This window comes from Ornithodoros turicata, chromosome 3, assembly GCF_037126465.1.
Source record: "Ornithodoros turicata isolate Travis chromosome 3, ASM3712646v1, whole genome shotgun sequence".
Classification (NCBI taxonomy): domain Eukaryota; kingdom Metazoa; phylum Arthropoda; class Arachnida; order Ixodida; family Argasidae; genus Ornithodoros; species Ornithodoros turicata.
This window is the reverse complement of record NC_088203.1, coordinates 27,544,750-27,662,454: the sequence shown is the minus strand read 5'-3', so window position 1 is coordinate 27,662,454 and position 117,705 is coordinate 27,544,750. Positions and strand designations below refer to the sequence as shown.

Below are 117,705 nucleotides of genomic sequence, written 5' to 3'. Positions count from 1 at the left end.
TCGATCAATCAGTCGACGTACAGAGCTCCAGACGAAGAGATTTTCTCCTTGACAATACAGTGAGGGGGGCTTATTTACTCTATAGACACGTTCAGCCTAAGAAGGAAAAGAATAAGGCTGTGTGGTGAAATGAGGTGTGAGGTGAGAGGTTGAATATTGATTTGTGGTCGCTGAAATGTTTGGCGATGTGAGCGGTGTCCTGAACGAGGGGAGTGGGGGCAAGTGCATGAGCCATGTCTAGTTGGGTGACTCCATCTCAACTCATGCAATGTGGTCCGTGCATCATCAGTGATTTTTATTGAAAAAATATATGTGTATATGTGTAGACTCGGATTGCGCATAGAAGAGAAAGTATTTTTCTCTAGTTGCCGTAGGTTCTAGCCGTAGGCCGAAAAGACCGGAAGAATATGGCAGGTCCGACGGTATAGCGATTTTGGCATTTGATTTGATATAGCGCAGAAACTAACTGGGAGCGTTCATTTCCGGAACTGGGCGCGATATAGCAAGAAAGACTGAATCAAGGACAAAGTATTAGGGTCAAGGTTAAGAAAAGATAACTACTGTATAAGGTGACAATGCGAAACCTCCAGGAATATGCAGTCAACCTTAATGCCCGTGTCAATCCTTGACGGCATTCCTGTGCAAGCTAGCAGCAAGTCCTGCCAGTGACGTTTATCCTGCGAAGAGCAAGCTTTCCGGCATATTATATATGTTTATTGTTTCTTAAGCGGCGGATTTAAAGATCAACAACGCCATCTTGAAGAAAGTGGTTCGTAACGGCTGCAGAACAGAGGCAACTACGTACTTCCAAAGCATCACAACCAGGTGGCGACACTGTCCTCCTCCTGGCCACCAGTTTTGTATATCCCGGGACGTAAGGTGTGACATCATCATGGCATGTCTGGACAGAACAAGGAGAAAACAAAGACACAAGAATGCGAACTGCTGTGAAAGCAAGAGTATGATATGCTAACTAGGGACACCATCAAAAGCTAACAAGGACTAAGCAACCAACAAATCATTCCACCACAGCAACAGTCACGAGAGCAGAACGAGACGTACGTTCCATCCGACAACCAGGCAGAGAACTACTGCTTCTTTCTCCTCTATCGAGTCACGAATCTGCCCTCCTAGCGGGTACTTTTTGAATGAATTTCATGATTAAATTATTAAGTATCATGCCGGCGCTACTCTCGTTCTCGAGGCTAAGGCAGCTTTCGCCGAAGACTAAACATGGCAGACAGGAATAATGACAACCAGCGCCCGACACCCATGAGCATGTCACTGCTTATCGCAAACAAAGCGGGGATAGAGTTATCACATCCGTTCCATCCGAGAGACACGCAGAGGACTGAATCGTAATGATTTTTTATCCTCTAAAACCCCACATCTGTCTCCCTTACGGTTATTTTCTGAACTAATTTAATCGTGAAATTATTAGGAATCGTTCTAGCCCTACTCCCGTGCAGATCAAGGGTGTGGCAGCACTAGCGTCATCGTCAAGGCAAGAATGATGAACGAGAATCTTTCTTGTCCAAACAAAACACATCACATCACACAGGAAAAATTGAACGACTGCTGGGCAACAAAGGAAAGCAAGCAGGGAGAGAGGGAGGCACTTGAACAGAGTGGAAAGGACACCCACCAGCATCGAAGTATTTCCACGTAAACAGCACTCCCTCATCGAAAACCCGCTGGACAAAAAATCCACCAGAATAGAGGCACACCACCCACCAGTGACGAGTCACACGTCCGTACCCCGTGAGAGGCAAACTGGATCCCACTCAGGCTACACTTTTCCACTAACGACCAACACAACTGCTACCGACAGAATCAACATGCGCCATCCACCAGTAACAATTCCGTACCCGCGAGAGGCTAGGAGAGAAGTGAATTCCTGAGCCCTCTGCGGGCCTTGCTCATTGGTCGTGACGTCATCCCATTGTCTCAAGGCTACACTGTTTCCTTCCACTAACGGCCAACGTGACTGCTAGATACAAGGACCACCTGAAACAATAGTGTCACGGATGAAAATAGACGAGCGAGACGGCGAATAATCGGCGAACGCTTTATTCTAGCTGCTTAGCTGGCTAGCACAAAAGCGGTAGCTCTTATACAGAACTAAGGTAAAGAATGCTCCGGCTGGGAGCTCACAAGTTTTTATACACAGTGGGGAACATTGTAGAAAGCGCGCGTCGGTGAAGAAGAGGAAGTAGAGAAGGTTCTCCAAGGTCGTCGATCCGTCCATGAGATTAGAGAGTTTTGGTAGACCGTTACGCAGCGAACGGAAGGAACGCTATTCTCCACGTGAGCAAGAGCGCGTGCGCAGGAACGGAAACGTGGCTTCCGCGTTTCACGTTGGAACGATCGGCTCATTTTTTTGCGTTCCGTCCTCTACGTTGTTTTCGTTGCACAAAACCACATGGGTGCCTGCAACACCTCCACGACTGTGTTCGAAGTGAAGGCTGCGAGACTGCGCTTCAGTACGAGGGACTACATCTTCTTCTTATAAGAAGCGGTATACATTGTACCACTCGAAAACACGAACTTCTTGTCTCTGGATGCTGCCAACCAAGTCCGACTGATGGACAGTTCTCACTTGGCGACGCCCGACGCGGCGTCGTGAGCGTGCGGCGGAAGTAGAGGCGCATTTCCGCCGCCCCGTCAGCGCACACGATTTTCATGTTCCCACCACAGTGGCATTCCGTCGTCCAAAGCAGACGAAAAATCAGGAGGCGTGGCCTTTCTCTGTCACCTAATTGGTCGCCAACTGTCGTTCTCGGCAGCTCTCGCCGACGTCGTGAAAGAAGGTCGGCATGGCAGTTTTTTTGGCTCGACGTCTCTCCTCTCCCGACTCCGGAAATGCGCGTCTATTTCCGCCGCCCGCTCACGACGGCGCGTCGGGCGTCGCCAAGTGAGAACTGGCCCTGAGCAGCAGCGTCCGCCATAACGGCGTGTGATAGCGATGAACTGACCTGCAGGGAGTGTCCGTTGTCCTTTCGTTTGTTGGTGGAACGACAAATTAATTTTCAAACGCAACGAAAACAAGAACAGAGCACGAAAACGTACTTATATTAGGCAATTCGTTCGGAAACAGATACCTAGACAACTTGGGAACGGTAGTTGTCGCCGTTGGATGGCAACACAGTTGTTACCGTGCCGTTCGTAGCGTTGCCTGACGATTTGCTAAAACTCTCTTGCTATCCGTTTGACGGTAGCGAACTACGTACTCTGCGTTAACGTTCCGTGCGTTACGGAACGGTCTACTAAAACTCCCTATTGATGCGAGCGAAGGAACCGATGGGGCTTATGGAAGCATCGCTCGCTAATCAGCGCGGCGTGTCCTGGATCTCAGCCCGTCGCTCGACGCCTCCCCGCCCGCTGCCGCTGTGCCGTGTGGTCGCGGCAAAGATGATACGCGGCAATAGAGTCACGACGTGACGTCATCACTTGCTGTTCGAGGCATGCAGCTGCATGGTGCAAAGACGCATACGGCTGCGCTCTAGATGGAAGACCTATTATTTATTGAATCACTCTCTCAATGTTATTTCCTTTATTCTACTATAATGATTGGTTAAAAAACAGAAAAAACTACTGCAGAAAAGCACAGTACACGATGCATGAAAGCTGATCGTAGCAATTAAGCATTTTTATCCCAGACTTAGTAAATGACTATACAGTCAAACTCCTTTACAACGAAACTCAGGGGACAGCAAAAAAAAATCGCAGTAAAGGTATTTTCGTAAAAAAGGATGTCCGTTATTGGACTTGTAGGCTCCAGCGGGACCGCAAAAAAAATTTGCTGTAGTGGTATTTTCGTTAAAAAGGTGTTCGCTATAAAGGAGTTTGACTGTATAGTCTTACAAAGAGAGAAAGAACAAAATATCTGAACAAGGGACACCATCAATGACTAATACCCCTGTCAGACGGACACATATACGGCTTAACGGTCACGGTCGAAAATGCATACTGTCATTAACTTCCTGCCAGACGGTCAGCAATAAGGCCTTTGCGACAAAACTGAGGTAGAAGGGCAACGGCGTTCCCACAAGACAGTCTACGGCATTCCATCGAAACTGCCCAAGCCTCGTTACCAAGCACACCGTAAACAGGATTTAACACATTTAATTCAATTCGAAATAAAATGTTTTTTACGCGACGTAATATTGTCATCTTTTTTGTGTGTGTTTCTGGCGTTTTTGCACTTTGCTTCGCTTTTTATCCCGTCTGTACAAGTGCTACGTTTGTAGTTCACCCTCGAACCACTGCACGCGGCATCGCACCGTGTCGTCTGCATCCAAAAAGTCAGACTCCACTCAAAAAAATATCCAAAGCACTTAAAAGCAAACATAGTTTGCTGTTGTATTTTGAAAGTACCAACAAAACGTTGTTTTCATGTACTTTCAGTAAGAAAAAGCGTGATTTCGCTACATTACATTCAATGTTCACACACTTGTTTATCGACGTGGACATTATGGACAAAATGCCTCCACGGATACCATCTGGCAGCTCCATGGAGCTTAGGGCCGTATGTAACTTACAGCCATTCCTTAATGCCGTAACTTTAAAGGCCGTGTATGTGCCCGTCTGACAGAGGTATTATAACAAGGAGCTCCGTGAGGGACATCCGTTCCATCCGAGAGCCAAGCAGAGGTGGAGGCGTGAGAAATGGGTTTATTTATTTGTTACCTGATATTCAGTGCTCGATATGTTGATGCAGTAAGCAGTGCTTAATTTTGCAGTTATGGGTATATCTGAGCGCAAGAGCAGTTTAAAACGCCCATTAAACACTCTGTACTGCGCACCTTGTATTTATTTTATAAATTACCCGAAAACAATCTTTACTTTTGGCAAAATGCCATTAGCATTGCCATGTTGGTTTCTTGGTAGAAATTCAGAGTGTGGTGCCGAGTAGAAGTTATTTTCTCTGCTCGCTTAAGAGAATTTGTGCGTCGTTTTCCAAGCAGGAAATAGCGATACGCGTTTTGTTTACGCGAAAAATAAATCCACTTGTGTATGCCCAATATGACATCCTGTCGCGGGCTTAAAGGGGCCGTAAATAGGCCACCAAACATTTCTGAAATAATGATACCCCATGAAAGAAGGCAGATCATAATACCCAAATATGCATTTCGTTCGGCTCGTGCCAGCTCACTGACCCATATAACTGCTTTCAAAGATGAGTAACCAGCGAGCCTCTCTCCACCACGCATACGTCACATGGCTACGTAGCGTTTTGCCGTCCAATCGGGGGGCCGAGCTGCGCACATGACGTTTCCAATTACCAGCCAATAAACACACTTCGTTATCAGCTGTGAGTCGGAGCGCTCAGTTTGTTTGTGTGAAACGACGTTTTGCGCTCCGTGGTTCTGAAATTCAACGTCATGACATCTTCAACATCTCCGGCTGGCGCAAACGTCAATAGCTGGGCTGCTATCGCATGATGCGATTCGAACCCGGGTTCTTCCCAGTCACAACGTGACATGGCCAGCACGCTATCCACTGTACCACGCGAGCTGGTGACGCGATGCCGCGTGGCTCAAACCAAAGCCCAGTTGTCGGAACCATTCGAAGATGACGAAGATGTTCCATCGCGCACCTACCTAAGATTCCGGAACTGTAGTCCCGGATATTCATTCGCGTTCGTGGTGTGCTACTGCCCAGAAAACGCAGTGCGCGTATGATACCTAAATTAAACGCATTTCTTTTTTCAGTTTGAGGATGTCTCTGCTTAGATTTTGAATAGAAGGGGATTCACGTTCATCTAGTCCAATTCCGCATTTGAAATAAAATCATACGTGGAACACTCGATCGTAATTGGTGAGGAAAGCGCTAAGTCAAAATGACGTAAAGTTAGAGCGCGGGGCGGAGCTAAATTGCGAAAGAGTGCAGTGTATATTTCATCCGTATGCAAGCGCCTTTTGTTTTTGAGAGTTAGTAATTGCAAGGAGTTTTCACTGCCTAAGTTTCAATAATATAACACAAAGAAATGTGCACCTTTTGTACCCGTTTATAGCCCCTTTAAGCCATTTTCCTGATGAGCAGTGTTTTCATGCGATGTAGTTTGTCTGGACTCCTTTAGCAGTGCCTTTCTGTTTGCATTTTTTACCCGCCGCTAGTACCTTGTTGTTGTCATCTTGTGTTAGCGCTTGAGTTTCATAGCGATCGGCGGTGGCTCTGCGATTAGGCCTGAGCGCTCCGTCTTAAGCCTCTTTGCCCATGTCTTGTATGGGCTATCGCATGTGTGGACTTGTTTAGCAGTGCTTTTCTTATTGCAATTTTCACCCATAAAAATTCAGCGCATATCATATTATACTGCCCGAATAGCTGTAATTTTCCCTGTTGGCTTAAGGGAATTTGTGTACCCTTGTTTTGTGCTTTCTTTACGCAGGGACAGTGCGATTGTGTGTCGCATTATCCAATAATTTTCTCATAGCAGAATAGTGTGTGTTTTTCTCAGTTTATCAGCCTATGCTTCGGTTTTTGAAGCCATAGCTATTCGAGCAAAAGTGCGTGGAATTTTTCGCTGCTCTTTACTCCTTTCTCTGCTTTTACGCAGAAGAAATCTGTGCCGCTTGCTACAGCTGGATAGTGTTCTATCAGGACAAGTGGGTTGGTTGGTTTGATAGATGTTGTTGCTTGACAATACTTACTTTGCTCGATGTTGATGAAGTAAGCTGTTTGCAGTCACGGGTATTCGAGCAGAAATGCTGGCTCCTCTGCATGACAGGACACGGTAAGCTGAAATGGGAAGTGAGAAGAACTTAGAGGAGCTTAATGGATAGTAATCTATGTAACAGTGCAATTATATTGCAGAGCAGTTTTCATAATAGGTAGAATTTTAAGCTCCTAAAATTATAGGTGAGCTTATTAGAGAGTAAAATGGCGTATCTTTATTACGCATGGTTCAGCGCTGCAAACTACGGGGAGCAAGAGAGTCAAGCCCAAATAATTTTAGGAAGAAAAAGATCAAACCTTTTCACAGTCCACGTGCGACGAATCAACCGTGATAGCTGTGCTGTATCGTGCGCGCGCACTGCGGGCGAGATCAGGCTGTATTGCGCGTGCACATGAACTCCCTGGGCAACAGTTGGCCGTACGGCGCGCGTGCGGGCGCCACGTCGGTGCGAAACCACAGGCAACCGCAAACGTTACAAGCATGTCCAACCTCGTTATTTAACAACTTCTGTTTCGCGAACTCGTGCGGCAGGGAGAGTGGCCTCGGTCAATCGTTCCCTAACCCCCCCCTTTTTTTTGGGGGGGGGGGTCTTCTCACCTTCGTCTCATCGTAGCGGCATTGCATTCCCTCACTGCTGGGTCATGTCGTCGCCGTGCAGTCAATGCGCGTCTAGCTGCTTATCCTCTCGGTGTGCTACACCGTTTGCGTTTCACAGCGGCGTGCCAGGCCCTCCACAACCTATCTGCAGACGCCGTATGCACCCTTCGTGGCCACCACATAGTACGGGACTGTAAAATCAAACTGCTATGCTACCTCCCGCATACCGAAACCCGTGTACTTGGAACCACCAACTACCATATAACTGGATCATGGCTATCGAGAATCGTGTGCGGCAGTGTTGGACAAAGGGTTGCTTATGATGGTGGTCTATAAAGCGCTTCTAGAAAAGGTAATGACACGCGCATTGTCATCATAGTTGCTGTCGTTCGTGTGGTCAATCGTCCGCTCCCTAGGCGACTATCCTTTAGTTTGCTGACCAAGAGCATCCGCCGGAAGCTCCCGTTTACGCAACGGTCCAGGGAAAATGGAGGGCGCCCAAACCACGTGATCTCCAAGAGCCACTCACAGCGGCCCCGAGCAGCAGCGCGGGAAAAAAGCTGGGGCCATGTGCGCAAGCGCAGACCAACCTCCTTTCCGAACCTGCTTCCCCTTCTTTCCTCGGGTTTTTCGTCTCTCCTCTCGTCCCCCCTACCCCCTGCCTCGTCCGTTTGTCTAAGGCGCATGCTGTAGAGCAACGATCATGCCGTCACAAAGCAGACAATCAAAAAGCGCTGGTGTATGACAAATCAAGTTTATTTGTCCTCGGGAACTGCCTCGAAAAAGCCACAGTACATATCTTTTTACGTCTTGTAACAGGCTTCACTGGAGCTTTAGGTGCTTCGACATCGATGGGCAGTTCAGAAGCCAATGCTGAGCTATGTGCGTCGTTGTTGCCCATGGCTGCGGGAGAACTAAAACAAAACAAAAAAATATAATCCGTAACTCTGCACGAAAATCACTGCTATGATAGGCAATCGATCTTGATTTCGTATTTGAACACCAAAGCGCACTTGTCACAAATGTTCGTAGATCACACTGAATGAACGGCTGCGACGTGCATGAGGGGCAACAAGCATAACCACACATAATTTGATTAGCGGCATATCAGAAACGTACAAGTTACGGCAATGCACTGCACAATGAAACGCCGCTAACGTACCGAGTGACTCGTAAATGTTGTACGTAATACATTTAACGTGATAAACCTGCATTACTTCATTCGGTCAAAAAAGTAATCAAACTTGTCTTACCGTTCACCTGCGGTACGTCGGAAAGAGTGCAGACTTCCTCTCTGACGATTTCTGCGTCCTTTGGAGGTGCAGGGATTCCCTGTCATGAAAAAATGGCTAGGAAGCAAGCGAGCTGGTGAAGATGATGCATAATGTAAAAAACCCCGAGACTAGGGAACACGAAGGTACAGACACAACACGAAGTCTCAAACACCAATGGGAGTGTTATTGATCAGTGTAAAAATATAGTTGTGTACGCGGCCCCAGAGCTTGCGTTCACCAGTGACTTCCCTACTGTTGGCGAGCTTGAGTTTCTTGATATCAGGCTTTTGTTACAATCCGCTCTTTGTTGGTCTTACGGCAAATCTCAAGCTAAACCCATTTTGCCCGCTTCAGTGTTGTCATTCTAAAACTGTAGAACGGGGTTTGATCGCAGGTATCCTATCAAATGCCGTAAAAAAATCTTGTTGTTATCATATCATTCCCTCTGCGGAAAGTCAGCTTCTCCGTTTGAGTGATGCTGATTACCCCCATCACATGTTACTTGGTGCTTTAAATGTTTTGTGAAACACCTTGCTTCCTGGTTCGCCTGAAACTAAGCCCTCTGTCTCCAAACGTGTGGTTTTACCGTACTTTCACAAAGTGTCTCACAACTTGTTAGCCGTTGCGAAGAAGTTTCAAGTCAACCTCGTTTTCAAGAACAACTTCCATCTTGACCGCCTCACGCCTTTCGCCAAACCTGAAGTTATTTGCAAGAATCTCCGGAATAAATTTGTCCCCTGTTCTTCAAACGTTGTTTACCAGATCCCCCTAGCTTGTGGTTTCTGTTATATTGGCCAGACAAAACGTTGCTTAAATGATCGTTTGAGAGACCATTCATTAAAAGTAAAACATAAAGCTTCAAACTCTGAAATTGCAAAACATTTAGAAGAATGCACAGATTGCTTCCCTCTATGGGATGAAACAATTGTAAAGGCATCCGAAGTGGACCCTCACAGAAGGCTTTTGAGAGAGACCCTATTCATAACTTCTTGTGGGAACTGGTGTCAGCAACCCATCCGTAATCCTCGGTCCGGCCTTGAACAGACTGCTCGTTCCCCCGAAATGACCTCCTATTTTGTCCTCAACTGGCTGTTCCCTTCCCTCTGTTCGTATATATTTCTTGTATGTGAAGTAAAAATTTTCAGTTGTGTTTGAGACTTCGTGTTGTGTCTGTCCCTTCGTGTTCCCTAGTCTCGGGTTTTTTTTACATCCCCTGTCATGTTCGTCTTCCCGCTATGTGTTCCGCGCGATGATCAGGTGGATGTGCCATTCCGTTCTCACATTAGCAGTTCGCCACAATCTAAATCTAAAGCATTCAAAACCCTCAAACTACCCGCTAGCGTCTGCGTGCACAACGGTTGCAGTCCGAGAGAACACGCGTGGCCGGACAGACGCGATCTCTCCTCTGTCGTTTTTCTTTCTCCTCCGTTCGACCGACCGTTTGGATACTCGCGCCTCAATCAAATGACTCTCGCTTAATCAGCGCGAAGGAAACTGACGCCAGTTCTCGGAGCATCCAAATATTTATACATATAATGCGCAGGCAATCAGAGATCCCCCGAGCGGGCGCGCCGGTGGCGACAGTATTTTGGAGGCAGTGCGTTTCGCTTTAGAGCCGGCGGCTGCCAAGAGCGAAGGAGGCTCCGCCAGCTCCCACCAACTCCCCATAGAGCCCATAGTATAGCTGGTGGTGGTGGTGGCGGTAAACCGGCTTGCCGTTCCATAGTATAGCTATATTCACACAACACTGGGCACACGACCAATGAGAGTGCAGCGATTGCTTCCTCAATCCTCCAATCAGAAGTCTTTCCGTCCGGCTCGCAGCCCGACCGGTTTTGGCTGTTGCTGACTTCTGCTTTCCATACTGGCCTGTACCGGCTACCCCTCACCTCTAAGTCTACTAGCTTTCATGCACGTCGTAAAGTTATTCCGTGATTCCCAAACAACTGTGAAAAGTGTCGTAATGAACACATTTATTTATACTGACACAATCGGCAGGTTGACACATATACATGCACTGAGCGTACTGAGTCCATTGCGTAGCGCTTCCTAGCACACTGGAACAAAGTTCAAACTTGCAAAACACGCATATCGACACAGCTTATTCCCAGCAACGACCAACTGTCACATACTTGCGCACAATCGCTTGATCATCATGTCCTTGCTGCTACACGTCAAACATAAAATGCTGCTTCATGAATCGTATTTTCTTGTCAGCGCTATGCAGATCTGACGGCATCGAACATGTTCATCGAGCCAGAAATCACGACAACACTTCAGTTTGAAACCCGACTGGCTGTTCGTAGACCGATGCTTGTGGCGAGAAACAGTACAACACGATCAAAGACACCATAATACACGGATAAAACGGCGATCAGCGAACGCACTTGCCTCCCAACGAAAGACACCGCCAACGCGGCGCCCACCGTTCAGATTTCAAATGAAACCGCCGAAGGAGTACGCAGGACGCAGGCGAGGAAGCGCGAAGTGCCGTTTTCAAATTCTGGCAACCAATCCGGACACGCTTGTGGCGTCCGACCAATAGAGAGGCACGGATTGCTCCGTCCGCAGTAACACGCATTTTGATACATATTTTGCGAGAACTGTGGGGGGCTGGCTCCGCCTCCAAAATGCGCGCCAATAGGAGGACTCCTCTGCTCTTGCCTACCAGACGGCGAACCCGTAGCGCTCGGCTCGGGATATGTTACAGATAAAATGGTTAAAAAGCAAGCGAGCTGGTGGCAAAGATCCATGACGAAAACCCGAGACGGAAAAAGACGAAGCTGTCGTCTGCTTCTTCCGGTAGCGCTACGACCTTGAAGCTGATCCGCAGCCCCTGCTCTCGCGTAAGGGCCGGGTCCCATAGCTTTATGCGAGCAGCAGCAGCAACGTGGCAACATGACGGCAGAGCAGTTTTCTGCTGTCGCGGCTCTGCTGCTAGAGGCGTCCCATAGCTTCGTTTTGAATTAGCGGCAGCAGCGGCGTAGGAGGTTCAAAACGTGTTGGCAACTACGGCATTGTTTACGTTTCGAACATTCCGAAGGCGTATACGCAGTAGCAAAGCCTTTTAGTACACACCCTTAGGAATGCAATTCTAGGTGCTCACAAGTGGACTGTGATTGTGGTAGTGGTCTGAGCCTCATATTACCTAATTCACTCTTCGTTGATATGTAGGAAGTGGATATGTGATGTGGGCAAGCTTTCGCTTGTCCCATCCTACAGTTGGCAATACGAAGTCTCGTGGCGTTCAACGTAGGTTCGTTGTAGGTTCGTTGTAGGTTATACGGAGACTCCTCTTCTACGGGATTTTGTCGTATAAACATTGCCTCGTTACTAGTATTCGATATTTTGACTTATTGTGACTGTCAAATGCGTACTTGTTGTTAGTGAAATAAAGCTGTCTAACGAAAACGAAGGCCTCTTCTGCTAGTCATCGCTAGTTTCTGCCTGTTTTCATAAGGTAACGGAGTTCATTGTCTATCTCTACCTAACCTTTTTGTAGCCTGAACATTGTCTATCTCAATCGAACGCTTTTCAATGGTCAGCTTCACTTACAACAACCTAGCTCGCACATTGTCGATCCCCACAGGAAATGTGGTTGGTATGGTTTTCTCGCAGGATGGACGTGGAAGTAATTTACCTGTACGTTATCAGGTCGCTGGTTATAAAGTGCTTAGCAGAAAACAAGCGAATATATTATCTGCAACTCTGGCAAAACCTATGTTTCACGCACGTTTTGTCGAACACTTTATTAGCTGGAAATAGTAAAATAAATGAACTGAATTATGTCCTGAAAGCGTACTTCATGTGGTTGAACACTGATGGTTGAACACTCACTCCAAACCACTGGTAATCACAAGCGTGTTAAGTTCTTTAAGAACAAATCACAAAACAACCAGACACAGACCTTCAGCCGTCACCACCCTGCTAATACCTCTGTCAGACGGACACATACGAGTATACGGCCGTTAGGGTTACGGCATTAAGAAATGGATACGGCCTTCAGCTCTGGGAAGCTGCCAGACGGTATCCGTGAAGGCATTTTGCCGATGATGTGCACATCCATAAACACATCTGCGAATATTGAATGTAATGTACTGAAGTCACATGTTTTTCACACTGAGAGTACACGAAAACAACGTGTGGTTGGTATTTTGAAAATACAACAGCAAACTACATTTGCTTTGAAGTGCTTTGGATATTTTTTTGAGTGGCGTCCGACTTTTTGGATGCAGACGACATGGTGCGATGCCGCGTGCACTGGTTCGAGGGTGTCACTACGAACTGAACACCTGAACAGACGAGATAAACAGCGAAGCAAAGTGCAAAAATGCAACAGAAAAACGCGGAAAAAAAAAGATGACAGAACATTACGTCGCGTAAAATAACATTTTATTTCTAATTGAATCAAATGTGCGAAATCCTGCTTAAGGCGCTTGGTGACGAGGCTTGGGCACTTTCGATGGAATGTCGTAAACTGTCTTGCGGTAACGCCGTTGCCCTTTTGTCTCAGTTTTTTCGCAAAGGCCGTATAGCTGACCGTCTGGCAAGGAGTTAATGACAGTATGCACCTCCTGATTGGCTTGCGAGACCGGCTGCTCTCGCCCAGTGGACCGCTCGTGTCGCTGCAGCTCTGCTGCTGCGGACTGACCGGTAACCTAAATTCCAATGACGCGGCGACAGCGAACCATACTGCGCAGTTTTGAAGATTATGCTTTATGGATTTATAACTACCAAATTTTTGGTCAGTTCGACGTTTCGCTCTACTCTTATGCGTGAACATTGCCTCATATCATGAAAAAAGGAAATAAATGTTGTTGCTGCTTCTTCTACTTCTCGCACTGAAATAAATCATTTAAAATAATTGTACTGTGCGTGTGTCTTTTGTCCTTTTTGTAAGTAGTTGCGGAAGAAAATAATTGTACCATGAGTAGTAGGACGACGTTACGCACAACGACATCCTTCTTCTAATATAATTCCAGGAATTCCTGTTCTAATCCAATTCTAATCTAATTCTAAACAAAAATCCACTTTTAAGCCAACCCAATCCAGTTGGAATCCAACACAAGCCAATTCCAAAGCCATCTGATTGGTCGCCATTATCTCCGCCCACTTCACGTTGATTGGCTCCACGCTAAGCCTACTGATCATTGATTGGCTGACTGTAGTTCCGCCCCTTTATGCTAATTAGTCGGCTCAGCTCCACCCACTTCATGCTGATTGGCCTATGCTAAGCCTACTGATCGTTGATTGGTTCATCATAGTGCTGCTCTTTTATGCTAATTACTTTGGCTCCGACCACTTTACGCTGATTGGTGCACGCTGAGCTCCGGCCCTAATTAACCGGCTCCGCTGATTGGACCTACTGATCACTCTTCCAGACTTTCTAAGCCCTCTGATTGGCCGTCCCCAATCTAAGCCTATCGATTGGCCATCGTTCTAAGCCCACTGAATAAGCCCGCTGAACATAGCCTTCGTTAGCGCCCGCCCGCTCGGCAGCGACCCCGCTGTGGCTTTATCTCAGATGTCCAAACTTACCTCGTGGCGCAACTGGCTTCACCCACTTCATGCTGATTGGTCGATTCTAAGCCTGCTGACTTCTAAGCCTGTCCGCGCTAAGCCTGCTGAGCACTCTCCCAGCGCTCTGATTGGTCGTCCCCAGTCTAAGCCTACCAATTGGCCCTCGTTCCACTGGCAATAGAGGGCGCAACTCTTTACTGGCTCCAACTGCTTCATGCTGATTGGCCCATTCTAAGCCTACTGACTTTTAAGCTGAACCATGCTAAGCCTACTGATTGGGCCTTCACACCAAAACCTACCGATGGCTTGCCCCTGATTGGTCCACGCTACTTACCTTGTGGCGCAACTCTTTACTGGCTCCACACACTTCGTGCTGATTGGTCCCACTCATCCAGACTTCTAAGCCGAACCACGCTGAGCCTACTGATTGGCCCTTCACACCGAAGCCTACCGATGGCTGGCCCCGCTTGGTCCACGCTAGGCCTACTGAGCAGTGGTTGGCTAGCCTGAATTTGTCGGCAGCTGCTTCAGACAAGACACACGACAAGTGTTGATTTTAACCTTTATTTGGTACAACAGCCTCCTGGTACAGCTGTGGGTTGGTTCAGCTGCATCAGAGAGATCGTCAGTCCCTTGCGCTGATTGGTCACTCAGCTCCCTCGGTAGATGCCATCTGGCTCATCTCACTGCAAGTGGTCATTGGCCCATCTGACTACAGGCCTCTCATTGGTCACTTATGCGTAGAGCGCCCTAACAGGCTCGAATTGGTCACTTCCACTCCTCGCTACACCCGACTGCTATTGGTCGCTCCCTCTAATCTCTAGATGAGATAATATAAGTTTAAATGTGGGATATTGGAACTTTTGCCATAAGATTTGCCATAAGCTCCAACTGCTATCGGCCCATGCCTCCATCCGCGGCTGCTCACTGGTTCACAAGGAAACTCTTTCACATGCTCTGATGGCGCCAAAGAAGGTTCCCTACGCATACAATAGAGGGCGCCGGTTGTATACCGTCCTTCCAAAGATGGACAGCTGCGACGCGGGTGTTGATAACGTCCATTCTAACTGCATTGGTCTCTCCTTTCTATCCGACTGGTTCATACATCTAGCAAGAGAGCCAGCATTAGAAGCCAAATCTGCTGCTGAACATTACAAAACATGAATAAAACAGCTTACATCAATATGTTCGGTGCTGCCATCTGAAGTCAGCCTCCTTCATGCTATCCATGCCCCCTCATAGCCACGGTAAATTTTAACGACGGTATTTTTACCGGAATAACGGTAAATTTTAAGGAAATGTTCGGGGTACGATGAACACATCTTAAAACACACTCTACCCATTGCTCCACAGAACACGAGTAAAGGTGGCTTAACCATGTTGTATGCATGCGTAAGGGGAAGCCCACCTCTGGGAACAAGCTTTCGTTCTTGTGATAGTGTGCTTTGCACTTCAACATCAAAATGTACTTCAGTGTTTATCAAGCAGAATGGAGAGGTAAAAACATAAATAATGCTATAGAGTGAAGCGCGTTCATTCTTAAAAGCTGAAGAACGGATTTTGTCGCAGATAGTGTGTTTCGACAACAACAAAAAAAGTTTTCAGTGTTTAATAAGCAGACCGCAAAAAAATGAAAGAAAAAGAAAACACTCATCGTGATGCCAAGCAGTGAAACCCACTAGCTCAGCACGCGTTCGGACTAAAAAGCTGAGCAGAAAGACGCACATGATAGAGAAACATGGATAGTTGATGCTGTGCAGAGAAGCTCATCTTAGAGAAAAACTATTTCAATGTCGATTGAGCAGATCATCAAGAAACCCTGTAGAGCTGTACCTGCAAGGAAGCTTAGGATCGTTTTGTTTCAGACAGTGTGCGTTGCACTTGAACACAAGACTAATTTAATGTTTATCAAGCAGAATGGCGAAGCATAGTAATGGTGAAGCTCAAGATTGTTTCTCTCACTGACGCTCCAACGCTTATTAAACAAAGTGGTCGGGTAGACTCATAGTGGTTGGTGCTATGCAGTGAAACTCTGCACATACTCAATATTAAAAAGAAGTCTCAACCCAAGCTAAGTAGCAAGAAACACAATTTCGGATTGCTTTCAGAGCTCTCACGGAGGCATTCTGTGGAAACGTATCCAGCCTATATATCACGCGACACGCCTAGCACGCGTTCCTTCAAAACAGTACGCAAGATCACTATTAGACAGAAAGGAGCATCATTAGAAATTAAGGGTGATCACACAGATTCAAAATGACTATCACATCATAAGCAAGTTCATCTCTGAATAAATGTGTTCACTTTAAGAGTATCACAGTTACAAATATGACAGGTTTTACACCACATAGATTCACCGTGCGACACGAGCACCATACAGCACGCAATATCTGAGAGGAACGTGTGGACAGCTCACGCGATTTTAGCCTCCCCATGTCCGCGTATATTGAAATTTTTCACCTGAGAGGCATGCACACACCGTTATCACGTAGCTATGAATACACACACAATACAATTTTCAATGCGTAATCTGCGTATGATCGCGACGCACGGGCTCAACACACGCCGATATAGACACATCAAACTATCGCGCACCTTCCAGGTTTACAAATCTACATCACACCCCACGTGTGCACCACAAACGTAGCCAGCGTACATTTCACGCGACACACCCCCGCGTTCGCACGAGCACTACTGAACAGTAAGAAGCACCATTAGAAATATAAATTTAGGATGATCACACAAAAACGCACTCAATCTTAAAAAGCAGACTCAACCCGAGCTGAGTATGAAGAAACACAATTTCAGATTGCTCTCCCAGAACATTCTGTGCAAACATAGCCAGCGCACGCAACACACCTCGCACTCCTGGAAGCACCATTAGAAATATAAGCTCAGGACACAACGTGGCATTATGAACAACTTCATCTCGAAAAAAAAAAAAAAGATGCGCTCACCTTCGCAGACGGGCACATAGATTCACGAGCACCATACAGCAATATCTGAAATACGAATTCCCGACGGCGCGTGGGCAGCTCACGCGACTTTAGCCTGCCCATGCAGTTTTAGACAGTGTGCGTTCAACGTAAGAAATTATTTAAATCAAGCAGAATGATAGAGCACAGTGATGCTATGTGATAAGGCTCTCACTGACGACCCAACGCTTATTAAACAATGCTACGCGGTGAAGCTTCGCACGTACTCAGTGTTAAAAAGAACACTCAACCCAAGCTGAGTATGAAGAAACACAATTGCTCTCCCAGAACATTATGTGCAAACATAGCCAGCGCACGCAACCTATCTCGCACATGTACCTTCGAAACAGAGGGCAACTGGAAGCACCATTAGAAACATAAATTTAGGATAATCGCACGGCGTCGCATTATGAACACGTTCATCTCATAAAAAAAAAAATATGGGCTCACCTTAAGAGCGTCACTGACGGGCACATGGATTCATAAACTAGCGGTACAGCAGGGCGCGAATTTCGGCCGCGTGGACAGCTCACGCCACTTTAGTCCGCCCATGTCGGCGTATATTGCAGTTCTAGATAGATGGCGTTCAACATAAGTAATTAATTAAATTAAGCGGAATGACGAAAGCATAGTGATGCTATGTGGTGAGGCTCCAACGCTTATTAAACCGAAATTGGTTGGTGCTATGCACGCCCGTGCTCAACCCAAGCTGAGTAAGCCAAGTCAGTAAGCCAAGCCAAGCAAGGAACACAATTCCAGATTGCCTTCACAGAACATCCCGGGAACTACTTCGGGCGCGTGGACAGCTCACACGATTTTAGCCTGCCTGCGCACACAGGCTCAACATGCGATGACATACCAAAATGTCGCGCGCACCTTCCAGGCACCCGTTACCGTGCCAGCCGCACAGAAAACTAGATAGCCGGAACACAGGCGCATAATATAACCCTCCGGTTGGGGCCATCTGTTTTATATCAATGGTCGCTCGTTTCTGCAAGGTTGCAAGTCCGAGAAATTGGGTCACCTTGAAGATGTGTTCGAGACATCTGTTTTATATCAAAACGCGCTTTATGGCCAAACTCTGCGGTGGACCCTAGCGAAAAAAAATGTTGCGTACGTTTCAAGGTGATGTAAATAGGCTTTCTCCGAGAAACTGGGTCACCTCGTAAATCATGTTTTCCGAGGCCGCGCGTATTAAAACCAGCGATCACACAACGCTATGCTACCACCTGCTCATTGCCGAAACAAGCTTTCTGTAACCAAAAACAAAGGGTTCGCTTATGCAGTTTCCAAGAAGTTCCAAATGTCCTTCGCAGCTAACGGGCGCGCGCTCGGACGTGATTGTGTAAACAAAAGCGCGCATTTGAGTTCCGTCCGACGGTCGGCTGTGGGTGAAGCGCACGAAGAGGAAAGTACGTCTCACTATATTGTCTTCAAGATGAGGAGGTAACAGTTCTCATTTTCAGTTCATTCGGTGTGCGTAGAAACTGAGAAGTCATGTCACCTAAGCCGGTATCATCGTCTAAGCGAGTATAGTTAGTGCAGAGGTTACCACGCTTTCTTAAAGCAATTTTATACCATATCCCAAATGTTCTGCGCGATCAAACAAGTGAGAGCATTATGAAAAGAAGAACACCGCTTCACACATCACGGCGCGTGCATGCCGTAATACCAAAGCTTGCTTCGGCTTGCTCAAACAAGTTCTGGCATTTAGTACTGTGCGTTGGCCGAAAGTCTCAATACGGCCGAAGATGTCTCATAACGGCCAAAACTCAAAATGTGTATTGTAACGCGCATTGACATGCAATGTTGCAGCCAGGTATGTTTCAGAAGGTATAAGCCATGCAGTGCGCCCTTAGGGCCATTATCATATATATACACATATTGTGAGACAATCAGTATGTTATCATACCACAGCTCAATGCAGCATATTGTGTAATGTGTACACGCCAAAGGTAGTGTTGATGTTGCCGTGAAGCAGCAGGCTACTATGTGGTGTTAGCTACTTGTGGAGAGCTAGATGAACATCGGCTTTGTTGTGACGTTTTTTGGAGTCATCCTACAGTCACTGGCAAAGAAGGAACACCCATCTCAGTCGACGTCCGTTTATTTCCATTCGCTTTACAATGGTACAATTCTTGCTTCTGGAATGAGTAGACCGGCAAGAAACAAAGAGCAACCGTGAATAGGCTAGAATATTAAAAAAAAAAACATGCATTTGACTCTACATGGCTGGTTTTAATCTGCACAAGCTGCATACATGTTGATATGTGTCCGTTGTTTCATACAAGGCTAACATAAATCTTTGTAGGTAGGTAGGAGTGAGGCTCATGAAACAGCTCTGTCGAGATGTGAACCTTTATTGACAACAACTTTCAAAATACAGCGTTCCACCACAACTCGGTACACGCCCACTGTGTTGCAGATACGCATACGGTGTTGCGGCTAGCGGTAATATCACAGCATCGTTCCTTTCGTCGAAGAATCAGAGACACGTCTGTACTCGATCTCGTGATAACCAGGAAGTGCACGAAGAGCGGGCTTCTCGCGCCTCCTGGTCCTAACTTTATTTTTCTCATGTAAACATGTGGCAAAGAAGAAAATACACAGAATAAATGTTATAAACAGAAGACATATCAACGCGCAAAATAATATTTCAATACACTCCCACTCGCGTTGAATGTCGTAAAGCCACCAACAGACAGTTAATAGTTAAAAGATCAAACCACATCCCTTTGAACACAGCAAGTTCTTCTCCCAGGCGAAAAAATGAACTGGGAAGTCAACTGGTACGAGTTTGTTCCCAGTTGCCTCCAACTGGTCATGAACTGGAACCAAGTGGGATCAAACCGGCGGCAACTGGAAGCTAAAGTGGTACCAGTTCAAGCTGGGCTGGTGGCAACTGGAAAGTGAAGTGGTACCAGTTCAAGCTGGGCTGGTGGCAACTGGACATGAACTGGTACCAGTTCAAACTGGGCTGGTGACAAGTGGACATGAGCTGGTACCAGTTCAAGCTGGGCAGGTGGCAACTGGAAAGTGAAGTGGTACCAGTTCAAACTGGGCTGGTGGCAACTGGACATGAACTGGTACCAGTTCAAACTGGGCTGGAGGCAACTGGACATGACCTGACACCAGTTGAAGGTGGGGGTGGCAACTGGAAAGTGAAGTGGTGCCAGTTCAAACTGGGCTGGTGGCAACTGGACATGAACTGGTACCAGTTCAAACTGGGCGGAGGGAACTGGACATGACCTGGTACCAGTTCAAGCTGGGCAGGTGGCAACTGGAAAGTGAAGTGGTGCCAGTTCAAGCTCGACCAGCTGACATGTTTGGGAGAAGTTTCGGTTTGGGTTCCGGGATAGGTTTGTAATAACATATATGAAGATTACGAAAGAAAGGTTGGGGGGGACGATCGGAAAGCAACTTTATACTAAAAAAAATCGTATTTCTATTTTTTTGAAGGTGCGCTAGTGTTAACAAAAGCTAATTTGGAATTATTATGTTTGTATATTTTGCGCGTTCCTGCTCCCCTGATGAATGACGCGTTGCAGATGCAGCGTTCGCGCTTGTCTGCCGTGTTTTGACTTTTCCCGTTCGTCTCAGCATGCCCCAAGTGACATTTTTGCTCTTAATGTTATTAGCGTGACATGCGACAATATAAATTACAGTGAGCGTCATCGGCTTCAGTACGACCAGACAGGTGCCATGCGATTGCGGCTCTGTTGCAGCTGCGAAGACTGCTTCATCGTGAGTACTATGCTCAAGTGTTTTTTGCTTCCTGCGAACAAAGCAGAAATATAAATAATGGTACCGTCCTGCTGCACGTAAAGTTTGTCTCCCCAGTGTGTTGCACGAGAACGTATGGACGCGTTTCTTTCACGACCAACGCCCGGTTTATACAAATGCGATGTTAACGTTAACAAAGCAACTTTTTGCACACCACACGCTGTGAAAAGTGTCTCTTGGTTTCTCGTTCTTTTATTCATCATGTGCCGTTAGTCTGCGCGTTCCCGCTTTTAATGCATGTCATTCTCGTGTTTCAGATCCTTCACACGGAAAACACGGGTTGCTCTAGAATCCGCATAGCTCACCAGAGTACTCGTGGCGTGGATCGGAAAAGCATGTGAGTCTGTTGTGGAGCAGTTGTGCCTTTCAATTCATGTTTTGGTGATAATATTGTGCTTCACAGGACGACTGCGAAGCAATATGTCGAACTCCACAAGCGCCTCCTGTAACGGGGGATACACAGGAAAGGTGAGTGTCTGCGACATATGTGTGTATAGTGAACTAAATGAATTAGTAATGATAGCCTTCTGCAGCTCTATACGTAGAAAACCAACTGATGACATGACTTCCACGGCTGCCCGGAATGCTTCCTGTTTTCCTCAACCGTTTCTGTAAAGTCAGTGAGAAACTGCATCGTGAAATACAAAATGTCTGTTTCAGAAGTGCACAATAAAATAATTCATGTTTATTTCAGTATCATGCATCTGTGGGTTCCATCATGGAGATCCAAATGAGCTCCCGAGTGGCTCAGTTCCGCTTGGAGGAGAAACGTTGCTACTTCGGCTGCGACCAGTTGCAAGCTGGTATTTTGAACTGGGACCAGTTCAAGCTGGGACCAGCTGCCAACTGGTTTTGAACTGGTCCCAGTTCAAACTGGGACCAGCTCAAGCTGTGTTATTGAACTGGGACCAGTTCAAGCTGGGACCAGCTGCAAACTGGTTTTCAACTGGTCCCAGCTCAAACTGTGTTATTGAACTGGGACCAGTTCAAGCTGGGACCAGCTGCAAACTGGTTTTGAACTGGTCCCAGTTTGAACTAGTCCCAGTTCAATAACACAGTTTGAACTGGTCCCAGTTGGAAAATTTTTCATCTGGGCTGTTTTGGTACCGCCTTGGTGAGTGGTGAGCCCATCTGCAATCATGTCTCCCGTCGGCAGGTACTCGATCACGAAATTTCGGTTTTCGACTTGTTCTCTGATATAGAGGTATTTTAAACTGATATGCTTTGATCGTTGATGCTGTACGGGATTTTCCATCATCTTGATTGCTGACTGGTTATCGCACATCAGCAGCATTCCTCTGCCGCCGTATTTCTCGAAATTAAGTTCTTTCAAGAAAGTCTGCAACCAGGTACCTTCCTTCATGGCTTCGGTTAGCGCGACGTACTCTGCCTCGCTAGTTGAGAGCGCTACCGTTGGTTGCTTGACAGACTTCCAGCTTATTGCTCCTTGCGACATTGAAAAAACGTATGGGCTCCTTGACTTTTCTGTACTGGCTTCATTCCAACTTGCGTCAGAGAATCCGACGATTGGCTTTCCGCATGCAGTGTATGTTATTGTTGCATTTTGTGTCCCTTTTAAGTAACGCAGTACTCGTTTTGCCATCCTCCAGTGCTGTACTGTGTAATTCTTGTTATACTGGCTCAAGTACTTCACGGCAAATGCGATGTCGGGCCTTGTGCCCTGTACTAAGTACATGAGGCTCCCGATCAGACATTGGTAAGGTAGCTGACCTGGCGCTCCATTTGCCGCAGTTGCTTGTGAATCATCTCACTTGATCTGGCTCGGCTCCATAGGTGTACTGATCGGCCTACAATCGTCCATTTTGAAGCGTCGCAATATTTCTTGAGTGTACTTCCTCTGACTAATAGTAACCTTCCGTTGTTCGGCTGTGACCTCGAATGTGACCTTTCCAACTCCTTGAGACTGGATCGTGTTGCCATCCGCTAACGTAACCGCCGTTTCATTTTGGTCACGAAATTCGCTCAGTAAAGTGCGAGAGCCTATCATGTGACTACTAGCTCCGGAGTCCACTGACCATCCGTTCCATGTTGCGCTCCTGCAACTTGACTCCTTCGCCCCAAAGGCATATGATGTAGACGAACCTTCCTTTTGTTCATAATGAGATGATGCGTCAGCATGAGCGTCCCCCACTGATGCCAGCCTTGCATTGTGTCTTCCCCTGGGCTGATTTCGACGAAACCCGGTGTCATTCCATTCCTTGCCTCCGGATCCACGACCCGCATTGTTTGCCGGACAACGTCGAGCCATGTGCCCCAGCATTCCACACCTGAAGCATTGCAGACTGTTCTTTCCGCCACGCACTTCCTCTTTCAGGTGTGACCCTTGCTTTGTGAGCGGCTTCGGCCCCGTAACCGTTCTGACGGTTCTCCTCTTGTGCTAATGCATACCTCACTTTTTCCGTTGTGAGATCTGCCAAAGCGCACACGTCGAAGGCCCGCGCTACGCCATGGTAGCCCTCGGTAGTCCTCGGATAGCTATTGATGCTATCTCTGCATCCTCGATGGCTTCACCCAGGGCTCGAAGCTGTTTGCCGAGAGCTTCAACTCGTTGCATATACTGAACTGCATTCTCGTCCTTCGTCCACTTGATTCCATTCAGGTCCCGCTTCAGTGTCATTTTTCGCTCCAGGACACGACCTCGGTTGGCTTCTTGGAGCTTCAACCATGCGCCTTTCGCCGTAACTTGATTAATGACGTAGCATGCCTGGCTTGTAGATAAGGTCTGCACTATTGCGTTGAGTGCCTCTCGATCCTTCTTTGCCCAGGCTGCCAACTCTTCTTCCCTGTTCGGTTGATCACCTTCGATGACATCCCAAAAGCCCTTTGCCTTCAAGGATACTGTGATCTTGAACCTCCAAGTGGGGTAGTTTGCTCCTTCTAACCTTTCGAACTTTTCGAAGCCTTCCGCCATTTTGAACGATTAAGAACACCTGCAGGGACGTTCATTCAAGGATGCTGACCGCTGCTCCACTCCAGTCTGGGCCCATAACCTTTGTTGCAGATACGCATTCGGTGTTGCGGCTAGCGGTAATATCACAGCATCGTTCCTTTCGTCGAAGAATCAGAGACACGTCTGTACTCGATCTCGTGATAACCAGGAAGTGCACGAAGAGCGGGCTTCTCGCGCCTCCTGGTCCTAACTTTATTTTTCTCATGTAAACATGTGGCAAAGAAGAAAATACACAGAATAAATGTTATAAACAGAAGACATATCAACGTGCAAAATAATATTTCAACACACTGCACCTGGCGTGCCACATGATATCTCGGTCGCGATAAGCCGCGCATCGATGCTGACGATGACGGCGCGTTGCTGACGCGCTGACGATGACCGGCATCTGTACGTCGCTACAAGGGCTCCCCCTCGCAGAAACAACGGTCACCGTGTGCTGGGGTGATGAGGTGGATGTGGGCGGGGCCCAGTGGACGATCCGTTGAGGCGCGGCAGGCTGAGGACGATCCAGGGCTTGAGCAGCGATCGGGAGGTTGTGGATGGCTGGTCATGATATCCCATCTGGGGTGGTGTCGAAGTAGGCTGGCTTAAGCCTGTCGATGGACACCGTGTCAGGCTCGCGAGGAAGATCCAAGCGGAGAAACTTATCCGCGCGGTCTAGGACTTTGTACGGCCCGTCGTAAGGTGGTTGCAACGATGACCGTACGGCGTCGTGGCGGATGAAGACGTGGGAGGCTTGGAGGAGGTCGGGGTTGATAAAGACTGTTGTTCTAGATGCTGTGCGGGGCGGTGTGGGCTTGAGGTCGTTGAACACTAAGCGGAGACGGTCGATGTAAGATGCGAGGTCCGGCACAGGTGGTGAAGAGTACGCGAAGAAGGCTCCAGGCAGGTGGAGTGAACAGCTGTACGTAACAATCTTGGTTGACTGCTTGTAAGGTGCAGTTGGATTTTTCGTGGCGCTTATCGATGGGAGTCTGTGGAATGACACTGACGTCGGCGCCGGTGTCAACGAGGAAGCGACAACCTGACACGCGGTCGGTGATGCGGAAGAATCGGCTGTTTTCACCCCCAGCCACTCCAGCCGTTAATGGTGGGGGGGTTCGTTTCCCGGCCAGGAGCAAGGAGCGTGGCAGTTACGTGCAGCGTTGCCGAACTTGCGATGGTACCAACAGTGCGTATCCTGCGGCGGCGACTGGGGACGATGCCTACCTCGTATAGGTGTGAGTTGTCGGCGAAAGCCACGTCGAGGGGACGGGGAGCGATGACGTGCCAAAGAGGCCACCTCGCCCACGAGGGCTGAGACCACATCATGCAAGTGGTGTAGTGATGCCATGACGGAGGAAATGTCCGTGTCAGTGGAAAGTGACGGAGTCTGACGAGAAGCGAGCGTGGCGACGGCTCCCAGGGTAGGAGTACCAGCGAAGTCCAAAATTCTGTCACCCATTTTTGCCAAATCGTCTAGGCTGTTTTTTTCCGCGGCGGCAATAATCATTCGGACGTTATGGAGTAACCGTTGAAGAAACAGTTCACGCAAAATGGAATCATCTGTTTGTCGGTTACCGGCAAGGTCACGCATGCGGCGAAGAAGCTGTGTGGGTCGACGGTCGCCAATCTCTTCACTGGCAACCAACTGCTGTAGCCGACGTTCCTGAGATGTGAATGTCCGACGAATAAGTTCGTCTTTCAAAACGTCATACGGTCGCTCCGTATCCGGGTCGATGATGAGGTCGCGCACTTCAGCGGCTGCTTCGGGAGGTAGGTTGGCAATAACATAGCCGAACTTCGTCGTCTGGGATGTAATACGTTGTGCCGAGAAAAGCACTTCAGCTTGTGCGAACTAGAGCTGAGGGAGCTGGCAAGCGAAACGGTACCAGGGAAGCCTCGAGGGGCGGCGAAGTTTGCTGAGCGGCTTCCATGCGGTGTGTTCCAGGTTTGCCGTTCGGGTCACCACTTTGTAGGTAGGTAGGAGTGATGCTCATGAAACAGCTCTGTCGAGACGTGAACCTTTACTGACAACAACTTTCAAAATACAGCGTTCCCCCACAACTCGGTACACTGCACCTCGCGCGCCACATGATATCTCGGTCGCGATAAGCCGCGCATCGATGCTAACGATGACGGCGCGATGCTGACGGTGACCCGGCATCTGTACGTCGCTACATTTTCATCTACACAAAAAAAAAATGACAAGGCTTAAAAATGTGACTTCCAGGTCAACACAATGCATGACCATGAGATGAATTTATTTGCATTAGTTCATTCCCTTAATGGAAATATGTGAATATGAAACAGTGATACATTACAATTCATGAAATGATGCATGCATGACTTTCCTTTTGTCGTTTCTTCTTATAAAAGTAGTGCACGAATTAACATTCTGCACTACTACACAATTTTTCAGTTCACAACGGAACCGTATGATACATTGATCTTAACAGCTCACTTCTTCAGCCAAGACTCCCTGGGCAGCAAAATCCTATTAGCCATGTTGCTGTTGTTTTTCTTTTTCAGAATCCTTCGCGTAGCCATAGAACATGACTGGAATATGGAAAATAGCTATAAATAACAATGTCCTGTTGCTGTTTAGCAATAGCGGTTAAACCTTTTCTCTCGCATGCCTAGACTTGTTGAGCAGTGTTGCCATTTTACCTGCCGCTAGCATCTTACTGTTCTCTAGCTATGATGGTGGCGCCATCTGGTGTGATGCCTTGCAACTAGGTAGCCACCTGTCGTCGATCTCTGCAACTGCCGGGTGCCAACTACCAACATGGCGGGCGCAGATCAATCGGGTGTTCCGGAGCGGCTTCTTCGCCACGGCATCGCTGATTTTTGAAATAATTGTTTCCACTCTATTTCTATCTATTTATTTTATTTTCTACCTATTTTTTTATTTTTTATCAGCTCAAGTATCCGGAAACTCACACAGTGGTCTGGACACGTCTTAGATGCTCCCCAATTAGTGTAATGACTCCCTGAATGATCCTAATTACTGTGGGGAGTCCCAAATTGCTCTAATTGCTAATTAATGGCGTCCAGATCAGTGTGTGAGTTTCCAGATACTTGAGCTGATAATATACTACTATTATTTCATTCCCCACATCACCACCAACAATAAGGTAGAGTATCGCCCCTGGCGATGAAACTCCCCATTCAACAAGGGCGTTGTGAGAATTTTTTTTCCATGGGATTGGCAAGGCACTTCCCGTTCCCAGAACTGAGTGACACCCCTTCTTAAAGTTTGCTCGACCTGCGTACTCCCTGCCATTAATTGAAGCAATGCATTCCACCTAGTTTTGTTAGAATACCCGTTGACCCCAAGCTTTAGAAAAGAGCACCCACGCTTGTGTGGATGCTTTTGTGGATGTGCGGATGCTGTGTGAATGCACACAAGTGTTTCTATGAAATGTCCCTCGATAATGTACACGTGGAATGGAAGCGCAACAGCGCCACAGTTCTTTTTTCTTTTTTTTTCTCTCGGGCACTAATGTTCATCGTGTTGACTTCATGGCAGAACACATTGGCGTGCCGTTCTTCCTGGCTTATGAATGCCGTACTGGAACCATGGCATAATCAATTATTGTTCTGTTTTGCTTAAATTGCGATAATGCCGACATCTTGCCTGTACGCTTAGTGTGTGAAAGGCAGACCACTTTCCATTGCGCCGACCTACCTCACCTACTTCACCACCTTCCGACATACTTGACAAAGGAACAATAGTAAAGAATTAATCTGTAATCGCTAGCCTTACAAGGGGAATGGGGTCGAAATTCCTGTTTCTCAGTTTGCACCTGCAGGCCTTCCCGCGCATTTTAATCTAAATGTCCTAACAAGTAAAGCACGTGCCACAGAGACTCCCCAAGCAGCAAAATGTACTGAAAGTCGAGTGCAATAGGGGTGGCCGGGTAGGTGGAAGTCCTTAAACAGACTCGTGAAACTAAAGAACATTGATAAGACACATACCGTCCACCCCTATTGCACTCGACTTTCAGTACATTGTGCTGCTTGGGTCACTATTACAAAGCGTACTTTTCATGTGTGAGTGAGAGGTCTGCTGTTGCGGCCTAGTTAAAGTCTCCAATGTTGTGTTGTTAATAGCAAGCGTATATTCTGTTAACTGCATTTCGTAATAAAACGCATGAAAAAACACAAAAGTTCAGGAAGAATGTCGATTTTCAGTAGAGCTACGGGCCGCATTCTTAGGTCCACACCCCGCCCGAGCCCGAAAAAATTATATAGATTACCTCGGCCCAGTGCCGTCGGCTGTAAAAGTTGACAGTGGCTCACTAATAGTGGGGTAACACATGCTTATGCCGAGCTTAGGCCCCGTAATGTACGGGTCTGGACCCATAATGTCAAACCTGAGCTCATGGCAGGCATGCAAAAAAATGCTTTACTCTGCCCGGCCCGTATAGGCCAGGCCAGGGTCGGACGTTCGGCTAAGGCCGAGCCTGTGCAGTGCTCCAATTTACATCCATCGTCGAGAAACATCATCAGCGTTTGCGTGACTTCACTCTTGGTGCGGTGAAACGACACTTTGATATGACGTCCGTTGATCCACACCATCTTATCACCACTGTTTGCGATTACATCTATCTTCCTTTTGTCTTTGATTCTAGGGCTAGCTTATTTGAGCAGAGTTTACCAGCCACCTTTCCCAAGCAGCACAGTGTACTGGAAGTCGAGTGCAATAGGGGTGGACAGGTAGGTGGAAGACCTTGAACAGGCGCGTGAAACTAAGGAACACTGATAAGACACATACCGTCCACCCCTATTGCACTCGACTTTCAGTACATTGTGCTGCATGGGTTTGTGTTAAAAGCGATAAAATGCCCCAGCGCAGGGGACACAAAAAGAGACGAACACGAAGAACACTGCCCGAGCAGCACAGTGTACTGAAAGTCGAGTGCAATAGGGGTGGACGGGTAGGTGAAAGGCCTTGAACAGGCTCGTGCAACTAAAGAACATTGGTAAGACACATACCGTCCACCCCTATTGCACTCGACTTTCAGTACATTGTGCTGCTTGGGTGACTGACAAACAGAAATTCTGTTTGACAAGGAAACACGTTCATAACGTTGTGCAAGTCGGTCAGCCATTCGCGCAGCCCCCCAGCTTTTCCCTTTCCCGTCGTGCACGTAGGCCGGTCTTGCTCCTAATTGCTCTTAATTAAATCGCAATGAAAGAATTGCTCTTATGCGGTACCACAGCAAGTATACGTGAGGTCCACGTGGCTTTGCCTTTTCATCATAGTGTTGTGGCCCGCTGGAGGTGGTGATTGTGAAAAAGCTCGCCGTTGCCGGCCTCACAAAGGTGGGCAACGTCACGACTGACGCACTGGGGAATGTGCGTCCTGGGCCGACTTCTAAGGGAATATGTCTGAACGCCGGCATATGTCTGAAAGAAATTGAGAAAAACCCAGGAGAAACCCCAGACAGCACAGCCGGCACCGGGATTCGAACCCGTCTGCGAATGCCCCTTTATTGCTGCTTTCTAGTGGACAGACGCTTTGTCACCATGCTTTCCCAAATATTTTCTTTTTCTCATCCGCAGCGACATACTGTCGTAGCGTATTGGAAAACAAGGTTTTCAACAAAACAACTCCAACCTTCCTTATCGCAAACCAGAAACCTGATGCGTTTTATCGCTCTGAACATGCACTACCAAACAGCCCGGTTTTTATCACTTTTTTTACAGTTTAAAATGTGAAAAAAAAAGAAGTGTGAAATGAAGTGAATGAATGTGAAGCAGCACAATGCACTGAAAGTCGAGTGCAATGGGGGTGGACGGGTAGGTGGAAGGCCTTGAACAGACTCCTGAAACTAAAGAACATTGATAAGACACATACCGTCTACCCCTATTGCACTCGATTTTCAGTGCATTGTGCTGCTTGGGTCGTATCATGTTATAGATTACACGGTGCAAACTCGCGCGAAGGTCACTCTGTTGCCTCGTCCAAATGATATGCTTGTTTTCCTTTCTTTTTCCTTTTTTTTTTGTGTGTGTGTGTGTGTGGGGGGGGGGGCTTGAGCATTCAGCAAACTTTCTTGGAGGTGGCGTGAACTGACCGCAACGTGTACAGTTTGGAATAGAGCATTGCAATGTACTCATGGTGATGCCAAGAACAAGCTCAAGTACATGATAGAGCTCTGCCCGCCGACTACGCCTTAATGCCGCCAGGACACCTCTACTTCTCTGTAAAATGGGTCTTCTCCACACGTCCAAATGCCACACTTGCGCTGTTGAAGCTGGTATTCAACATCATCTTCTCGACTGTCACAGATTCGGCACCCTTCGCGCCACGCTGAGACGTCGCCTACTCGAGCTGCGGTGCACGGGCTTTTCTCTCGCCACTCTGCTCGGCCCAGTACGAGATCACACACAGCGGTCTGTGACCAAAGCAGTTCTGACTTTCTTGAGAGATTCAGGTCTTATGAACAGCCTGTGAACTCAGTCGTGCAATCTCATTCTTCTGTGCCCCACTCTCACCCTCAACGCATTAACCTCATGCTTTCCTTTTAAAGACATCTTGTGTGATCCATCTCATCATTCTTTCACCGTTTGTTAGTCATCTTTTTTTGTCATCTTTATCTTTAATCTACCTCATCCTTCTTTCATTATTTGTTAGTTTATCCTTTATTTCCTAGTTATTTTTCTTTTTCTTTATTTCTTATTTCTTAATTTTCTTTCTTTGTTTATTTATTTCTGGAATAGCAAGCCGACGTCCCGTTTGGCTGACCCTTCCGCCGTTCTTTTTTTTTTCTTTTTCGTCTAATAAATATATCCTCCCCCCCTCTGCACGCACCGACTTTCCAGGGCCCGACCCGGCTCGGGCGCATCGGAAAATGGCCCCGTCCGGCCCTGGCCCGGACATTCATGTTTTTAGGCGGCCCGATCCGGCCGCCTAAAGTTTAGTGTTTAGTAGTGCGCACTAAGTGTTTAGTGTCTAGTGTGGCCCGGCCCAGCAAATACAGCCAAAAACATACATATACAATACGTACACAGCCAATAACAAGCTCGACCACGACCCGATGTCGTGCAGGGTTCTAGTACATAATATCAACAAATAAGACTATGAGTCACGCTGCATCTGCTATTGGTTCCGGAAGGCACGGTAAGTTACCACCGGTCTAATAACGCTGGCTATTATAATGTGGGGTAATTTCTGGAATACAGTGAACCCTCGTTAATATGACCCCCGATAATCTGACATACGCGCTTTACGACCATATTCCTGGAGAACAATTTAGTGAAACCTCTGCAAATGTCCCCCGTTAATATGACAGTTCCGCGTTATGACCCAAATTTTCGGGAACGACCATGGTCATAATAACGAGGGTTCACTGTACACCGTAGAGGAGAAAATTGGGGAGACATGTGGCGTTCGTCACTATATTTTATTATTCTCTTTCGCATACAAATTACTTTCGCAGTAAATGCCAAATACGCTTTTGCAGTGCAACGGTGGTGCAGTCTCACTAACGCACATTAATAGTTAGTTTTAGTATACCGTTAGTGATTTGGATGATGGCTTGCCACGCCGAGACTGGGAGGTGACACGGGTTCGAATTCTGTCACCGGCTGTGCTGTCTGAGGTTTTCCCTGGGTTTTCCGAAGACTTGCCAGACGAATGTCAGCACAGTTCCCCCTGAAGTCGGCCCAGAACGCATACTAACCCCCGTGTCCCCCACTCCTTACTGCTGTCCTCTCCGTCTGTCCACGTCTGTACGCCACTAATAGCCACAGTTGCTTCGCGGCGCTAACACAGAATTAAAAATACCGTACGCTATCGCCTTTGCCTAGGTGTTGCCGTTGGTGGGTATGCGCATGCGCAAAGCATAGAGGGCTCTGCGCAGAACCACCACGCTATCCCTTACGTACGCAAAGGCGACAGCGTACGATATACTAAAACTCACTAATATCTGCACAGAGAGCAAACGTCTTTGGGCAGCAGTGATTATCAACTATTCCTTGCAACACTGGCTAACATTGCAGAATTCACGTTACGTCGCTAACAGACGATGCAGCTATGATCTATCCATATCTGATGTAAAAATTCCTTTTCTGCCCTTCCCGCGCCTTTTTCCATTTTCTTTCCTCCTCAAGACGTGCTTATCTTTTAAGTTGGCTTTCTTGCATGTCGTTCTGCTATCAGGCAAAACAGGCATCAGAAGAGGTATCCCTGAATTCTGGTCATAAAAGGAGTACAAAGCCAGCAACCAGTAGACACTAAACAATAGAATGAGAATCAGGCGACCAAGCGGGTAACGTCATGGGCATTCCCTGCATTTTTTTTTCAGGGGATGGAAAGGAACTTCCAAAAGGGGATAAAGCCTGCGACCACTAGGCACTAAACGATAGAATGGACAGCCAAAACCTTTCATATGGACAATATATATGAAGCGGATAAGGTCATGGGCATTCCCTGGATTTTTTTTTTTTCAGGGGATGGCAAGGACCTTCCAAAAGGGGATAAAGCCTGCGACCACTAGGCACTAAACGATAGAATGGACTGTCGAAACCTTTCATATGCACAATATATATGAAGCGGGTAAGGTCATGGGCGTCCCCTGGATTTTTTTTCAGGGGATGGCAGGGAACTTCCGAAAGGGGATAAAGCCTGCAACCACAAGGCACTAAACGATAGAATGGACAGTCAAAACCTTTCATATGGACAATATATATGAAGCGGGTAAGGTCATGGGCGTTCCCTGGATTTTTTTTCAGGGGATGGCAAGGAACTTCCAAAAGGGGATAAAGCCTGCAACCACTAGGCACTAAACGATAGAATGGACAGTCGAAACCTTTCATATGGACAATATATATGAAGCGGGTAAGGTCATGGGCATTCCCTGGACTTTTTTTTTTCAGGGGATGGCAAGGAACTTCCAAAAGGGGATAAAGCCTGAAACCACTAGGCACTAAACGATAGAATGGACAGTCGAAACCTTTCATATGGACAATATATATGAAGCGGGTAAGGTCATGGGCGTTCCCTGGATTTCTTTTCAGGGGATGGCAAGGAACTTCCAAAAGGGGATAAAGCCTGAAACCACTAGGCACTAAACGATAGAATGGACAGTCGAAACCTTTCATATGGACAATATATATGAAGCGGGTAAGGTCATGGGCGTTCCCTGGATTTCTTTTCAGGGGATGGCAAGGAACTTCCAAAAGGGGATAAAGCCTGCAACCACTAGGCACTAAACGATAGAATGGACAGTCGAAACCCTTCATATGGACAATATATATGAAGCGGGTAAGGTCATGGGCGTTTCCTGGATTTTTTTTCAGGGTATGGCAAGGAACTTCCGAAAGGGGATAAAGCCTGCAACCACAAGGCACTAAACGATAGAATGGACAGTCGAAACCTTTCATATGGACAATATATATGAAGCGGGTAAGGTCATGGGCGTCCCCTGGATTTTTTTTCAGGGGATGGCAGGGAACTTCCGAAAGGGGATAAAGCCTGCAACCACAAGGCACTAAACGATAGAATGGACAGTCAAAACCTTTCATATGGACAATATATATGAAGCGGGTAAGGTCATGGGCGTTCCCAGGATTCCCAGGACAAACGTTTTGACTATGCTCGTTCTGTCGCTTAGCGTCTATTGGTGGCAGACTTTTTACCCCTTTGCAAGTTCCTCGCCACCCCCTAGAAAAAATCCTAGGAACGCCCATGACCTTACCCGCTTGGTCCTCTCCATATCAAAGATTTTGACTGTCCTCATTCTACCGTTTAGTGTCTATTTGTTGCACGATTTGTTCCACTTTGGAAGTCCTTTGCCATGCCCTAGAAAAAAATCCTGGGAACGCCCATGACCTTACCCGCTTGATCCTCTCCATATCAAAGGTTTTGACTGTCCTCATTCTTTCGTTTAGTGTCTATTGAAAAAAAAGAATGAAGAAGGAAACGGTGAAAAAACGACAAAGTAACGGTTCCGATTCCTGCTTTGACCCAAGCAGCACAATGTACTGAAAGTCGAGTGCAATGGGGGTGGACGGCATGTGTGTTATCAACATTCTGTAGTTTCACAGGTCTGTTCAAGGCCTTCTATCTACCCGTCCAGCCCCATCGCACTCGACTTTCAGTACATTTTGCTGACTGCGGAAGTGTGTTTTGTCTGCTGCGACGCTACTCACTGATGAGGCCGTGAGGGGCGAACAAGACCGCGCCCGAAAGCTACTGCTTCAGGGGATTACGATGGTCCCTGAAAGGGACGCGACCTTCGGTCCTACTTTTCTTTCAATAGCAGACAGCAAACAAATGCCGGTTCGTGAAACCCAGCCCTGCCCTCCCGATCTGTTTCGGTCTGTTTCAGTCTGTCTACAAACGTCATGATGACGTTTGTCTTGTAGAGCTCTATTGTACTTAACTTCTGTACTTAACCTACTGCTCTGGTGCCACTGACACAACCACTAGAATATTGAAGTTTAAAGGGGCGATGCACACGCTTTCCGGAATTTTATTTAACTTGTGCCAGAAACACAGTGGAGCAATGTAACAACTTGAGTTACTGTTTACCGCTTGCGTGCCGCTGGAACTACCAGCATATTGCAGATTCAAGTGGCGGTGCACACACTTTCGGGAATTTTATTTACCTTGTGCCAGATGCACAATAGAGTAATGTAAGCACGAATGTCATCATGACAAGACATAACATTTTAAAATTCACTGAGATTGGTGCAGAGGTGGCAGTAAAATTTCGAAAACGCAGCGGCGTACCCCTTTAAAATGGACCGACGCACTCCGCACTTCCGCACTCGTAATCGCTGGCACCAATGTCATAATGACAAGATATAACGTTTCAAAATTCGTTGAGATTGTAACAGGTGGCCGCAAAATTTCGAAAACGCCGCGGCGGACCCCTTTAAAATGGACCGATGCGCTCGTACCGCTCTGCAGAGGTAATAAAATAGCGTTTTAATGCGCCGAGATTGAAATAACTACAGGTGGGACGGATCCAGAATATTGCGAATCCGAATCCGAATCCAAGGAAGGTTTTGCGAATCGACGAATCTTACGAATCTCGAATCCTTTCTTTAAAAAGAGTTTAAAAAGCCAAGAGAAAGAAAGAGTCTCGGGTCGAGGGATGTCAGGGGAGACCCGCAAGGCAACCTTGATCTGGTCAAATACGAGGTCAAAAACGAGGTCAAAATAAAGGTGGTCGAAACGAGAGTCCGGCGGCAAGAAAGGCGACGGGGCTAGACGGGTGTGCCGTTGTGTCTTGGTACGCTGACATGGTAAACAAGAGCGCACTCAACGCTTAATGTCAGCATTCATGTTGGGCCACACGTAGTGGTCCCTGATGGGTGCCTTGTACTTCGGGGTGGGATCGAGCATGGAAGTAGTCGAAGATTCGTCGGCGCAAGGGCAGAGAAACGAAAGGTCTCGGTGAGCCTTGGGAGGTGTCGCAAACCACTGCTGTCGTTGTGCCGAGCAGGTGGACATCCTCGAGTTTGAGGCTGGAGGTGGTCCGGGCACGCAGTTCGCTGTCAGATGACTGGGCGGTGACCAGAAGGTCGAGGGAGAGTATGGAAGAACATTGTCAGTCTTCGGCGGTTATGCGGTCGGGGCGGTTATGGTGTAAACCCGACTGAGAGCGTCGGCCACACGATTGCTGATGCGGCTTAAGTGCTGAATATTGGTGGTGAATTCAGAAATGAAGGATAGCTGCCAGATTTCACGTGGAGTATCTCCGGTGCCGAATGATGAAAGAGCATACGTAGGTGGCTCGTGGTCAGTGAAGACAGTGAATGAACGTCCCTCCAGGAAATGGCGAAAATGTCTGACCGCGAGGAAGATGGCAAGAAGCTCGCGGCCAAAAGTACTGTAACGAGTCTCTGCCGGCTTCATGTTTCGAGAAAAGAAGCCGATGGGCTGCCAAGCAGAAGAGCTACGCTGCTACAGGACGGACGTCAGGACAGCTCGAAGCGTCGATCATGACGCAAGTCGGAGCATTGTGCCTGGGGTGGACGAGTAGCGCGGCGGAGGCAATATCCTGACGGATCTTGTCAAGAGCAGCGTGTGCATCAACAGGCCAAGGTAGAGTGGTGGCGTCATGTTTCCGACATGTAAGAAGGGCTTCGAGAGGGGCTAGCGTGGCCGCTCAAGATGGGATGAAGCGCCTGTAGAAGTTGGCAAGGCCAAGGAAACGCCGGAGCTGCTTGACGGATGTTGGTCGTGGGAAATCGCGGATTATAGTGAGCTTGGAGGGTACCAGTTGTAGGAATCTAAGGAGAGAAAGACAACTAGGTCCTTGGTGATCGGTAACCAGATTCCAACTGGCCCGAGATGATTTATTCATCCCGGCGCTGATGCTCATGTGAAGGTGACGACGCCGCTGTTACAAGGGCAAGTGAGAGTGAAAGGCCATGAAGCCTGCAATGAGTTGAAGACACGTGAGGGTGAAGGCTCATGAGGGCGAAGGCACGTGAGGGTGAAGGGCCGTGAGTTAAAGGTATGTGAGCTGAAGGAATACGATTGTGAAAGGCTATGAGGCCCGCCATGAGTTGAAGTCGTCAGGCTGAGGGACCAAGAAACGGTTTTGAGGTCATGAGTTGAAGGCTGGCGAGTGCGATCGCTAGAGAAAGGGTGTGAGGGTGAGGGGTATGAGGGCTTGAACTGGTGAAGGCAGAGTGGTGAGGGTGATTGAAGGGCTGCGTATATGAGTTCGGGTGAGGTGAGCTTGAATGAAGCCGACAAAGTTATTATTTCGTGAGGTGAAGGTGAGTGAAGTCGCACCGAAATGCCCACCTATGTGGTTACAAGTTTTGTCCCGCTTTGGAAGTTCCTTGCCAACTCCTAGAAAAAATCCTGGAAACGCCCATGACCTTATCCGCTTGATCCTCTCCATACCAAAAGTTTTGACTCCTCATTCTATGGCTTAGTGTCTGTTGATTGCGATCTTTGTCCCCCTTGGGATCTGTCTCCCCCTGCGGGGAGGAGAACCGGGCAGGAGAAGCGCGCGCCCGCGCGAAGTTCGCGTTCATGTGATCGACGTTGCTGTTTAGACGCGCACTTCGGATGCGACATTCGAAACTGTGGAAATGTCGTCGTCTCCGTCAACTGACAGTGATGACAATGCGATCAGTGGAGGATCTGCGCGGCTCGGGAATGGCGATTCCCGCTTCCATATCGTTTGACCATTACGCTGAGGTGGACCGCTGCACATAATTTTGCGCTGAATTCACCGATGATGAGATCGTCGCCGAAGTTCTGAACCTGCATGCGGATAGATCGGACGACGACGAGGATGACGCCGAGAACGGCGGCGAACCTCCGTCTACTGCGCAGATCCTCGCGGCCATCGATACGCTCGGACGAGTTTATTCCGACAGTGTGACATTATCAGAAATGCAGCGTGACGTTCTGTCTTGCGCGCGCGCTGCCATGCAGACGCGTATCGACATTTTCTGCCGTCCCGTGTAAATTTTTTTGTAATAAACGCCAGTGTGAGAGTGGATTTTTATGATTAACTTCTATTTCGGACTGCTCGATAATTCGGACAAGTCCCGTGACCATTAGAAGTCCGAATTAACGGTCGGCGACTGTACTTTCACCGCATCACTGGATTTTCCACTGTCCGCCGTTGCGAAAACGGTTTCATCTCTCGGTGGCATCTCATTGGCAGAGGGCGCTCTGCACCATGGCATGCGTGCCAGAGCAAAGAGGGATACAAATTGGGCGTTTCTGTAGATCATGACTAAAGCGCTAAAACCCAAGTTTGGTTACCCCCATTGGTTCGTCAGTCAGTGCAATGTGTCTGTGTTTGTTAATTTAGCTCCCCGGCACTGGGGTTATAGCGCTTTAAGTCTTGCCAGAGCAGGCATTTCACCTGTGAATGAGTTAAGTCGGTCTTATTAAGCGAAACTGTCATTCAGACAAATATATTACTCCGTGTGGCACCGCACGAATAGCATTAAGACGTTAAGCACCCCGTGCCATTTTTCGCGCCACATTTTTTGTTAAAGATCAGACAGTGAATCAGAAGGACGGAACTCTTAACTTCAAAACAAAACTTCCTCCCTCTTCCCACCTCAGTACAGGCGGTTCAGCAGTACGTTTGTTGACGCGCCTGCCCATAACGACAACGCTGCAACGTAAACGGCACCTGGGAGATAACGCATGTGCTGCCATATGCAGGAAAGAAAAAAAGGCTGTCGTCAACAGCGCGTGTGTTGCAACCATTTAAGTTCTTTGCACTGCGTTTAACTATCCCGCACAGTAATGCGGAAGCCACACAGTTCGCAAGTTGGCTGTTGAAAGTCAAAAGGACGTATATTCCGAGCTGTTACCAAATTTTGTGTGAATATGGTGAGTTTAAAATCGAAGCGAGTACGGAGCAAATGGTTACGTAATCGTACCAAACATATTCAGCATGCACAGCATCAGCACATGCAGCATAAATACAAGTACACAACAGATATGCAGATGTATACGTGATACGTGCATACCAAGCTTCGCATGGAATGGCTCATTGCTTTGTTTTATATTCCGTCCGGAGTATTATTTCCGGAGTTTCTTTTCTTGTGGGTGCAGCTTGGTAACTATTCGAATATACTGTATTAGTTCCGAAAAGAGACATAGCATCGATTCTGAAGTCGAATATTAATTCGATATTCGATTCGGGATCCGAATCCAATGTATACAAGTATTCGCTACGGAAAATTTCGAATACTATAAATAAAGTTGAACTGCTAGAGCGTAGCCATCAAAGCAATACGTTCGTCGAAAAATTGTTGCGATTATGTCTTTTTTTTTTTCTTGCATTTTCCGACTATATTTCATGAAATCGTATAATGTTTCGAACTCTTTTAGATTTGGTATTCTGAATTCTCATGTTCCCACCTTTCACAAGAGGAAGGGGGTGTTGTCACATTACCAGTTTTTGTACTTCTGTGTGTGACGGTTTTTGAGTGGTCCGAGAATTCACACTTTTGCAGCTTTCTGCGCGTGTTTTTACACTTTGTCTATATTTTAGCTTTTTGTCTAACATTTCGTACTTCTGAGCTTGGCTGGTTGGTCGAATTTTCCTCTGAGAAATCGTGCGTCCGGGGACAACTTCGGAGAGAATTGTGCCGGCATTTGCGTTAAAGCCGCCCGTCCGAGGAAAACTCAGGGAAAACATCCAAACGGCACAGCGCTGCCGAGATGCAGTACATGTCTCGTGGTGTGCCGCAAGGGTCAATTCTTGGTCCCTTCCTGTTCTTAGTACTAGTATTTGGCGCACTATGGCCCTAGTAGCTAATGCACCAGAAAAACCCAAATCAAATCAAATCAAATCTTAGTCTATGTTAACGACCTATCTAAATTTTTATCTACCACTACTGCGCTATATGCAGATGACATGAAAGTGGTCCACTTTGTGACTTATACGACAAGGCTACGTCTGTGGTCAGTAAGCTCAGCTTATGGTTATCTGTGAACGGGCTAAAACCCAATGTTGACAAATCCTGTTATATGATTTTCCATCCAAAACAAAAAAATATATTGACTATGGTAGCTGGGAATTACTATTTAGGGGTATGCGGCTGCCGCGGGTTGACAACACGAAATTTCTTGGCGTATACATAGATTCTCATTTATTTTCGTCAATTCACATAGAACATGCGAGGAAAAAGGCTGAGAAAGGGTTGTATGCTATTTCTCGTTTAAAGTATCTCCTTCCTCTGAAGGTGCTGCTAGCAGTCTACTACGAGTTGTTCCACAGTCATCTCTCTTACGCCTTGGAGGTTTATGGTATCACTTATGACACTCGCCTTCATGACTTGTGTATGCGTTACAGAAACGGGCACTGCGCATTATGCTTCACATACCATTTCGAGAATCGGTTTCATTCGCTTTCACACCCTTGCGCGTTAGACCGTTGTCAGACCTTGTTAAATATAAGTGACTTGTATTGTTTTGCAAAATCATCCATGGTATATTACATTACATGTTACATGGCATGTTACATTAGTTACATTTTTCACAGGGTAACTTAACTCGTAACGAGTTCTTTTTGACGGGTACCTTCAATCTAGGGTCTATAACTCAATTGGATTTCAAAATTTCATATTTTTGCGCTGTGTGATATTTTTGCTGCAAGAAGCTCTCCAGCGTTTCGAGATTTCTGGAGCGTTGAATCTCTCTCTCTCTCTCTCTCTGTACATTCGGTAACGTCCCCGGCTTTCAGATAATAGGGAGTTTTAGGAGAACGTAGAAGCTTCACGATAACATTTCTGAAAACATGATACGCCAGTCGCCGGACTCCTTTGGAATGGATGACATCACGTCGCTGATATCTGATAGACTGACAGCGATACGGAGTCGGAATCGGAGCGGGCATAAACAATGAGAATTGGCCGAGGCAGACTATAATTAGGAACGACACAAGCACGCAAGCCTCAAACACCGCTTCCCTGAGTTGTTTGACTTCGGAGGGAGCATACGATTTCATGAAACTCCCTAATTTTGCGAGCTTTCTTCTTGTTAGATTTCATGACTTTCCGATTTTCTTTTCTTATCAGAGTTTTTACGCTTCCAAATTTCGGAGTGTTTTGGTTTTTGAACGTTGCCAGACATTTTGTATTAATATTCATATGTTTGCCTTCCACTGGGTAGTTATTAGCGTTCTTTCTCCTTTGGTTTACGATTTGGGGCTTACTTTTTGGAATTTGCGTAGGGTCTGGAATATTTCTACTTCCTGGGTTCGAAGCTTTGGGACATTTGCTAGCAAGACGCTACCAAAACAACCGCGCTCCCCGGCAAGAGAAATGAAATATATGTTGTTGTTGTTTTTTTGTTTTTGTTTTTCCTTAAGGTTTCCATGCTATTTCGCATTTCTTAGCTGTGGCTTCTTATAGGACATTATTTCGCGTCTCCTATATAATAACATTTCAGACATATGTCGGCACAGTTCCCTTTGAAGTCGGCCCAGGACGCACATTCCGCAGGGCATTAGTCCTGATGTTGCACGCAGTGGCGTATCTAGAGCTACCTCCGCCCATGGCAACATGGTTAACATGATGTCCTTGGGGATGCGTTTTCGTGTGGTCCGCACTAGGTTTCACACTACAACCTCTCTAATGGCGGTTGCTTTAGATCATTTATGAATGTGCCAGGTTGAGTGCCCGACCTGGCACATTCACACCCGACCACATAATGGCGCCCCTGTTCACCTGGCGCCCATGGCACCTGTCCACACCTGCCACACCCTAGATACGCCACTGGTTGCACGCCTCTGCGAGGCCGACAACGGCGAGCCCCTTCATCACCACCACAAACAACAACAACAACAACACATATTTTACGACAAAAGTAGTCAAACGTACAAGTGTGTCTCTTTTTGATAATATCATTTTTTTTTTTTTTTTCATTTAATAAGTTTTCCTCTCGCTTTCTGACTCGTACCTTTGTGGTTCTTTTAAACGTTTCTTGCTGTCACGAATCTGTCTTGCTGTGATTAATGTGTTCTCCTAACAATATCTCATCAAAAGTCAATTTCCTCGCAAACGACTGAGCACTACGCTCGCGACTAAACGTGACACCTGGAATATGAAATATCGTTGCAGATATAGTATATTACTCATTCAACTGTCGCGCGAAATCTGCAGGTGCTTTATGATACAAAGAGATATGAATTGGTCAGCTTCGAATCCCAGCGTGCTCTGTAAGCTCTGTAGCTTCTCCGCTGCTAAACGAACCACTAAAGTGCGAAAATTTCTCTTCGCGGAATCAAAGGTGCCGTTACCTTGATACCAGCACAAAAAGGAACAGGACTTAACGGCTGCGGCAGAGGCCTCGGATCCTCGGCCAGTTCAAACAACGAGGACTACTCTTTATTTAATGATGAAAGGGGAGATTCAGCGCCAGTTCGACGCCGCCGATACCCCTCGAAAGAGCAAAGCAATGTACCCATCTCAATATTCGGCACGTGTGCCACAGGCGTTCATGATCGAAGCCCGCTCACCTACACCACGCGAGTAAGGAACGTGCGGACACTATTAGGCTGTTTGAGGGTACTACGGACAAAGAATTATCGTTCAAAACGAGTGCTAGAAATTAAACAACTCATTATTGTTCCACAGCCCAGTAAACCATCTACGTCCCAGCGACGTCCATGTAACATCCTGAGCGTGACATTCGGATATCCCAGGGAGGTTAGCACAGAGCCTATAGACATCTTTTGTACGTCCAATAGATAGCCATTTGTCCCGCTTTTTCCACATCCACGGGACGTCCCACTAATTCAACTAATGGACATTCGGACATTCAGAGCACATTGGCGCCACCAATTACAATCCGTGCGCACGAACACATATTTTGAAACATTTTGCGAGCGTTTTGGTGGTGGTGGTGGTGGAGGGGGGGAGGGGTGTCGGCACCATTAACGGACCCGTAACTATAGAGAGTGGCCACCACATAACTATTTCGTTCCCTGTTTCCCCTCTGTGCCCGTTTCTGGTATTTCCCATAACGGACACAGAGCGCGGTTGTTTAAATAAAGCAAACAGAGAAATGGAAAAGCTCACAGTCCAAAAAGCTTCGAAAGGTGCCAGTATTCCCTTTCCAAGAGAAAACAAATACTATATATTGCTTGTCGCGCGAACTTCCGCGAATTCGAGGGTACTGCTCGCCTCCGAAACAAAACGGTGGGTGAGCTGTCTAAGTATAATTCGATTATGCACAAAAACAACAGTCATGTGAGGAGTTGCGTGGTGTATTAACTCTGCAACAAGGTAACGTCTGTGTTTCTTACTCCTCTTGGTCTGAGACACTCAGTAGGTTCATCGAAAGTCAAATTTGAGAGTGCCACAGAATTCCGCATCTCTGCCTCTTTCGCAATAAGTGCTCAATGTAACATAGACAGTCAGTTTCGGAAGGAGCAAAATCTTGTAATGTTGCACAGGATCGCCCTTTGTTTCTGAGAAACGTCATTCAGCAATTTGCACGTACTTTTTGGTTCATGATGCGATCACCTCAGAATATCGAAATCTCGATGTACCCAAGATATTCGCTTTGGGACGTACAGGGGATGTACAGAATTGGATATCCCCAACAACTAAAATATTTTGAGGAGACAGACTGGACGTTCATGTGACCTCCATGGAACATAGCTACAGTTGTGACACGACTAGTTTGGATCCAATCACGAATATCCCCGAGACGTACATAGGATGTCTCGACGTCTTGGACGTCTGCGACACATTTTGGACGTCTCCAGAATATTCGTGGTTTACTGGGAGTTCCACGCCGCGACTGCATCAACAGTAGGATTCTAGTATTATCCTTAAGTTCCGAAATCCCGGGATTTCTTCGATGAAATCCCGGGATTTTGGGCATGGCATGGAAAATAAGCCGGGATCCCGGGACATCCCTGATCCCAACACAATTCATGTCCGAATGGGAATCCGTCACGCCAGTCGAAGCGATCCCTATCACCAGCAGTACGTGAGACAACGACATCAGTGAAACCGAATGGTCACTAGAGTTGAAAATCGACTGACAGGATTTCCTTCCTTCTTTCTTTTTGAAAACTTTTTTACTTTTTCTTCAATTTTTTAAACACGTTCTCTTGGCTATTGTACAAGATATCGGTGGTCGTGGACCAAATGTTAAGCAAGAGGAATTCACATCTTTTGGTTACTCGTATTTCAAGTTCAAATGAACAGCGGTAACAAAATTTATTGTCACTTGAGAGGCGTATTTAATGGGTGAAAAGCAATGGAATAATGGAAGGCACAGCCTTATTTTACGGATAAAATATATCGTGAACTGACGTTATTTCAACGCAGTAATCCTCACCTGTGGCATAATCGGTACTGCCTACAGACATACATTTCTACACTCACTCCTGCCCGGTCTGCATGTTGGGCGCAATTTGAAATACATTTTCAATACTTCACTTTTTGAAAAACAAAAAAAAAAGGCAGATAATCCGTTTACCCTCTTTGTCATTCTTTGTGGGCTTTTTCGCAACTCTTGTTTATGCACGTGTATTAGCCGAGGCAGAAATCTCCGTGGCCGACAAGCCCTCTCAACAGCTGGACACAATATAGTCGATACGACTACACGCGCGCGTGCACTTCCTCGTTTGCATCTTTCTTTCTTCCGTCACGTGACCCCGCTATATAGATGTTCTTTCCCGATGGATCTTTTTTCCTCTTGGATCTTTCTTCTATGAGCACTCTAAGACTACGTGCTTTTCTTGTTTCCTCCTCTCTCTCTCTCTCTTTCTTTCGTTTTGCGGCGCCGAGAGAGCTGGGATTCGACCGGAACTCCCATAATGTAATGTAGCCGCTTCCGCATAATGCGACGCAAAGCAACAGCGAGCGTTGCTGGATGTACACACCGACTTTCCCCGGCAAGCATCTTACTGGCGGAGGACGATCGTTTTTCCATGTGTATCCGAATAGACCTTTTTGAGAAAAGCCAGCGCCACGTGTGGCACCCGAGGTATCATGGGAAGTTGGAGCGCTAGTTTGCTGTTTGCTGCTGCCGGAGCATGCGCAGACGCTATGCAGATTGCAGACGCTCTGGTTGCATCTCTCTGTGAAAGTGATCGTTCGATTGCATTTTGCTTTAGAATTTGCCGGTTGTAACGGGCGCGGAAGAGGTAGCGAGTATTCTCAAGAGCAAGCCTGCGCTCTTTATATGCCTTAGACACTCAAAGAATACCAACAGTACGCGACATCCATTGCTCACAAAGTAAAAGCATCGCTAAGCATCCCACGTGGTCTGTCAGGAAAAAGCAGACGACAGAGCAGTGTCTCTCAGACATCCCAAGACGCCTTGCGCCGCTCACTTGGGGGCGCGGGCGCTTTTCTCGAAAGTTCTATTGGATCCCCCGCGGGGATGGAGAGCTGTTTCTTCGTAAGACAAAGTATATGAATATGTTTCATTTAAAGTGATACATTTCGAATTATGATATATTTAGAATTGACAAGCTATAGTAGCTGCCAAGTACATCAGCTACTTCAGACCATCAACTACTATCCATTGTCAGAGAATGCCAGCGATGGGCTCATTTCAGTGCCAATCTACACAGCGATTTCTGCCACCAGGGGCGTCGGAAGGTGGGAGCAGACTGGTCCCACCTCAGTTTTCCCTCGGTGCCCGGCCCCACCCTGAAGTTTCGCTCTGATGGTTCCACCACGCCATTTTTCATCTGTATGCATCATCCGTGTCAGACTCGCTTTCAGCTCTGTTACTGCGCAGAGTGAAAACGAACATTAAAACGTAGACGACGAAATGCACCCGGATTAGGTACTGTCCACCCAATAAACCTCTATCCGAGAAACGTCATCATGACGTTGGTAGACACACAGAAACCAAAACAGATCGGAAGGGGAGAGCTGGGTTCCACGAATGGGCAAGTGTTCCCTGCCTCCTATTGAAAGAAAAGTAGGACCGAAGGTCAAGTCCTTTTCAGAGACCATCGTAATCCCCTCAAGACCGTGGTTTCCGGGCGCGGCCTTGTTCGCCACTATAGCTTTGAACGTAGTTCAACTCTACCAAACTCGTGGCGCTGTCGGGCATTATGACGTCCTTTGTTTACAAACAGGTAGAGGTCTATTACCATATATACAGGGAGGCACAGATTTCGCTCCAGCAAAGGACATCGACCTGTTTTTGGTCATTGCAGGGTAACACTCGAGGCTAGAAAGGGAAATCCTTATCCTGTGGCGAGGAGTCTTACAGGGGTTGAGACAGGTCATCCCAGATAAACAGAAAAGACGGTTCTTTGCACCAATGTGAACCTGCATTGAAATTTTCACAGCAGAGAGAGTAATAGAAGCGGATAAAATGGGCACCGCGAATACCAAAACTACAGTGGCTGTACCAAAACTCATGCGGCTCTGCCAGTGAGGCAGCGCACGAGGAGTCACGTGCTTACGGCTGCCAATAGGAGTGGACGCATCTCTGAGCTCTCTGACGTCGGAGCGAGTTCGAGGGCTTGTATCTTGCTAAGACACGTAGAAGAAGAATTATTTTTCTTCGGTATTCTGTCGTGCAGTACAATGCGCCCGTGATGTAATGAATCACACTTACGAAAGTGTCCCAACTCCTTTAAAGGGGTACTTCGGAACGATCGGTGAAAAAATTGCTGCTCATCGTAGTTGGTGCATAACATCCACAGTATACCTGCCATCAACTTTGTTTCTTTCTCGTGTGAGGAGTTATACCTCAAATAAGCGAGCAATCAAACAGAAACAGGAATGTTGATAGGAGTCTCAAAAACTTTCTCTTCCGAAGGCTAACGCGCGACAACACGTATCGTTTTGGGGACGTCCCAAACAGATCCCAACGTCGCTGGCTCGATTGAGGGATCCGTGGGGATGCCTTCAGAACTTATACTTGCTACGTCGAGCAACGAGGTCCGAAAAACGTCCCCATGGGAGCATGTCAGAGACCTCTGTACGAGTGGAGGGGGAACTGATTCACGGCAATGAGAGGAGGAGGGCGAGATGCTGACTGCGCGGTTCAATTTTCAACGGTCTTCTTGCGATCGCATGTGCTCCAGCGAGGCCTTGTCAATGTTGCTGCCAACGGCGTTATGTCAATGAATTGTAAGTATACTTTTGATGTGTTATTCGGAATCGAGAGTGAAGCTTGCTGTTAGTTTCAAACCATGCAAAGCGTTGTAATGCTCAAACGCGTTTTTCTTCGTTTAACTTCGGTTTAGGAACATCGTGAGCTACTCCTCGATCAAAGTGTGTTCGTCATGAGACGCAGCAAACGAACATCAAGGCGAATACTTCATCGTCATGTGAGCCAAGCTGTAGCGGGAAGCTTTTGCGTGATAAACTGAAGGAGCATCATATGACTGTCGCAACGACGGTGACGCCACGCCGGCAGTGAAACGCGTTCGATGTTTGTGGGCCAGTCAAGCGAACCGCTTTCGATGTTGGTGAACACTCCTAGTGATCATGAGCCACGTCCCGTGTTGGTAGATCAAAGTCTTGGCGACCACGGGAGCAGAGCAGTGATGTGGATGAGGTTCGTGACATTGACGGTGCGAACTTGACTGAATCGCGGCCTTCCCACCCGGAGGAAGCACTTCCAAAACTGACTGCAATTTTCGTACCTGAAGCATCATGTGTGCTTCAATATGTGGCTACCTACACTTTTTACGTTTTACAAGTCAGTATTTTTTTCACCTTTCACCTTTTTTTTTCACCTTCCACCTTTCATGTGTTGTACATGCAGATAAGTGCACAGTGCTTGGAACTTTGATACCTTTATTGGAACCTGCCATCGCCTAAGTACCATCATTTATTCACACTCACACACTGTTGCGAGAAGAACGATACCTGGTCGCCGCATCTCATCAACATGCTCAGGCGAAGTCAGAGTCTTTTTCATTGGAGTTTGTCTTAGTGTTTGAATGCCAGGGTATTATGAAAGGTCGTATTTTCTGTTTGTTTTTACAGATTGTTTTGTGGGTACCTTGTAGTGTGTTGCAGTCTTTGGTGCCATGATATTTTTATGGTCATTTTTCAGTTTTATTCAACACGGATATCACAAAGTTCATGTAACAAGAGAAAGGAACACACTCTAGCCAGTTCTTTCATAAGGTGATATGCCCATCGATTAATTTTTAGGTAATTAGGTTATGTTTTAAGCTTTCTCTTTTTACTGTGCTGCATGTTTGATAAACATTTTGGAGCTTCTCCCTTCCAGCAGTGCAATCTGTTATTGTAAGGCTGAGTTGAGTAAGGTAAGTTGAGACTTGACTGAGAAAATATACTTGTACAACAAGACAAGACAAAAGTACAACAACAGCAAGGCCACAACAAAGCTAATCTGTGATATACAGTTTATTACTGTGGATTGCTCTTGATGCTGTGATATTGTGATTTACTGTTATGCCAAGTGCTTCAATTCCGCATGCAAATGATGGATGTAGAATTACACTTGCGAGTCTCAATAGTAAGAATAAACTAGTTCTTTTCTGAACTCCCTGCTTCAAATTTTCAATCGTCGTTGTGCAAGCGCATTTAGTATTGAGTGCGCATTTTTTTGTAACGGGGCCAAGCAACGCAGAAAAATGGAGGGGGTAGGAGAGGAGGAGCGCCCTTCGGGCACATCCCATTTGTGTACCATGCTAATCCCAAAGAAAGCTCCATGGGACCTGCCAGATACGTCCCAGAAGCATATCCGCGTGTGCCATTGTTACGTGACAGGGATCATTTTGGGCTGTATTTCGGATGTTATAGGGATATCGTCGCCTTCCCCAAGTGACGTCTTAGAGATGTTTCTCGGACCTGCTTGTGTTGTTGGGGTTACGTCACCGTGCATGGAGCGGACATGGAGCGCCGGTCGTAGCCACTGCGTTACATTCCAGGGACACAACAACGGACGAAGATTGGGGATCAGGTCACTCAAACACAGATGGAAAGAAACAACGGTCATCTGCTTCCCTGAGGGCCAGAAAACAGCGTAGAAATGGTATGACTAATGCACGGTGACGTTGGCCGAGCAGAGAAAGGAAGAAGAAATACTTCCCTCGACGATCGGTGGGAGCCAGACTTTTTCAAATTTCGAAAGTCGCTTTTATGATTCCACCATCTTTTCAAGTGAGATATTTCACAACTGTGTTCAGTTCGTGTAAATGATTGTGGGAAAACCGTAAGCTTCAAATCCATTTTGTTGCGAAGTCCCCCTTTAAGCAGTTCGCTGATGTGCTTGATGACTCATGCAGCATATCTGCTGTCTTTGCCTGAGCCATGGCCAGAACACTCAGCAGAGCCTTATTAGTGCAACAATAACGATAACTATTGCAACGAAACCATTGTGCTTTTGATGAGAGCAAAAATAAAAAATAAACGAACCCTCCACCGCTCACGTAGCTTGTACTTCTATTTGTCTAATGGCACTTATTAAACCACCAACAAATATTTTAGTTTGTGGTACCCAAACGCAAATTTCTTTTGCGCCTCAGGGTAATCAAGAGCGCGATGTGACCTTCCCGTATGCATTACGAACGGATTTAATGGACGAGTCGTTTCTAAAAATGGCGATGAAAGTCCCCATTCATCATCTCAAAATAAAGTTGTCATCGTTTCTAATAAGCACATAAACGGCAACTCTGGGTTAGGTTAGGTTGGGTTTGGACTCGCCCCCCTCCCTCGCCGTAAGGGGCTTCCGACGCCCTAGCTTGCTCCTGTCCACAAGCGTTTCTATGGAATGATGTCTCGTAATTACACAGAGTTCTCTTTGTTATTTGGTGTAGTGCAACTGCTAAAACAGCAGCTTTCAAACCCCCTTTCACACCCTCCCCCACACTATGCAGAAAGGAAGGTGAATGAAGTCCATGAGTAACGTTCTTGTAGCACTAACCGGAGCTATACTATGGATTAGTTATTAATAAGGTTCATTTAATTTTAAGCAACAATGCAGCAAAGCCCCCCCTGATGTCAGCGGGATGACCAAGCTAAGCGAGACCTATTTTTTATGTACATTTGACGCATTTTGATTGTTTATGTCAGTGTTTCCTAAAGTGTGGTCCGCGGACCCCTGGGGGTCCGCGAGAGTGTCCAAGGGGGTCCGCGACCGTCTCTCACATTTCAGTGAGGATTTTCGTCCCCACAAACACACGCTCGTACATGCTGCCCGATTTCCAAACACCCAGAACTTCCAAAATTGCTACAAGCATGCTTCAACGGCTAGCTTTAAATTTCTGATAGAAAAGTCCTGCAATGCACGTTTGTCCGCGTCATACACATACGAACAAGACGAAGAAACCAGTCCGGAATCGTTTCTGAAGCTGTATCGAAAGCACGCACCAGCAGACGAGGTTGCTGGTTATGCACTGGCTAGCATGGGAAATACAGTGCGTCATATCGTTTTGCTTCGAGTTCGAACTGACTGAGAGTGTTCCTGTGTTTAGCGCATTTTATATTTGGCAGCCTGCGGACCTCTTGCAGTGATGGTGGCACTACAGATGATACCTCTGTTTGATATTATCAATCTTGAGAGTTGACAAGCAGTGCATCATCGAAGGAAAAGTACGGAATGGCGTAGCAGTGTGTTATCTTGGCTCGAAACGGTTCAACGGAAAGCGGTCTGTAATGCAGTGTACACAGCGCGTATCCCGGTATATGTGTGTGTGTGTGTGGGGGGGGGGGGGGGTCCGTGAATTGGTTCTCATCGCTTCCGGGGGTCTGTCACTGCCCAAAGTTTGGGAAACGCTGGTTTATGTCCCGCACACCGGAGGTGTTTCATATAATGCCTTTTTTTGCTTTACAGCTTGGTGTAGGATTAAATTAACTAAATTAGTGTAATTTAATTATTAGTCAATTTCATTAATTTATAGTAAAAAGATTCTATGCTCAATAACCTGACAGACTCATCCTCAGGTGGGAGCCCCTAAATTTTTTCTGTTACCCTGTTCTGTCTCCGAAGTTACGCCTGTATTATCGGCACCCCTTGTGATATTACACGCTTGTAGCATTTCAGTGCAGAAAACATCTGGCTCACAGCGAAAAAACTTGTGCTGTTCCATCATGAGGCATGGTTTCATCTGAAGAAATCATCCCAACCGGTTTTACTTCCCTGTATCGGAACCTTCGTGAACTGTAGAGCTCACTTTATTGCTTGCAACAATATCTGTGTGTTGAAACGAAATGCATAGCTGCTGAGTCAGAAAAGTCAGACACACTGTACAAAAAGGTAGAGTTTGATCCTGCTGCAACATAACGACAGCAATGTACAGCAGCCGATCTGTACACACTCTGCTTTGCAAAACATGGTGCGACTAATATTAAGAAAGTGAACAGATGCATACAAGATGATAGTTTGTTCATTTTATGCTAGCCTGCTACTTGTACTCTTTACACTTTTTCAAGCTGCGGCATGAAACGTGTAAATATATAGCGCCGCTTTATGCCTCAGTATATCGTGTTTCGCTTCAGGCAGATATTGACATTGATGTATGTATGTATGGCTTATGTACACTTATATATATATATATATATATTTAGAGTATTTGAACAGTGACTCTGAGAGTTACATACTCCACAGTACACTTGCTTGAAAGAATAGAATTTAGAGCTGCTCTCAACCACAATGCAAGCAGCCAACAGATAACAGGGAACCTACGTTCAGTAACGTGTTCAGACACAAAAAATAAAACCTGTGTGGAAGTATTTGCATCTCTATAAATCTGTGCATCTCTTTAAATACTAATGTACACGTACGAGTGCTCGTCTACAATAACGTCCACAGAAATTACCTGAGATGTCGCACCGTTTCGTGTTCTGGGCACACAAAGACGGCAAAAGCGGTATTGGTCCACAGCGAAGAAACTCGACTAACGTTGTGCAACGTACGGCCTAACGTTGCACAACGGATTTGGTCCGGGAACGGTTTTGGTCCTCGACACGGCGCACAGCGCTCAGCCATGGGTAACAGCACTGTTCCACGTTCCTGTTCTGAGGCTGCAGTTTTTCAGCAGCTACCCCATTTTTTCCGCTTTTCTACTAGTCCACCCCCGTTTCATATAGCCGTGTACCCGCTCCTCACCCTCCGAAAAAAGAAGAAGTAGTCCCCAAAAGTCCTCTGCTTCTTCCGCTTGTCGTCATTCCTGAACGCACCGCTGGACGCGTGATCGCTGCACTCGGAGATGAATGTCTGCAGGTCGCCCGGCGGCATCCCGTGCTCGTGGATCTCCCTGATGGTCTCGTAGGAGTCCATGATGACAGACAGGAACAGGCTGATGACGCAGTATATGAACAGTATCAGGAACAGGTAGAGATAGAACCTGGAGAACCACCAGATGATAACGCTGTCTGGGTCCAAGATGGCGAAGGTGGCAAACATGTCATCGCCGTTCATGAGCGCAAACAGGCACTCGGACGTCATGCTCAGCGAGCGGAACTTGATGTGGTGCGGCCCGAGGACGACCCAGCCGCAGAAGCAGAACCCGGCGTACAGGAGGACGGCACACAGCAGGAACCGGAGGATGTTGGGCAAGGCGCGCCGCATGGTCAGGATGAGGATGTTGTACTTCTTGAAAAACCCGAGGTACCTCAACACCCCGGCCCACACCAGCAGGTTTCCCATGCCCAGGAGCGTCGAGCACAGATTGTACTGCTGGCCGTCGATGATCTGCTGTTCGAGTTGGATCTTGAAGCACGATCCCACAACAATGAGGACGTCGTTTACGATTATCATCACGTACCAGAAGTCCACAAATTCGAGTTTATCGGACCAGGTCAGCTTCTTGTGGAGCACAGTTTCGAAAAATAGCACAGTCTTCTTTCGAAGTTTTTGGCCGCGCATTAACGATCTTGTGCACAGCAAGAGCGATGAGATGCAATTTAAGATGACAATTGCGTTGACGGCTTGACGACAGCCGTACTCGAACCGGTTTGAGGTCGAGGACAGGACGTTTGTATGGCACGCTAATTTGGTAGAAACCATTTCCAGCGAGATTAAAAGCTGCCCATCGTGTGCCTTATTGTTGTACACGATAGAGACGTTGTAGCTGTAGCAGTCGGGCATGTCGTATTTGCTCAGGCTCTTCAGAAAAACGGTTTTGAGCGTAAATTTTAGTTTAACTTCAATGAGCCTCTGAAAGATGATGCTGAAGTTGTGCTCTCCCAGGTACTGGTCAATGCGAAAGTTCTTCCAGCGCGGATCGTTCGCTGGAAACCCGTCGATTGGCAAGCATTTCCTCACAGCGTGGTTGTCGAATATCAACGTATCGTTGAAAGGCCAGACATAACCCGTTCGATAGAATTTCTTGCAGATCCTCATGGGGACAAGCGAACCTTGAGGTGAATCGTACCCGAAAGATCCGATCGCTGACGTTGTAATGTTTGAGTACATTTTCACGACTTGGTTAACGTGGTCGTAAAATTCTCTCTTGGTGTACACCGCGTACGGTCCAGCAGCTGGAGGGTACGCGGCAACCTCGCGCACGCTGTCCCAACCGCTGAGGAATATGTGGTGCAGAGCGATTGTCGTGTCCCTGTGTTGCTGCTGGTAGGAATAGCTGTCCGTACCAAACAAAACCAGCTGCGCGGTAACCAGCACTATCTTCGTGACTTGGATTGTCAGCTTCCATGGGACCCTGCCCTTGGCCTGGTATTTCTCGATGGGGTTCATGAAAAAGAAGCGAAGTTTTCTTCTCATGCGCTCTTGCGTCGGGATGTCTTCATAAGCAGGATTCTTCGGTAAATGATCTGTATCTCCGTTTCCATGGTCACTGTAACTATCCTCCGTGGAACGTGAGGTGGTAGCATGGTCTAGAAGGTCGATGTTCCTTTCGTCTTCTAAGTGTGCACAAGCAGGTCTGCAGACAGAGCGATGCGACGTTTGGATGTTGGCTGACATTTTACAATCCTTTTAGTGGGCGTAGGCTTCACGAGCCATTTACCACCAACTGCGTTCACATCACCACACACATCATTTCGCTTTCGTGCTGCCTTCCGGAAGTCACATGAGCGTTTTCTTCTCTGTTCGTGTATTTCACATCCGGTGAAAACAAAAACAAGAAAATCACTTGTGGCGCCACCTGCACCAAAGATGTGAAGATGGCGGCTACGCTGTCTGACGATGAGTTCCAGCGCTTACAGGTAAGTTAAACCTGCTGTTGTTCTCAATTTTTATATAACATGAATTCCTTAAGGCACGTCACAGAAATTATCTCACTTTATGGTGTGTTTCGTCTGAGCTGTGCACGGGGCTCTAATTCTTGTTGCTGTTTACCCGTACTTGACTAGTGCTCGTCAAGGTTCTGTTTTGGTTCATTTTTTCTAGAAAGGTGCGCATTATGTGCCGGAAAGGCATATTTTCTTGTGTGACATTGATACTAGCCGCCAAGAAAGTGACATATGTGTGCTATTTTTTTTTTTTCTTTATCAAATAGACGCAGCTTCTTGAACTGCGAAGCACGAACTACAACTTGGACGAAACTTGCAAACGGCAACAACAAGGTATTTGCTTTTGGCTTCAGCGAGTAACTTAACAGAAAGTAATCACCTTTTATGTTCAAATAGCACACTGTTGGTGTCTGTTATTGTTGACATCATGTAACTGAAGTAAATTCATAACGAGATAGCATACGGTAGGCATCTTTCGTTTCTACTGCGATTGTCTCATGCGTACTCCATCATATGTCACTGTATTTTTGCATAGCTACATTGGAATGTTGTTGGTTTGTGCTTGGGAGTTGTTCCAAGGTGGATACTGCTTTGTTCATAGGGACAGGGCTCTTGTACCGCTTATTATAATCATGCTCACCCCTGCCGCGAAGGGAAGCAGTTGGTTTAAACATGGCGCCCATTTGGACAAAAAATGGTGTCTTCTATGTCAACAACGTGTGATCATGACTGTCTCCCAAGGCTTGTGAGTGTTGTAATACCTGTTTCCTGTTATTGCAGAGCTCTTTACCGTGAAGCACCATCTCGAGGAGCACAGGAAGGAGCTGTCAAAACTCAACCAGGCATGTTCATGGTCTCTATAATAAGCTTAAGAAATTTCCTCTAGCATTCTTTCTTTTAGCATGGCAGCTGTCTTGGCGGACAGCAGGAAAAATCACATCTGTCAAATTTTTTGTTGCAATGTACTTTCTCGAGTTCAAGCAATACTCAAATACACAGTGTTCAAATTATTCTCAGACTCTGAGCCGTAGCAAGAAGGCCAAAGAGATAGAGAAGCTGTTATCAGACAATGGAATTCTTCAGCGCAAGCTGCAGAGCCAAGAAGACGAGTTTCGTCTTCAAAATGAAACTCTCATTCAGGAGCTTTCTGCAGTAAGTATTTACTTATTTCCCATTTGTGTTTGGGTCCGTATGGGAGTTATATGTAAAGTGTAATGCTTTCCAATATTGTTGTATTCTTGAGAGAACTGTGTCTAGCTGGTGGATATCCATAGCCCATCCAGCCATTTGCCCATCCAGATCCGGCCATATTCCCCTGATTTTTTTGTGTTTGGGACTCAACACGTACTCAGATTTTTTTAATTCTGAGCTAAATAATTGTGTGTTCAATTCGAATTTCAAATATGACATGGAATCCTGAATTCAAATCAAAGCCATGTCTTTTCTGAACCGAATATATTCAAGTAGTTCCGAAGCTGCACTCTGAAGCCAAAAAATGAAACCAAGTCATCAGTTCTCGTAAGCGTGTGACCACTCCTGGACTGCCTTACTGGCGGATGGGTCTGCAGTGATGTCACAGCTGGGGTGTGTTTTGGTGCCTCCAGAAAACTCCAGCTGGCGTTCTAGCCAACGAGAGTGGAATTGCCACATGACTCCTGATGGCACGATGTGGTTTCGTTTGTGCCATGCTGGCCATACTGCCCAGCATGGGTTCAGACCCTGCAGGTGTACTTGAGAAATATTTTCTTTTTAACTAACGCCATACAGTTCCCACAGTCTGTGGTTATTAAATAAGGAAATAAAATTAATAAGAGCTAGGCTGCTGCCTACGAGCCGTGCCTTCAACAATAGCATGAACTACGCCTCCCCAAATGATCGGGTGAGAGTCGACAAAAGAGACTTTTAGAGACGCAAAGAGACGCAAACTTTTAAATTTCCTTACTCCTTTAACTTCTTCATTTGAAAGGTGAAGGATGACTCAGCATAAACAAACACTACTGTTTTGCTGAGGTTCGATGCAACCTTGGAAGATAAAAAGCCTACAGACACATCGTATTTAGAGCCTGAAGTTTTTGGGAAATATTTTTTTCTAAATTTGCGGGGTAACACTTAAGTAAATTAACATCTACACTACATTCATGCGAATTTGGATGAAAAAACATCCAATCTGCTAAATTCGGGGAGAAATCAGGCTCAGTTACTCAAACTAACTGTAGTGGTTTGGTACAAACGGGGATGTTTCCGCATTTGCTGCCAAACAAGTAAGTTAGTGCATTTCGAGAGATGCCCCAGTAAGGGCAGTTTGCCAGGTAAAAATTGGGTTTCACCTTAAAGGGGGCAACCTCCAATTCGGGGTGCAAATTTGGGGAAGAATCTGGCTAAACCCTAAAACTTCACTTTCTAAATATTCAGAGTGATGTGTATGTGATCCTGATTGCAGTGTGCTATATTGCCTGTACACCCACCAGTAGGTGTCAATGGTGGTTTAGGCCCCCCAGTTTTCTGCTGCAGCAAATTCAAAATTCTGCTGCACCGACCTGTAGATTCCGCGACCTTCTGCGGCAAGGAGTTAATGACTGCTTGAAACGGACACACTTTATTTCCTTGGATAATGTCAGAACAAAACATATTTTATAAAATTACAGATTCAAAGCGATGTTGTGGCTCAGCATTACATTATTTAGTGTGTTTCCCTGTGACTGAGGATGCTGTCTGCTGCCTACAATCATTTTGTACCTGCTGAAAGAGCTTCCAGCATTGACAGAGTTTATAGGAATTGACAAATACTTGATCGCAATAGACGCTAAATTTGGAGCAATCACCCTCATTCCGTTCCAAAACCGAATTATGTTGATGGCTTGTGGAGGTGGGCTGATCTGCTTAGACTCAATGGAGCCAAGTCATGATCCACAGACTTCAGGTCCTTGGCTGTCTGCAGATAAAGTAGCCTTTCTGCTAGGAGGTTTGAACCTTCTGTTTCAATGGCTGGAATGTCCTTGAATTCGGTGAGTTCATGTGACAAGAGTAGGGGGTCCAAGGCCCTCATGCTTTTGAGGAATTGCTAGCTCTCACTGTTTTCAAGGATCTCCTGTGCTTTCTGAGCTGGCTGCGGCATGCCTCTTTTTTAGCTTTCCTTCCAGGTGGATAGCTTCTTCCTCTTCTACTCCTTCCTGCCCCATTAGGGCAACATCATTATCCATCGGATGCGACTTTCAGATAGTCCCGTAATGCAAACATGGCATTGAACACCTTGAGGGAAGCAACTTGCTGTCACTCAGCTGCCCTTGGTAGTCTTGCAACCTTTTTGCCAAATACCGCTGTGCAACGGGTAGAATACTTGAGCTCTTGCTGAGATGCACACACGAGCTTGAGCACTAGCACTTGACTCTTTGAATGCCCCGACTTGGGGCTTACAGTCACTTTATACCCGACAAGCCGAGGGTCTGGATCCTCCCCTGCCCAGCAGGGAACAATCGAGAACGGACCGTGCACATCGTCAAGGTTTGGCCGTCAGTCCTAGCATGCGCAGCGTAGGTGGCTCGTGCCATAGACAGATTGCTCAGGAAAGTTCACAAAGTGCTGATTGTCCTTGGCCTTACTGTGTATTCACACGAGTGACATCCTTGCAGACGATTCTTGTGGAAGAAGATACAAAAACACTGCTCACAGATATGGAGTTCCGTCCCATGTTACGTTGAGCGTTCACACGGTGCGGAATATCGGGAGTGGCGTACTGCACACTTAGCAGACGACACCGTGAGCGTTTCTCCTGTCGTCTGCTACAGAATATCTTGTGGCTGTACATAAACACTGGATATTGAGCGCTCGTGCTCAGCAAGCTATGACGTTTTTTGCGTCTTCCGCTTCCGCGGAGAATGTCGCTCGTGTGAATACGTCGGCTGCGTGTTACCGTCGTTATCCAACAGGAAGTGTGGCAATATGTATTGGGAACATGCGGCACAAGGTACACGGGCTGTCCATGCGAAACAAAAGTAGTTAGATTGGGTCACGCACGCATGACTGTTGTCAACATAAGTTCTGTCAGTCGGAGCATTGGGAGCATGCACAATACACGCATTTATCTGATGGTCTTTTGCATGAGCGTGCAATACTTTTTTTGAGACGCTGCACGTCATCGTAACCATCTACATCGCATCCTTCGACCGACTCAAATTTCTGCGAACTTCCGTGCAAAACCAAGGATTCCGCGAAATTCTGTGTCAAACGAAGGATTCCACGAGTTTTTGTGGAAAACCGGGGCCTTAATGATGGTGCATTTCTTGTGATTTTTGTGAGAGTGAGACGTTCAACATGCTCAACATTCAATGTCTGCAATTGCACTATATTTCTGCAAATTTGTCAAAAATACTTTATTGATCTGAATGTAACTTCTCTAATTGAGTGCCAATTGTATTTGTGAGTACAATATATAGTATAATTGATGTTTCTGAGTCTTCTATTGTCTGTGAGACCATCCCTTTAAGCCATACATTGGAGGGTGCATTGTACATAAGTTCCCATGGAAGTTGCCTACAGAAGCTGTGAAGATAGGCATCATCATCACATTGGGCAATCTTTTGTCATACTTCCCTTTCCTTCACCATTCCGTGCTTTGCAAGCAGTGTTTGGCAGCAGTGGCGTCTACGCCATGTAGCAGTTACTTTGCAAGCAGTGTTTCTCCCTCTTTTATCCAGCTAACACAAACATTGCGATACAGGTCGTCACACAAAATGAAAACTTGATGAAAAAGATAGAAGAACTGGAGGGAACATCGACACGCAGACGGAGCTCCGAATCTGCAGCAGGTGATGCCCGTCAAGAAGAGTTGTGGAGGCTCCAGGCAGAGAACTCTGCCTTGCAAAAATCAATTTCAGGTGGGCGATATTGTACGAAGGTTCAAAGGCTCACAGCATGCATATCTATATGGACTCCCATTTCACTTGTTTTGCCTTCTTGTATTTTACAGAACTGCGTGGCGACAAGTGAGTTAGTTTTATCTTGCTGCTCGTTCCCCTTTAACACTGGAGAACAATTGCTGTTGGTAGTTTGTCAGTGAAACTTGTCCAAATGTAGCCCAATCCTGCGTGGCAGCGCACTGTGCACGTGTATGATTACTACCCATCTATTAATTATCAGGGAACATGGAGGTCGAATCCCAGCCCTGGACCATCCATTGCGAGTGGATGGTGAAGACGGTCTGTCCGAGTCCATCAGCCCTCTAGGTTGGTACTGTTGAATGGTATTGCAACTGTACCGTAGATACAGTAAAATCTCATTAAAGGAGCAGTCTAGAGGCCCACAACTTTGTTTCTGTTTTTGGTCAGTATGGAATGTTAGGCGGCCGAAAACAGTTTTCCCACAATTAGTGCAATCGTAGCTAAATTGGGACGCCTGCAATAGCTCCCCGAACCTCCCGCGCGCGAAACACCCTCCTTCGCCTTCACCATAGGCACCTCATGAGCGCCACCACACACGTCACTATGTGACGCAAGTGGTGAGGACGCTCCTCATTGGACTTGGGATCACATGATCGAGGTGAGCAACATCGGCCAGGCCGGAGCGTCTGCTACCGCTTCGGAGACGCCATGCGTTCTCCGGCTTCGTGATGTCCGAAACGGAGGGTTTGAAGGCTGTCCACGACACAACCACGATTTTTTGGGACCGCAGGCACCACGGGAAGAACGAGAACCCGAAATTAACTGCGTTTGTACAACAAAAACCCCGTGCTTCTCGACAGTGTGCAGCCTGTCCGACAGTTTTCACCACGCAGTTGGCTCAGTGGCTAACAGGTGGCGCCACAATACCGCTGCCATCGCTAGCTTTCTGCTGCTGTGAATTCTGAGATTGCACAGAAGCCACGGATATATTACTCTTGTGATCGTAATCTTATTTTCTCAGGCTGCGTATAGGCTTTTTTTTTTTAAGAAAACGTGATATAAATCAAATAAATAATCAAGTCAACAAGAAGCAGTTCGCAATGTTCATAGCAGACGGTTTTTCCTACGAACGAATGAGGGGCTCTCTACCACGAACGTCACACTAGAGTGGGTGTGGTCTGCAGTTGGAGCGCTCTGGCCTGCCACCGCGGCAGCGATTTTCCAAATTAATTGCACCGTGGTGATACAACTTTGGACAGAAATATTTTGTGGGAATGCTTTTCACATACTGCTTTACAAGATGACGGCAGTTTTGGGCCATGTTAGATACCACTTTAATGCACCTTTAAGGCCGGTTTCACGTGAGTTCAGGCAGGGAGGTCCCGTCGACCTCCTGCATTTTCATTATATTTTTTTAATATTTAGAACCTCATCGTGCATGGTGAACAACAGCGGTAAAATGAATAATTTCTACGGAATAGTTTTCGCGCAAAAATATCGAGAAAATTCGGCCCTGAATTCGAGTGTTTCAGTTATGCTGTGTTTGCATGCGTATATTTCCAGAGTCTTAAAAGATACTGCAGTGACATTTTTTTACACTTGAGTGTGCCTACAGGCCAGCAGTCCGAGCGCAAATTTTGGCGCGCAGGAGCAACACTCTGTGATATAAAAAATGGCGAACATGCTCTTTCGTGCAGTTTTGTTCCAACTTCGACGCGTGATTTCTCTGACTGTAGATATTCCTCACTACCATATTTGGTATCACGTCACTCAGCTTTTAATGCTCTATCATCTGATATATATATCGCGCGTGTGCCCACTACAGGTATCTGCTGAAACAGCAAATCTTACGGTATATTTAAAAAAAACGCGGATTTTGAGTGTCTGTTTCTTGAAAAGGCCCCTTTTTATTTCATTTATATTTGGCCAGGACATGGCCTGATGTTAGACCTTTCCTTAGAGCTTTCCTCAGCTAGACCTTTTCTGCTGTGATAAATCCAAAATTCTGCGGCACCGTCTTGCAGCAAGCAGGCAACGGCTGCCTGAAACGGGAATCGCTTTATTTTCTTGGGTAATGTGGGAACAAAAAATATTTTATGAAAAATCAGATTCACAGCACTTGTGTGGCTCAGCATTACATGCATGATGCCTTGCGTTCTAAGGTATCGTGGCCCTAAGGCCCCGGGTTTTCTGTGGTTCCGCAAAATACCGCAAAATCCTTAGTTTGTCATGGAATTTCACGGAATCCCTTATTTTTAGGGGCATGCAGATATTCGCGTTCTCGAATTCGAATGAGATATCAATCACTCAAAGTATTTCATTCGCAAATCGAATACCCAGCATTCAGATTTCTGAATTTTCGACTAATCGCTGAATACGTGGCTTGCACGTGACGTCACACCATAGCATTCCCAGTGCTTTTTCCCTCTTTCTTTAGAGCCGGTGCAACTAGGGTTGCCACCTTTCGTAGTGAAAAATACCGGCCGAGGGAGAGGAGGTGGAATAGAGGGAAAGGAGGAAAGGCTCGCGGGAAAGGGAAAGTGGGCGAGGGGTGGATGAGCACAGAGAGAGAAAGAGTGAGCGTGCTCGCTCAAGATAATCCTGTATGTGGCAGGATCATTTATGTTAGAAATTGCAATAAACATGCATGAACGCTACACTCGATTGTATTGGAGCAATCGGACTGGTCTGCCACTTACTTTGAAAAACGCATCGACGCAGACAAACCTTTGCAGGCGGGAATCTCATGATGTTTGTATACGGCCTTAGTTCTAGCTGGCTCGACACAACCACCAACAGCTTTGCACAGCCACTGATCTTATCCCATCCGAACACAAGAATAACAATGATAATTATGTTATATATTTTATATATAATTTTAACTATGAATAATTAATGAATAACGATAATAATAATAATAATAAATTGCTTAGAAAACGACTGGTGACTGCGGAGTTGGGTCTGTGCTCCAGGTTTATTCAAGCTATGGTGGAATGTTGAATTGAAAGCCCGCAGGAGCCCCTATGAAGGGTCTTGAGCCACAAATACCGGCAAAAGGCTGCCGGTATCACCTTCCTACCGGCAACCGGCACAGCGAGCAAATAACCGGCCGTGCCGGTATAATACCGGCCTGGTGGCAACCCTAGGTGCAACCCATCTATACAAACGACACTTCCCGAAGGTGGGCTTCACCTGAAACTTCCTTGCATGGGGTGAAGCCTGCTTTACAAAACTGCCCATGCTGCAGGACCAGCACAGACAGATTGTAGCATAGCTTAAGATAATGTTAGCCAAAGTTTATTGTGCATACTTCGCCTGAGGAAGGGGCGGCGTCCCTCCCGTGTGCAGTTTAGTGGTGGCAGTGGGGGATTTTGATTTGATGTCTGGGAGGTTGCCTTTAAAGACTCTTAAATAATGCCTACATCCGGAAAACAAAAAAGGTGTCCTGTAACTTCCACAGGGCATGCATACCTATATTCCAGGGCATGTGCTCCTTCCTATAAAGTTTCTATAAACTCTGTAGATGCTGAAAGATCTTTCAGCAGGTATAAAACGATGGCAGGTGACTGACCTTTGTCTTTCTCAGAGGAGAACACAAGATATCATGTATGTAATGCTGAGCCACAACTGTGCTTTCAATCTGTAATTTTATAAAATATTTTTGTTCTCGCATTAGCCAAGAAAATAAAGTGTTTCCCATTTGAAGCAGCTGTTGACTGCTTGCCGCAGAAACTCGCGGAATTTACAAGTCTGTGTTGCTACAGCAGAAAACCAGGGTCTTAACTATCGTTGCAATCAGTGTTGCTCTAACCGCAGCAGGAATCGCTGCTGCAGATGGGGGTACGTCGGCATCATCCTCGTTGCTGCTGTCATTTTTACGTTTTTTTATGTTGTGGGTGCCAAAGACTACTTTGACGCTAGCGCTGCTAAAGCGTGAAATAGCGACGTCACATTAGTATCAATCATTGGTGAATCTGAGTCTTCCCCTCTGCTGAATATGTCTGTCGCAGTAACATCATTGACATCCCCGCTTGAAGCTGAGGTTGACATTTCAGTATTTCCAATACTCGACGATAGTCTTAGTCGAAGACACGCATATTGAAAAATAAGTAAGCTCTTGCAATGTTTCTGAAGCGTCCGAAGGAAGCGTTGTTGTAAGTAAAAAAGCTCCGCCTACTGGCACGTGGGCACTGCACTTTTACTGGTTGTGATGTTGGAAATGAGCTTCGTTTCGTAACGCCGTACAAAATATTGGGCGTGTGCTCGCACATTGTTCCGCTGTATTCCTGGCACCCAGGAGACAGTGAATCCCCACAACCACACAGGAGTGAAGCAAGACCAGTGCGCATAATGAAAGGGACCATGAAATGATTTTCGCAAATTCAGAGTACTCTCTCGGAAACTGTTCTCATAATCCCTCGCTATCATACACACGTCCACTTACTTTTAACCGTATTCAGTGCACTGGGAGCACAGTTACCGCGCTAAAGTAGTGGTGTGTGACCACCGGATACATCCTTTCGAAGCGGGCTTACGTCATCAATGTCCAGTCCTCTCAGCCATTTGTGGGCGACCTGGAGCGCGCACACCCTGCAGGACCACGTGGGTGCATAGTTTCGATTTGCACAACAACGACGTCATGTATACCCACGATCTTTCTTGGAACGTCCACGTAAGCTCCATCGTTAACAAAGCTAACCGCGCCTTAGGATATTTGAAACGGCATCTCTCGTCTGCTCCCCCTAACATTAAACAGCTGGCTTACATCACATTAGTCTGGCCTCAGTTGGAGTATGCCTCTGCTGTATGGGATCCATCTACCGCTTGCTTTGTGCGCGATCTCGAAGCCGTTCAAAACTGCACGACCAGGTTCATCACTAGTAACTACTCACCATATGCAAGTATCTCTTCATTAAAAAAACACATCAACCTGGCCGAACTGCACGCCCATACGAGGGCCGCACGCTTATCACTGTTTCATAAGTTCTACCATTCTCCTGCCATCAGGTCACCCACATCAGTCCTCCTCACAGAATATCATCTCGTATCGACCACGATCGAACTCAAAGTTGCCCGCTTCAAGTGTAACACTCAATCATTTTCAAATTCCTTTTTCCCCCCAAGACTGCCTTTGATTGGAAAAACCTCTCGCCCCACATCGTTACCATAGCTGTCCTGTCTCAATTTCGTAATTCTATTTCCGGTGTATATACAGTAAACTCCCGTTATCTCGAATTCGCATATCTCGAAATATCGGATAATTTGAAGGTTTCTGGCGTCACAGAAATAAATTCACTGTTTACCATGCATTTGACATCGCTTATCTCGAAGCATTTTTGGGACCGAGTTCGGATATCTCGAAAATTCCTCACCGAAACATTCAAAAATGCGCGCGCTGCAGCTCCATACCTCCTCCCCCGGCAAGCTCCTCCTTCCCTCTGCCGTCGTCCTCTCACGTCTCAGGTCGGGAGAGCCCTGAAATCTCATTGGTCGGTGGAAAGAGGAATTGAAAACAAAGGGCGAAAGAGAAGTGGACTGGGTGGACGTTCGTCAGTTCGTCCGAAACTGCAACCAGTGTGCACGTGTTTGTCACAGTTCGTCTGAATCTGCAACCACGTGTGTTCGTCAAACTTCGTGCTTTCCTCAACATGGCAAAGGCAGGGAAGCAGTGCAAGGAGCTAACGCTGGAGCGCAAAGTCGCGCTAATCAAGGAAGTTGACAAAGGAGGTAGGACCAAATCATCCATCGCCAAAGAATTTGGCATTCCTTCGTCAACGCTATCAACGATCTTGAAGAATAGAGCACGAGTCTTTGAGACATTCGAACAAAGTTTTTCGAGCAAGAGGAAAAGGTCTCGAAACTCCAAGTTCCCTGATGTCGAAGCAGCGCTACTCCTCTGGCTACAGAACGCAAGAGCTGCCAATTTGCTGCCAAGCTGCCAAACCTGCAAGACAGGCCCATTATTAATGGAGAAAGCAGACACCCTGGCCTTGCAGATGGGCTACACCGATTTCAGCTGCAGTGTTGGCTGGTTCGACCGATTCAAGAAGCGGCACAACGTGTCGTCCAAGACCGTGCATGGGGAAAGCGGCGCTGTTGATGGTGCAGTTGCGGACAACTGGCGCAGCCATCGGCTCGTCGAGTTGCAGAGCTTGTACGACGACAAAGACATCTTCAATTTGGACGAGGCAGCTCTTTTTTATAAGATGCTGCCCAACAGGACGTTTGCTTCGAAGGATGACCCCTGCAGAGGAGCCAAGCAGCGGAAAGACAGAGTGACGATCCTTTTCGGGACGAACGCTACAGGCGAAGAAAAGCTCCCACTTCTAATCATTGGGAAAGCTAAGAAACCAGTGTGCTTTCGAAACGCAAGGTGCCAAAGGACGTTATTTACACATCGAACAAGACCGCTTGGATGACGGCTGCAGTGTTTGAAGAGTACGTGCGCACGCTTGACCGAAAACTAGCGAAGCAGAAACGCAAGGTTCTCTTCATTGTTGACAACTGCCCGGGACATGGAGCAATTGCGAACCTGGAAGCCATCACCGTGGAGTTTTTCCCTGCCAACATGACATCAGTTTTACAGCCGATGGATCAGGGGGTGATCGAGATGACCAGGAAGATCTACAGAAAGAATCTTCTCCGGCGGATTTTGTTGTCGTATGACAACGGCAAGGGGTACGACATCGACCTTCTGGGTGCCATTCACCTTATCGACGATGCCTGGAGGAATGTGCGTCCGTCCTCAATAGCGAACTGCTTCGCTCATGCAGGATTCTCCCGGACCTCAAGTTTTCCGCAAACTGATGCCTACCAGTTCACTGACTGTGATGAGCTCTGCCGGGAAGTACTCCAACTCACCAGTGATGAGTGCTGTGACGCCGACGTAGACATGGTCTTCGAGCAGTACGTGCTGTACGAGAAGGATGTCCCGGTATGTGGGGAAATGATGGACAGTGAACTAATCGAAATGGCGTCGGACCGTGCTTCGTGTGGGACAGACGACGTCGAAGAGGGAGAAGCACGTGAAGAGCCTCGGGATGTCCCAACTTTCACCGAAACAAGGGAAATCCTCCGTTTGTTACGGAACAAGGTTGAATGCAGCGGCGGTGAAGAACGTTTGATGCTTTGCGTAAAGCATCTTGAGGACGCTTTCCTCGCGCCAACGGCACGAAAGCAGTCGCTGATAACGTCGTTTTTTGGAACCAATGTGTAAATAAAGTCCTAACTTTGATTGTGCAAACTGGGCTTGTGTTTCTGGCGGTAAGAACTGCACCCACTGGGAAAGTTTCACTATTTCTGCCACAACTAAGCTTGTAAAAGCAAGAAAACCTTGCAATACCTCATTACGGCATTGAAAATCGCGATGTATCGCTTATCTCGAAACTCCGCTTATCTCGAATTTTTGGCCGGTTTTTATGGCTTCGAGTTAACGGGAGTTTACTGTATCTTGCGTCATCTACGATACCTTGTGTAACCTACTTGTATAGTGTTGCTGTTGTTGCTGTTGTTGTTGTTGTTGTTGTTGTTGTTGTTGTTGTTGTTTCCATTTGTTGTTGCTGTTTTGCTGCCTTTTTTTTTCTATGTATTATTTTTTTCCTCATTTCCTCTAACTCACTCCTCCTATGTAATGCCCGTATGGGACTTTTGGGAGCTCAATAAATTGATTGATTGATATATCTGCCACCAAAATCAGTAGAAATATGGCGAAACGCAAATTGTCAGCGATTGAGGAAGGGATTATGCGATGCACACAGCATCTAAGAATCGTTCCATTGCCTCATCAATGTCCAGTCCTCTCAGCCAATTGCGGACGACCTTGAGCGCACACCCCACTGGACGACGTGGGTGCATGGTTTCGGTTTGCACAACAACGTCATATATCTGCCAACAAAATCAGTAGAAATATGGCTAAAGGCAAAGTGTCAGCGATGGAGGAAGAGATTATGAGATGCACACAGCGTCTAGGAATCATTCCATACGCAGCAGCTCCCAAAAGGCCTTTTTTATTTTACTGTTTTCTTTTGCTATTTTACTGTGTTTCAACAGGTACATGACACTAATTGTGTGCTATGCTTCTAGATGCGAGGATCCAACTCAACATCGAAATTGAAGAGAAAACAATGTTGAAGAACCAGATGCAGCAAATGGAGGTACAGAGCTTACAAGTTCCCGTTTCGTAGTTTTCTAACCTCTGGGTTTGGCTGTGGGAGTTATCTTTCCATTCTCTTCGTAGGCAAAGTATAAAGAGCAGCTGGTATCCGTCGAAGAACAAAATGAGAAGCTGGTGGAACGGCTGAAAAGGAAACACGAGAGGTGAATGCTTTTCACTTTGAGGAATTATTTACGGTGTCTATGTTTACTCGCTCGAAGCAGAGCACGAGCTGAGTGGGAGTGCACCATCGAACCAGTAATCGATAAAAAACCTGCAACTGTGTGTTCAAGAATGTGTTTATGATCGTCTCTGTAGTCCTCTGTCTCAGGGGGTGTAATCATTTTCGTCTTGTTTGATGCGTTTAATTCCCAGTGATTATTAAATTTTTTACGCCATGGGCAGAATGTGGACACTTACAACAAATTCCACGATCTGATTTGTGCGGTACGGAGGTCCAGATGAAAACAGTTCCAATACATCCACCATTCTTCTAGCTGAGGAATTTTAGTAGGGGTCTGGCGAGCTGACCCTCCAGAGTGGACTGCTTCGGATATGACACCGAGCGAATATGCAAACACGGAGCGTGTGGATCTGAGCCAGTCTTCATACGCCTTTGAGCCAGCTCCGTGACGTCATAGAGTGGACTCCCACTAAACAAAACTCGGTTAAAAGGAAATTACGGATAAACGGAACAATGAGGTCACCTTTGGTTGGTTTCCTACGTATGCAGTGATAAAAATCTTCGGATAATTGAAACAACCCGTTTTGTGTACTTCGGGTAAACGGAACAAAGTGGAGGTACCCGGACCTGGAAGACCACCATTCAAGTCTCACAAATCGGGCAGAAGTCATAGCCACTGCAGTCCAATCCAATAGTCACTCGTTCAGTGTTAGGCTTAGCTCGCGTCCCCATATGTCTCCATGAAGTCCATCAAGAAACAGCCACACAGTGTTGCGGATAATTTGTGGACATGATCACGAGAGCAAATAAGAACTAGAAACTGCGAAATTTGATATGCCAAAGTCAATTCTGTCGTCATAGCAGGCTGCGCATTGAATGAGGATGTGGACGATGCCACATGATACTGACAGGTAATATTGGAACCTTGGATGCGGGAAGATGATGCGCAGTTTGCCCGGCAGAACAGAAAGATAAACCTCATTGTAGACGACTGAGATGTGAATGAAATTTTTTCCAAGCCTCATGCATGCATGCATGCATATTTTGTAAAAAAATGGAAAACTGCGAAGAGAGCAGCCATTATAATTCTTCTTTTCCTTGCTACCAATAGTAGTGGAAATTGATTATCTTGAAATAAAGTTGCATTTCATGAAAACCGTGTACTTTGCTTACGTGAGACTTCTGATAAATGGACCAATATTTACATTCCCTTGGAGTTCTGTTTAAGAGGAGTCCACTGTATTCACCCTGAGCGAATTAGGGTGCCATTAGGGTGCAGCCAGGAGATGCGTAAAGAACATTTTAGTTGATCGACGTTAGTGGGTTGGGTGGCTGGCCGCGTAGATTTACAATTCCATGTTCCCCCTCTTCCCCCTTTTTTGTCTGTGTTCATTATCACAGCATATTTTGGTGTGCTTCTAGCAAAAAATTATTAGGGCTGCGCAAATATTCGAGATTTCCAAATGTCGATTAGTTCTATATTCGGTTTAGTTATCGAATTGAGTAGCGATGTCCAAAAATATTTCATACTTTTTTCGAATATTGCATTCAAGTAAGGTACCGTATTTGCTCTGCATATTGGACACACTGGATGTATTGCATGTCTCTCAGGTGTTGGGTTCCAATTTTACCCCACGTATTGAACGCACCGCCTCCATGTTGCGATGTTTTTTGGTAAAAATTGTGTCTCGTACAAGGAAATGCAGTATCAATCTTTCTTATGTCGGACCGCCCAGCCATATTCTAATGCGCAGTTGAACTTCAGCAAGTTGAACACGTACCTGCCAACTCTCCTGGACTGACCGGGAGACTCTCGAATTTTGTTCAGTTTCCCGATTGTACGGATGCGCCATCCAATCTCCCGGAAAATTGGAGCCTTGGTCTTTTCTTCTCTGATTTTTCTTTAAAAGTTCCGCAAACGCACTCCTGAAGAATTAGACAGCCCGTAACACGTGTATCGTGGCATGACCATCCATGGCTGGTGGTCGTGGCCGATTGTTTATTTCATTGTGTCCGTGTTTCTTGAGAAGACGTGCTGTCGTCTTATCGTCAGTCCAGCCTCGTACGATAGTTCCGTCTCCTCCAATGGTGCTCTCCAAACGGAAGAAATACCTGCACATGTTCCTCATACGTGCCAAGTGCCTTTTCACAGGTTTTCTGGTTGAGCACAACCAGTGCAAAACCAGGTACGGAGCGTAAGCGACCACTCTGCAACATCGTAGGTTCATTGCGAGACTATACTTATTCCACAAGTTCTGTCACCAGGGTGTCTATCAACCTGGAAAACCTGGAAAACAGGGAATAGTCAGGGAATTTTGATGTGACTGGAAAAGTCAGGAAATTGTCAGGGAATTTGGCTAAAAAGCAGCTGAAGTCAGGGAACATCGCAGACAAGTGCCGTGATGATGCGCGGCGAATCGTGAGTGCCGACCGGTGGTTGAGAGGCGATGCCGCAGCAACGTTACTGCGAGTAGCAGTTCACCAGTATGACAAGCTCTGACGCAGAAAAGTAGGGTAGCCTCACTAATACTTAATAAATAGTCTGTTTTATGTTGGATCTGGTATCAAAACATATCAGCAGGCACCAAGTTCCCTTTTGTTTTTGTCAGGGAATTTGCTTGAAATAGTCAGTGAAAACCTGTAAAAGCCAGGGAATTTGAAGGCTGCAGTTTGGTAGACACCCTGTGTCACAATCCTTCTCTTTGTAGACATTACATAACGCCAGCGAGAACAGTTTTTCCACGCATTGACCATCCACACAAATTAGAAAAACAACCGTGCAAACAACGTCTCGTTTCATGAACTCCTTTTTTCCGCAAACGGCCGTTTCGTGGAATAGCCTCCCTCATAACATAGTCGAGTTTACTGACCCTCATCAATTTTGCACCGCAGTATCTAATCACTTTTGTGTTTCTGTTTAGCCGTGTATTTACAATTGAAGTTGTATTGTACCTACAAGCCTCTATGTGCCAGCCCCCCCATGTACTGCCCTGTAAGGGCCTTTGGGATATGTAAATAAATAAATAAACATGTGACTGGTCTTCCGGAAGATGTTCCCAAAATGTGATGAGTGAAGTGCCATTGCTGTGGATGGAAGAAGACCACTGCCATCATTGGTGAAATGGCTGCGGCCTCTGCGATGTTGGAGTGCCTGAGACGACGCATCTTCGCAGTTGCGGTTGATGGAAGCAGTGATAGAACGATGGTGTGTCTCAGCCCTACCCGACAGTGGCTACGTAGGGCGTAGAGGGATCGCAATACAACGGTGTTCAAAATTAATGCGCCCCCCCCCCTTGTCAGGTTGGCAGGTATGTGAACAGCACTTGGAATTACCACTGCAATCCCAACAAAACAATCCTCTCACTTTGTGGCATACAAATTTGCAAGTTGGCTTGTCACATCATGCTTACACGTTTCGACTCAGATGCCCTTTCGAAACATCTTCGAGAACAGCTATCTTGGTGTCCATCGACAGAGTCTTATACCTCCCACATGTTGCCATGGCCAAACGTAGGTGGCGGCTGGACACACGAGTGATGAGAATGCGGTGGTACCAGCGAAGGACACAGGACCTTTTTGTGTCCAGTACAGTGTTGTACCCGCTACCCGGAAAAGGTAGTGTAATACCGATACGCGCAACGTGAGCAAAAAGTAACGAAATCCCGATGTCGTTACACGTTCCTAAAAGTAGCGGAATACCGCTACCGTTGCCCATAAAAAGTAACACGATACTTCATGCGCTACTTTTTAGGAAAGAAACTAACAGCATCTTTGATGACATACCTCAAACACCTCAAAATAGTAAAATAAAATATCTCAAAATAATAAATAAAACAATAAAATAATAAAATCATATCTCAAAATAATAAATTACGTAGGATGCCTGAAGGCTATAATTTGCAAAACCATTCTTACAGATTTACTAAAGCCGCTTTGGCAGATATCCCGCATATATTTTTCTGTCCCCCTAAAGCAAATAAAGCACAAAGCAAGCCCACCGCTAAAATTCTCTACAGCTTTGTTACAAAAAGAACTCAGCTTGCCTGGAACAAGAAGTTAGTAAACATACTTTGGTGTGCTTTTTCAAATTGGTCTTTGACTTCCTTGACGCACAGATAAGCTTTCCCACTGAGGCACATAAAAGACATCTGAACACCACACTACCATTTCCTTTCTCCTCCTTATACTGTAGCAGGCCATGGTCCCTCCATTGCAGCGGACAGGAAATGGCAACACTCAAGCACCTAAGCGTACGTGGTGCAATGTCGTGTGGACATAACCCTGCATTAAAAGTAGCAGCTCCGTGACTCATAGATAGCGGGGACGGCTCCACAATGCAGTAGGAGTGGCCTCAGAGTTGTGGACAACTCCAACCATACACCGAATCACCAAGAAGGTTAATCCCAAATAGGGAACACGTGGAGGGCACAGCCTCTTTGTAAGATAACGACCTCTGTGCCCTCCCATCGGGCTATGTGCCGGTCTTCGCAGAACGGGCCGTGATATTGGGCAGCTTGTTCGAAGGCAGTCAGAGTGGTGGCTTGATGATAGGTTGAAGTCGAGTTGTCGCGAACCTGAGATCGGGAAGTAGCGGTAGCGCTCAAAGATTGCACTACCACAAATTTGTAACGGAAATGCTCCTTATGTTACCTATTTTAAAAAGTAGCGCGATCTCTTCTCCACTACCGTAAAAAGTAACTGATACGGTAGCGCCGCTACTAGTAACGGCGCTTCGTACAGCATTGGACCAGTAGCACACGGTGAAAGGAAAGAGAAAGAAAACGGCAGAGAAGATTCCTCCTCGCCCGGCACAAGGGCTCGCCATTTGCTGCTCAGATGCAGTGCTAGCCAATCGGTGGTCAAAACATGTGCCTTACCCACCACCTAGTGTCACTATCTGCCGTCGCATGATCACTTTTCTGTTGCATGCTTGATGCAAAACTGACGGCGCAAATGTTCCGTGCGTGGAGGAATCAGTTGAATTACGCAATGTACGCTGATTTGGTGTTCTACATAGCAAATTTTTTTGTCAAGAGGAGTACATGGGCATTTGATGGGACTTTTGGACTTGATCGAGTTAAGCGAAAGAACGAATTATCGGGAGTCGTATTAATTGAAGTCTACTGTATATGATTCAGTAGTTTTTAATATTGGATTTGTATTTGATTCGAACTTGGAAATCACTATGCACATACTAATGTGTCTCTTATCTGTGGTTCGTTGTTGTTGCCTGAATCTTATCACCAGCATAGCGTAACAGGTCCAGTCCCATCATCAAGTCTTTGTGTCTGGGTCCCGTAGCTCTATGTACACGAAATGAAAGTAGAAAAAAAATGCTGGAAAAAAATTAACATTTTCTGTTCCAGTTTTTTGCAGATACAACAAGAAAAAGACAGCATGTATGCAGAAAACAAGTATGCACTTTCTCCGCAATTATTTTTTTATGGATATTTACTTTTAATAAGCCTATGCAATAAAGGTCTGATGAAGTGAAGCTCGAGCTTCCTTGTACAGGAGGGCCTTTGAGGCCATGCAAGTCACAAAGGACCAAGAAATTCAGCAGCTGAAGGAACTATGTCAGCGGCTGCAGACACAGTTGAACAATGTGCAGCTGGCGCAGCAAGACCTGAAACAGTCGAGCTCTGTCACCATTGAGAGGCTTCAAGACACAGTTACTGAGCTGCAGACAAAGGTGAGTATAACTTTTGAACTCATGCATCCAGATGGTTGGTTGTATTTTGCTTCTCAGAAACTTGCTCGTATAGCAAAGACCTGTTGTTCAAACGTCAGGTGTGGGGTCATCCCAACTTATGAGGACTATTGTGACATTCTGAAAGCTTCCATCAAACACTGCAAGGAAAAAGGTGTTTGTTTCTGCACTAAGGGTTCCCTTTATACTATTAATCCTTTATAACCATATTATTTTCTATGGCGGTCCGGGACAGGAGATTGCAATCATCATGGCAAATTTTTGAGATGGTTTAATGTGGAGGATGAGGGACGTCCACTATTAAATAAGATATTGTCCTGCCACGATCGGAGTGAACTGTCAGTTAGAATTTCATCCGAGATGTTGAGGACAGGCGCCATACACTTTGCATTATACCGTATTTTGATTGCAAGTGTAAAGCACATGTTCCGCTTTCGTAGCAAATAGAGAACATATATTTGATCCTTAGTATTTGCACAAGCACCCCTGTAACTTGCAACTTTCACCTACATAGTGATTGGTACTGAACGTACTAAACTGTGATGCTCTGCCCATGAGCTCAGCAGTGGCACAGGCAATGAATATTTGTTCAAAATCAGCACTAGCATCACCTGTGAATTATGAGAGTGAGAAAAAGAGAGCTGCAAAATAACGGAGTAAACTGGGGTTCAATTGCAGCTTGTAGTTCCTTGTAAGTTGCAATTACTCCCCAGTTTAGTCCCCTTGCACTGAAATTTACTCCTCAGGACATCACACAGTTAGTAGACATCACAAAAGGTCCTCTGACTGCAAAAATTTATGCAAATATGTGCTCTTTGTGTATTTGATGTAACAGGGTTATATGCACTGAAATGTGCATGTAACGATATTGGTGGTTGTCGCCAATTTAATCGTTATGTGAAGGATATCGCTACAGGAGGGCTGACCGACGTCAGCGCCATCCCGTGGAATTCGAGCAATGCATGTTATCCCACGCGCAATGCTAACTATCGATGCTACGAAAGAGAGTGGAAATACCAATAATTTATTTAAAATCACTGGTTTGCTTTGATTGCATTTGCTTGCCGTCGTAGATATGCACAACGTCATGTTCAACTGTGCCAAGGTAAGCAACGTATTCTGCAGGCAGAACGCACTCCACGATGAAATCCTTGATAACTTCGACAGGATGAAGCACATTGCACGCGTTCGGATCATTTTACGCTTTGTACCTGTGCTGTCATCTCCAATAGGCCGTACTTTCACGCGATTGACACCACCCGTGTTCAGCGTTGATGATCAAGTCATCCAAGTCATGTCACAGAACGTGTTGTGTCGTCCCTCCTCTGTTCCTGTCTCGGGTTCCATTTTTTCACCATGTACCAGCACCAGCTGGCCTGCACCCTTGCCCTTTTGCCATTTTTTCTATCACTTTCCGTTTCTTAGGCTGGGTCACCATCATTGACAGAGGTATCGATAATGTGTCAAAGCAGGAAGCGGGAGCAGAAATGTTGTGAACAGCAGGTCACCAGAGTATGACTGACCGTCTCCGACTTTCGTACTGAGAAAGTGCTAGATTACATCGCACTTCGTCCTGACGTTCCGTTTCTGCAGTGTCCTACAATTCGCGGAAGGGTGCAACGTTGGACAGCGCGCTGCCAAAGTTGGTTCGCGAGCGTGAGGGTGTCAGATATCGCTGTACAAGTGCTCAGAACGGCAAACTTTAGCTTTATGCGCGGATTCATTCTCCATAGAGACAGTGTATATTTTTATGGTAAAAGTCATGACGATAGTTCTTCGTGGTATATCATTGCTCGAGGGATTGTTGTGTGCGGGTTTTACTGTAATTATGCAATTTTTTTCCTAAAGAGTAGGAAATAGTGGTTCTCTCCTGGTAAATTGTGTTTTATGCATGTCGCAGGATTTTTTTCTTACTCGATATCAGGGTGTCGAACCGAACCCGAACCCGAACCGAAAACCGTACCCGAACCGTTATTTTTGCCGGAACCGAACCCGAACCGAAATTTTCATGACACTGTTGAACCCGAACCGGAGCAGAACCGTAAAAAATAATAGCGGTAACCGGTTCGCAACAAAACGGTTCGGACATAAAAGAAGTCAGCATAAGAGTTCCTCTCTATCCCCGAACGAAGACACGTTGGTATCATCATCACGCGCCTATATCATGGATTTCAGAAATTTTCACCTAGCAGTGAGATGACGACGTATAGTAAGTATACTTTCAGCGTCTTTTTAACATGTTGAAGCGCAGTTGTCCTTGTGAGCGCCGCGGCTAGTGCCCCACGCACGCGGTGCGGCATCTACTCTTCAGAGACGAGGTGCCACGCGGATGAATGAAACAGGAATGGAGTAGGCCAGTTATGTAGCTCTACAGGACGAATATGCGATCAAATAAGCGCCCAAGATTTCCCTGTACACGTGAGCAGTACAAATTAAACAAGTCAGAAACATGAGAAGTGGAGAAGGAGCGTACGCAGAAAGGTGCCTGTTTGATTGGTCGTGGCTTGAAAAGTAAATGTGGTTCTGCTTATTGGTAGTGCAGTTGTGTCGTGATATACTGCCTTTGTGTTGTGGATTAACTAGTACACTGCTGTGAGCTCGGACAGAGTAAGGCTGGCAGGCTTATTTTCGACATGCTTCAGTACGGTTTCAGATCGATTCACGTTGCGAAGGCAGTGTGCCGGCTAGTACTGTCGTCTATGTTACGCTGTCCATCTTATTAGGCTTCCTTTAAGTGTATCTTGCTGGCACTGTGCGTGTGAAAAAAATATTTTGGGAACAAAAAGTAGCAGGACTACACCGCTTCAACAGCGTGGACTCTATTTGCAATAAGTGTTCATCCACTCCTCATTTCTCTCGCTAAAGGGCTACCTCACCGCTAGAGACGTCAATGCAGACAACAGCAGTAAGCTATTAGCCACGCATGTCCTGATAAAAGCAGTTTTATGGAACATATAAAACGGAAGCGTTGAACCGGTTCGCGAACCGGTTCGGGGCTGCGAACCGGTTCGATTCTTGGCGTGGCCGAACCGGAACCGAACCGGAACGAAATCAAAACAACACGAACCCGAACCCGAACCGTACCCGTATTTTTTGCGGTTCGACACCCTGCTCGATATACAGTATCGCACTATGTTTAATTTTTTATTCAGGCGCATAGATTGTGTACACAAGGGATGTGAGGACAAAGTGTTAAATGTAGGGCCCACTGTGACATTCGCTAAGATTCACACAAATTCAGAAAGGGGCTAACGGTTGCGGCAGCTCCTCACTTACTAAATTTGGTCACAGTGTGCATTTAGTCCTTTGTACATCTTCCTTTGCAATGTTCCTCTTCGTTTGATGTGCTACAACTCGTTTCTGTGTGGCATATGAAAGTCGTTGGCATACATCAGTCATCTCCCACACACTCACCATAGTTTTGGCGCTCTGTGGCCTTTGTTGCCTTTGTGCCATTAAACCCATAATCTCTCTCTCTCTCACTTTAAATGTCTCCCACACTCTTCATACAGAACTTCAGCGCACCACACGCTGAAGGCAAAACCGTTGTACGGAGTGATACCGGTATCACTGTTTATTTGTGGAAAGCATGGGGCGTACACCTCTGTGTGACAATCAGCATAACTGCATAAGTCACAAAAGCGCATACGCCTACTGTTTTCAACAGATCAGGACAGGTAACGATCTCATTCGAGATGACTGTTGGCTAGCTGCGTGCTATGCAGTGAAGATCTGTTTTAAGAGTGGGCAGCTGTCGGTGTGAATTGATTACCAAAATTTTTTCGCGTGGTTCAGCACCTGTTCAGCCCCAAGATGGCACCAATAGTTTCGGTTCAGTTCCGGTGCGGCTAGAAATAACGGTTTTCGGTTCGGGTTTGGTTCGACTCTCCGCCTCAGCCCCAGAGCTAGATGCGTAATATGTCCTCGTTCTTGCAAGAAAAGATACCTGTTCCTGGACATTCGGCTTGTACCTTGTTATAGTGATTTTGCACTGAAGATTTTATGATGCTACAATGTCTATGACAACTGATTATTTACAAATGCTAGTGGAGAGTTGCTGACTGATTTTTCGGATGTGATAGATTGTTTGGACACCGTCATAGTATGGTCACACATCATGGACTCGATGTGTAACAGCGCCTGAAATTTCAGATCCCGTTGCTTGATTTTTCTAACTGGGGTCGCCCCAGCACACACCCAGCCAGCGATCACAGCGAATTGCTGCCACCATTTTTGTGGTCCCAATTGCTTGCGATTCAGACACACGGCGTGCATTTGTGTCCACTAAATTTTGTGAATTCTGTGAGCTAAAATTTATGGCTTCACTGGCGTGTTTCATGACAAGCCCAAGGTTGCCCCTCCCACGTATGATAAGAGCTGAATTTTACATGGTTGTGCTGCAGAGTAATTTAAATGCTTACTGGTAAACTGTGAAAAAGTTTGTGACTGCAGCATAGTTTTCAAAGTGTCTATTCTTGTTCTGAATTTTTGAGTGCCCTTACCACTTAATACTCGCTAATTATTCAGTTCTCGAAAATGCCTTGGTGAGTGCGGAATACAAATTGGCTTACGGTATGAATTCTGCTTTGCATGGTTAGTAGGGGTGTGCGAATATTCGAGTTCCCGAATTCGAATTGAATATCAAACGCTCGAACTATTTGATTCACGAATCGAATATCCAATATTCGAATCTTCGAATATTCGACTATTCCACGAACATGAACGACACAACCTGAAAGTGGGCTTCACCTGATGCTTCTGTGCATGAGGTGAAGCCTGCTTTACAAAATTGCCCTTGCTGCAGGACCAACACAGGCGGGACGGTGTTTAGTTTCAGATAACATTATCGAAAGTTAGTTTTGTCGACATCGTCTGTGGAAGGGGTGGTGCCCCTCCCACATACAGTTTAGCGGTGCCGACAAGGGACTTTGATTTGATGTCTGTGAGGTTGCCTTTAAAAGGTTAGAACTCTTGAATAATGACTACAGCCCACGAACAAGGATGTGTCTTAAAGATGTCCTTTACGTCTAAAATTTCAGTAGTGCAACTTCCTAAGGCGAGTGCAAGAAACTAAAGAGTGTTCATAGCAAAGCTGAGGCAGGATGCCAATTCGTTTGTTTCACAAATGACCTGTGGTTGCCTGAAGAAATTACAGCCTCATCCGTGTAACATGCTACTGCCTGACATAAAATTTTGAAATGAAGGTAACCACTCCAGTACTCCAGTAAGTGTAGGCTCACCTGGAAAGCAGGAAGCACTCTCATGTAAAATTAAAGAGTAGGGGCTTTAAACAGAAGAATTGCATGTCTCTCTTGTGACAGTTAATGCCAGAAAAATTACACTAAAGCCATGGGCTACAAAATGGAAACTTTTAGTGCGAAAGTCACATATTGTAGATTTTGCACGGATATTCGATATTTGATTCAGTGTTCGGAATTTTTTCCCCCATTCGATTTGATATTCGATTCGACTTCAAATATTCGGATTCGCACACCCCTAATGGTTAGTATTGCACTAGAGCCGCAAAACGCAGCTTGCATGTTTACAGACCTCACAGAACAATATTTTTTCCTATAGTTGAATAGTGCATCTACTGAAATGATGCAACAAGTCATAGCCGAGAAGGCATCATTGGAGACTGCACTTGCAGAAGCGCTGCAAAGGCATGAGAGGGCAGAAACTGAGCTCAGTTCAGCCCTCAAGATGAACGAGGTACGTTTTTGCATTTCCACCGTTCAGTGTTTCTACGCATCTGTACTGAGGAAGTTTTATTTAAATTTGAGCAGGAAATGGGAGCCAGAATCATTCTCCTACAAAACACCATAGAGGGCCTGGAAGACGCATCGAGGAGCAGCGCAATGGCAGCATCAGAGGCTAACAAGGTGAGCATTGTTTTCTTACGCTTGCTTGACGTGTTGAATCACGTTCTTGCTTTTGGAAGCCTGAAGCTGCCAAGACAGTTACAGTCCAGCAAGATGTCAAAACGAGCTCTTAATTGTGCAATGTTGCAGGTCATCCTTGCTAATAGACCATATGCAAAACATAATAAAATTTCAGTGTTGTGCATGTGTGAATATACAGTGAAACCTACATCTAACGCTATCGGCGGTTATCTCTAATTTAATTGTTATGCGAGGGTATCGCTACAGGAGGGTATCGCTACCAATGTCAGCGCCATCCTATGGAAGTTGAGCGCTGCGCGCCGGACGCCACAAAAGAGGGTGGAAACACCAATATCTTATGGAAAATAGCTCGTTTGCTTTGATTGCATTCGGTTGCCGTTGTACATGCACACAACATCACGTTCAAATGTGCCGAGGCTCACAACGTAATGAGCAAGCATGATAGCTCCACGATAGCGAGCTCCATGATAAAGTTCTTAACAACGTCGACAGGACGAAGTGTGCTTACGCATGCGTCAGCTTTTTTGTACGCACACTTTCGGATCATTTTACGCTTCTTACCTGCGCTGTCACATGTGATAGGCCGTACTTTTACACGATGGATGCCACCGTTCTTCCACGGTGATGATCCTCGATGATCGCTACCTTAAAGGGGCCATAGACAGGTATACGAGGTGCGCATTTCTTTTTGTTGTAGTATTGCAACTTAGGCAGTGAAAGCTCTTTGCAATTACTAGTGCTCGAAACCAAAAGGCGCTTGCATAAGGATGAAATATTCAGTGTATCCTTTCGCTTTCTAGCTCCGTCCTATGCTCTAACTTTACGTCATATTGACGTGTCGCTTTCTTCACCAATTACGATCGAGGGTTCTACGTGTGATTTTATTTCACTCGCAAAAATGGACTAGATGAATGTGAGTCTTATTCTACTCAAAATTTAAACAGTTACAACCTCAAACTGGAAAAGAAATGCGTTGAATTTACGTATCACACGTGTGTAAGCCAAAAGTTGTGTTCGACTGTAAACAGAGGGCGCCCCGGGTCCACGCGGAGGCTGATAAGAGGAGCCGAGAATCTGAGAAAGAGCGAGGGGCGACGGACGGAAAAGAGGGAGAGAGTGCTACGCATGAGGAACAAGGAGAGGACCCTTGTTGAGAGTGGGGTGGACCCTGTACATGGTGTGACTGAAAAAACGAGCAGAAGATTGGTGTGTGCAAGATGGACGTGAGTACCGTTGACTGGAACAACGGCGTGGTGTGTGGTTAAAAGCGTCTCGGTCAGGCACGAAAAAGGACGAGGCCAGCAACAGACTCAGACATGTATGATCCGCTTCGTGTAATAAACGCCATTTTGGTACGCTTACACGTGCACTACGTTTTCCACGCAGCGCACTGCGAGTGTGAATGAATATCAGGCGCTACAGTTCCGGAATCTAGGTATGTGCATGATGGATCATCTTCGTCATCTTCGAATGGTTGCCGTACTTTGATTTGAGCCATGCAGCATCGCATCACCAGCTCGTGTGGCACAGTGTTTAGTGTGCTGGCCATGTCACGTCGTGACTGGGAGGTACCCAGGTTCGAATTGTGTCACATGATAGCAGCCCAGTTGCTGACATTTGCACCAGCCAAAGATGTTGGAGATGTCAAGACGCTGAATTTCGGAACCACAGAGCGCAAAATGTAGTTCCACACAAACAAACGGAGCACTCCGCCTCACAGCTGATAATGAAGCATGTTTATTGGCTGGTAATTTGAAACGTCATGTTCGGAGCTCGGCCCCCCCGATTGGACGGCAAAAGGCTACGTAGCCATGTGACGTATGCGTGGTGGAGAGAGGTGCGCTGGTTACTCATCTTTGAAAGCATTTATATATGGGTCACTGAGCTGGCACGAGCCGAACGAAATGTGTATATTTGGGAACGTGTATATTTGGGTATTATGACCTGCATTCTTTCATGGAGTAACATTATTTGTTAAATGTTTGGCGGCCTGTTTACGGCCCCTTTAACACCCAATCTATCGCTTTTCGTTTCTACGGCTGGGTCGCCATTGTTGACAGAGGTATTGATAATGTGTCAAAGCAGGAAGCGGCAGCAAAAACGTTGTGAACAGCAGGTCACCAGAGTACGACTGACCATCTCCAAAGGAAATCCTGAGTTCCCTTGCGGGACTTTCGTACCGAAAAAGGTGCAAGGGTACATTGTACATCCTCCTGATGTTCCGCTCCCACATTGTCTTATAATTCGCAGAAGGGTGCAAAGCCGGACAGCGCGTTGCAGAAGTTGGTCTGTGAGCGTGAGGGCATCAGATATCGCTTTACGAATACTCAGAACGGCAAACTTTATCATTATGCACAGGTCCGTTCTCCATGCAGACAGTCTATATTTTGATGGTAAAAGTGAAAACGATTGTTGTACGGGGTATATCGTTGCACGAGGGATCGTTGTGTGCGGGGTCTACTGTACATACAAATGTGTGGGTGTATGTACACAGAAATGTGTTTCCTCCTCCCAAATTTTTTTTAGGGAGCATGAGGATATGAAGTCCAGTGCATGTCAGGAGCCTTGGTTAACCCTGGTTGGGGCGACCCGGGAACATCGGTTGTAGCTGAACACCGGCTCTGTGCACTCTGTCCTTGAACCTGGTTTCATCCTTCAAAAACGCAACAGATGAACTTGCTTGTTACCCTGCAGAAATTCAGATTTTGTGTGTGTGTGCATGTTTCAAGTATGCTGTCCTTGGATAGTATCGCACAATTCCCAGTTGATCTGTTTGAGCTTGTAGTGTTGGACAGTGATGATACTGCAAATTTTGGATAAACTACGGCAATAACACTTCGGCGGTGCAGTCTGACGGCGATCAGATTTGGGCTTCACTGTCTTAGTCTCGCTAAAGTACTGCGACCAGACTACGGCTTCCTTAATCCCACGGAAACTAACCTTGCGAAAGTAACCTGTGCTAAGTTGGTCTAACCCGATATTAGGCAGAGCCAAACATTGCCGCCTCCTCCTCCTCCTCCTCCTCCTCCTCCTCCTCCTCCTCTCGACTTGGTAGAAGTGCTGTTGCCGTAGTTTAGCCCAAATGTATAGGGACATGGTACGAAATCTTCATCTGAATGTGCTGTTGCTGTTCGCACCACAGATACATGTCTGTTGAAGTAGAAATGTATAAACGGGAGACAAACTTGTACACGTATGGTACTAACTTGTTCAGGTAGCCGAGAAACGTCGACAGCTAGTGGAGGAAATAGGAGCTCACCTTCTAGAAGAGGAAACAAAGCACAGGGAAGCAGTGCAGAAACTCACAGACGAATATAACACTACAACTCAGGCCCTTCAAGCTCAGCTGGAAGCTGAGAAGGTGAGGATACGATGTCATGCATTTGTTACAGGGGTGAAAGCTATCATAAAGTTGGGAGGCTGCCACATTGTGCATGTTTCACTGTGTTCTTCCATGAATGTCGTTAGCTGTGCCTGTGTGACCATACATAAAGCCTGTACACTGATACCAAACCCATCACATTCTGATTCAAACAGACAAAGACAGTTCGGTTGAAGGAAGCGGAAGCAGCTGTGGAGAATTACAGGGCTGCCATGCTTTCCCTGAGAGAAGAAGTGACAAACCTCCGGGACAATGCGCTGCAGCACATGAGGGACATGCAAGCTGACATCGACAGATACAAATCGGAAACGGAAGAGTGCATGTCCACTTTTCAACAAGATGGGGCCAAACTGAAAGCTGCAATGGAAGAAAAAGTCAAGGTTAGTGACTTGCTGTATCCTCACCTCAATGGAGTTATGTGTAAAGTGCCTGTCTGTTTTGATGCACAGTGAAGAATCCATAGAGCCATGCAGAACCATGTAAACAATCTTTCCAATTGTTTATATGGCTGACATGTAAAAAAATATAATGTAAAGTCTTGGTGTTCCAGTTTGGTCTACGGTAAAACCAACTAAATTAGTGTACTACTTAACTTAAGTTTTAGTTATTAGACCACAATGCAATTTGACTAATCTATTTTATTAAATAAAAGTTGTCAAAGTAAATTCTATGCCTAAACACCTTGCAGGCCTCTCCAACAGGGAGTCCCCCTAATTTTCCCCCAAAGTACTTGCTATGTTTTTGCATATACTATCTGGGTATATGTTAGCAAAAACATATTCCTCAGTAGATATATTCCATTGAACATAACTTGTCAGATAACATGACTAAAAAATATGGTTGAAATCGCTTATGGTGCTCCCAACCAGAGCGTTGAACCGAAACAGTTTTTTGGGTTTGTTTTGGGTTCGGGTTCAGCCATAAAGGTTCAGTTCTGGTTCAGATCCTGGGTTCACATATATCGATTCGCTTAACCGGTTCAGAGGTTATAAACCGGTTTGAAACCAGTGTTCTAATATGCTACAAAATTATTGGTAGCCACTAAAATTGATACAAGATCTTTCAGTTACCTTTTTTTGTGCATTCATTTCTTCTTTTTTACCAACGGGACCCTCTTTCATCCCTTCCCTGAGCAACGTGCCGTCAACCTAGGCATGCAGACCCCTCGAATCCCCACATCACCCCCCCACCACACACCAACCTGACCGAACCGGTATACCAAACCGGTATCCAAAGTTTTTAGGTCTGTTCAGTTCCGGTTCAGCTCCAAGATCGCACTAGTAATTATGGTTCAGTTCTGGTTCAGTTCCAGATAAAAATATCGGTTAATTCCAGTTTTTGGTTTTGGTTTGGTTCAACGCTCTCCTCCCAACAGAATTGTGGAGCAGAGTGGTTTTGCTACCGCACTGTAAATAGTGTTCCAAAAGGTATAACAAAACATGCGAAAAGGTAAAACAAGAACATGTTCTGTGAACTCTTGCACATGTGCTACAGGCATTAATACAAAAATGTGCTGCTTGCAGGATTTGACTATCCAGCTAGAGATCTGTAATAGTCAAAAATGTGAATTTGAGGAAGAAGTCAAAAAGCTGAAGCAGGAAATAAAAGACAGCATAGAGGACAGGAAGATTCAAGACAAGAAAGGATTGTCAATGGTGAGAGATCTCAATGTTTGAATGCAAGGTAATGGTGATACCACCCACCAGGAACGCGAACCATAATAGCAAACAAACGAATCCACTGAAACTGTAGGTGCATTCCTTCGCTCTGCTCCCACGCTAACTAACTTACTTACTTGTAAGAAGGTACCGAGAAAATGTAGAAGAGTTGTGAATTGAATGTGCTAATACAGTCGCCAACCGATTTTTACTGCTTGACGAAGAAACTTCTGCTGCTACGCGTTGAAGAATTTATGCCAGAGAAACCTGTGAAAAAAAATTCTTCACTGTGTGGTAAAAATAACTCCTGTGTTGGGATTGGAAATGCTGGTGAAACAGACAGAGTGGGCTGTACGAATATTCGAAGTATTCGATATTTGTCTCGAATAATGGCTCAATGTATTCGATATTCGAACTGAATAGCCTTTTGTCGAATAGTTCTAATATATTCGAAGTGGAAAATATCACTTCAAGAGCGCCGACGGCAGCATTTTGATAGTTTCAGTTTCACTACGCTGGATTTGGCGGATTGTCTTTCGAGGATTTCCAGACAAAGCCAATCCAAAGTCAGTGCTATTTCAATCCGCAGTCGCCCACAACCACGTGACCACATGCTCGCTCCGCAGTTCTCTCCGCAGCAACGGACCAACAGCAGCCTCGTTGACGGTTGTTCGTGCGTCTGCGTTGTGTTGCTTTGTCCTGTTGTTACTGCATCGATGGCATGCTGCATGTGGGTAACTGATACAGTTTCAAACCGACAGAACCGCTCCAAGGATGAGTTCCGTATGGCGTTTCTTCACGAAACTCTCCGCGTCGGAGGCGATGTGCAACATTTGCTATACCCGATTGAAGACCCCTTCAGGCAAGTCTACTCCAGTGAGCAACCACCTCGAGAGAATTCCGGGCCTGTATGAGTAGGTAGAAAGAGAAAAAGTAGCCAGAAGGTTCCAAACGAGTGAACACCGAAAGATTTTGCAAAGCGAAACTATGGGCCAACAACCGAAAGTGACTGACTGTTTTTCTCCCAAACTGGAACCAACTGATATCAGAGCAAAAGGAATGACGAAAAGGATCGCTCTGTTCATACCATGTGGCCTGCACAGCTTCAGCATCGTGCAGGAAAAAGGGTTCCGCGATATGATTGAATACACCATGCCTGGGTACCAGATACCCTCTAGACCCACGTTTGCAAGAACGATAATACCGAAAATGTATGCTTCGATGAAAGAAGAGGTGAATGAACTCTCATTCTGACTGAATGAGAGGAGAATGCACTGCGTTACGTAGTACTTCAATATCGTGTGATATCTGTCAGCCAATCGGGAGCAGACTCCCACTTTGTCCTCAGCGAATGTCGAGTGTCACCACTTTTCAGTTTCTAGAAGCGTTCAGAATTAATTACCAGTACGAAAAGGATGGAGAACTTTGAGGTGATGACTTGCAAGATCAGCGTGATGGTGTCTTGAAACATGGTTCAAGGAACCATGATGCAAACATATTGCACTTCACGGTTCCTTTAGCAAGTCATCCCTAACCGTTTCAATTAGGGGTGTGTGAGTACTCGAATAGTGAGTACTCGATTGATATTCGCAAAAGAAATTTGCTATTCTCAATTGCCAAATAATTTTCGAGCATCTGCCAGCAGGCAGAGACGCATGCGAAGACACCCGAGCGCGTGGAGCGCGAGACATTATCGCTGCGTGGTTTCGTCAGTGCGCATGAGCTTCCTCCTCGCCCTCACTCCTGTCATGAAACAAGACGATGTGAAGTGCATGACACGCGCGGAAGCCATGAGTCGCGCGGGACATGGCAGACGTGATGTCCGATTCAGTGCGTTGACTTGAGAAAGCGACCGATGATGGATGCGGTCGTGAAGTTGTGCAGGAAGCGCCATATGGAACTGCTTCCAGAAAGAATCTGCACTTTCTGCCACTTGCCATCAGTGCTCTGCATGCATCAAGACACCATCGGGGTCCACAATTAGCCCTATGAACCATCTGAAGCGGCATTACCTAATTTAGCAAATTTGTTTTCAAGGTCTGGTTGTGCAAAGTGTGCAGGCCCTCAGAACTGCGTGACATGTAATTTACAATTTCCTGTGGGAAAAAAGCGAGGCTTTCAATATCTATGCAATAATGAGAATTCAATTAAAATTTTTGTTTCTCATATCTCCAGGTGAAAGAGTTAAAGCGTCAGTTGCAGACAGAAAGGAGGAGGGCTGACAGGCTCCAGGAGCGATTGCAGGAACTGCTCAATGAACCAGGCTTAGGCCGATCAGGTTTGAAAATTTTATTTTCTAGTTTAATAGTTTTTTTCTGCCCATTGGTTATTCTGTTCAGCGTGTGTTTGTCAAGGTGGAAGTCTTAGTAATGGGGGAGAAATGTAAGATCAAAGAAAGGAAAACTGCTTATGTGTTTCCAAAATATTTTTTATTTGTTATGTATTGTATTTGACTACATATAATTAGGGAATGACTTTTTCGGGTTAAACCCGATTCCGCCCGGTTATTCCCCCCTGAACTGACCTCCGACCAATTCGGGTTAAACGCGATTTCTCCTCGAATTCCAGTCACCATGAAATCCTCAAGTGACGTTTCCACTGAAGACGAACACAGGTCGCCACGTGTAACACATGTAAGAATGGGTCACTTACGGTCCGAGCAATACACCCGTATGTGTCAACGCTGTCTATGCCTTCGGGGATTACCGCTGGAAGGTCGCGATCCCGCCACAAAAAAAAAGACAACAACAACAAAAGAACAAAAAAGAGAGATTAGGAGAGGACTTAATAGACACGAGGAGAAACAAAAACACCCGATAACACCCGGAGGCACAATTATCGCCCGATTTCTCCTCGAATTACAGATTTAAAAATAGCACCCCTGAGAAAGGCATTTAACCCGAAAAAGTCACTCCCTACATATAATGCAAGGAGTTTTTTTTACCTTAAAGGTGTACAGAGGGCCATCCAAAAATTTCAGATGAAGACGTCTGATGAAAGTGTGTGTGTGTCATTTTACAGAATAGCGCGAAAGGTTTTGATGTGTGCAATTTGTTTCACAGGAAAAAACTCACATAAACATAGCATAAACATAGCTCCGTGCGTTCACCCTTAACTCGTCACTCCAGGGGAGCTATTCTCGATGAAGTAATGCGTGCATTACTTCGCTTGCAAGCTATCATTGATCGCCGAGCAAAGAAGGCGTGAAGATACCTCACGCGCACGCAACCAATGCTAAAACAATTAAGCATGCAGTTGCATTGTTGCACTAGGCGACCGCCTTACGAGACCGCCCTTGCATTTCGTTGCCGGAAACGGAAGAGCACAATGCAAAGGAAAGATTTGTGGAAATACGTAAGAGTGTAGCAATATGCAACTTAATTGCGACGAGAGAATTTGCTCGGACTTGTAAGAGCTAAAGAGAAGAAAATATGTGAATGTGAGCGCATTGCATTACAAAGTTGCTGACAGTATGGTGGTGCTCGCGCGTGAAATTTGGCTGCAATTTTCAACAAACCGAGTGGCGCGAAGAGCGCCAACAAAATTTGTGCAAGTGTAATGGCCGTTGGAGCGATTGCTAGCTCTTGCCTTGTGAACACCGTCGCAGTTTTCACAAATTTTTTAGGACATTCCTCTATAATTCACTCGTTTGACAAATACACAATAGTTCTGAATACACAAATCGCTGTGTGCGGGCATCGTCGCGCGCATGGAACCGCATTCTCGCGAGCTCGGGCCATCGACAGTGACCATCGAAGTGACCATGCATAGCCGCATAGCCAATGCCTTTTTTATTTCCCTTGAGAATCAGCGTTTGCCAAGTTCTTCGAATGGGAGGACATCCGCCCCCCCCCCCCTACACACACGCACCCTAATACCCCCCTTAAATTTTGTGACATTTTACAATACTTCGTCAAAAGCGTGTAAAAGTACCCCCCCCCCCCCCCCCCCCCCCCGGAGGGAGGAACTAAATTCTGTGTAAACTACTGAGACCATCCCTTTGCTTGCACGACGTTACATCGGAGAAACGGCTCATCGGAGATGTTGTGTGGTGAAGCACATCGGACGTGCGGTGCTATGTGGTGAAGTACGAACCAACAACAACATACACCGGTGTTCATTACCCCAAACAAATGCAGTGTACGCCACCGTTGAGTCGTAAAAACAGTTGCCGAACAAGATATAACGCCATAACCCAAGGTATGTATGCTATGTCGATCATACCGCCGTCCTTGATCAAAGTAATGCACCCCCTATGCTGCCTTACTTTTCTGCGTTAAAAGTGATGCCGTACGTCATTGCTTACGTCAAAATGACGTATGGCCTAACACGATGTTGGCTTGTGTCTGCCGGCTAGGGAAAATCTAGGGACAACTCCTCGATGTAATGTTGTAAAAGTCAAAGCGTAAGGTGTGGCGCTACTGTATCGCTTTGGAAATCTTCACATGCATGTCTACATAAAGGACTCTCTGCAAGTTTTTGCTGAAACTGTAAAGCTGGAAATAAAATGTTCTCATGAACGGCTTTCTCATGAACGTTTCTACGCAGCATTACGATTTCGATTGCGTTTTGCTGCCACATTTATTACATCTTGTACGTAGCTCCACCTCGTTACGTTCTCTTACAACAGAGCATGCCACTGCAAAGAATGTACTTCGAAATGACTTCGCTAGGGACAAATGTCCCTAGAAATGGGCGGGGCGTTCGGGCGGAGCGTGTCGCGTGGACCCAACCCAAGAGCTCGTGACGTGCAAGTAATGCACGCATCGAGATCATCGATGTTTCATCGAGAATAGCTCCCCAGGTATAATGAGGATGAGAAGGTATGATGACACGTCACCAATGACGTTATAAGGAGAACTCGTTCTGGTTCGCCGGTCAGTGGGGGTCAGCGCCTTGTCCTTTTGCCGCCGTAAACCAGTTTTGCCAGTTCTCCCGGAGAATTGGGGATAGAAGGAGCGGCCAAATCATTACCGAGCCAGGAGCAAGGCTTTTTCAGAACCCCGAACAGCGGAGTAGCAGACGACAGCGGAGTAGCAGACAACATTTCTCTAGATCAATCAGCAAGCGTTATCCTTATAGCGTCAGCGTGAGGTTCCAGGCAGATCACAGGCTGGTACTGCTCCTCACCACCCTTGCGCACTGTCGCTTTTTGCGGCGTATTTTAAATTCAATTTCTGCGATAATTATGACTCTGTGGTGTGAATTACTTTGCATGGTGCATCTTACTGGCCTACTTAACAGATTTATAGGAAGAAGACAGGGTGTTAAAAATGACTTCTGTGCTACTTCAAGCATGAGACCTAAAAAATGGTGCCATATTATGCGCGGTGCCTTATAGCTGCACTCGCTATCACAAACCTCTTGCCATCAGCACTTCCAGTCAGCCCTTCCCGGCTCCACAGTGATTTGTGAACAGCAATGCATCACGTGACAAAGCAAGTACTGAGAGAGGACAATAGGAAAATGTGTTGCACTTTCACATGTGTGCTTTGCTGCTTTGGACGTGTGTGTTAGCAAAACCGAAAAAAAATTTAACATACCCTTGAGACATGTTGCGTACCCTGTTGCAATTAAAAAAGGCAAGCTATATTGGAAGCGTAGGCTTCCAATAATTCCTAATTAATTCATTAATAAAGGCTTCCAAGAACAGCCTTTGCCATTGCTACGCCTTTCACTGAGAAGTAGTTGCAGGGGTACTTGGACCTCTGAAACGTAACTTTGCCCATGTTTGAAGCAGCTTTTTCTTTGATGCGCTATTTTAAGTCGGCGTTGACAACGTTTGTGAGAAATGTGAAAGATGTCGCAAGTGGAAACACATGGGAGGCGTGCTGTTGAATTTGCCCACTTCCCGTAGACCACCCCTCAGGGAACGGCCATCGGGCGTGTTGACCCAAATCACGAAACGACTTACTTGCTACGAGAAGGAATGACATTTCGAGGTGAACACAATTACTTTTAGGTATTGCAGTTGGAAGAATATCAGTGAGGTCCCGAAGAAGTGTCAAATTTTACAAATGAGGCAACTTTGCGACAACTTTTAATGATTTTTAAGCTGGATGAAGGCAGATCCTAGAATCCTGAGGACCTAGGATTCACTGCGACCCACCACTAGCAGTATGTGAGAAGGAATCACCTGAATACGTTGATTGGTTAGGAAGATTTGTGGTGTCAAAAACTGTGTCAAAACGCTGTGGTCGCAACGTCCGCATCTGAATGATGATTAAATAACAAATAAGTACCAGCTATTTTCAACTAGTTCCACTGCCAATGTGCTTCCTGGGCACTAGGCTTTGATATATGTTTAAAAGAAAAAAAATCTAAGTGGTTGACCAGGCCACCCAGCTTGATTCGGCATGAAATCGCCCAGTACAGTCGAACCTCGTTATAGCGAAGGCTCACAGGAACCGCGAGTTAGTTCGTTGTATCCAAAATTCGTACGAAAAGAATGCCTCCAGAAAATGCAGGAGATTGCCGCTAAGCTACGAACAAGTGTGTGCACCACGCTGTGATACGATACAGTCAGGCTACAATACAAAATGAGCACTCAAAAAAGCATATTTATTTGAAAAAATCAGTTTTCACTTGTTGCCTCGTCGCGATAGCATTGCGCATGACAATGTCGCTCACTTTGTCGAGACAACAAAGTCCGTTGCAAACATCTGCTTCTGACGCCGTCGGGTGTTCCAAGAGGAAGTCCTTTAATGTCCGCACCATGCTAATCGCCTCGGCACTGGTTACGCGAGAGTTCTCTGTGCCTTCGTTATCGCTGTCACCGCAGTCACCGATTGCGTCAGCTCCAACCATCGCGTTTTGCGCGGTGACAGCAGCGATTATGTCACTGTCTGATAGCTCAGTTGCCACTACGACCTCGGCGGCGGCCGACACAAAATCGTGAAAAGTCACCTCCTCCACCATTTGCAGACTCTTCCACACGCTGTCTTCCACTTGGTGCCCAGCCTCGTTTGTTACCGATGTCGCCTCCGTGTCAACTTCCTCCACGATAGCCGCGAACCCGCCCTTCGCAAAACAGTTTCGGATTGTGGTGTGCGTGACGTCGTTCCACGCCCCGAACAACATCTCAATCGCAGTCCTTACGGTTATTGCTGTCGGGGGCCCGCTGCTGGTCAATGTCAAAGACCATCCTTGGCGCGAGCCTCTTCCGGTAGAGGCTTTTTAGCGACCAAGTGATGCCTTGGTCAAGGGGCTGTATCACTGACGTCGTATTCGGCGGCAAGAACATCAGCTTCACACAGCGCAAAGGTGTGGACACTTTATGTGCTGAACAGTTGTCCACAGATAGGAGCACACGTCTTCCTTGCCTGTCTATGTCACGATCAAAGGCGATAAGCCACTCCTCGAACAGCTGAGCCGTGATCCACGCCTTGCTGTTCACCCGATAGTCAATGGGTAGATGGTGGATGCCTTTGTATGACCGCGGTTTTCTTGATTTGCTGAACAGCAGAAGTTTCCGCTTGTCGGAGCCATCCATATTAGTTCTGCACAAGACGGTCAGGTGGTCCTTGCTTCACTTCCCACCGTGACATGTCTCTCCTTGCATTGCAAGTGAGTTATTCGGTAACAACTTGAAGAATACGCCAGTCTCGTCGGCGTTGTAAATATTCTTCTCGTTATACTCCCTAAGCAGTGGTTGCACCTTTTCAAGCCGATTTTGGCAGACTGCCTGGTCAACCTGCTGGATTCACCGGCGGTCACGTGGCAGGAGATCTTGTGGCAGGCCTTGAATCTTGTGCAGAAGATCTTGTGGCCAAGAAGAAGGCCAGGTCCATATCCTTTTTCTGCAGCAAGGCGCCTGAGATGGGTAGGTTCCTCGCCCTCACGTCTTTAATCCACGCCAGGAGCGCATCTTCGACGTCAGCGAACATTCACTTCCGCAACCTTTTTCGGGAACTTGCGAGGCAAGCCGTACCTTGAAAGCTTGCTCTCCGATGTTCTCCCTTGCTTTCGGAATCGTTGAAAGGGTGTCGGCAGGAATCCCGTACTTCTCGGTGACGTTCTTCTTTTTCGTGCCGCTGTCAACATCCTGCAGGATCTGCATTTTCATCTCCGAAGACAGCGCTTTCCGTTTGCGAGACATGGCGTACCAGTAGTCGAAGGTGTACCCGCGTTGTCCACACTGCCTGAAGTCAGAGGGAATGAATCATGCTACGCGTGGTCATGTGGGTGTGGGAGAACTGGGCTCTGATGTGGAGATGTGGCGAGGAGGAAGCGAGAGAATGCAGAGCGGAGCGCCAGGCTAGGACACGAACACTTATCGAGGTTATTCGCCTCGTCGGTGACACGTACGTGGCATCGCTAAACTCTGTGGATTAGTCATTCCGTAATAAGAAATTCGGGGCAAAAACTTTGCAATAACCGAGGATGGGATGAAAAGATGAGGAGATTACTTCGTTGTAGAAAAAAAATCCCCATAGAACCAAAGCATGGTCAACCAAGTGAAGAAAAAAAAAATCGTAATAACCGAAAATTCGCTGTAACCGACTTTGTTTTTATGAGGTTCGACTGTAATCATTTTCGGTTGCCCTCCCAGAAGATCACTTTCTCTCTGTTAAATGTGAGGGAGAATAAGAGCTGCTGCTCATTCTCCTGCACACACGGTGGAGAGCTGAACATTCCTGGCAATTGTGCTTCTCGAAGTACCCACTCTAGGTTGCATATACAGTAAAATCTCGTTAGTTCGGCCCCCGTTAATTCGGAATTTCGGATAATTCGGCTCCTCCAGCTGGTCCCGTCAGAAGTACCATGTATTTCTTTGGCAGGAAGCTCTCATTAATTCGTCAAAAAGTTCAGCGGGCTCCGCATAATTCGGACTTCGGGCCGGACAATCGGCTGTCACCAATGCGAAAAAGAGTGGCTCAGTAAACTCCCATTGAGATCCCAGCCGGAAAATCGGCTATCGCAAACGCAAAAATGAGCGGCGCAAGCTCCCATCGAGAGAGGTCATCACTCGATCTCTTTCTCTCTCCCCCTCTCATTGCACGCGCACCGCGCGCTGCCCTTCTTCGCTGCTTCTCGTGGCGTTCGTACCTCAATGGGAGCGTTCGGACTGCACATGGTCACGATTGCTCACTCAAAAATTGGAAAAAGTGGTGTTTAACTGCTTCCAACGTGGCGGATTTGTGCAATCTGGGGACCAACTGGATGCCCCAGAGGAAACTTTCGAGGCCGGCGTACAAGGGCGCTTTCGACTGCGTTCTTCCCCACACTATACTACTCGCTGACTATGTTTCCCTTGACGACGGCGTTGCCGTCGCTGGCCAGTTGCCAGACGAAGACAGCAGCAATTATATGTTGGGCACAAAACACGATGAATCCGACAGCGGAATCGACCGTGAGGAGGTGCCACGGCTGCCGCGTGTGGCCGCGCCCGTCTTTGAAGGACGCCACTGGGGCCCTAGGGGGCCCTAGCCCTACCTAGCCCTAGGGGGCCTAGCCCTACTGGGGCCCTCACCAACTTCTACGGCAGCCCCGATGGCGCCTTTGCTGAGGGACTCTGGGTGTCCAGAAACTCGTTATTCGCGTGGAAACATATGGTAAACAGGCAACTATTGACCAGTTCTTTCAGAAATAAACCTGTGTGAGTGCAGCGCGTGTAAAAAAAAAATAAAAGTAATCGTTTTTTGGCATAAATTCGTTATTTCAGAAACCCCGATAATTCGGATTTTGTTTCGGTTCCCTGAAATCCGAATTAACGAGATTTTGCTGTATTGTGATGGATTTAGATAAACCCACAGTTCGCTTCCTGTTTCATGTCAGAAAAAGTTACTTGAACTTGGCTATGTTCACCTTTATAGAGTAAATTTCTTTGAATTAATACTTGATCAAACCTGTCCGATACCACGTACAAGCTGCTGTTGCGAACCGCCGTATGGTAGCGATGGCCGGATCCCCAACACCCTGGACCGGAGTGCAGGCAGACAGACGACAAGATAACAGGAACAACATAGAAAGTGTATTTCGGGTTATGTACAAAGGGGATCTGCTTTGGCGGGACAGCGCGGCCGCTTAAATAGGAGACGTCCATGAGAATAAGGTCACAGCCTTGAAGTGGGTTCTCGGAATGGGGAATTCTATTCCCTTTTGACGAAGGTGCTTCTCTGGCTTGACCAAGATGGTTTCCGATGGACAGGGAGGTGGCCGAAAATGGCGAGTCGTAACACTGCGCACCGTGCGAATGAGTGGGTGGCACCCATTACTTCAATAAAAATTCAAATGAGTTTCATGAAAGAACATCTAAAGCAGGGCGCCGTCGGCATTAAAATGGGTGCTAGTACATTTTACAGTGGGCACCTTTACAGAAAAATCTGCCACCGAAACGGGTCATTTGTTGGAGTAATTAATTTGTTTTGGGTTACATATTTTTGTCATGGTTGGTCGCGCCGAAGCACAAAAGGACGTAATTCCTTGGTGGATAAGTGAGTGGAAGAGCATCCTTTTGCCCTTCGCCGTTAGAGCCGCTACAAAAATGTGTAAACCGAAACCAAAATTCCTCGAGTCCAAATGTCACTGTCGTCTGCTGCCGTGATGTCGAGAATCGTACTCGCTCCCGCTCCACAACATTCCCGAGGATGCCCTTGCTCTCATGGTCACATGGTACAACTCTGTCACGTGACGAACTTCTACTCGAGAGTTAGTTACGGAACACCCCCCCCCCAGCTCCCTTTTTTCCCTACTCCGAGCCTAACTTTCGTGTTTACAAAAAAATGACGCGGGACCTGTCTCTCTTGAGCTTCCTGTTATTGAACAAAGACTAGTTGCAAGTTCTTATTGACATTTTGGCTTGGCATTGACTCCTTGTGCATCTGCGATAAGTCCCACATGTTTTTTTTGTTTTTTTTTTTGCAAACCCAAAAGTTAGTCTTTGGAGCCGGGAAAAAAAAAAATCTGTTAGAAAAGTTGCAATCAACAGGTTTCGTGTTGTTGTATCGTCCACTACAACTTTCTCACTGCCATTTTGGCTCTGGTCCTTATAATTTAAAAATAGACTAATTAATTTGACTTAATTAATTACCAAAATAGTTCGCATATATTCACACCACTGGTAACACTTTGCAGTCCATCTTTTTGGTGTGCATTGAAACATTTTCTTAAAGACTTCGGCTTATTTTTCGTGAAACACCCGGTATATTGTCAAATGCCAAAACAGTATCATATGTGTCATGCTTTCTGGGTCGTTGGAGTGGGGTGTGCTTATTCCTGTGCAGCTCAAAATCTGTCTTGGTTTCTCTTTCTCCCTCTCTCTTTTTTACTGAACTGTGCTTTGCCTGCAGAAGAGCTGTTCCAGCCAGTGAACTATGAAGAGCGGCAGAGAGGAGATTCAAGCAGTATCGGCTCTTGGAGTTACGTTTCGGGCAACAATGAAAACTCCAAGGATAGCAGTAAAGATAGTACAAACAATAACAGCAATGGGCACTCTTCAGGTGCTGAGCAGGTCAGTGTGATACTTGTGTCATAATCACTTAATGTGAGAAATACTGTTTATTGGCTCGCATAATTTTGTGCAATATTGCCCTTGGTTCGTGTTGTTCACTTGTTTCAAAGCACCAATTTTGCTTTTTTCTAGCATATTCCTGTCCGTATGGTAAGATTTGTTGCTTGTCTTGCATACAACACATGGTCATGTTGAACCAGTTTTCTTGTTTTAAAGCATATTGTGTGCTGAAGTGTGTTAGCCTTTGTTGCACAGAGTGTGCGATGAGCATTGTAAATGGTGATTGCCACATCTAGGCCCCCATATATTGACATGCTTGAAGCTCACAAACATGCTCAATAGAGGAATAATTGCTTACTATACTGCATTTCTTTTTATGGCTTTATAAAAAGCGATGCCCATTTAGTGCATACTCGGCAAAAACTTGTACAAACAAAAAAAAAAGAAGTGTCAGGGTGGCATTGAGAAGGCAGAACAATAAAACAGACGACACAACACAGCTCTGCGTTATGTCGTCTATTTTCTTCTGTCTTTTTAGAGTTCACGGCGCTGGGGTATTTAGATTTTTACAGAGTATAATACACCAACCAGCCCACACCATCTCTTTCTTTAATGCTATACCATCTAGAACATGACAGCTGAGAAGCACGCAGCTTGTGTGAGCATGAGCAATGAGTAAGGCGCAGCTAAGTATGTATGAGCATAATTGAGAATGTGGAAGATGCTTCGTAGACATCTCAAAGCATGTATTTTGTCTAGAGCTGTGTGAATAGCAAATTTCGAAATTGAATCCAATACGAATGTCTTACAGGCACTGCAAATTCAATTTGAATTGTTTATTTCAATTTTGTGTCGAATTTGAATATTAAAAAAAAAACAAATTTAAATATTTCTAATATCTCACTTTGCAAAATTTTGTCACTTTGTGCCCATTAGGGAACTGCTGTTCCCTAATGGGGAGCCTACAGCTTTTCTGTCAAAATAAAATATCGTAAAAAAAGAAACTAATCTATCTGATGTGTTGGAACACACACTGCATTGCTGAGTGTGCATCCTTTGGTTTATCTGTACTTTCTGTGCTTTTTACAAACTGTAAATATTTCCCTCTTTTACTGTATAACCGAAGTAAACCCCAGACAAGGAGTACAGACAAACTTGTCTCGGGTTTATTTCGCAATCATGCACCAGCTTGTCAGCACCATTTCGCTTTTGTCGTTACTGTATGCATCTCTGGATGTTGTGAACACATTGATTGGCACATACAGGGTGTCCCAGAAAACGTGTAATTGAATTATAATAAAAAACTACACCACCTAGAGTCATGCGGTCAACGGCATTTGTTCTTACTGGTTTTTTGCCACATCCTGGTGTGTGAATGTCTTCTAACGTAAATTTAATAACGTAAATTTTTGGGAGCTTAAGTCGGAAATTTGGGGTAAAAGAGTGACCTTTACTTGGCAAATTTCAGAGTTCAGTTCATAAATATTTACATAATTAAACTTACGATGCATGACATTCACATCAGGAGGTGGCAAAAACCTAACAAATGCCGTTGACCGCATAATTCTAGGTGGCGTAGTTTTTTTGTTATAATTCATTGACACATTTTCTGATGCATAATGTAAAAACCCCGAGACTAGGGAACACGAAAGGACAGACACAACACGAAGTGTCTTTGAGACTTCGTGTTGTGTCTGTCCTTTCATGTTCCCTAGTCTCGGGGGTTTTTACATTATGCATCATCTTCACCAGCTCGCTTGCTTCCTAGTCATTTTTTCATTGACATTTTCTGAGACACCCTGTATAATGTGCATTCTATTGTAGGGCCTCTTAACGACCGATAATGTACGCACAGAAAACCCTCCAATGACTTTTGGGAGTGTGCTTCGTGTGGAACCGTACATGAACGTAATGTCAGCACAACTACGAGTCGACACGTTTAAAAGTTACTCTTTGTAAATGTAGGCTCATTGAAGCTCTTCTCAGATGAGCAGTGTTTGCAGGCAAGGAGCAGAGCCGTTCACTCGATTACGATGTGGTTGACATATGTCAGATTTGAAAGAGTTGCTTTCACATCTGATACACAAGTTTGAAGAATGCTCTTGCATAGATGTGGTCCCTAGGCACACTCATGCACAATCATGTGATATGTGTTCTCCTGAGATAACCTATACTGGAAGAGAGGCGTTTAGTGTGATTATTATTTCAGTGCACTGTTTTCTTTGGCAAGCAAACATTGAAACTGCTAATACTTTTTTTGCTAACACACATCAGACAACACGCAAGCCATCTCCGGGACTCCTGGAGCAAGAGAACAATGACCTGCTGGGGCGCCTAGCAGCTCTTCAGGAGGAGAAGTGGGTTCTTGAAGAAAAGGCAATGGCACTACACAATTATGGCATACCAGAGGTTAGAGTTCCTTTTAAATCTGCAGATAAACCACCTAGAAGTCAGCAACTCCGCCATGGCAGAGGACCTTGTCAGCAAGACAGCTATTATCCAGTATTACTGCATGGATCACAAATACGGTAAGTGCACAAATAATAGTGTTATCATGGAAGGTTGAAGCACTTTACCATTTTCTCAGAGTCAGGCAGCACGCAGCATATGCCAATGCCTGATAAGCCTGCAGTGAAGCGCCTGGTCGATTTCCTAAAAGACAAAGGCGACGATAATCTTAAGGAAATCAACCGCCGCATGCAGGGAATGCTCGAAGAAACCCTAATCAAAAACATGCACCTTCAAAAGGTAAGCGAATGAAATACATTTTACGTGCATGCAGTCAGCATAGGTAGGGCCCTCAGTTTTCGGGTTTTATTTTTTGTGAAAATCTGGTGAAATATCGGGTTGAAAATCAGGACCTGCCAAACAGGGTAAAATCGGGTGATATACTGAGAAGTGATGTATTTTCGGGTGAAAAAAAAAAGATACTTTTACGTGTTGAAATTAATTAATAATTGGGGGTATATGTCACGAGACAACTGAGAGCATGAGCGACGCCACAGCGGTCAGTCTGTGGAGTGTTGAGATTAAGTGAAAGAATATTTATTAAGAGATTGGTAGATAATTCACTGTATAACCACTGTATCCATAGATGAGCGTTGAAAGCACGCTTGCGCTCTTGTTGGTATGCCTCGTATATCATTGGCTGTTGCTGCATCCTCTTTACTACTACGCGTACTTTGCGGAGACAAGTTACTCCCTACAAGATTTGAAAGTTGGCTTCACCTAACACTTCCGTGTATTGCGGGCAAACCCACTTCAAGGAACGCCGAGCGTTGCGCTTAACTCTGTTTCTTCGCTGTTTAGCGTGATTTTTCCTGATTCCTTTACTATTTTTGGTAACAGCACAAGCGTATACGAAGAGGGGAGTCAAGTTCTGTAGATCACATAAACAAAATACAGAAACCGACACTGACGATCTTCAGTGTCGGTTTCTGGGTGATTGCACCGAAAATCAGCCAAGCATGGAACCTCGACATCGCCGATCTCACCGTAAAAAAAATATGTGTTACCACATCGCAAATGATGAAAAAATACCATAAAAGAAACTTCCATATTATAACCGTTCTCGAGGGAGAGGAGGAGAAAGAAATGCGGTGTATTGGCGCCTGGTCGTTTCGGCCTACTTTGAGCGCTTCCCAAGCGGCAGCGGTGGGCCGCACGGCAGTTATTTTTTTTCTGCTTATCCTCTGGCAGGCGGACAATGGATTGACGGCTTCTTACTGTTTTGGCGCAAAGAGCCACTATTTGAAAAAATGCCAAACTTGGGTGAGAGCGTTAAAATGGCTTCATTTTAAAGCCTTCTGTCGCGCAGCCCACTTGTCGCACAGACATGTAACACACAGCGTTGTGTTCGCCGTTAAAAGCTCTTTCTGTTGGTATCAAAATCATCATCATTTCATCAGCGCATCGCATCCATATTGCCCTGAACACAGAAGCGGTTTCATAAAATTGGCAGATTTAGCACGCTTCTGACCCAAAAACCCCACCAAAAACATGCCTCGATTTTTTTATATGTTACGCAGAAATCCTTTCCCCGCACACCCACAAAAAATCGTGATTCGTTCTTTATCGTACTTCACGCGGCGATTTTTTAAATGAACGCAGGGTACGCGCCCTATGGGGTCGCCTGCCGGGATCCCCCCAGCGCTGAATTCGTGCGCGCGCTGACCGAAAGCGGTTGCATGGTATCTGTAAAATAATTTTAAGAGGCAACGTGAACAATTTCACGTTGCGCTTCGTGTTATGACCTATATGAACAGGGTCCATGCGCAGAGTAAATACGTGGTGCCGTGCTAAAACCGCCTACGTATGGATTGCGCGGAACTTAGCTTCACAAAGGCCGCAACTACTCAGGAAGCCGCATTCAAGCACAGTCAACCGTGTTCCTATGCGTCGCCATGACCACTGCTAATCTCACTTGTGTCTCCGAAAAAGCGTTTGGACACTTCCTGGGTGACCTTGCGCTTCGACGGCACTCGACGTCAAGGCTGTGGGAACGTGCACCCGTCCTTCAACCCACGCCTTTGGAGCCCTATATCACGTGTTCACATGACCGAAATGACAATTTTGACTCAAAAAGTGTATGTGTACTTCCAATTCATTCCCCCTTACCTGCACCGCTCGGACAACAGCACAACCTCGTCACCTACGCTCCGCGTCTTTAGGTTCAATCTGTGTGTGGGAGTTGTTTTCATCGACTGTGATGTCGTGATTCGTCGTACCTTCTTCTGAAAAGAATGAGTTCGGTGCACAGTAGTGAACGTGTTTATTGTGCAGACTATTGCCGTCGACACAAGAAGAAAGTTCTACGTACAAAGGACTTCCGATCTGTGTCTAGCATCGGTATGAAAGCCCTGAAATCTGCTCTTGGTGCCGAGAGGACAGCGAATGCACGCGAATCGGACATGATCTGCAGGAACTGTTTTGTTCACCTAAAGACTTTGATGCAATCAGAGGAAGTGACAACGTCAGTGTCGTCTGGAAGCAACGGCGATGATGTGCCTTTCGCAACGCCCGACGAAACTATTGGAGAAATTAACGAGCTCATACAAAGACAAGGGATCGACGTGACACCAGTGAGGAAACGTAAAAAGCCTTCAACGCCGTATCTGAAGAAAAAGCAGATGGAAATCAGTGAAGCACTTAACGTGAAGACGCGCCGACAGATCGAGAGGGCTTTTGACGTTTCGCTTCCTGGGACGTCAAGTTCCAGCAATAGGCTGAGTGAGGAGCTGCTTGGGAACATCAGAACAGCCTACGAAGAAAGCAAGTCACAGCAAGTACGCTGCCAGATTCTCACCCTGCTTCCTTCCTTCATGTCAGAGCGGGACATACAGCAAGTCATTCCAGAAGCAACGCGGTATATGATTCGCAAGTCGAAGAGACTGGTTGCAGAGAAGCATGTGTGGGCAACACCTGACCCCTACGAAAGAGCTCACCTGAAGGAAGAGGACTTGCTAGCAGCGATGAGCTTCTACACCATGGATGAGCTAGACTGCTCCGTCCAGAGCCCAAGAGCAAGAGACGTCGTACAAGTAAAGGAAGGGGGACAGAAGACGACTAAAGCAAAACGTTATATGACCTGTTCTATCCGCGAAGCGTATAGGAAATTTAAAACAAAATATCCTGATGTGAAGCTCAGCCTAAGCAAGTTCTACTCAATTCGACCGATATGGGTCAGTGTAAGTCCCTGCAGGGAAGAATGCGTGTGTACATATTGCGCAAACTTTGAATTAAACGACGACAGCGGCCATAAACAACAGCGAGAAAGAGCTGACGTTACAGGAGATCATCAATATGTGCGTCTGCGACATCAACTCTGAAGCATGCCTCTTGGGAGACTGTGACCAGTGTCCCGGTCCGGAAGCCCTGACACCAGAAAGTTTAGGTATCCCCGACGATGAGGAGATCCTGTTTGCTACATGGGAGAACGGAGGACTGCTAAGACGGACAGTATCGGTGAGCGAATTCCTCGCTGTTTTGCAGCGCTGGGTCGGTACTTTTGTGAATCACGATTATGTGAGGAAGATTCAGCGCGAAGCCATACATCGGGAGAAGTGTGCTGTGAGGTCTGGTCATGTCGTGCTTCATTTTGACTTTTCCGAAAACTGGACGATCATTCTGCCGAAAGAGATTCAAAGTTACCATTGGCATAAAAACCAAATTTCACTCTTCACGTGCGTAGTGACTGCATCCTCTGGAGCTCGCTGCTACGCCGTCATATCCGACGACACCCGACATGATAGCGCGGCCGCCCTCCTTTGTTTGTCGACCATCGAACAGCACATGGAAGACCACGGCCCTCTGTATGGGAGCGCAGTATACGTCTCCGATGGGGCAACCGCTCATTTTAAAAACAGGTTCCAGTACTTTGAGATGAGTCGTAATGCCACCGCCAAGAGATGGATTTTTTCGGCTCCGGGTCACGGCAAAAATGCGTGCGATGGAGTTGGAGGCGTCGTCAAGCACGCAGCAACAATGTACAACTTGCGCTCTTCATCAACTCAGGCAATACAGAACGCAGCGGAGTTCACAGCAGCACTGTCAAACAGGATCCATAATATAACACTCCTGCATCTTCCAGCTGAAGATGTGCACAGGTACAGAGAAATAAAGCTGGAGGAGTGGAAAGGTGTTCGGCCAGTTGTGGGACTTCGTTGCTATTACGTGTGGGAGAAGCAAACCGGATCCGCAACAGATGTCAAGCTGAAGAAAATACAGAAAGTCATGTCACCAGTGTAAATATGTATGTCGTTATCGTTTATCTTGCTGTTGTTGCTGTATATTCAGAATTCTATCTGTGTTGTCCTACGAAGTTAATCAAGTAAAATGTGTGCACGTGTACGTGTGTATGCAGTTACTTTGAAGTATCCTCCGCTTTCGGCGCGCGCACGAATTCGGCGCTGGGGGGTTCCCGGCAGGCGAGCCCGTAGGGCGCGTACCCTGCGTTCATTTAAAAAATCGCCGCGTGAAGCACGATAAAGAACGAATCACGATTTTTTGTGGGTGTGCGGGGAAAGGATTTCTGCGTAACATATAAAAAAATCGAGGCATGTTTTTGGTGGGGTTTTTGGGTCAGAAGCGTGCTAAATCTGCCAATTTTATGAAACCGCTTCTGTGTTCAGGGCAATATGGATGCGACGCGCTGAAGAAATGATGATGATTTTGATACCAACAGAAAGAGCTTTTAGCGGCGAACACAACGGTGTGTGTTACATGTCTGTGCGATGTCAGCGCCGTCAAGCCTCATCTTCATTAGCAGCAGCGGCTTGGCCGCGAGGAGAACGATATTCTTGTTCCGCGCTGCATGTGCAGTTGTCATCTGGTTCTCGATGAGGCACGACCGTCAACAGTGTGTCTCTTAGCTCCCTATTCGGCCCGTCAACCCTTCAAACGTTAGGCTTTCTACTGTTCAGCTTCTCCCCTTCATCTGTATTCCTCATCGTCATCTGTGGCCTAAGGCACCTTCAAATATATTATGCATAAGTATCCGCTTTCTCGGCCTCAGTAATTCTGTCTGGGCAAAGGGGCTCTTCGACTGCGGGGCGTCAGCGGCACTTCTCGTCAGCCGGCCTCACCTGGTAAGATCCCCGGTTCAACCGTATCTTGCCTTATATAGCGCAGCCTCCCCCGTATTTTGCCTGACATGGCGCAGTCGACAGGATTGGAAAAGGAAAGTACTTTTCTACCATGGACGTTAAAAAGGGTTACCTCAACATCAAAATAAGAGATACTGATCAACACAAAACCGCTTTCATTACGCCGGACGGTTTATATGAATTTGTTCGTATGCCATTTGGGCCAACAGGTGCTCCCGCAACCTGGCAAGCTGTTATGGACGAAGCGTTCGCCGACCTTAAATGGAAAGATGTCGTAATTGTCTATTTTGACGACATTTGCGTGTACACGTCGACGATAGACGAACATCTAGATGTTCTAGATCAATCTTTGTCTGTGCTCGAGACCTACGGATTCAAGATAGAGATTAACAAGTGCCAATTTCTTCAGACACAGATTAAATTTCTAGGGTATCTTGTTTCTCATGACGGTAAATTACCAGATCCGGAGAGGTCCGCAGCTGTTGACAAATACCCAGACACCTTCAACACAATCAAAGACCTCAAGAAGTTTCTCGGGTTCGCTTCCTACTTTCGCAAGTTTGTAAAAGGTTTCGCAGAAATCGCACGCCCGCTTTCGCTTTTGTTACGACACAAATCACTGCCACACAGTAAAACAAATATAGCACCAGAATGGACACCGTCTCACACTGATGCTGTACGCAAGCTAAAGTCTCTTCTTAAGTCACCACCCATTCTCGCTCACTTTGACCCTGACAAAGAGACTCACATCTATGTCGACGCCTCCGCTAAGCACTTAGGAGCATTCATAGCTCAAAAGCATGAAGGCAAGGAACATGTCATAGAATACGCAAGTAGAGCCACCAGCGACACAGAGGAGAAACTTCATTCGAATATGCTCGAATGCATCGCACTTCATTGGGCATTGACAGAAAAGTTTCGAATCTACGTGTATGGTTTGCCTGTGGTTCACGTCTGGACAGACAATTATAGTGTATCTCTCATGACTAACACTAAGCAGATCAACAGAAAATTTGCACGTTTAGTCCTCGACCTTCAAGAGCTTCCGCTCAAAATACACCATCGTTCCGGTAAAACTAACGTAGTTGCAGACGCACTTTCGCGCATACCACAACAGACCCTTGCGTGTCTCGTTCTCACTGCAGAAAACTCTCACCTTTCTCTTCACCAGCAGTCAGACCCCTCTTTGCAGGAGATTATCGAAATTCTCAAGAACCCTGAATCCACATCTCGCAAAGCGGAAAAGATACGCAACACTTTTTCATTTTCCTCTGGCATTTTATGTCACAATACTACAGACTCACGCGGTCTTGTCAAAACTAGGATTGTGATCCCAGAGTCTCTTAGACAACAGGTGCTAAATAAGTATCACGATAACCGTGGCCACATGGACAAACTCAAGACAAAACATAGCATTCTATCCAAATACTGGTGGTCATCTCTTGACAAAGATGTCAAAGATTACACCCAAGGATGTCGTGTTTGTCAACAATTCAACACTAAGACAACGAAACCCGTCGGATACTTACACCCACGTCCAATCCCTACCCAGCCCTTCACGACCATTTCTATTGATCACGTTGGTCCTCTTCCAGAAACCGCAGCAAGAAACAAGTACATTATCATAGCAGTGGATCACACCACACGTTTTGTTGTTACGCAAGCTGTCGCATCAACAGCCACTTCTCATATCATAGAATTCCTCAAGGAAAAAGTAAACAGCAACTTTGGTACGCCGCTAACTATTGTGTCTGACCAAGGCTCAGGATATGTCAGTCAAACTATGAAGAAATTTTTCACTACGACCGGCATTGAACACAAGACATCATGTCCTTACTTTCACCAAGCAAACGGCCTCGTGGAAAGGTCCGTAGCCACGCTGAAGAACATAATCAAGAAATATTGCTTCGACAACCCCTCCAAATGGGATGAGCACATTTCAGACATAACGTTTTTCATTAACACAGCAAAACAAGGCTCAACACGATTCTCGCCCCACTTTCTCCTCTTTGGTTTTGAACCTCGAGTTCAAAACGAGATTCAAATCGGCACCGTTCTACCAGATATTCCACGGCTTCAAAGCATACAAATGCTTCACGAAATACGTAACGACGCAAAAGATAACTTGGAGAACGCCTTGTCATCACAGAAAAGACGCTATGACTCTCGCCGAGTGTCTTCTCAATTTTGTGTAGGAGATTTAGTTTGGCTGAAATCTTATTCAGCTATGCCTTTTGATCCAAAATACAAGCACAAGATATTTAAGGTTATTTCTACTCATCCGCATGATATATGCACAATTCAGTGCCTCGATGAGGAAACAACCAAGGATGTACACGTAACCCAGCTAAAACACTTCAAAGATCAGCCAGATTGGAACCCTGACTTTTCTTTCCACGACTCAACAATCACAAACGACCGACCCCTCGAAACGGAAGATGATATTCCTTCGGACACTGAAGTAACTTCCCCGGAATACATCACAAGATACGGTCGTATCACCAAACAACGAGTACCTCTCCATGAGTACGACCTTATCTGAAATTTTTTCCTTGGTTCTTTGGTTACTCCACTTTGGGTACTCTTCAGTGCTTAACGCTATTTTTTCTTAAACCTTTCTCTTTCTTTTGGGTATTTTCGGTAACTGAACACTGAACACACACATCACCGCCGTTTGGCAAGTGTTTAACGACCTCTCCTGGTTTGGTATGGTGTTAATTTCATCACTACTTATTGCACACAAATGATTCACCCATATGTGCTTCACGTTTGTGTTCACCTCTTAACGCTTCTCTAGACGCATATTGCTCTGTATTTTTCACCGACCATTGCAACTTTGTCGTGCTATCTTCCCAATTGTAATGCGAATCGGGAGATTCTGTCTTGGTGTTCGGGTGGATCATTAACGCGATCCTTAACGCTGTTTGTACAATCCAGGCTGTTCTTAGAAAATTCTTCTGGCACAAGGCAATTTCGGCACGATTCTGCCAAGGGCCCTGGCATGAGTCGTGTTGCGCTTTTTGCCCGATTGGAACTCAGAACAACCTTGATTTTCCCCCTTGCTGAATGTTCTTTCTTCACCTACATTGAGAAATTGAATGAGGACATTCAATGTTGTTAGAAGAGGGCGTGTCAGCGCCGTCAAGCCTCATCTTCATTAGCAGCAGCGGCTTGGCCGCGAGGAGAACGATATTCTTGTTCCGCGCTGCATGTGCAGTTGTCATCTGGTTCTCGATGAGGCACGACCGTCAACAGTGTGTCTCTTAGCTCCCTATTCGGCCCGTCAACCCTTCAAACGTTAGGCTTTCTACTGTTCAGCTTCTCCCCTTCATCTGTATTCCTCATCGTCATCTGTGGCCTAAGGCACCTTCAAATATATTATGCATAAGTATCCGCTTTCTCGGCCTCAGTAATTCTGTCTGGGCAAAGGGGCTCTTCGACTGCGGGGCGTCAGCGGCACTTCTCGTCAGCCGGCCTCACCTGGTAAGATCCCCGGTTCAACCGTATCTTGCCTTATATAGCGCAGCCTCCCCCGTATTTTGCCTGACAGCGACAAGTGGGCTGCGCGGCAGAAGGCTTTAAATTGAAGCCACTTTAACGCTCTCACCCAAGTTTGGCATTTTTTCAAATAGTGGCTCTTTGCGCCAAAACAGTAAGAAGCCGTCAATCTATTGTCCGCCTGCCAGAGGATAAGCAGAAAAAAAATAACTGCCGTGCGGCCCACCGCTGCCGCTTGGGAAGCGCTCAAAGTAGGCCGAAACGACCAGGCGCCAATACACCGCATTTCTTTCTCCTCCTCTCCCTCGAGAACGGTTATAATATGGAAGTTTCTTTTATGGTCTTTTTTCATCATTTGCGATGTGGTAACACATATTTTTTTTACGGTGAGATCGGCGATGTCGAGGTTCCATGCTTGGCTGATTTTCGGTGGAATCACCCTTCTGTATTTTGTTTATGGTAACAGCACACGAAAGGGTCTCCTCGACGTCCACGGAAAGCACTAGCAGTACAAAAATCCAACACAGAAGTTTTCAACTTACTTATTGACACAAGCTTTCATGTAGCAGACTACATTTCTTCGGATGTGAAAAACACAGGGCATTTTTGGTACGAAACCAGGGTATTACTTTGGTTGGCGTTGCCATTCTGCAAGGCGGCTTCACCTCATTATTGAAACGGATTTTGAGGGACAAGGGACGCTGTCATGGCCCCATTAATCTAACTTATCACTAAACTAACCAAGTTGATGATGTCTTAGGTTAGTTTAGTGAAGTTAGGCTAGATTAATAGGACCATGGCCGATAATAAAGTTGGGAGTGCGAGGCAAGCTGCCACAGCCGCACTATTCTAACCTAATATATCACTAAACAAAGTGTATGATGTCATAGGTTAAAGATGGCTTTCCCGTAACACAAATAAATGAATCGAAAAGTTCTGCTAAATCTACAAACGTACACTTAAAGCAACACTAAGCATTCGTTGAAGTGGGCTTGACCGTAATACACGGAAGTGTTAGGTGAAGCCAACTTTCAAATGGTGACGCCTACCAAAGGAACATTTTTCACGCTAGAAATCGGACCTGCATGCAAGCGTCTACAAACCCGACGTGTTTTGTTTACTTCACGAGCAAGACGCGGCGCGGTCGGGAGCAAGTCGGGAGCGGTCGCGCGATTGCCGTAGTTCGCGCGTGTGTGGATCAAGTCCTTGGTTTGCACTTTCGCAAACCCGGTTTACGGGTTTTATCGGGTTAAACCCGAACTATTGTGATGTAAATCGGGGAGTAAAAACGGGCTTTATCGGGTTTTACCCGAAAACTGAGGGCCCTAAGCATAAGCAAATTGTGAAAAACATCGCCTTGAAATGCCTTGGACATTCATCTTCCATGGGCTGATCAACAGACCATCATTATAATGTGACGTATACAGAACCAGCATAAATACTGTGAGGAATTAATCGGGAAAAGCAGAAAATTGACTGCACGTAAATGAACACATGTGTACTGTGCCAGGTTTAATGATGACTTATCAGATTGAGTTCTAATGTAGCTTTCTTGGGTTATGTTGTGTATCTTGTGAATTATACAAGTGCTGATGGTCACAGGCATGCAAGAAAACTGATTGTTCACCAGGGTGTCTACCCACCTGGAAAAACTGCAGAACCGGGAATTGTCAGGGAATTTAGATGCGACTGGAAAAGTCAGGGAATTTGCCGAAAAGCAGGTGAAGTCTGGTAAAATCGCAGGCAAGTGCCGCGACGATGCGCAGCAGGTCGTGAATGCCACTCAGTGGTGAAGCAGCCTCGGCGCAGCAATGTAGCCATGAGTAGCTCTTGACCAATACGACAAGCTCAGAGGCAGAAAAGAAGGGCGACCTCACTAATACTCAATAAATGATCTGTCTTACGAGGGATCTGTATCAAAACTTAGCAGCAGGCACTAAGTTCCCTTTTGTTTTGGTCAGGGAATTCAATTTAAATAGTCAGTGAAAACCTAGAAAAGTCAGGGAATTTGAACACTGCAATGTGGTAGACACCCTGGTTCGCACAATCTGGGTACCAGCTGTGTTGGTAAACTGAAAGTAGATGGTTAAGCTACTGTCATTGCATCTGTGAGCATCAATATGCAGCCGAGCTGCTTTACCCAATGGCTGGCTGTGTTATGCGTTATTTTGCAGGACATGGAGATCCTATCGAAGGAGCTACATCAGATACAGCAAGTGAAGAATCCAGAAGTGATAGCGGCAAAGACCTAAGGTGCAAATTAAAAATATGGCTGTGTACATATCGATTACTTTTGTGTGTGACAGTACTGCACGTTTGTTCAGTACAGAAGGTTATTATGGCCATCATTCTTTCATACATTCGAGGAACAGTCTGACTTTTCAGCATGATTGACGAGCGCTTTGGCAGCGGCATGAGTGCATTCAGTATGTCATTAAGGTTGTGCAATGTCAAGTGCGTAATTCAGCTCGAGTGAACGTGCTTTTTGCACGTGAAAGTAAAAAAAAAACGAGTACCACACAGTGCAGATCAAGCCATTGAGGTGCATTGTTGTGCATTTGTGCTGTTGTAATGCTGTAGTAGCCTGTAAAAATTATGATAGTGCTCCCTTAGCGAACTACTCAAGAAATTTTTACTTCATAGGTCATTCCAGCATGGAATGCCCTTGAGATCTGAAGGCTTACTCATGAGTCACAGGAACCCCAAAGGCCTTTCAAGAAAAGTACACCTATCCCAATGGTGTACAAAGTGTACATCATGACATCTAAGAATCTCTTTTTCAGAATCGCTACTTTTTGGAATGTGAGATCAGCTATCTCGTCTGTGACTCAAAGGGAGTAACCTCAAATGCAAGGCCAGCCCATGATCTGCATCTCACGGATATGCGAGACTCAGTGGCAGATACAGGATGGCCCCCCAAAAATGTCACTTTATATACATTGGATTTCCCTCTCTCCTCTCCCCCACTACACGCTCCGCCAAAGAAACCGCTCCGCTCCCCCCAAACAGAGGGGGTCTGGACAACGCCAACTAGATACAAAAGGCCTGCTTATTGCAGCTACTCCTCCTCCTTCGCTACGTGGACATACATAGTCAGAATTCGTCTGCTACTGCAATTCGCCTTTCTGCGAATTCAAGAACCCGCAAATGATTGCAGCTAACTTGGAACCTGCAGACCTGAATATTTGGACAAAGAGTGCAAGACACTTTCCAGAAAATCAGTTTTGCGAAAGATTGGGGCCGTTTGCGCTTTATTTCCAAGTTTTCCCATTTAGTGCGCGGGGACGTACAATCACCACTCGCAGATGACGGTGGTTCGTCTTCATGGCCATGACCTGTGAAAGCACGTTCGTGATTCGCTGCTGGCGTTCCAAACATGATCCTGATTGGATGACTGTTAGTTGTTACGTCACGTCGGCGAGTAAGCAGGCTTTCTCTATCTAGTGGTGTTGGTCTGGATCCGCTGCTGGCGAGACTTCAGGTTCAAATTATAAACTTTGCCATTGGATATACCTGCCACTCTATTTGAGTAAGATGTGCAGTTTCAAGTTTGCTAGTAGTTTTGCTCTATCATTTCTTGTCTGAACACCCAGATTTCTTGTTCCTTCTGTAATGCTGTGAAGGTAATTGAATATTTCATTCCGTGAAGGGAAATTTTTGCACTTTAGTGTCCTTTTAAGCGAGATCGGCAGTGCCTTGTGCCAGTGGTGCAAAGTCCTCTCTATGTATAAGGAGTCCTTCAGAGTTGTAAAGAACCCCTACTTCGAACGAGTTTTAGCTGCGCGTGTATCAGGGGTGTCAGATGTGTACATTGTTTTCCATTTTGTACCACTTAGACGAGTAGATGCACGATTTATTTGCCGATAGATGCAGACGTTTTGTAGGTATACTGTTTTAGATCTGCTTCTACAATTAGTTTGAATTGTGCCCCATCTACAATAATGGTTCGTTTCTGAACTTGATCAAGTAAGTTTTGCTGAGTGCCTGCAAGGGACCCTCAAGAATGACGAGCCTTGGTACGCAATAATATATAGATTGTATATTATTAGCCAATGAGAGCAAAATAAAGTGGATTGCTTATCCAATTTGCATTGGTAGGTTCTCTTTTGTGTTGTCATAGTTACACGGCTTCCACAGTTCAGGCGCATTGTGTGCTCACGCATGTTTGATTCCTGACACATGAACATATGACCCACTATATGCTTGACGTTATTGACATTATTGACATTTGGTTCAGCCTTTTGTGTTGTGTTTTTGTAAGCGTGTTTATGTCACACCCGGTAGGAGGCTGCTGCTTGTTCATGCTTACCAGTGCAAATAGCCCTTGCTAAAGCTTTGTCTGACACTAACCTTGGTCGTGATGAAAAAGTCTGGCAGAGGTCAGGCGACAAACCCGTGTGGTGATATTTCTCGGATTAAGTGTGCGCGGGGTCCGTCGCTCACAGCTTTCAATCAACCGACGCTTCTACTTCTACAGTCAACGTCACTGACGGAAAGCCGGCTCATACACATCTGTACTGCAATGTTTATCTATTAGAACATTTGTCGCTATCCGAAAGGGCTTCTAAGAACGTCAGGGTGGCCATTTCGGCTGCTAGAAGTTCAAAGATTTCCGCGATCTTAGACATCTTAGACATTTTGCGATGTAATACGGGAACGGTACAAATGCGCTTAATGTGGAAGGATGCCGTGTTCCAGCTTCCACTAGAACATCCGGTTGGACTTTCCTCCGGCTGACTATGAAGCCGATTTGCCTTTGTATTCTTGGTACTGTTGCCTACCAGGAACGCCTGTGGGTGTGGGACTAAACGAGTCGATGGAACTGATCCAAATGCATGAAGGTGACCTAAAGCCACGGACGACCAGAGCGAAAGACCCGCGTCGGTGTACTGTCCCTGGCTCTTCTAGTGCGGTAACGCCACACTTTCCCCGATGGGAGGGTAGACCAGAGCCTCACTTACACAATTTCCCCTCGTGACAATCTCTTTGTACTCCTTTAACAGTCTGGCCACAGAGTCCCGAACAGAATCTATGACACTTGTCTCGTCGAAGGCCGGGGAACAATTATTACAAAGTCTAAGATGGGCGACAAGTTCGGAATTCCTCTTCCGCACTTCTCTTGTGTTAACTAGGGAGCGTTGCTGCGGCCGCGCATGGAGGCTCCCTAGTGTTAACTGTGCCGAAGAGCCACAAGAGAAATGCGGAGTCGTTGTCTGGGAATTCCGAACTTGTCGCCCGTCTTAGACTTTGTAATAATTGTTCCCCGGCCTTCGACGAGAAAAGTGTCCTAGATTCTGTTCGGGACCCTGTGGCCAGACTGTTAAAGGAGTACAAAGAGATTGTCAAGAGGGGAAATTGTGTAAGTGTGGCGTCGGTTGCTCCCTCGCCACCAATTCGGAAGTTGTTGGGTACGTAAGTGTTGCTGTTATTAAAGGGTTTGCTGTGTTCGAGAACGTGTCGTGTCGTCCCTCCTCTGTCCCTTTCTCGGGTTCCAATTTTTTTCGCCTGGAAAGCCTGCCGGGAAAACCTCGGACCGAGTCACCTCCCAATTTAGGCGTGGAAAGCGACCATTCTAACCACTATACCACGGGAGCTGGTCCTTCCAGATTCGCGTTGCTTACTTCGTGGCCCTGAACAGGGATCGCCGACTAGATATACGAGGGGTGTTAGAGTCAAACCGGGACTTTTCATTTTTCGCAAAAGTAATTAAAGTACAAGTAAAAAGCAAACAAAAGTAAGATAGAAATAAAAAGTACAGGCGAGAAATTAGTTTTATTTTTCAACGTAATCTCCAGCTGCATTAATGCACTTCTCCCAGCGTTTCACGAGGGCTTGGATGCCAGCAGCGTAGAAATCCTTACCGGCGCGTAGCAGCCATGATCGGACCGCATCCTTGACCTCGTCATCGCGGCTGAAGTGGCGGCCCCCAAGGAACGCCTTCAGTGGCCCAAAGGGATGGAAATCGCTGGGGACAAGGTCTGGACTGTAAGGGGGGCGTTCCACAAGTTGGATATTCTCAGGAACTCTGACACTGGGCTCTGAGCCGCGTCTGCAGGGGTCGCCCTGCACTGATGTACGGCCGTCTCGGAACCGTTTGCACCACTCAAACGCTTTGCTGCGGCTAAGTGTATCGTGGTCATACATACTGAGCCTGAAGTCTTCTGTGAATTCCAGATGGCTTTACGCCTTCATTCACGAGAAACTTCAAAATGACTTGAATGAAATGAAAATGACGAAAAAGAAGTAGCGCGAACCATTTGTACACTCAGGAGACAGAAAGTCCCGGTTCGACATGAACACCCCTCGTAGTTTATAAAAACAAGTGGCAGTTCAAAAATGCGAAAAGTGAAGCACATGTCAATGGAACTCTGGAACAGTTTTTGCTGAAATATACAATAGGTTCATAGCAACTCCGTTCATAGCAGCGAAAGGCTCCACACCGTAATCGACGTGAAATTGATTTGTGCAAAAGGCGTGCCGTCGCTCATTACTTAAAGCATTAATTATTTCAAAGAATTGTCACTAAGCATTAATTATCTCTAACAGCAACGAAAGACATTTGTCTTTCTCTCATCATCCGAACGGAGCATGGTAGATCGTAATAAATAGAACCGCCAGATTGGAGCTGTGTGTGAAGCAAGACGTAGTAAACGACATCTGTGGTGTTACATTTGTGGTGGCCTTCATGCTGTGACTGCTGTGACTTGTGCTCTGCCTTGGAACTTTTTCGAGCGTTCTGTCTGCCGGGTAGCATAATGACGCAACAAAAATCTGGATTACTACGTACCCTGTGTTCTTTTGAAGCGATAGCTTTATAATATATGTCCCACCAACATTGACGGCTGTGCAGGTCCGTCCGTAGGAGTTCTGGAGAGGGACGAGAAGAAAGGAAGTAGTTACGATGGCAGCGAAACGAGTGCGGGCTGCCGAAGATCAAGATCGGAAGGTGGCTCACTAAGGTCCGGTTTCACCAACGCCGATTAACATTTGAACCGAGATCCACGGTCTCTTAACTTGGACTTAACGCTTAATTCTGCTTCACTATAAAGGGAGTTATTATGATTAAAACATTCACGTTACCAACTAACGTTTGTAAAAAAGAATTGGAGTGTTGACTTGGTCAAACCGGACCGAAAGGTACCGCATTGAAACGCGATTGGCAGAATGCCCACAGATGCAGCTAATTTTTCTATATCTGTTACTTCTATTTTCTATTACTCTGGCATCGGCCGGCACGGTAGTCAATCGCGGCGCAGGGAGATGGAAATAAATATTAAGCTGTGCTCTCGTTGCCTCTGTACCAGAACTGAACCAGTACCGGAACTGACTCGCTATTTTTGCGAACAGAACCGGAACTAAGGAAAAGTACGGTTCCGAATTCAGTCTCTCTCTCTTTTTCCCCCCGTAAGGCGCTTGGACAAGGGTGATACGGGAGGTGTGAAGGACACCCTAGTCGGGGGCCAAAATTATTGGCCATATTCCGCAAATATTATTCAAAATTCCATCTACATGAAACTCTGATACAAGATGCTGGCATCCCTTTTGGTCATGTGCTTCGTGTTTGGGTTAGGCAGCAGCTGTGAGTCGTATGTCTAACCTTGCTGTACAAAACTTATTTTCGCTTCTTTACGATATTGATTAGCCTACTGTAGGCCTGTGGCGAACTGGGCACCACAAACAGAAGGTATTATGCTAATAAAAGGTGTAATTTTACTAGCGTTTTCGTGCTGCTTCATATTGCGTTCAGCAACTCTCCTACGTTGTTCTTAACTCATAATGCATAGCTTTAATAAATCAATGATTGATGTCAGACGCTTCTGGCTCAATGTGTTCGCAGGAAAGCTTGCATCCTGTTCTGTATACTTCAACATATTTTTTGAGAATGCTGCTCCCCACCCCGGCTGGAGGAGATGTTACGCTCTTGGGACATTTGTGCTGGGGGGCTTGGTGTCCGGACTTGGAGTTGAACACGGAATAGGTTGACAAGTGGGGATTTAGGAGGTGAGCAGGACGCAAGCGGTCGTTCGAAGCAACTTGGTCGCGGCCATTTAGGCGGATCGTTGTGGTTTTCGGGGTGTGACGGATGACGTGATGCGGTCTAGTGTAGGGTGGCTGGAGAGGCTTGCAAAGTGCGCCTGTCCGGAGGAAAACGTGCGATGAGGCGGACAAGTCTTAGGCAATGTAGTGAAGGCGGTTTTGTGGAACGTGTAGGCGATGGCCGCAAATCCGAGATGGTGTGAAGGCGATTCAAGTAGCCGGCCGGAGACCGCGTGGTTGCGTCCGGAGCCGAGCAGCGAAACTCAGCAGGAAGCCGCAGAGTGGTCCCGTAGGCAAGCTCCGTAAAGAACAATGCAGCTGGGAGTGTACGGCTGTGCGGATGCCCAGGAGCACAACAGGAAGAGCAGACACCCAAGCGGCTGAGTTGGCTCGACACATTGTGGCTGCTTTCAGTGTACGGTGGAAGCTTTCCACGAGGCCGTTGGTTGCCAATGTGGTAAGCGGCGGTCCGCAGCCGGGAAAAGCTGGTGATCATCGTGACGGAAGGGAAGACATTAGATTCGGGCTACGTGCTTCGATCCGTAAGAACCTCGGAGGGTACACCGAAACGGCTGATCCAGGATGAAACAAACGCTGCGGCGACTTATTCTGCGGTGGCGTCAGGGGTAGTTTCAGGCCAGCGTGTGGATCTGTCCACGCAGGTCAGCATGTAACGCCGTCTGATGGTCCACGATGTCAATGTGGACCTTATCAAGACAGGCGTCGGGGGGATGGAAACGCGACAGAGAGGTGATAATGTTGCGATGTATCTTGCAACGCTGGCAAGCTTCGCAATTCTGCGACCAACGCCTGATGTCCGCATTCAGTCCAGGCCAAACGTACTGTGCGGCGATCATCCGCAGCGTGCGTTTTATACTAGGATAGGTGAGATTGTGTAACTGGTTGAAGAGTGGTCGGCGCAGTTCGGCCGGAACGAAACGTCGAGGTGTTCCATAGGATGTGTTACCTGTTACAGGAAGAGTTGCTCTTAGCAGTGCAATATATTCCAGTAACGGTGAAGATGACGAATGGAGGGGAGTTCGTCGTCCATTTACTGGAGCCTTGCGAGGGGGTCCAACGAAAACTCGGGTGCGGACGATAGAGACGACGCGGCAGCGGGCGTCAGGCGCTACGTCATCTGTCCCTTTAATGTGGCGAATGTCGGTGCAAAACTCAGAGCGAAAAGCCAGGTGACGAATCTCGCGGAGCCAGTACCGTGAGCTTGACTTTTGAAACGCATGCGCTAGCGGCTTGTGGTCGGTCAAGAGACCTTCCTAGATGGGACGAGAGTTTGTCACCGAAAAAAAGTGCTATAGCGTGACTGGGCTCAGGTCATCCTCTCGGAGAAGAAACCGAGAGGACGCCAATGGCCGTCGATCTTCAGCTGAAGAGACAGCATGCCCAGAAGCGTCGACCATCAGCGATGTCGGGGCGTCGTGAACAGGGTGGGCGAGTATTCCAGCGGCGGCCAGACTAGATTTCGCCGTCTCAAAGGCAGCCTGCCGCTCCGCCGCCCAGACAAAGTGATCTTCGTTCTGTTTGAGCATGTCTTCCAAAGGGGGTCGTATGTGGGCGCAGTGAGGAACAAACCACTGATAAAAGTTCAGTAGGACAAGAAATCGCTGGAGTTGACGTGAAGAATTGGGGACGGAAAATCGACGATGGCCTTGACTTTGCTGTATAGGGGCTTGATGCAGTCAGCGTCAAGATGATGGCCAAGGAATTCGAATGACGGACTCCAAATTCGAATTTTTCCACATTTACGACGATACCGTGCTGGATCAGGCGTCTCAAGTGGAGTCGAAGGTGTTAGGGATGCTCTTCTTTGAAGAGGCTGCATGGCCACGAGAAGGTTGTCAACATGGGCGAAAACTATGCGTATGTCTCCCGTGACGGCATCAATAAATGCCTTCGCGGCATTGCGAAGGCAGAATGGCATCCTGAGGAACTCGAATAGTCCGAATGAGGTGGTGATGGCGGTCTTTGGAATGTCCTCGGGTGCCATAGGGATTTAGTGACAAGCCTTCCGCAGGTCAATCTTGAAAAGGAAGGTGGCACAGCGTACGCTGGTAGTGCAATTTTGGATGTAGGGTATGGGGTATCTGTCGGGTACTGTCATGATGTTTAAAGCCCGATAGTTTCCGCATGAACGCTAGTCTCCAGTCTTTTTGGAGAACATGTGGAGAGGTGAGGCCCAATTGCTGCTGGAAGGGCGTACGATGCTGATAGCCAATATGTGCAAATTCACTGCGTGCAGTGACGAGTTTCTCCGGCGCTAACCTGTGGGGCCTGGCGAAGGCTTGCTGGCTGTTGGTTTTTGGCTGGTAAACTACGTCGTGCTGAATGGGACGTGCCCAATCAAGTGGGCGCGTTAGGGTAGGAAATTCCTTCAGTAGATTGGCGTATGTGGCGGGACCGTTGGTGGTCGTACCCCGTGGAGGGTGTCGACGAGAGAATTGAGCCGGGGGATAAGGCCATGCACAGACAGAGAGCTTGGTGGTCGAGTCGGTGAGGCGGCACCGAGACGTGTCAACGACGAGATGGAAGTGGTTGAGAAAGTTCACGCCGAGAATGGGATAAGTGACCGAAACGACGAGGAACGCCCACCGGAATTCGCGGCGCAAGCTCAAGTCAAGGGCGAGAAACTGCTCGCGGAAGACGTGGATGGAAGAGCCGTTGACGGCGGACAAGTTGTACAGCGGACGTCGCTTCCGATCTTTCGCAGTGGCAGGTAATACGCTGACTTGAGCTACTGTATCCACCAAGAAGCGGTGTGCGCCACGTTTTGAAGAAACGAAGAAAAGGCGCAGGTGATCGAGGATCCCTCGTCGCCGAGGAGGTCCTCCATGTGCCGGAGCATTTGGGACGGCTTGCGATCGCCCAGCTCATCTGCAGCTAGAAGAACCTGAAGTCGCTTGCCCTCTGGCTCTGATGCCATAGTTTGACTTATGACGGCTTCTTTGAGGCTGGTGTAAGGGTAGGTTGCAGAAGGCTCAAGCAGCAGGTCTGAAACCTCCATCGTGACTTCTGGGGGAAGAACGCTGATGAGATGGTGGAGCTTGTGCAGTTCTGACGTTATGCCCGCTATGCTGACCGGACTGACTTCAACTGCTGACTTCAACTTGTACTAACCACAGCTGGGGCTGGTGTGCGAAGAACGGAGGAAGACTTATGGCGAAGTGGACAACGCTAGTATAGAGCTGGAGTCGGCGGCATCAGCGGGCTGAGTGACGCTTATGGCACGTCCGGGTCACTAATGTGGCGAACCAGCAGACTAAAAGCGAACTGAGGAGTTCTTTGGGGGAGAAAAAGCTGCACAGCCTCGAGCGTGCATTTGCTGCTGGTCGTTTCAGTGCAGCATGCAACATGTTCCGCGGTCGTTCCCGTGCAGCGTGCGCTCGCCAGCACTGAATCCGTGCAGGTTAGGCCATACCGAGAACATCGGCGGTGTGGACCGGAACACGAGCTCTCAAGTTCCTCTTTCCGCTCCTTCTCACCCTCCTTTCTATCGTTTACAATTGCTCAATATGGCCCCGATGGAACCGGCAGACCTACTGCAGATGTTGGATGCTTTGGATGAGTCAAGTTCGTCTAGTTGAGACAGCTTAAGCAGTAGCACATCGCTTTATGCTGAGGCGTTCGACAGATTTTTTTTCTCTTTTGTCAACGGGCGAAGCGTCCGAAGGTGGAGATCTATACGTCGTGGACACTGTTTCGCACTACTCGGACGATGTTGGACTCGAACTCGACGGACGGAACGTTGGATGGTATGAATGTGGATTCATGCATTTTCACGTATTTTATGTTTAAAGTGGTTATTAAAGTGGTTGTCCTGCGGTCGTGACTCCATC

At 46.5% G+C, this 117,705-nt stretch overlaps 2 protein-coding genes and 1 long non-coding RNA gene across 6 annotated transcripts; 2 read left to right on the top strand and 1 right to left on the bottom strand.

Moving 5' to 3' along the window:
- The first annotated feature begins 20,596 nt into the window (after positions 1 to 20,596).
- LOC135390110 (uncharacterized) lies at positions 20,597 to 21,524 on the top strand. Its single transcript, XR_010421713.1, has 3 exons — positions 20,597 to 21,165; positions 21,232 to 21,296; positions 21,362 to 21,524. It is a non-coding gene; the product is annotated as an uncharacterized LOC135390110 (long non-coding RNA).
- A 28,825-nt stretch (positions 21,525 to 50,349) lies between these two features.
- On the bottom strand, positions 50,350 to 53,245 carry LOC135388332 (mucolipin-3-like). Its single transcript, XM_064617816.1, has one exon. The coding sequence runs from the start codon at positions 53,126 to 53,128 to the stop codon at positions 51,287 to 51,289; it is 1,842 nt and encodes a 613-aa protein (XP_064473886.1). The 5' UTR covers positions 53,129 to 53,245; the 3' UTR covers positions 50,350 to 51,286.
- A 23-nt stretch (positions 53,246 to 53,268) lies between these two features.
- LOC135388331 (GRIP1-associated protein 1-like) lies at positions 53,269 to 109,908 on the top strand. Of its 4 annotated transcripts, none has more exons than XM_064617814.1 (24): positions 53,269 to 53,370; positions 53,664 to 53,730; positions 54,178 to 54,239; positions 54,415 to 54,549; positions 58,115 to 58,271; positions 58,364 to 58,379; positions 58,534 to 58,619; positions 66,357 to 66,427; positions 66,511 to 66,590; positions 71,977 to 72,024; positions 72,125 to 72,302; positions 77,898 to 78,032; positions 78,107 to 78,202; positions 81,438 to 81,584; positions 81,761 to 81,985; positions 83,129 to 83,260; positions 85,439 to 85,541; positions 94,555 to 94,715; positions 94,848 to 94,865; positions 96,990 to 97,091; positions 97,150 to 97,243; positions 97,303 to 97,463; positions 107,992 to 108,070; positions 108,601 to 109,908. In XM_064617814.1, exons 1-23 carry the CDS (start codon positions 53,329 to 53,331, stop codon positions 108,067 to 108,069), a joined length of 2,394 nt encoding a protein of 797 aa, XP_064473884.1. In that variant the 5' UTR covers positions 53,269 to 53,328; the 3' UTR covers position 108,070; positions 108,601 to 109,908. The 4 variants fall into 4 exon arrangements, with proteins under 4 accessions (XP_064473884.1, XP_064473883.1, XP_064473882.1 ...); XM_064617813.1 differs by having other exon boundaries at positions 108,461 to 109,908; XM_064617812.1 differs by lacking the exon at positions 108,601 to 109,908 and having other exon boundaries at positions 107,992 to 108,096.
- Positions 109,909 to 117,705: the final 7,797 nt, after the last annotated feature.

What these genes read in the sequence shown, in the direction of transcription:
- LOC135388332 (XM_064617816.1), bottom strand. Translation starts at nt 53,128, where the DNA reads ATGTCAGCCAACATCCAAACGTCGCATCGCTCTGTCTGCAGACCTGCT.
- LOC135388331 (XM_064617814.1), top strand. Translation starts at nt 53,329, where the DNA reads ATGGCGGCTACGCTGTCTGACGATGAGTTCCAGCGCTTACAG. An exon ending in AGCTGTCAAAACTCAACCAG is followed by an intron (nt 54,240 to 54,414) that starts GCATGTTCATGG and finishes AATTATTCTCAG; the next exon opens with ACTCTGAGCCGTAGCAAGAA. An exon ending in CGAGTCCATCAGCCCTCTAG is followed by an intron (nt 58,620 to 66,356) that starts GTTGGTACTGTT and finishes CTATGCTTCTAG; the next exon opens with ATGCGAGGATCCAACTCAAC.